The sequence below is a fragment of the Vidua macroura genome, chromosome 4 (assembly GCF_024509145.1).
Source record: "Vidua macroura isolate BioBank_ID:100142 chromosome 4, ASM2450914v1, whole genome shotgun sequence".
Lineage (NCBI taxonomy): Eukaryota > Metazoa > Chordata > Aves > Passeriformes > Viduidae > Vidua > Vidua macroura.
This window is the reverse complement of record NC_071574.1, coordinates 72,352,274-72,495,395: the sequence shown is the minus strand read 5'-3', so window position 1 is coordinate 72,495,395 and position 143,122 is coordinate 72,352,274. Positions and strand designations below refer to the sequence as shown.

Sequence of the window (143,122 nt, the reverse complement as noted above, 5' to 3'; positions counted from 1 at the left end):
TGGTTGGGAAAGCTTCAAGGAGGCCGCTGAGGGATAAATAAATAAATAATGGAGCTGGGACGGAGCGGGAAGGATGGAAAGGCTGGAATTAACTCTGAGTTGGATGGGATGGGGTTTGTTCCCACCAAAGGGGGACCTGGGCAGGGCTAAAATCCCGGGAAGTGTCCAAGGTGAGGCTGGACATTGGGGATTGGAGCCACCTGGAATAGTGGGAGATGTCCCTGAAGATCAAATGGGGTGGGAATCCAAACCATTCCAGGATTCTGGAGCCCCCCTGCTCTAGAGCCAGGCTGGGAGAGCTGGGAATGATCCCCTGGAGAAGGGAAAAATTCCAGGGAATGCTCAGAGTCCCCGAAGGGGCTCCAGGAGAGCTGGAGAGGGACTGGGGACAAGGGACAGAGGGACAGGAGGCAGGGAATGGCTCCCACTGGGAAAGGGGAGATTGGGCTGGGATCTTTTGAAGGAATTGCTGGCTGGGAGGGTGGGGAGGGGCTGGGCTGGAATTCCCAGATTTGCTGTGGCTGCCCCTGGATCCCTGGCAGTGCCCAAGGCCAGGTTGGACACTGGGGCTTGGATCCACCTGGGATAGAGGGCGGTGTCCCTGCCCACAGATGGGGTGAGCTTTAAAATCCATCCCACCCCATTCCATGATTCTGTGAGTGTGGGAACTGGGATCAGGAAGCGCCTGAACATTGGGAACGCAGGAAAATCCATCAGAGAAGCTCCCTGGGCAGGGCTGGAATATTCATCTCCAGACAGGACAGCGATTCCCAGCTCCCACCACAGCCCAGCAAGGAATGGCCATTCCTGATCCGGGGAGGGCTTGGAGCTTAAATTTAGCCCTGGATCCAACCTCTCCGGAATGAACGCGTTCCTTAAAAAAGCCGGCCTGTTCCCGTGGAATATTTCGGGTTCACCACACGGCTTCTGGAAGCCGTGGCTGCTGACTCATCCCAAAAAGATTCCCACTTCCATCACTTTTCAGGGCACTTGGGTCACTTTGACTCGAACGTGAGCCTTCTCCACGGCCTCAAATCCCTCTGGGATTGGGAATGTCAACAACAACACGGAACGCCTGGGATTGATTTTGCCTTTGGAATCATGCGGGACCTGTGGCGGGATTTCAGTTGGAAAAGCTCCGGTTTCCTTTCCCTCCCTGCCTGACTCACTGCTCCCGTCCCGCCTGACCTTTTCCATGTGCAACCGTCCCAGTGCCACCAAAAAGCAGCCGGAATTCCAGCTTTTCCAAGGGGGATGCAGGAGGAGCTCCTGGAGATGCACAAACCATTCCGGAGAAAGAGGAGGATGAGCAAGGATCCTAAAAAAAAGTGGTGGATTCTGATTTAATTCTGTTCCCAAAGAATAAAAGGAAAAGAAAATTAGACCTCGCTCCGCAGCGCAGGCTCGGTGGAAAATCTGGGAAGGATTTTTTTTTTTTTTTTTCCCCTGATTCATTCCTGAAGTTTTTATTCCCTGCTTCCTCTTTGATGGATTAAAAAAAAAAAAAAAAATAGGGAAGAGGGGTGGAATTAAAAGGTCATTTTGGGAATGGGAATTGTCAGGGACAGGGATGGTCCCCACAGGTATCTCCCATTTCCAGCAGCAAATTCCCAATCCTATAAATTATCCCCATTTCTGCTTCTTCCCTCTGCCCCCTTCCAAATCCATGGTGGGAAAACTGCACCTACACAATTCCTGGGGATTTTTTGGGATGAAGGGGGGTGGTTTTATTTAATGCCGTGTCTTTGCCCAAAGCTGCTTCCCAAATGGGGTTAAAATTCCACGTGGAGAGCAGGACGAACGGGAATGAGGGGAGGGAAGGGATGGTGGGAAGCGCTGCTCTTCCCAAAGGAGATAAGGCATGGAAAAGAACCCTGGGCCAGATGTTGGGAATATCAGGAATGAAGGATTCCTGCAGGAGGGAGAACTGGAAAATCCTTAGGGGGGAAAAAAGAAAAAAACCACCAGGAGAGGATTGAGGAATGATTGACAAAGGAATGAATGGGAGATTCCGGAGGGATGGGAAAAGGGCCTGGACACTTCTGCTTATCCCTGGAATTCCTCTGAGCAAGGAGCTATGGAATGACCTTAAACTGGAAGTTTTAGGGACAGTCCAAGAATTCCATCCTCAGGAACCTGTGGAGCAGCTCCAGGATCCGAAGGGGACAAACCAACCACCTGTGCCAACAGTTTTCCTTGAAAATCCATTAAAATCCCAAGTTTTACCTGCTCTGGAAGCAAAGTTTGGAAGGAATGGTTATTTCCTCCTGTTATTCCCAACTTTCTCTGCAATCCAACCATGGGAATGTGCTTTTCCTTAAATAATGGGAATATCCACCCAGCTTTAGGGATCCTTTTCTCCCTGGATCCTGCTCTGCTTCCTCACATCCCACTCAATGAATTCCCACAGGGAAAAGCACTTCAAACAATATCCATTGTTGAATCCGCTTGGAATCCAAAAAATAAGGAGATTGTGCCCTCATATGGCGAAAGGAGTGATGGAATTTTTTTGGGAAGAGGTGAAGTTTTCCAGGTCAGGAATCGCTTACGCTCATCCCTGGGTTGCCCTCAGTGGCTGAACATTCCCGAGGTTTATTTTCCTTCCTTCATCCCGGGATTTAACCCTCCTTGGGATGGTTGGGAAAGCTTCAAGGAGGCCGCTGAGGGATAAATAAATAAATAATGGATCTGGGACGGAGCGGGAAGGACGGAAGGGCTGGAATTAACTCTGAGTTGGATGGGATGGGGTTTGTTCCCACCAAAGGGGGACCTGGGCAGGGCTAAAATCCCGGGAAGTGTCCAAGGTGAGGCTGGACATTGGGGATTGGAGCCACCTGGAATAGTGGGAGATGTCCCTGAAGATCAAATGGGGTGGGAATCCAAACCATTCCAGGATTCTGGAGCCCCCCTGCTCTAGAGCCAGGCTGGGAGAGCTGGGAATGATCCCCTGGAGAAGGGAAAAATTCCAGGGAATGCTCAGAGTCCCCGAAGGGGCTCCAGGAGAGCTGGAGAGGGACTGGGGACAAGGGACAGAGGGACAGGAGGCAGGGAATGGCTCCCACTGGGAAAGGGGAGATTGGGCTGGGATCTTTTGAAGGAATTGCTGGCTGGGAGGGTGGGGAGGGGCTGGGCTGGAATTCCCAGATTTGCTGTGGCTGCCCCTGGATCCCTGGCAGTGCCCAAGGCCAGGTTGGACATTTGGGCTTGGATCCACCTGGGACAGTGGGAGGTGTCCCTGCCCATGGATGGGGGTGGGATTGGGATGAACTTTAAGATCCCTTCCCACCCAAACCATTCCATAATTCCATGATTCCATGTACTCAAATAAATTTTTATCACATCTTTCCCTATATTGTGATTCCATGGAATTTGATTTAAGAAAAACCTCAACTAAAATTAAGGTTCAGACCGGAGCTGTTTATTCCAGAGCTTGGAGAGCTGAGGAAAGCCAGGAAAACAGGATTCAAAGCTGGCATAATGGGATTCAAACCCATGGAATTCATCTCCAAAGGGAGAAACCACCTCTTGTCCCTGTTGGATCCAGGTGGATGAAGAATTCCTGCTTTTAATCCCAGAAAAGCAGGATTAGGTTTGAGAGAAAAAAAAGAAACTTGAAGGTTTTAGGGATAAGGATTCAAAGGATTTTCCCAGGATTTTTATGGATATGCCAGGTGGAAACCTGTCAGGAACTCCTGAGCTGTCCCTGAACTTCCATCCAAAGGGAAAGGGATGAGGAAATCCCTTCCAGCCTCACATTCCTTGGATTTTGTATTCTGCAGAATTCCTACTCTTCCACTGCCAGGTCCTGGGAACGCCCCCCTCTTTTTATGGAATTCTTTGCCATCCTCTGGAACTTTGGGAAGGAATCCAACCTCCCTAGGGACACATCCCAGGTGGAATTCACGTTATCCCACCTGGATCATTCATGAAGTTCTCTCCTTCTCCACCTCCCTCCAGCATCCGGGAAGATTCCAAAGGGGATCAGGGCAGTGGTGGAATTCCATCCATAAAATCCTTCTTTTCCAGCTTTCATGGCAGCCTGACCTTGCCAGGGAATCTCTTTGGAATGTCGCGAGCGTAGAATTTATTAAGGACATTTGTCCTGGCAGCATCCGGGTGTTTCCATTTAAATTCATCCCTGTTTTCTTGATCCAAAGGAATTCCTCCCCTCCACTTGACTCACAAGGAAAACTTCTTAATATCCACCATGGGATCAGGAAATGCGGGAAGTGACAAATTCCTGTGGACTGAAAGGACCTTGGAGAAACGGTGCTGGCTTGGGAAAATCGGCTTTTTTTTTCCAGCAAATTCCATGAAAATTTCTTCCTGCTGCTGCTGCAGTTTGTGAGTATAAAATCCAGGATTTCCAGCCTGTGATCCAGGTGATCCCAAAGGTCCATCAGCAACTTCTGTGGGATGCAAAAAAATTCCTAATTTATGGGATTTATGGAAAGGCTCCTCTGTCCCACTGCCTGCTCTGATGAGGCCATCCCAAGGCTGCGTGCAGATGGATCTGGAATGTTCTCAGTGAGGAGACTCCACAGCATCTTCTCCAGGATCTGTTCCAAGGATTTCTTCTTCCTGTCCAGGTGGGACTTCCCGGGATCAGTTCCTGCCCGTTCCTTGTATCCCATGGAGCAGATCCCGCTCCGTGGTCCAATGCTTTCCCTTTGGATCCCAACAGGGATGAGGCTCCCTCTTCCCTGGAAGAGGAATCAAAAAGCCACTAAACCTCCTCAAAAATATTTCCCCTCCTTTTCCCCCCATCCTAGAAAATCAGAGAGCCATGGAATTCTGGAATGGTTGGGTTGGGAGGGACCTTTAATCCCATTCCCACCCCATCCATGGGCAGGGACACCTCCCACTGTCCCAGGTGGATCCAAGCCCAAATGTCCAACCTGGCCTTGGACATTCCCAGGGATCCAGGGGCAGCCACAGCAAATCTGGGAATTCCAGCCCAGCCCCTCCCCACCCTCCCAGCCAGGAATTCCTTCAAAAGATCCCAGCCCAATCTCCCCTTTCCCAGCGGGAGCCATTCCCTGCCTCCTGTCCCTCCATCCCTTTTCCCAAATTCCAGCTCTCCTGGAGCCCCTCCAGGCCGTGGATTTTCCCCAGTTTGGTCATTCCAAAGTTCTCCTTCTCCCGGCTGCACAATCCCAATGCATTCCGGGAAGTTTTTTCTTGTCGTGGCGCGACTCGATTCCCCAAATCCCTCCCGATTCCGTAGGGTTTTATTCCAGACTCGGAATCCTGGTCCCTGTGGCAGTGAGAGTGCTTGGCCCTCCCAAAAAAAGATTTAAAAATAATCCTGAAAATTCTCTTACTAGAGAGCAAAGAACCCCTTTTGTACTGGTTTATACTGGTTTGTACTGGTTTATACTGGTTTGTACTGGTTTGTACTGGGTTTAACTGCTTTATACTGCTTTGTGCTGGGTTTTACTGTTTTTTTACTGGTTTGTACTGGTTTATATTGGTTTTTACTGGTTTATATTGGTTTTTACTGGTTTTTACTGGGTTTTACTGGTTTTTACTGGTTTTTACTGGTTTGTACTGGTTTGTACTGGGTTTGTACTGGTTTTTACTGGTTTTTACTGGTTTGTACTGGTTTGTACTGGTTTATACTGGGCTCTACTGGAGGTTTTTCCTCTGGTGGCGACTCCAAGAATCCTTGGATAAATATCCCAATATCCCAGTCGTTGGATGCTCCTTGTAGAGAGGGCTGGAAAAAAAAGACTGAAAATTTGGGAATGAGGAGAACAACGGGAAAAAAATTCCCAATTTCCCCTCAAGCTGCCTGTGCCAACGACATTCCCAAGTGCTTCCCAACAGCGAAATTCCGTGGGGATTCCAAGGAAATATCCCGTGGGGATACAAGGGATGCATCGGGCTTTTGGGAGTTGATCCATAAAAAGGCAGAGCCAAAATTCCAGGATCCAGGGAGCTCCTAAATCCCTTTCCAAAGGCTTTGCCTCCAGCTATGGATGAGGAGGAGTCAGGGTGGGAAAAAAGTTCTCCAAGTCTCCCAAAAATTCCTGCTTTTCTTTGGAGGAGCTCGGGGAAGCACAGTGGGACTGATGTTGTCCCAAAATCTGCCTAGAATTGCGCCAGCATCCAGGAAAAAGATGGAATGGCAGAAATCCTTGGGATGCTGTGCTCTCCACATCAAACCCACATGAAATGCAGGATCCAAGTTTTTTTTTTTTTTTCCAAGAGGGAAATTCCAGAAGGGAAACGGAATCTCCGGAGCTGACATCACTCTCCATCCGGATAAATTTATCTGCTCCAACTCCAGCCTGACAAATTCCATGGAATCAGCGCTTCCCAAACTTACAGGAGGATTCGGTTGGATCCCATTGTCCAGAGCAGATCCGTGATGGGATTTAACAGAATTTAGGGAAGCACAGCCACCTCCAACCCTCTGGAATTCTCCTCCAGCCTTTGGCTGCCACAAAATCTGGGAAGCCTTGAGCTCCTTGTCTTTTTAATCCTTTTTTTTCTGTAGTTCCCAATATTTATCCCAACATTTTGTATATCCCAACATTTATTTTCCAGGCTTGATCCCACATTTTTCCAGCATCTCTTCATTGGCGTTTTCCTCAGGTAAGAAAAAAATTCCCAGGCCACATTTCCCAGACATTCCCCTTTTTAGGGATTTAGGGAGGAGCCGAGAAATGCAGTTTTTTTTGTAGTTTGGGAATAGATTTGGTTCTAACTCCAGGAAATACCTGGAAAATTTGGGAACAGCCTAAATTGGGATTAGGGACAGGGTTTAGTGGTGGCCTTGGAAATGCTGGAATGGCTGTTGGAAAGGGAAAAAAAAAAGGAGTGGAAGAAATGGGAATGGGAGAAATAATTCCAAAGGTTTTGGGATGAAGCACTTGGAGAGAAGGAATGTTCCTGCTAAAGGAATCTCCGCACTTGGAAAAGTGGGGAAAAGGCCAAGGATCACACCATGGAACAAGAACTTTCCTCAGGGAATATCCATGTGGATGGCATGGAGGGATGGGGATTTTCCTTGGAAAATGGCCAGGTTTCCTTGGGAAATGGCTGGATTCCCTTGGGAAATGGCCGGGTTTCCTTGGAAAATGGCTGGATTCCCTTGGGAAATGGCCAGGTTACCTTGGAAAATGGCTAGATTCCCTTGGGAAATGACTGTGTTCCCTTGGAAAACGGCTGGGTTTCCTTGGAATATGACCGGGTTTCCCGTCAGGAGACCCCGAGGAAAAGTGGGAATGGTGTGGATGCACTCTGGACATCCCAGGAGACGCAGCCTCCACACAATCCTGGGATGTGCTGGATTGACAAAGGCGGATATTCCCTTTCCTAGGAAAAATGGGAATGTTCTTGGAAACAGTGAAAGAGGGAATTGCCAGGTCTCCGTCAGGAATTCCCACATTTTCCACCGAAATCGGTGCTAACAAATAAATTCCAGAATAAACAGAATAATCTCCTTCCACCAGTAAAGGAGAATATTCCCGTGGTTTTCTCCTGGTTGGGAATGTCGGTGACGGATCGGAGGTGACAGGTCACCCCCTAATGACCTCCTCTCCCATGGCTTTCCCAAATCCATCTTTTCCGCGGGAACAACTTCTGGGCCAGCGCTCCTTGAACTTCAGGGATTCCTGAAGGAATTCCTCGCCAGGGCACGGAATTAAATTAAATTGGGACCATGCTGGGATCCTGCCTAATCCCATCTCCCGGAGGGAAAAACTCATCCCAAACCACATTCCCACTGCGCCGTGGAGCCGCGAGAGGTGAAATTCCCATTTTCCGCCTCCACACCTGGCTGCGGGACCGGGATTCGGAGCGCTCCCGGAATGATCCCAAATCCTTGCACATTGTGAAGCCACCCCTGAATAACCCTTGGGGACCCCCGTGGGGACATTCCCGGCCATCCGTTAGGAAGGACGGATTGTTGAGCACGGAATTCCGGGAGCTGGAGGTCAGGGGCGGTTCAGGATCCATCCCGGGATGTCCCATTCCCGGTTTTCTCGCTTCCCTGCTCACCTGTGATGTATTGGAGCAAACGATGCTGAGCCTTCATTATCCAGCCGGGAAAAATGCCGAGGGAAATAGGGAAAAGGGAGGGAAAAGAGGGAAAAAAGGGGGGAAACGGGGAGCAAAGGGGAGAACAAGGAAAATAAGGAAAAATAAGGGAAAATAGGGGAGGGAAAGGGGGAGAAAGGAGAAAAAGGAAGAAAAAAAAAGGGGGGGATGGAAAATAAGGGGGGAAAGGAAAAAAGGGAAAAGGGGAGAAAATGTGGAAGAAAGGGGGGAAAAGGGGCAAAGGGGGGGGAGAAAAAATGTGGAAAAAGGGGGGGAAAGGGGAGGGAAAGGGAAAATAAGGGAGGAAAGGAAAAAAGGAGGGAAAGGGAGGGAAAAGGGGGAAAGGAGGAGAAAAAAGGGGGGAAATTAGGAGAAAAAAGGAAAAATAAGGGAAAATAAGGGGGGAAATGAAAAAAGGGGGGAAATATGGAAGAAAGGGGAGGAAGGGGGAAAAGAGGAAAGAGGGAAAAACAAAAAAAAAAAGGGGGAAAGGGGGAAAAGGTAAAAGGACAAAAAGGGGGAAAAAGAAAAAAGGAAAAAGAAAAAAAAAAGGGGTGGGGAAGGGAAAAGGGGGAAGAAAAGAGAGGAGAGAGAAGAGCTGGAATAAAGGGTCAAGGAAATGGGAATGGGAATTCCATTCCCTGTGCCAGGCATGGAGAGCCTTTTCCATGAGGGAGTTTTTCCCAGTATCCAACCTAAACCTCCTCTGGAGCAGCCTGAGGCTCCTGAACTTCCAGATTCCATGGAAGGACGAAATCCCCACAGCTCCAAGGTTTTATCCATGGACAATGACAATGATCCCGGAATTTTGGGAAAGCTGATGACAAAAAATAGGGAAAGCAGGAGCAGTTTCAGGGAAGGGGCTGGACTCAGCACGTGGAATTCTGAAGGACTGAGAGATGGAGTGGGATCCTTGATTTTTTGGGAGCAAAAAATCATGGAATGGTTGGGTTGGAAGGGATCTCAAATTCCATCTAATTCCAGCCCCATCCATGGGCAGGGACAATTCCCACTATCCCAGGTGGATCCAGCCTCACCTTGGACACTTCCAGGGATACAGGGGCAGCCAGAGCTTCACTGGGAATTCCAGCCCAGCCAGGAATTCCCTCCCAGGATCTGATTTTAGGGAAGGATTGGTGCTGATTGCTCCTTATCCAAGCAAAAATTGGGATTTGGGATAGGGAGGGATTGTCCCAGATTCCTTTTTTCCAGGACCATGCAATGCACCAGTCATTCCCAAATCCCAGAATCCTAGAATGGCTTGGGTTGGGAAAAACCTTTGGGATCAGCTCATCCCTAAAAATCAAACCTCTCCCAGAGTTTTCCTGCCTGGAACCTTTCCAGGATTTCCCATTAACTCCCAGATTCCCATGGGATTTCTCTCCATGGCGCTTCCCATCCCTTTATTCCCATGCCAACACCATCCTTTGGCTCCAATTCCCGCCTCCCCTTCGGAGAATTATTCCCAGATGGAATTCTGCTCCCCAGTGATGTCACCTCTGAATTCCAGACCCTCCCATCCCTTCCTGCTCCATGATTCCCTCATCTCCAGCATTCCCGGTTTGGATTGGGATCCCTCCCCTCATTCCCACCTTTCCCATTATCCCAGCCTGCATTAAACAATTCCAGAGATGAGGCAACCACGGAATTTCTGGAAAAGCTCTGCCAGGCCCTCCCCACCCGCCTAATTATTGGTGATTTGCATATTCTAATTAAGCAGGAGTTAATTAAAGGCTGATCCAATTCATTTTGGATCAATCCCTGGAATAATCACTGGGAAGATTCGGCATCTCCAGATCAAAAGGGGATTTTCCATGGATTTTAGGATTGCTGGAGGATTTTAGGATCCATTGAAGGAATTCTGCATTCCTTAATTATAATTATCGTTAATTATAATTATAAATTGCAGTAATCACACCCCAAAGAGCCAATCCTCTCGCCCTGTTTTTCCAGGAGCGTGGAAAAACAGCTGGAATTAGGGAATTTTCCAGGATATTCCCAAATTTTGGGTAAATCCTGCCTTAAACCACAACAATTCCAAACTGGAATTAAACTCCCCGGAGTAAAATCCCACTGAAACCCAGCAGGAAAATCCCATTTTTTAGAGGGATTTCTTTTGATTTGGGATGGAAAGAAAATCCTGGAAGTTCATCAAAGGCTCCATTTATTTATGGATTTTATAAGATCCAAACCAATTAAAAACAGGGATAAAATTCAGGATTTTCCCAGTCTGGAGCCTTGAACTGGCTTAAACTCAGCACCAACAAATCCCAGCCTAAATTTAGGATTCCTGATGGATGCTGGAATAAAGAACAAGGAAGGAACAAATTCAGGAATACAAAATTCTCCCTTTTCTCGGAATTTTTCCTCCTAATTGGCATAGGGGGAATTTCATTATTAATTTATTAATTTCGCTTCCCAAAAAAAAAACACAGAAAAATTCAATAACAGGGCTGGGAACGCCCTAAAATTCCAGGAAAAGCCAGGATTGGGCCATTCCGCCAGCAGGGATTAGAGGGAAAGGGAATTCTCTTGGAATTGACTTCATGCCAAGGAGTTCAGGACCTTTTTATCCACCTCATTGGATTATCCACGGGAAGTTTTCCGGCTCATTAATTCCATTCATGAGGTCAAATGGGATTTGTGGCAACTTTAACCTCCCTCAGCCTGGGAATTTTGGGCACCGGAGATCTCTGGGATTTTGGGATGGTCCCGGCGAAGTTTTGGGGGGAAAAATTCCTATTTTTCATTGATTTTATTTTTAAAATCCCATTTTTTATTGGTTTTATCCCTGGAGTGGTCACTGGGGATTTTCCTGCGTTTTTAGGGGTATTTGAGGACTTGGAGCGATTCCTGGGAGCTCCAATGGGAATTTTTCCAGCTTTGGGATTATCAGGAGCATGGGAAGCATGGCTGAGAAACGGGAAAAAAGCTTGGGATGAAAGGTGGGAGCGGAAAATTTGGGAAAGGAGCAAATCAAAGGAGCAGGAGATGCCCTTAAATGGGATGGAATTCATTAATTAATGTCCTTCACTAATGATAATTAATTGTCCTGAAGGTGAAAACTTCACCTGCAGCTCCTGCCATGGGCAGGGACAGTTCCCACCATCCCAGGTGGATCCAGCCTGGCCTTGGGCACTGCCAGGGATCCAGGGGCAGCCACAGCAAATCTGGGAATTCCAGCCCAGCCCCTCCCCACCCTCCCAGCCAGCAATTCCTTCAAAAGATCCCAGCCCAATCTCCCCTTTCCCAGTGGGAGCCATTCCCTGGCTCCTGTCCCTCTGTCCCTTGTCCCCAGTCCCTCTCCAGCTCTCCTGGAGCCCCTTCAGGGACTCTGAGCATTCCCTGGAATTTTCCCTTCTCCAGGGGAACATTCCGAGCATTCCCAGCCTGTCTCCATGGCACAGGAGCTCCTCCTCTCCATGGATTCATCCCAAAATTCCAACCAGGCCCTTCTGCACCTGCCAAGGCTGGGCTCAGCCCCGTGCCTGGGCCAGGATTTGGATAAGATTCCCACGGGACACAGCTGTGCCGGGATGGGTTTTATGGGATCTCAGCCCATCCCAATGCGCGGATTCCCAGGATCCACCGGAGCTTTAACTGGGAGCTGCTGGCCCAAGCCCTTCCCAGCCATTCCCTCATCCCATACCGTTTTTATGGGAATGGCTGCATCCCATGTGCGGGGCAGGCATTGCCCTGTTCCCGACACATTCCAGCCGGATGAACGAAGGGAGCGGGAATTTTCCGCCTCGGGAATGTCGGGAGCAGCTGGGCTTCGTTACGGATCCGGCGCTGTCTGGTTTGAGTTCACACCTTGGGAATTGGGCCTGGCTGGGCTCTCACCTCATCAGGCGGGCTGGGATCGGATTCCTGCCGGCCTGGAAAAAACCTGGGAATTGGAGAAGGGTTTTATGGGGATTCCGCGCTCTGGGAATGGCTTTAAAGGGAAAGAGGGCAGGGATAGATGGGATTTTGGGAACAAGAAGCTGTGGCTGCCCCTGGATCCTTGGAAGTGTCCAAGGCCAGGTTGGACATTGGGATTGGATCCACCTGGGGCAGTGGGAGGTGTCCCAGCCCATGGATGGGGTGGGATGGGATGGGATTTAAGGTCAATTCCAACCCAAACCACTCCAGGATTCTGGATCCCCTCTGCTCTGGAAAAACTGGGAATGTTCCCCTGGAGAAGGGAAAAATCCAGGGAATGCTCAGAGTCCCTGAAGGGGCTCCAGGAGAGCTGGAGAGGGACTGGGGACAAGGGACAGAGGGACAGGAGCCAGGGAATGGCTCCCACTGGGAAAGGGGAGATTGGGCTGGGATCTTTTGAAGGAATTGCTGGCTGGGAGGGTGGGCAGGGGCTGGGCTGGAATTCCCAGATTTGCTGTGGCTGCCCCTGGATCCCTGGCAGTGCCCAAAGCAAGGTCGGATCCACCTGGGATATTGGGAGCTGTCCCTGACCTTGGATGTGATCCCTGCCCATCCCAATGGGAAAAATCCATTTTCCCTCTGTTGGCTGAGCCAGGAGCCGTAAAATACGGATCCAATATCGGAGCCTGTGCCACTCCCGGCACCTCAAGCTCCTGATTTATTCCCAGGATTTAAGATTCCTTCCTATTCTGGAGATTCCCGGGCCTGTCCATGGAGCAATGTGATGGGAAACGGGTGGCTCCGGGGTTTTTCCTCTCCCATTCCTTGGCAGACGGATCCCAAGAAACCAATTCCCAACTTGACGATGGGAACTCACTTCCCCATGGGAGTGAGCTGAGATCCCAACTTGAAACTTGGTTTGAGTTGAGACTCCCAACTTTTCAAGACAAGAGAATTCCAGCTCCAAGTGCCCTTGGAAAACTCTCCCAGGAAGGAAAAGGGACAAGGAGCCTCCGGAAGTGAATCCATGCTCTTCTTTTCCCTTGGAGGGCAGGGAATGAACCAGGGAATGATTTTGGGATAATACGGATCTTGGAAAGGCAAGAGAGACATGGGCATGGATTTCTCTCCTCTTCTCCAGATTTCCCTCCTTTTTTTTCCATGGATTTCCCTTTTCTTTTCCATGATTTTCCCTCTTTCTTTTCCTTCCTCTTTTCCACGGTTTTCCCCCCACCTTTTCCCTCCTCTTTTCCATGGTTTTCCCTCTTCCTTTCCATGGTTTTCCCTCTTCCTTTTCCCTTTTCCATTCCATGATTTTCCAATCTCCTTTCCATGGTTTCCCCTCCTCTTTTCCATGGATTTCCCTCCTCCTTTCCGTGGTTTTTCCTCCTCATTTTCCCTTTTCCTTTCCATGGTTTTCCCTCCTCATTTTCCCTTTTCCTTTCCATGGATTTCTGTTCTCCTTCCCAAGGTTCTCCTTCATTTTTTTAAAAAATAATGTAAACCTGTTTTTTAATGATAAATGCCGATTTTATCATGAAAAACCTGATTTTTAAGGATCACACCTGGGCTTTATCACGACAAACCCAGGTTTAAATGATAAAATCTGGTTTTAATAATGATAAACACTGTTTTTTATAATGATAAACCTGGTTTCTAATGTTAAGCCCTGGTTTTAATAAAGATAAACCTGGTTTTTAATGCTAAACCCCGGGTTTTAGTGATAGAAACCTGTTTTTTAATGATATAAACCTGCTTCTTTATAATGATAAACCTGGTTTTAAGCAATAAAACCTGGTTGTTATAACAATAAACCTGGTTTTTTAAGGATAAACCTGGTTTTAAATGATAAAATCTGGTTTCAATAGCGATAAACCCTGGCTTTGATAATTACAAAACGAGACTTTAAAACAATAAACCTGTTTTTTTTTTAAGCACGAACCTGGTTTTTAATGCTAAATCCTGGGGTTTAGTGATATAAAGCTGGTTTTTAATAATATAAAACCAGATTTTAATGATAAAACCAGATTTTAATGATAAACTCGGTTTTTTTATCAGGCTAAACCTGATTTTATATGGCAAAATCGGGTTTTAATGGTGATAGACCTGGTTTTTAATTATAAGCCTGGTTTTTAACAATTCCGCCTCCCCAGCTGTGCTCAGCCTCCAGCTGGGATTGAAGGAAGAGGAATCCCCGAATCCCAGGATTTTTAAGGTTGGAAAATTCCTCTGGGATCCTCAAATCCCAGCCTGTCCTGGAGAGCCACTTCCAAAGGGATTTTTCCCATTCCCAGGGATTTTAATCCTGCAGGGAATCCCGGAAGGAATCCCGGGAATGGTTGGGTATCCCGATAATTAACCGGGATAATTAACGGGGTAATTAACCCCATGGATGCCCTGGGAAAAGCAGGAATGTGTGGAAAACCAGGAAAAGAGGGAAAGGGCAGATTAAACCCACGTTAAACTCGGGACTAAAATCTGACTTATCCCAGGAAACTCCGGGTTTACTTAAATTAAATCTCAGATAATTCCAACCTTTTATTCCCATCATCTTTTCCCTCTCCCTCAAAGACGTGGGAAAATCCTGGAATTTTCTTCCCAGGCTCTATCATCTCCTTCCTGTGCTCCCATCCTGGTTTCTCCCACAAAATGCTGGAATTCCAGAGGGTGCTGGATGCTGGAATTCCTCCCATCATGGCTCTCAAGGTGCAGCCACTGCCTCTGGAATTTGCCTCTGGAATCCTCTGGAATCTTCTCCCAGCCAAGTCTGCGCCAAGCACAGGTGGAGTTTCCTGTTGGGATCCCCATCCCGCTTTTCAGGTAGGATTGGGATTTTATCCCGTGCCAGAGGGAAACTCATGGGAAAGGGAAAATCTTGGAGATTGACAGGGATGGGATGAGGAAGAGAAAAGGGATCCCAAAAAATTTCCCTACTGTGGTTTTCTGGGAATAAAAGTGCATTGGGGCTGGAAAAGCGGGAAAGGAGGGACTGTGGGATTTGTGTGTCCGGCACAAACACCGGGAGAAGGTGAAATAGAGCAGGGAAAAGTGGGAGGAGTGGGAGCAGAGCCTGGGGATTCCCTGGAATATCTCCTGGGATGAGGAGCCCGTGTGTCCAGGTGCTCCAGGATCCAGGGAAATGAGAAAGGGAAGGACATCAGAAAAAAATCAGGAAATCCCTTCCTTATTCTGAGGAATTGGTTCAGATTTCCAGGAGAGGTTTGGACTTTCCATCCCTGGAATTGTTTTTTTAAGTAGAATTGCATGGAATTATGGAATGGTTTGGGTGGGAAGGGACCTTAAATCCCATCCCATTCCAACCCATGGACACCTCCCAATGTCCCAGGCTGCTCCAAGCCCCAATGTCCAACCTGGCCTTGGGCACTGCCAGGGATCCAGGGGCAGCCACAGCAAATCTGGGAATTCCAGCCCAGCCCCTCCCCACCCTCCCAGCCAGCAATTCCTTCAAAAGATCCCAGCCCAATCTCCCCTTTCCCAGTGGGAGCCATTCCCTGCCTCCTGTCCCTCTGTCCCTTGTCCCCAGTCCCTCTCCAGCTCTCCTGGAGCCCCTTCAGGGACTCTGAGGATTCCCTGGATTTTTCCCTTCTCCAGGGGAACATTCCCAGTTTTCCCAGAGAAGAGGGGCTCCAGAATCCTGGAATGGTTTGGCTTGGGAGGGACCTTAAATCCCATCCCATTCCCACCCCATCCATGTTCAAGGACACCTCCCACTATCCCAGGTCACTCCAACCTATCCACAGACAATTCCCAGCATGGAGAATCCACAATTTCTCCTGGTAACGCCCACTGAGCCCACCGGGATGAGCCAAACCCACACAGATCCCCAAACTCCCACCTTTCCCAAGAAAGTTTGGGAAAGAAAACCAAGAATTCTTTAAACTTCTCCCGCTCGGAGCTGCCTCGGAGTTATTTTCCCTTTTTTTCCTGAATTTCCATGCGGAGCCGCCGCCGCCGCCGTAAATCCAAGCTCGGAGTGGCAGAGCCGTAAAATATTTTGATGAAACGCCGTCCCAGAAATCCGATTTATCCCGATGATTTGTGGAGCCTGACGATGCCAACCCTTCGGAGCGCAGTAAAATTCCGGGGGATGCCGGGATTTACGGCTCTCTCCATTGCTGGGGTTGTTAATAACGTTCCGGGACGCTGGAGCGGAATTATTCCAGGGACACAGATAATATTCCAGGGAAAAGGGAGGGACGAGGAGTTTCTTAATTCTGGGAAGAGCAAAGGGAACTTGGGAATGTTCACAGGAAGAGATGAAAGTTTTCCATTTTTTAGGAAGCACGCACAGCCTAAGGAGTTACTCAGCGTGGCTGAATTTTGGGAATTGTTTTTTCCTGGATTTTTAGGTATTTGAGGTGGGTTGAGAAGTCAGGAATGCAAAAGGGGATTGGAATATTCCCTGAGAAGATGGAGGGCAGGGATGGATGGGATGTTGGCAAGGAATTCCTGGCTGGGAGGGTGGGGAGGGGCTGGGCTGGAATTCCCAGAGCAGCTGTGGCTGCCCCTGGATCCTGGGAAGTGTCTAAGGAAAGGTTGGATCCACCTGGGATAGTGGGAGCTGTCCTGGGGTTGGAATGGGATGAGCTTTCCCACCCAAACCGGTGATTCTATTATAATTATTGTTGTTATTATTAATTAATATATTAATTAATAGATCAATTGATATAATGATATATCAATTAAATAACAACAATATTCATAATTTCTAATAATAATAAATGAGCAATTCTGGGAATTTTTCAACATGGAATCTCCCTGCATTCCAAGTAGGAAGTGCCAGTCACTCCAAGCACCTTCCTAACATTACAGAGAGGAAAAAGGAAGGAAAAGGGAAGGAAAAAGGAAGGAAAAGGGAAGGAAAAAGGAAGGAAAAAGGAAGGAAAAAGGAAGGAAAAAGAAAGGGGGGGGAAAAGGAAAAAGAAAGGAAAAAAAGAAAGGCTGGAAGTGTTTTCCCACCTCCCCTGCAAAGGGAATGGGCTGAACACTTCCCAGGCATTGGGAATTTATGGATGTGGGAACATCCCAAGGGGCTGAGTGGGACAAATCCTCTCCAGAGGAATCTGGGAATGCTCGGAGTAGGAGCAGCTCCTGTTTAAATCCGGAGCAGGAGGAGGAGGATCCATGAATATTCCAATTCCCTCCAGGGTATTTCCCACATCCAAAGCCCGTCCCGGCATTCGGGAGCAGAGCTTTTCCCACTTGCTCGTAATTTATGGCTCGGGGCTGATCCCGGAATTCCTGGAAGGAGGGGTTGGGATGATTTATTCCCGGGAAGCAGCCGCAGGCTGGCGCTGAGAGCTTTTATCCCCGTACAGGTGGGAAGTGTCCAAGGCCATCATTTTTCCAAGGATTATGGCTCTCCTCAAAACATTCCAAGCGTTTTATGTGGGAATTCCGGCCTGCAGCTGACTGACAGCCCCGTGAGCTCCAGATCCCGGGAAAACGGAGATCCCACACCAGGATCCCTCCCAAGGAGGGAGTTTTGTGGCTGTTATTCCCGAATGGATCCGGCTCTTCAACACCCAGCCTCAGGAATTTTTCCCATGGAAGAAACCACCCAGCAAATCAGGAATTCCAATTCCATTGGAGTGAAGCAGCCACGAGACTGATGGGGTTTATCCCTTAAAAAGTTTTCCAGAGTTCCCTCACTGGGAGAAACCCCAAGATTTGGAAGTGCCCAGGATTTCTATCGGGATAAAAATGACAATTCCCATCCCAGTCGTGCTCTGGTGTGGATAATTTGGGATTAAAGACTCCATGGTGTTTATTCCATGGAGTATCCTTGAAAACTTTCCTTGGGACAAACCAAGGAGAATTTTTAAGGTGCCTTCCAAGGCAAACCATTCCCTGATTTCTGATTCCAATGTTCCATAAAACTTGAAGATTTTTTCCAGGGATTGAGGGTGGTGCTGAGGCTGGAGTAGGATGGGGATGATTTCACTGGAGGGACAGAAATCCAGGGATCTGGAAGGGCCAAAATTCTTTAGAAATGAGGGAAAATTACAGGATGGAGTCATGGAATGGGTTGGGTGGGAAGGGTCCTTAAATCCCACCTCATCCATGGGCAGGGACAGCTCCCACTGTCCCAGGTGGATCCAACCACAATGTCCAGCCTGGCCTTGGGCACTGCCAGGGATCCAGGGGCAGCCACAGCAAATCTGGGAATTCCAGCCCAGCCCCTCCCCACCCTCCCAGCCAGGAATTCCTTGCCAAGATCCCAGCCCAATCTCCCCTTTCCCAGTGGGAGCCATTCCCTGCCTCCTGTCCCTCTGTCCCTTGTCCCCAGTCCCTCTCCAGCTCTCCTGGAGCTCCCTCAGGGACTCTGAGCATTCCCTGGAATTTTCCCTTCTCCAGGGGAACATTCCCAGTTTTCCCAGAGCAGAGGGGCTCCAGAATCCTGGAATGGTTTGGTTTGGAAGGGACCCTTAATCCCATCCCATTCCACCCCATCCATGGGCAGGGACACCTCCCACTGCCCCAGGCTGCTCCAAGCCCCAGTGTCCAACCTGGCCTGGGACATTCTCAGGGATGGGGAATCCATAACTTCTCTGGGAATAACTGTGCCAGGACCTCCCCACACTTCCAGCCAGGAACTCGTTCATCCCAACAGGACATTCCACCTGTGCCTGGTGCAGCCTTGGCTGGGAAATTCCGGAGGATCCCAGAGCCAGATTCCAGAGGCAGTGACAGCACCTTGAGAGCCATGATGAGATGAATTCCAGCATCCAGCACCTTCTGTAATTCCAATGTTTCATGGAAGAAACTGTGGACTGGAGTGGGAAGGAGATGGCAGAGCCGGGGAAGAAAATTCCAGATTTTTTTCCAGACCTTTGAAGGAGAGGATGTTGGGAATAAAATGCGGAGCAGGAGCAGAGGAGCCCCTCAGAGCTCTCCCAGCTTCCTGGGGTTTCCAGGAATACCCTGACTCCGATCCCTTCATCCCTTTGGAACAAGAAGGTGCCGGAATTGGAGCAGACTGAGAGCTGCTGTTCCCAGGGAAAAAATTCCAGCCTCATCTCCAGGCACATTTGGGGCTCCATGAGATTCCTGGAGAAGGTCCCAGGAATTCCCTGTGTTCTTCCTGCCAATCCCATGGTGGTGACCTTCAGGACTGGAATTTTACCGGTGTTCACTCATGTCTGGATCCAGGAGGTTGTTTTTTCCTTGGAGTGCAGGAATTTGATCCCAAACATGGATTTCCCTGGGATTTGGGAACTTAGAGCTCACCAGACCAGGTGGGATTTCAGGAGAGGAAGAGAAAGGCACGAAAATTCTGGGGGAAAATCATGGAATTTTATATTTAGCTTTATGAGGAACAAGGTACCAGGAAAGCCAGAACAACCCCATGGATACAGCAGCTGCTCTCCTTGGCATTCCCAAAAAAATCCATCAATCCCAAAGAAGTCTTTCCATCACCAAAACCAGGGCAGGATAAGCCGAAATTCCCTCCTCTCTCCTGGATTCCAGGGTTGGTGTTCCCTCTTCCAGCTTGGATTTTCCTCTTGATGCCGTGAGATCCTCCAAAGTGTTAATCCCTTCCTTCCATCTGATTTTCCAGAACAACCATTCCCAGGCCAGCTATGAATCCCTGGAATCCAGCTGTTCGCTCCCTGGATGCGGCTCTGAGGAGGAGCTTGGATCCAGCTGAAATTCCTGCCAGAAAAATTGGAAAAGCCACAGATTTCTTACCCACACGGACACCCAGATTCCTGAAAGACTGGGATGTGAAGTGTCCCGAAATTCTGGGAATGTGGCAGCCCATGAGTGGGATGGGAACAGGGAAACTAAATGGAATATTCCATCATGGAAAAGAAAAGGTTTTGTTAAATCCCTGTGGTGCCAGGGAGATCTTGGAATGCTGATGGGAATGGGAAAGGTGGGAAAGGGGAGATTGCAGCTCACACCTGTGGGGAAACAGGGAAGGATGGGTCAAAATTTGGGATATTCTTGGGAAAGCTGCAGGACTCAGGATTGACATCAGGGCTGGGATTTGTCAATCCAAATCTGAACATTCCAGGAAGGAATCCCTGGGATGGTTTTACTCCTCACATCCCATATTCCTGCTGCTTTCCATGGACCGGGAACATGCATGGATCCTGCTATTCCCTGGATCAGGGATGTACCCAGATCCTGCTATTCCATGGATCAGGGATGGACACAGATCCTGTTATTCCATGGATCAGGAACATGCATGGATCCTGTTGTTCCTGGATCAGGGATGTACCCAGATCCCATTCTTCTCCCACGGATCCCACACCTGCCCAACCCCCGTTCCACACAATCCCAGGATTTTCCCCAGCCTATTCCCAGACGAGCCAATTAAACAGAAAACTCCACTTTTCCCGCTCATTTCCCACCCTGACACCCTGCCTGGCAAAGGATGGGATTTTTCCTCCCGCTTCCCGCCCTTCCCTTTCCCAAGCCCTTTCCAGGCCCTCATCCCGCTCGTCCTGGGCGATCCCGAGGGCTCCCCGTGCGTTTGCCTGTTCCCCATTAAATCCCAGCCCTGGCTCGTCTCATTAGGGAATGAGGGCTGGAACGACTTAAATTCATGGAGCAGTTCAATCCCACATCCCTGGCTGCAGGATCCCCAGGAAAAGGGGGAATTTTTCCCACCCGGATAGACCAGACCTTGCTGGATTTCAGACCCTCACACTCCAGGGATGTGGCTAAAACTGGGAGCAATCCCTGAATCCCTGTCTTTATCTGTCACAAAGTCTTGGATTGGGTTGGTGGTTCCATTTGGGAATGTGGTGGTCCCAACCAGCTATTCCAGAGGTCCATGACATCAAACCATGGCCAGGAATGTCAGGAATTAGGGCAGAGTCCATGGGAACACCGGGATCCCTGGAAAGTCGTGTTAACCCTCGGCTCTGCCGGAACCACACGGAAAACCGAGGGAAGTGGGAGCTCTGCCAAGATAAAAGTCCTGCAGATCCCGAGCAGGAGGTGGCAGGGATCAGGAATGGTGCTCATGACACCATCTGGGGATCACGGAATGGGGTGGGATAGAAGGGATCTGAACAATCATCACATTCCCATCCCTTTCCATGGGCAGGGACACCTCCCACTGTCCCAGGTGGATCCAAGCCCCAGTGTCCAACCTGGCCTTGGGCACTGCCAGGGATCCAGGGGCAGCCACAGCAAATCTGGGAATTCCAGCCCAGCCCCTCCCCACCCTCCCAGCCAGCAATTCCTTCAAAAGATCCCAGCCCAATCTCCCCTTTCCCACTGGGAGCCATTCCCTGCCTCCTGTCCCTCTGTCCCTTGTCCCCAGTCCCTCTCCAGCTCTCCTGGAGCCCCTTCAGGGACTCTGAGGATTCCCTGGAATTTTCCCTTCTCCAGGGGAACATTCCCAGCTCTCCCAGCCTAGCTCCAGAGGAGCTCCAGCCCTGGAGTAGCTCCGGAGTCTCCTCTGGATGTGCTCCAGCAGCTCCCAACTTCCTCCTGAAGTTGGAATCCAGCAGCTGGAGCAGCTCTGCAGGTGAGGTCTCACCTGAGTGGGGCAGAATTCCCCCTTTTCCTGGGGATCCTGCAGCCAGGGATGTGGGGATCATGCAGCCATGAATTTAAGTCGTTCCAGCCCTCATTCCCTAATGAGACGAGCCAGGGCTGGGATTTAATGGGGAACAGGCAAATGCACGGGGAGCCCTCGGGATCGCCCAGGACGAGCGGGATGAGGGCCTGGAAAGGGCTTGGGAAAGGGAAGGGCGGGAAGCAGGAGGGAAAATCCCATCCTTTGCCAGGCAGGGTGTCAGGGTGGGAAATGAGCGGGAAAAGTGGAGTTTTCTGTTTAATTGGCTTGTCTGGGAACAGGCTGGGGAAAATCCTGGGATTGCATGGAACGGGGGGTGGGCAGGTGTGGGATCCGTAGGAGAAGAACGGGATATGTGCCCATCCGTGATCCATGGAATTGCAGGATCTGTGCCCATCCCTGATCCAGGGAATAGCAGGATCTGTGTCCATCCCTGATCCATGGAATTGCAGGATCTGTGCATGTTCCTGATCCATAGAATAGCAGGATCTGTGTCCATCCCTGATCCATGGAATAGCAGGATCTGTGCATGTTCCTGATCCATGGAATAGCAGGATCCCTGCTCATCCCTGATCCATGGAATAGCAGGATCTGTGCCCATCCCTGATCCATGGAATTGCAGGATCTGTGCATGTTCCTGATCCATGGAATAGCAGGATCCCTGCTCATCCCTGATCCATGGAATAGCAGGATCTGTGCCCATCCCTGATCCATGGAATAGCAGGATCTGTGCCCATCCCTGATCCATGGAATAGCAGGATCTGTTTCCATCCCTGATCCATGGAATTGCAGGATCTTTGCATGTTCCTGATCCATGGAATAGCAGGATCCCTGCTCATCCCTGATCCATGGAATTGCAGGATCTGTGTCCATCCCTGATCCAGGGAATTGCAGGATCTGTGCCCATCCCTGGTCCATGGAATAGCAGGATCTGTGCCCATCCCTGATCCATGGAATAGCAGGATCTGTTTCCATCCCTGATCCATGGAATTGCAGGATCTTTGCATGTTCCTGATCCATGGAATAGCAGGATCCCTGCTCATCCCTGATCCATGGAATTGCAGGATCTGTGTCCATCCCTGATCCAGGGAATAGCAGGATCTGTGTCCATCCCTGATCCAGGGAATTGCAGGATCTTTGCATGTTCCTGATCCATGGAATAGCAGGATCCGTGCAGCTGAGTGGGACAGAGGGACAGAATTCCCACCTTTCCTGCTGCCCACACCACGGGATCATCCCAGGACTCGGGCCGTGAATTCCCATGGCTGTGTCGTGCCATCAATCCCGTGACTAAAATTCCCCCTTTTCCAGCTCCGAATGTGTCAGCGCAAGGCGGCCCCGCGGGATTCAGGATTTACGAGGTGTTGAAAGCCTCCTGGTTCCCATTGTCCGGATAATCCATAAAATGCCCCGGCACTCCGAGGGAATCTTGCTGCCTGTCCATATTCCTGCAGGCCAGATGCTTCCCAAGGAATCAAAGGGCTGTAGGAAGACACGGAATTTTTTTTTCTGGATGGGGTTGAAGTGTCTGGGATGTGGTTTGGAAAGAAACGGCAAGGAAAAGAAAAGATTTTATAAATGCTGGAAAAGAAATCCTTAAAGATAGGAAATTTTTTGATCCAAGCATTTGAAATCATCCCTTTTTTTAAAGATTTTGGAATTTCAGGTGCTTGAGATGTGGATCCAGGAGTTGAAAATCTGGGGGGGAAAAAAGGGAAAATTCCAATTTTACTGTGAGGAAAGGGAATTCTTTGTTCAACCATATCAAACCTGGGATGATCCAGCAGGGCCTGAACTTCTCCCAGGATTTTCCTCTAAAATGAAGGATGTCAAGTGTGTCCAGCTGGGAAAACCGCCACCAATCCAGCTACAACATCCCAGTGGGTCCTGCTTCTCCTGTGACCTCTCCAGCATTTTAATAATCATGGAATGGTTTGGGTTGGAAGGGATTTTAAGGATCATCCAATCCCACCCTGTCCATGGGCAGGGATACCTCCCATTATCCCAGGTGGCTCCAACCTGGCCTTGGACATTCCCAGGGATCCAGGGGCAGCCACAGCAAATCTGGGAATTCCAGCCCAGCCCCTCCCCACCCTCCCAGCCAGCAATTCCTTGCCAAGATCCCAGCCCAATCTCCCCTTTCCCACTGGGAGCCATTCCCTGCCTCCTGTCCCTCTGTCCCTTGTCCCCAGTCCCTCTCCAGCTCTCCTGGAGCCCCTTCAGGAGCTCTGAGGATTCCTTGGAATTTTCCCTTCTTCAGGGGAACATTGCCAGTTTTTCCAGAGCAGAGGGGCTCCAGAATCCTGGAATGGTTTGGTTTGGAATCCCATTCCATTCCCACCCCATCCATGGGGACACTTTTCCTTATCCCAGGTTTTTCCAAATCCCATCCAACCTAGCCTTGGGCACTGCCAGGGATCCAGGGGCAGCCACAGCAAATCTGGGAATTCCAGCCCAGCCCCTCCCCACCCTCCCAGCCAGGAATTCTTTCCCAAATTCCTATATATTCCTATTTCATTTCCATTTAAATCCATTGATCCCAAGAGGAGCCCCTTGGCTGCCTCCTCTCCGTGACCTCCTGGTCCCTGATGGATCCGTTTTCCCTCATCACCAATCATCCGATATTTTTCAGGAATAACAGCGATGCGGAATTCCAAGACATCCACCAGTCATGGGCCTCCGAGGAATTTTTTGTCACCCATCAGTGAAGGAGTCGCTGGTCCTGTGGATTCCATGATAGTTCCTTAATTCCTGTGGAATCCAAAGAGATTTGGGAAAAATTCCTGAGTGAATCCCAGTTTATCCCACTTTTCCAAGTAGGCCCATGTCCCATTCCAAAGGAAACAGTGGAAGCCTTCTCCAGAAAGGGAGGGGAAACTGAGGCACAGACGGACATGGACCAACTCCTCTTGGAGATGTGGGATCCTGTTCTCCCATGGCTCTGGGGCTGGATTTCCCAGGAATCCTGGGAGATTGGGATGATCCAAGATTGGATTCACCTCCATCCCTTCAGATTTCTGGGAGAAACCTCCCGGCTTCCCTGGGGTCCGACAGGGGTGGGAACGGGATCTTTCCATCCCTTTTATCCCAAAACATTCCATGATTCCCTGCCTGCTAAAACTGCTCCTTCTCCAGGGAGCTGGGAATGATGGATGGATCCAATCTCCCAAAAAAATGAGGATAATTAATTCCCATTCCCTCAGGAGCCGCAATTCCTGGTGTTCCCAAACTCTCCCTGTTCCTTAGGATCTCCAGGGATCCCCCATGACAAACCAGGGGATCTTGGATGAAACCAATCCCTTTTTTAAAATATTTTTTTTCCTGCTTTTTTTCACTGCTAAAGCTGAAAGATTTCAGATCCAACATTTTGTCGAAATTCCTTCGGAATCCACTCCTGACCTTTCTATGGAGAACTGTGGTTTCAGCTTTCCGGGACGAGAGCTCCCATTAAGGATTTAAATCCATTCCCTATGAAATCCTTGGCAGGACACGGCCGCTTTTGGCCCCTGTTGTCCCATTATTCCTGACTCGGGAATGACTCATTGGAATTGGCAAACAAGAGCCCCTCAATGGATTTTTCCACTCAGTAGCAATTCCTCCTTAAAATTCCCATTAAAGCGTCTCCAAACATTAATTTTCCCCATTTTGGGACTCTTGGTGGTCTCCCCACCTCGGGAAAAAAGGGATTTTCCTCACCTTTAACTCCTTTTTTTCCAAGTTTTATTTAAGGAATTCACGAGTTTTGGTGTCTTGACCATCTCCCTTTCATGGGAGCTTTATGAGCAGCTTCCAAGGACTGGGAAATTCCAGGTGGAAAACACAAATCCCCAATTCCTTCAGGATCCAGGTCCAAGCCCTTTTGTGTCTGGAAGAACTGAAAGGATTTTATTCCACAATCCCAGAATATTCCAAGCTGGAAAGGAGCCACTTGAGGATAGCATGGAGTGAACCCATCCCAAACCTCAATCCAGGTTTGGAAAAGTTGGGATAAACTTTTCCCACTCCACATTTTCCTTTCACCTCAACTCCTTGCATTTTGGGACATCGCGGACAATCCACGGGCCAAAATCCTGGAAAAGAAAAACAACAAAATTAGGAACTCATCCCAAAAAAAAAGCCCACCCACGGATGAAGCCTCTTCCCTCCCGGGAATTCCTGGAGCAGCTGGAAGCTGATTCACAGGGAATGAAAACCTTCGGATTCAGGAGGTTAAGCAAACACCACCCAGGTTCTGCCTTGGCTCCAAATCCAGGGAAGGAATACAATGGAAGGGTTCATCTTCCCATTTTTTTCCATCTGTTTACCAAAGTCCAATCCCACTAAATTGCCAGTTTTTCCCAGAAATTTGGGATTCTGCTCTGTATTAGTAAGAGCGAGCATGGATCTGGATTAGGATCAGGATCTGGATCTGGATCCGGATCTGGTGGGAAGCCTCCCTTATGGAATGTGGTTGTTGGAAGGGTGGGAATCTTTTCTGGGACATTTTTCTGGGACATTTTTCTGGGATAAAGGGTCAAAAAACTGTGGAGAGCAACTGGGGACAAGGCCTGGAGGGAAGGACACAGGGAATGGCTCCCACTGGGAAAGGGGAGATTGGGCTGGGATCTTTTGAAGGAATTGCTGGCTGGGAGGGTGGGGAGGGGCTGGGCTGGAATTCCCAGATTTGCTGTGGCTGCCCCTGGATCCCTGGCAGTGCCCAAGGCCAGGTTGGACATTGGGGCTTGGATCCATCTGGGACTGATGAAGGTGTCCCTTCCCTTCCCTTCCCTTCCCTTCCCTTCCCTTCCCTTCCCTTCCCTTCCCTTCCCTTCCCTTCCCTTCCCTTCCCTTCCCTTCCCTTCCCTTCCCTTCCCTTCCCTTCCCTTCCCTTCCCTTCCCTTCCCTTCCCTTCCCTTCCCTTCCCTTCCCTTCCCTTCCCTTCCCTTCCCTTCCCTTCCCTTCCCTTCCCTTCCCTTCCCTTCCCTTCCCTTCCCTTCCCTTCCCTTCCCTCATCTCATCCACGTAACTCCAGGAACCGACCATTTTCCCAAATCCCAAAAATCAGATTCCTCTGCACCATCTCCAAACAAGGAATCTAAATCCTCCCATGAGGAGAATCCCAACAGATCAGGATTAGATCCCTAGGGATCAAAACCAAGGAATCCTGGATAGGGATTCCGGTATCTCCCAGGTTTGGGTTTTCCATCAAAGCTGGGTTTGGAACAACCTCAGATAGTGGGAAGTGCCCCTGCCCATGGAACCCGACGGAATTTTCCCAACCAAACCATTCCATGAATCTCCAATTCCATGATATTTTACAACCAATGGAAAGATGAAAATAATGGAAAAAGAGGACAAAATCTGAGAGAATAAAAACCAAATGAATATTTTAGTATTTCTCTCCAGGTTTTATTCTATCAGAAACATTCCCTTTGTGTTTTTGGAATTCGGAAGGATGAGGAGAAGTTGAACTCAGGTGGGCGGGAATATCAGGAATAAATATTCCCACTCGGATCATCGTTCCAAAATTGACTTTGTCCATGGAGAACAAGGAGCTTTGAGGAGCTGAGCTACTTAAAAATCCCTGGAGCCAAGATCTCACTTCCACCCCACGATCCAACCTCTTCCCACAATTTCTGGGATGCAACAGAGCCAATCCCCGCTGAAATCCCGGGATTAATAACAACCAGATTTGTTTCCAGCAGGGATAAGAAAGCAACAACCCCAAAAAAACCTCCCAAAAATGGGGATGGGTTTCCAGCCTGTGGGTGTTTGCTGGACCTGCTGATCCAACGGACAAACATTCCCAAAATAATGTCCTGCTGCTCCCTGGAGCATTCCCGGGAACAAAGTGTCCGATTCATTTGTGTTGCAGGGCAGGGAAGAGGTGGAGCTGATCCTCCTGGATAAACACGGCTGGAAAACACCCAGGAGGGAATAAATCTGGGGGAAAAAAAAATCCATGGGAAAGGAAAAAAAAAAAATATGGGAAGGGAGAAGTGGTCAGGAGAGGGGGGAAAAATTCCAGAAAGCGGGATTGGACTATGGAGAGCGGGAATGGGATTTTGGGGAGTGGGATTGGATTTTGGGGAGTGGGATTGGACGTTGGAGAGTGAGATTGGGATTTTGGAAAGTAGGATTAGGATTTTGGAGATTGAGATTGGATTTTGAAGAGTAGGATTGGGATTTTGGGGAGTGGGATTGGATTTGGGAGAGCGGGATTGGATTTGGGAGAGCGGGATTGGATTTTGGAGAGTGGGATTGGATTTGGGAGAGCGGGATTGGATTTTGGAGAGCGGGATTGGATTTTGGAGAGCAAACAGGGTCACACTGGGCAGTGCTTATCCCAGTAGAATCCAAGGAATTGTGGAATGGTTTTAGTGGGAAGGGACCTTCAATCCTGTCCCATTCCAACCCCATTCCATGGGCACCTCCCACTTTCCCCAGTGAATCCAACCTGTCCTTGGGGTGCTCCCGGGGATCCAGGGACAGCCACAGCTTCTCTGGGAATCTCCGTGACCTTGCTCCATGACTTTTCTCTCTCCCGTTCTGCCCACTGAGCCTCTCCTGGCCGCTCCACCTGTATTTCCCATCCCAAATTTCCATTCGTTTTTTGGGATCTGCAGCCTTTCTGCTCGGAAAGGCTCGATCCCGACAGCAATCTCAGGACATTCCGGTGTTTTCCGTCTCTGTCCCATCCAGACCTTTGATGTGAAATCCCCTTTTTCTAATCTCTCCGTTTTATGGGATTTGTCCACATTTCCCTTGGATTCTGCCCAGAACATCCCATTCCGGAGCCATTCCCGAGCCGACCTTGGTGCTCTGTGGTTTTTGGCCCCTTTCCCACTCTTTTAAGTCGCCTCTCCAAAATTCACACTTATCACGATTTCATCACTGAGTTCACATTCTTGATGGACATTCCGGACATTAATCAATCCCACCGGGATTGTCTTTTTCCTGGAAGAGTCTTCTGAGTCAATTCTGCTTCTGAAGGGACTTTTCTTGGAATCCCAGATTCCAACAAAAGCGCTGGAAGGAATTCACTTCTTATTGCCTTTACAGACTTGGGGACCCAGAGGTGGAGAAGGAATTTTGGTCCCAGCTGGACCAAAATGAGGATAAATTAATTTAATCCCAGGCAGGAATTTTACCTTCAAAATCCAAACTGGGATTGTATTTCTTGAGGAAATTCCAGGCGATTTTGGGACATGGAGCTCTCCAGCAACTCCAGCTCTGCTTTTCCCCCTTTTCAAACAAAACAGGAATTTGGCCAGGTTTTTCTCCAACTCGGGACATTATCCTGGCAATCCAAGATTTTTCCATGACCAGGGATGGGGGGTGGTGACACAGGAGGCGACATCCCGAATCCCTTTAACGAACAATGTCATTAACGGCACTTCCCCCTCCAAACCATCCATTGGAAAACAGCGGGATCACAGGAACAACGATCCCTCTCTTTTCCCGATCCGTTCATTTTGGCTCCCTCCAGCCCGGCTCTGACATCCAGAGGAGAGCCGAGGTTTTCCATTCTCCTTTCCCTCTGGAATTATGGGAAAGAGCTCCATTAGCTCGGAACTGGGATTTTGTTTGGATGCCTCCAGCATGGAAAATCCAGGAGGAATTGGCAGCTCCAAGGATTTGTCCTTTGCTTCCCGCTCCTCTCCACTGGCAGCAGGTTGAGAATTCCTTGTCCTGTTTTATCCCTGCCCCAAAATCCTTTGGGTTCTTGGGATTGTGCCTCATCTTCCCTTCCCATATCCCAATTTTCCTGCTTGCTGATGGAATTTCCTTAATTTCCAGATTTTAGGGAATGTTTACACGGCCTTGAAGTTCGGGAGCTGCTCATGAATATCTCCACTATTTTTTCCTGCCAAAAAAAGGACAAGATCTATTAAATGTGGCAGCATTGTTTGGAAAGACAAGGATTAATTTTTTCCAGGGCCTGGAAGTTGATGGAAGTTGATTTATAAACTGGGAATTTTAATTTAATTTTATTTTTTTAAATTTATTTTTATTTTTTCATACTTCAAATTTAATTTAATTTAATTTTAACTTTGTTTTTTTTTATTTTTATCCTATTTTATTTTAGTTTGGTTTTATTTTATATTTAACTGTATTTTATTTTATTTTATTTTATTTTAGTTTAGTTTATTTTATTTTAATTTATTTTATTTTATTTCATATTTTAAATTTAATTTTATTTTATATTTTATTCCATTTTATTTATTTTAATTTTATTTATTTTTTATTTTATTTTCAATTTTTTAGTTTATTTTGAAAATTTAATTGAATTTAATTTAATTTTGATTTTCATATTACTTTGTTTTATTTTTATTCGTTTTTATTTTAAAATTTTATTTTATTTTACTTTATTCTATTTTATTCTATTCTATTTTATCCATGGGAAACACTGAACTTTTCCTATGGGAAATTTCTGCCATTCAAGGAAAAGGAAGGAAAAAAATACCAAATTTTTTTCCATAATCTTCCTTAATATCCATAGGCAGATGGGAATATTTCCCATAGGAACACAAGACAGAATTCCAGGGACTTGTGTCCCCCTGCACCTGGACTGGATATTCCTGAGGAAAACAGGGAATCTGAATCCTTCTGGACAGGATATTCCTGAGGAAAACAGGGAATCTCTTATCCCTGTTTCCCATTGGATGAGGACTCACTCCAGAAGCCATTCCCATCCCTAAGAATTCCAAAGATGGACAGAATTCCATCCCTCTTGGAGCTGGATCCAGCCTAGGTTCAGCTCCAGTCCAACTAATCCCAAAAAACCCCAAATGTTTAATTCCCGGGAAAAAAAACGGTCGGATGCAACCCCATCAAATTCCAGCCGGGGTGTTGAAATCCCAAATTAAATCCATTGTTTGTTTCCATCCATGAATTTTCCGGCTCTGACCGCTGACATTTCCCAATGTTGGTGTTGTCAAATAAACACCGGATTTTTTTGGGAGCCCTGTTTTTTTGGTAAAGGGATATTAACAGGCCCCCTGGCACCCTCTGGGATGGATCGTTCCAAGGGCTGGAAATGCAATTCCAGAAGGTTGGAAATGCAATTCCAGAGCTCCTGGACACAGCCCAGTTGTGCATGTTTTAGGATATTCTCGGTGGATTAATCCCTCTTTTCCCTTTTTTTTTTTTTTACCTGCAAACAAATCCAAACTTTGCCTATAATTTTTGGGATCAATGATCCTTGTGGATCCATTCCAACCCAGGCTATTCCATGATCCCAAAAAGTAATGCAGTTATGGAATTTGCTGCTGTGTTTTGCCAGGAAATCAAATTCCAGGCTGGTTTTCCACCCAAATCCGTTTCCATTTTTGGGATCAGAGCAGCTTTTTCCCAGATAATTGAAGAATAATCGGGATCAGATCCATCAGAGCATCTCCAAATTCCGGCCCTTGGAACAAAGAAAGAGTGTTGGGATCCATAAAAAGATCCAGAGGGGGGAAAAATAAAACCTCTGGAAATCCATATTGGAAACCCTTCCTTTCCCACCATTTTTATGGCTGAACATTCGTTTTTAATAATTCCGACCCAAAATATTCCCAAAAATTCTTGGAAAATCACATTTCTTTCCCGGGGAAAATGCCAGCATTTTTCCTTCTGTTTCAATTCCCAGTTGGAAGCCAGAAGTGAAAAGCTGAAGCTTTGTGGGAAGTGGAATTTCAAAAAAAACTCCGCTTGGGAATAGTGGAATATTCCTTGTGGATAGCACGGAGTTGTTTGATTTCATTATGGTGGGAATACTTGCATTTGAAAACATTGGATTTGGGCAATCTTGGAGATCTGATTTTAAAAAGACAGGGATTTTTTCCCATCCCAGAAAATGAAATATTTAAGGAATTCCTAAAAGTCAAAAAATTCCTACAAAACTAAAAAAAAAAAAGTGTGAATGAGCCCGTGGGCAATCCTAAAAATAAGCGGAAAGCTGGAATGGCAAATTCAAGGTGGGGAGAGGGGTTTGGACAACTTTTGTGCAGAATTTCATGGAAATGAAGCTACATCCACAAAATATTTGGGATTCATGGATGCAGTACTTACCAATGGAAAAACAGGAGAACAACAAATTCCAAGGGTTTAAAACTCCGGAGAGAGCAGGAAATCCCTGTGGGAGGCAACATTTGACAAATCCTGGGATAATTAAAGGAAAAACCTTTCCCACTCCACTCCAGGTTGTGGTTGTGTCGCTCCTCGGCCTTTCCCAAGGGAATTATTCCCAGGAAACACATGGATGCTTGGAATGGAGTTCCACCACGGAGCTCCAGCACCATCACTCCTTGGAAAGCTCCACTTCCAGCTCCTTTTTCCCTCCTGCTTTTCCTTGGAACAACGCTGTTCCATTCCCCTCATGGAAGTGCTAATTATTCCCAGCTCCCTTTTCCTGGGAGACCTCCGGAGCATCCACGGACATGGAAGCACTTTGGTTCCTCTTCAAAGGTGGGATCTGCCACACGGAGCCTGCGGATTTCTCCTGGGCACAACCACCAATTCCAGAGAAATCTCATCCACGGGATCTTAATTCCTTTTTTTCCCTGATTTTTCCAGCTTGGAATTGCTGGGAAGCTGCAGCCATGTATGGATATCATCAGGTCTGCAAACATGGAATTTTTTTATGCTTTAAATGATATCTACCCATGGATTTGGGGTCGTCCGTCATTCCTGGGATATGGAAATCCAAAATCCAAGGTGGCCTTTGGGAAAGGTCTGGCCACCACCAGATCTGCCTCAGGATAAACTCATTCCAAGGTAAATTTGTCATAAATCCCAAACATTGCCACAAATCCATTTTCACCTGAAGCTCCGTGTCCCCAACAACTTGAAGGGAAGCCACAATTCCCTCTCTGTTGTTTCCCGACGTTTCTCCGGGTTTGGGAAGAGAAATCTCTCCTTGTTCCCATTCCTCAGGGATGGATCCACAACGTCGGCACTGGGGAATGTGTTTGTGTTTGCTTGGAATTCTGCCCGGATCCACCACAAATCCTCCGGGATGGGGTTCAATCCACGCTCCAGGCTGGGCCTGTCAGCAAATCCATGATTTTTTTGGGAGAAGAAACTTCTGTTCCAGGTCAGCCTGGGGGCAGGAGGAGGGAGTGGGACTGGAGAGGGAATTCTGGGATTTGCCTTTGGATCTGGGGCCATCTTGGCCCTCTCTTTTCCAGGTTTTTCCTGAATGTGGCTCCTCTCATCCCCCCCTCTGGAGTTGGCTTTAGAGCTGTTCCCAAATTTCACACCTCCGGAGGAACCACAAGGCCAATCCCTGCCCAACTTCTATGGATTACAGAATCCCAAGGAGACTTTTCTCCAGGAACATCATCAGGAAACACCAGGATGGTCTGGATCCCATGGAATGGGATTCCATCTGGATTGATTATCCTGATTCCCTTTTTTTTTTAAGACAATTGGTTTTCTTTCCCTACTGCCAAAACCACAGGAGGATCATGGAATCATGGAATGCTTTGAGTAGAAAAGGGACCTTCAACACCACACAGTTCCACCCCGGGACACCTCCCACTGTCCCAGCTGGATCCAAGCCCCAGTGTCCAACCTGGCTTTGGGCATTCCCAGGGATCCAGGAGCAGTCACAGCAAATCTGGGAATTCCGGCCCAATGCCAGCCAGGAATTCCTTGCCAAGATCCCAGCCCAATCTCCCCTTTCCCACTGGGAGCCATTCCCTGCCTCCTGTCCCTCTGTCCCTTGTCCCCAGTCCCTCTCCAGCTCTCCTGGAGCCCCTCCAGGCCCTGCAAGGGGCTCTGAGCTCTGCCTGGATTTTTCCCTTCTCCAGGGGAACATTCCCAGCTCTCCCAGCCTACCTCCAGAGCAGAGGGGCTCCAGAATCCTGGAATGGTTTTGGTGGGAAAGGACCTTAAATCCCATCCCATTCCACCCCATCCATGGGCAGGGACACCTCCCACTGTCCCAGGTGGATCCAAGCCCCAATGTCCAACCTGGCCTTGAACACTTTAAGTCACCTTCCTTCATTCCAGGTGGGAAGCATCGTGTCCACCATGGATCCAAATGGATCTCGGCCCAGATTTGCTGTGGCTGCCCCTGGATCCCTGGAAGTGTCCAAGGCCAGGCTGGACATTGGGATTGGATCCACCTGGGACAGTGGAATTTGTCCCTGCCCATGGCAGGGGTGGAATGAGATGATCTTTGAAGGTTTTCCAACCCAAACCATTCCATTATTCCATGCCCACCACTGACCTCACAAACCCCAGCCAAGGGCGTATCCAGCAGCTCGGAAGCACCAGAAAAATGGAATCACTGGGAATGCTCCAAACAGAGAGGTGGGATCTGCAGGGAATCCCCAGGGCAGGAGGACAGAGGGAAAATCTTCCATTCCTTGACTCATTCCCAATTCCGGACTGAAAGCAGGACAAACTCTTGGATAAAAGCAGGAATCTCACAGGGCTGCACCAGGATGCCATGAAAAAAAAACTTCCTTGGCACGAATTCCGGAGTTTCCAGCCAGAGCAGGGAAGAGCAGAGACAGAAAACAACGAGGGAAGAGCAGAGAAACAACCAAAAGTCTCGGAGCACCCCCGGGAAGGTCAGGAGGAGACGTGGGATGAAGCACGGGGCCACCTCGGAACGCTCCCAGCTCCCGCCCTTCCCATTCCCCATGGAGCAGCCGGGACGTGCCGCCGGCAGGATCCCGGGAACGCTTTGATGGAAGTGGTTTCTTTCCCTGCTCCAACGTTCCCACTCCCGTCTCCATGTCCCCGGGCCACCCAAACCACGGGATAATTGGATGTGTCAACATCTCCCGCATCCGGTGATGGAAGAGGCTATAAAAAGAAATGTTCCTGCTATAAACGCTTCGGGATGAAAAAGAGTTGGAAAAGGACAAGGAATGGGAAGGCCCCGTTCTCCGTTTGGAGGCGTGTCCAGGATCCTGGGGCACAAAAGGGTTGGAAGGAGGGGTTTGGATCTTGATCCTGCCTTCATCCAGCACTTCCAGGGCTTCTTAGCCTCCATTCCGTCATGGGGGATACAAAAGATCCACACAACACCCTGGAAGTTTCTCTTGGAGATGTCGCATCCAGGGGGCTCCTCAGTGATGTCCAGAAATCAGGATGGATCCTGGAATCATGGAATGGCTTGGGTGGGAAAGGAACCTAAAGTTGATCCCATTCCCACTATCCAAGGTGGATCCAAGCCTCAGTGTCCAACCTGGCCTTGGGCACTGCCAGGGATCCAGGGGCAGCCACAGCAAATCTGGGAATTCCAGCCCAGCCCCGCCCCACCCTCCCAGCCAGGAATTCCTTCAAAAGATCCCAGCCCAATCTCCCCTTTCCCAGTGGGAGCCATTCCCTGCCTCCTGTCCCTCTGTCCCTTGTCCCCAGTCCCTCTCCAGCTCTCCTGGAGCCCCTTCGGGGACTCTGAGCATTCCCTGGATTTTTCTCTTCTCCAGGGGAACATTCCCAGCTCTCCCAGAGCAGAGAGGCTCCCAAAATTCCAGACTTTTTTTATTTGGAAGTGACCTTAAATCCCATCCCATTCCCACCCCATTCATGTTCAAGGACACCTTCCACTATTCCAGGTGGCTCCAAGCCCCAGTGTCCAACCTGGTCTTGGACACTTCCAGGGAAGAGGCAAGACTTTGGGATCAGTGGAAGAAGAGCTGTCAATCAAAGCTGTCACCTGACAGGAGCCTCCACCATTCTCCAGGCCCCAAACATTCTCCTGGCAGAGAAAAATTCCTGAATCCAGGAACTCTCCTGACCTTTAATCATCCGGCAGCAAGTCAGGGAGGACGAGAGGCACCAGCAGAGCCTTTCTTGTTCAAGGGGCAAATCCCAAACCTAAACACCTATAGAAAACCAGGGATGAAATTCCCAAGCTTTGCACCCAAAATTCCCTCTTTTTCAGGGCAGAAAATCCACCGTGCAGACAGCAGTGAACATCACTGCCGATAAAATCCATGGATTTGCTCGTGCTCCGAGCCTATTCCCTCTCACTGCAGCCTTCCCGTGGTTTTGGCTGCCCCTGGAATTTGGCAGGAGCCACAGGCGCACTCAGACACGGAATTGAGCCGTTCCCAGCGCGGCCCCGGGATGACAGGAAAGTGCTTGTGGATTTATTGGACAATTAAGGAGCCGGGCACGTTGGGAAGGGAGCAGGGAGGTGGCGTCGGTGACTCAATGGGTGGCAGAATTCCATGTGCTGCTGGAATAACCAGAGGGAGAAACGGCGCAGACAGAAAAAGGCATTGTCCCAGCTCCAGAGGCTCCACACGGCACCCGGAGCTCTCTTTTAATTTTTTTTTTTTTTTTTTTTTTTTTTTTTTTTTTTTTTTTTTTTTTCCAAGGAAAAGGTGTTAACCTGTTCCTGCACCTCTGTCCTGAATGTTTTCCCACTGGGATAAAGTTGGTTTGATGCTTTTCCATATTTTTTGGAGCGTTGTTGTCCACAGAGTCTTCATGGAAAGTACCTGAACAATCCTGATCTGACCAGAGCTCCAAGCCATGGAATTCCAGAGTTTTTGGGTTGGAAATCACCTTCCACCCTCTTCCTCAGGCAGGGACATCTCCCATTATCCCAGGAGGATCCAACCTGGCTTTGGCACTGCAAGGGATCCATGGGCAGCCACAGCAAATCTGGGAATTCCAGCCCAGCCCCTCCCCACCTTCCCAGCCAGGAATTCCTTGCCAAGATCCCAGCCCAATCTCCCCTTTCCCAGTGGGAGCCATTCCCTGCCTCCTGTCCCTCTGTCCCTTGTCCCCAGTCCCTCTCCAAGTCAAGGCATTTTCCAGTTTCCGGACACTCAGGAAATGTTGCTCTGCAATCGGAAATGGAACTTTTCCTCAGCTCGCCGTTGGAATTTTGGGTTCCCAGTGGCAACTCCGGAGCCCCATGAGTGCTGTAGACCCATCCCAAATCTGGTTCTTCAGCCAGGCTGAAGCTCTCCAAGGATTTCCAAAATCCTGGAATTCCTGTGATGTCTGCGATGGATCAGAGAGAGGAAAGACACAGAGGAGGCCCCGGAGCTTCTCTGACACTGGAGCCCCTCTGCTCTGGAGCCAGGCTGGGAGAGCTGGGAATATTCCCCTGGAGAAGTGAAAATTCCAGGGAATGCTCAGAGTCCCTGAAGGGGCTCCAGGAGAGCTGGAGAGGGACTGGGGACAAGGGACAGAGGGACAGGAGCCAGGGAATGGCTCCCACTGGGAAAGGGGAGATTGGGCTGGGATCTTTTGAAGGAATTGCTGGCTGGGAGGGTGGGGAGGGGCTGGGCTGGAATTCCCAGATTTGCTGGGACTGCCCCTGGATCCCTGGCAGTGCCCAAGGCCAGGTTGGACACCGGGGCTTGGATCCAGCTGGGACAGTGAGAGGTGTCCCTGCCCATGGAGTGGGATGGGATTTAAGGTGCTTTCCCACCCAACCCATTCCATGATTCCCTGCTCACCCTCAAGGAGAAAAAAGGGATGAACCTCCCAATGTCCCTCAGGGGACAGAGAGGTGCCACCTCTGTCTGAGAACATCCATCCATTCTATTTTCTTTGGGATCAGGCTCTGTTTGGATCAAACCCTTTTAGCCGAAACAGAGCTGGAAACATTACGGATTTTTTTTTTTTTTTCCTAGAAATGTTCAGTCCTTCCTGGTGATCCCTCGGCTGCCAGGAGCTGAATTCCGGGCCTGAATTCCCTGTTTCTCACTCTCCAAACACTCCGGGCTGTTAAAAGGAGCGAAGCCACTTCAGTGGCTGCTCCAGGGAAGGTGCGAATTTGGCATCCAGGGAAAGAAATGGATTCGCTCCCAATAAATCTCTCCATGGAGCCTTTTCCATGATGCACGGAGCCCTCAGCAAATCCAGGGATTAATCGTCCTGGAGGTGTCCCCTGGGTGAATTCGACTCCAGTCAGAACATGGAGAAATAAATTCTCAATTTTTTTTGAGTTTGGAATTTTTAATTCTGCTTTGGGATTCATTCTACAGTAAAACGTGGGAATTCTTCCGACTTTTCTTCCTAAAGAAATACCTATGGAGCGTCAATCCCTGATCCAGCATTCCTGGCAGAGCTGTGGCTCCCAAAGGATTGGGGTGAGGTGAGGTTTTGTTCCTGATGAGGACCATGGGGAAGATGTGGAAGAGCAGAGGATCCACCCTGCAAGCAAAAAAGTTATCCTGGTTGTTGTTGGATTGTCCATGGAACACCACCCATGGAATCATGGAATGATTTGGGTGGGAAGGGGCCTTAAAGATCATCTGTGGACACCTCCCACCGTCCCAGCTGGATCCAAGTCCATCCAACCTGGCCTTGGGCACTGCCAGGGATCCAGGGGCAGCCACAGCAAATCTGGGAATTCCAGCCCAGCCCCTCCCCACCCTCCCAGCCAGCAATTCCTTGCCAAGATCCCAGCCCAATCTCCCCTTTCCCACTGGGAGCCATTCCCTGGCTCCTGTCCCTCTGTCCCTTGTCCCCAGTCCCTCTCCAGCTCTCCTGGAGCCCCTCCAGGGACTCTGAGGATTCCCTGGATTTTTCCCTTCTCCAGGGGAACATTCCCAGCTCTCCCAGCCTGGCTCCAGAGCAGAGGGGCTCCAGAATCCTGGAATGGTTTTGGTGGGAAAGGACCTTAAATCCCATCCAATCCCACCCCATCCATGGGCAGGGACACCTCCCACTATCCCAGGTGGATCCAAGCCCAATGTCCAACCTGGCCTTGGGCACTGCCAGGGATCCAGGGGCAGCCACAGCAAATCTGGGAAAATTTAGGTGCCATTAAAGGGTTCCGGTCAATCCCTCCTTGGAAATCTTTTACTTTGAGATTTTTTTTTTCCTCCTAATCCATCAGGACCCCCCAGATCTCCCTAAGGAAGGGGGCTGGATCTAAGCCCGGCCTTTTTAAACTAGTCTGGAACAGATTAATCCAACCTTCAGCTCATCAATGAACAAAACATTCAATTCCTGGATCTTTCCCAAACAACAGCTCAGGGGAAGCATCCCTTGCTCCAAGACATCCCTGGTTTTGATTTTGTGGGGAAAGGATTGACTGAGATTTCCCAAAAGTACCCCATTTTTCCTTGTCCTGCTGAAATATCCATCCTTCCAACACCCCCTTCCTGCTTTTGATCCCAGCTGGAGCCGGGAAACACCAAAGAAGCCACAAAATGGGAAAGAGGAGGGAGGAAGGGAGCGGGAAAAGGGAATTGAACTCCTCTGAACCACAGCAAACATTCCCGGGATGAGCTCATTTTATGGACCCATCATGGATGTGCCAGTTCTTCCATCATCCCGAAGGGCTGGAAGACATCCACAGCTTCCCTTGGAATCTGGCAAAGGAGGGGAGGGATGATGAAGTCATGGGATGATGAAGGAAACCATTCCTGAATTTGGGGTTGGAGGAACCTCAAGGATCAAAGCCCCACCCTGGAGTCTCTTCATCCATGGTTTCCTGAGCGGCTCCTGCCATCCCCAGAGAATTCCTCTAAATGAAACAGACCAGGATTATTTAAAACACGCTTTTTCCATGGATAAACTGGGATTAACAATTTTCCACCTCTTTTCCAGTTGTCCCATGTTCAGCTTGTCGCTTAAGTTTGGATCCTGTGATGGATCCTCATGGAATGTGGAGGTTCCTCAGAACAAAGGGCTCAGCTCAGGCTCTGAGGTTTCATCCCAAGGAAAAGATGGAAAACACCCTGGAGCCACCCTGAGCTCAGGGAGAGCCAGAGGAGAGGTCCCAATGAAGTCCCACCAGGAATTTTGGGATACAGGGATGCACCAAGAGCTGCCCTGGGCCAAAATTCACCTGAGCAAGCCCAAATCCAGGTTGTCCCACAGAATCCAGACTTCGGAGCAATTCCATGATTTTCCCATCTCAATGAGGTGGATTATTCCCAATCTGAACTTGGAAAAATCTCTGGGTGCTGAAAAAACTCAACGTCTGGATCATGGGATCATGGAATGGTTTGAATTGGAATGGACCTTAAATCCCACCCAGTTCCATCCAGGGACACCTCCCACTGTCCCAGCTAGATCCGAGCCCCGGTGTCCAACCTGGTCTTGGACACTGCCAGGGATCCAGGGGCAGTCACAGCAAATCTGGGAATTCCAGCCCAGCCCCTCCCCAGGGAAAAATATCCCAGAATCCCAGAAAGATTTCAGTTGGACAATCCCTCCAAAGTCATCCAGTCCAAGCTGTGCCCAATCTTCACCTCGGCACTGAGTGCCACATCCAGGAATTCCTTGGACACCTCCAGGGATGGGGATTCCAAACCTCCCTGGGCAGCCCATTCCAATATCTAATCACCTTTTCCATGGGGAAATTCCCTCTGATTCCCGACATCCCTGAGCAGGATTTGTTTCGAGTCCTCCTCACCTCCGCATGAGATAAAAAATCCTCCAAAGAGGAATTCCAGCTCCGTCTTTTTCCAAGGATTCTTTCCCACCTAATTCCTGAGCTTCATTTCTTCCCTGGCGATGAAGAAAACACAAAAATGAGGAAAAGGGAGAAGAAAATGGATCTCCCTAGAAGTAGGAAGAAAAATGGGAGAACTCCTCATGGATTTTTCCCAGTTGTTGCTCCAAGGCCGGGATTCCAAGTTCATGGAGAGGCCACTGGCACTGACCCCAGTCTGCAGCTAATTCCATCCAGAAACTCCCTGGAAAACTCCGCCAGCTCCGACGGATCTCCGGGATAACTTGAAGCTCCCCCAGCAGATAATGGGAACAATCTGTTCCAAATCCGATGCACCTGTCGGATTCCACAAAGGCACTCCCAAAAAAAAAAAAAAACAAACAAAAAAACCCCAAGGGATGCAAACGCAGGGAATGTCACCGATTACGGGATCAAATTCTCCCATCCCAAAAATCTCTGTCCTTGGCATCCCTGCTTTTTCAGGAATGCATTTTCCCATTCTTGTCCCGATTATTCCCCCACCATGAGGAAAGAGATGCTTCCATCTGGAATGTGGTGGGAATTGGGATGAGTTGTGGGATTTTTATCCCCCCCTCCAGTGGGTGATGATGAAATCCAAGTTTAGTTTCCCGATTTCCCAAAAACTGGAATGCTTCGTGTCCCAGTTATCACCAACTTTTCCAGCTGGAAAAGGGGGAAAAGACAAAAAAATAAAGAATTACCAGTGGTTTGGGAAGCCTCAGGATAAAATTCCCACCGATTGCCTGCAGTGATTCCCTGGTTTGGAAAATCAGTAAAAAATTAGGGATCAAACACATCCAAATTGGATCATCCCTTCCATGTCTCCATGGATTCCCACCCCATCAAAAACCATTCCCATCTCCCCCCCTGGAAGCCATTCCAAGCCCAATGGATTTCATGGATGGTCACCATCATTCCAAACTCATTATTCCATGCTTGGAATGACCTTCCCCTCCACATTCCCCTTCACATTTAAACCATTATCACGTCCAAGCTTTACTTGGGATCTCCCATCCAACCAAAATCCCAGAAATCCAGGATCCAGCCCATGATCCATGGAAATCTTTCTTCCCAAAGAAAGCGCTTCCATTATCGCTTCTTCTTCCAACTCTCTCCAATTTCTCCACATTTGTCCGGGCACAAGTTGGGCCAGGAATAAACCCAGGAAGTCAAATTTCCCACGGAATTCCCACTGGTTTAGGCTGCCAACATGCCAAACCTTTCCCAAAGGAGCCAAATCCTTCCCAGGAGGCCAAGAACCACATGGAATCTGTTTTTTTTTCCAAAAAAAAAAACTGGATTCCTTCACGGATCTTAGATGAATGGAGGGAATTAGCTGAGTTGGGAATTCCAAGGTCATTCCAAGTGGCTGATGTGAGACAGCAAATCCAAAAGTGGGAATTCCCATTGTTTCCTTGTGGAAGTTGAAGCTTCCATGGCTTTGTGGGATGATCCCATCTCCTGGAATGAAGGGATGTGGTGGTGGGTGGGATTAACGTGGGACAGATATTGGAGAGCAGGAGAGGGACCTTGGATAAGGCTCTGGAGTGACAGGAAAAGTGGGAATGGCTTCCCACTGCCAGAGGGTCACTTTTTTAAATCTTGGCATTCCCATGGGATTTCACTTTTGGATTTTCCTTTTCCCTCCTTTCTTCTCCACCTGAAATAATCCCACGGAAGCCCAAACCAGGAATTCTTTTTCCTGTATGGATTTAACTATCCCTGGGATCATTTCCCCGCTCTCTCCATCCAAACTTGTGGCTTCAGGAAACCTTGGAAACACTAAAATACAGAATTATTACAATTTATAATTCCCTCAAGGACACCCTAGGCAGCAATTCCCAAAAAAAGGGGGGGTTTCCCTATCTCCTGGGTATCCCCTGGGTCCTTGGGAAGAGCAGGGGGGAGCAGAGGATAAATCCTAATATTTAAAAGATTTCGGGATCATAAGACATAGGAAAACCTATGGGAATAGATCCCATGAATTAGGGATAATCCCAGTATTGGTTATCAGAGAATGACGAGGACAAAACATTTTTTATGGAATCACAAGGGTGACTGGAAGCCAATTTTTCTGGAAGAGCTTTTCCCTGCATGGAATCTCATCCCGATGGAAAACACCACCACCAGCTCAGTGAGGTCTTTCCACCGTGGCTTGAGATGGGAAGCAGCCCTGGGAGAGGGATTTGGGATGTTGTGGATGAGGCTGGAATGGCCCAGCCCAGACCCCTCTGTGCCCTGGGCAGATCCCAAAGGAAAGGTGGGAATTGTGTCCCTGTGCCCCCTCGGGTGAGAGCCCACCTGCAGAGATCTGAAGGTGGATCCCAGCTGCCAGATCCAAATTTCAGGAGGACGTGGAGCTGCAGGAGCAAATCCAGAGGAGGCCATGGAGCCGCTCTGGAGCCAGGCTGGGAGAGCTGGGAATGTTCCCCTGGAGAAGGGAAAAATCCAGGGAATGCTCAGAGTCCCTGAAGGGGCTCCAGGAGAGCTGGAGAGGGACTGGGGACAAGGGACAGAGGGACAGGAGCCAGGGAATGGCTCCCACTGGGAAAGGGGAGATTGGGTTGGGATCTTGGCAAGGAATTGCTGGCTGGGAGGGTGGGGAGGGGCTGGGCTGGAATTCCCAGATTTGCTGTGGCTGTCCCTGGATCCCTGGCAGCGCCCAAGGCCAGGTTGAATCCACCTGGGATAGTGGGAGGAGTCCCTGGATGGAACTGGTTGGGATTTAAGGTCCCTTCCCTTCCAAACCATTCCAGGATTCTGCTGGGTCCTGAATCTCAGGATCAGGAAGTGCAGGAGAAGTGGAATCAGCCGTTGGTGTGGGCTGGGATCATCCCGTGCCACGGTGGGATTTAGGGAATTTAGCACCTGGATTCTCCCGACCTGAGGGAACATTTCCCCTCCTCTAAACTCCTGAAACTCCAGGTGGGTCCAACCTTCCCCCTTCTTCATCCCAATCCCATCCTCAGTCCTTTACTCGTGTCTTCCAAGATCTTCCACCAGGCTGGAAAAGACTTCCCAATGTTCCCTCATCCATGGATTTGTGACAAAAAATCCACCCCAAAACCTCCCTCCAGTGCTGCCTCCCATCCCTTCCCAACTCCCAAAAACCTCCTGTCTTCCTTTCGGCTTCCAAAAATTTGGGCAGGAATTGCCTCTGGAAGAAAATCCGCTCCAGGCCCGCGGAACTTCCCGTTTAATGAGGAACCGTCTCCATTAGGATCGGGAATTGCTTCCAGTCCTTCCCATTCCAGCAGCTGTGGAGCTTCCCAGTGGCCGCCACCTGCCCGGTGCAGCTGCTCCGACACCTTCCACCCCTGGGTGAGGAGCCAACAGCTGGAAAACATCAGGGATTTACAATCGGGAATAAGAGGAAAACTCCTTCCATAAAAATACTTGGAGGTGATCTGGGCTCTTTCAAGTGGCTGATGTGGAAAACGTTGGGTTTTTTTGGGGATTTTATCCCGGTTTCTGCGAAGATTTTATCCCGGTTTCTTGGGAGCGGGGATGGTGGTGGGAAGCGCCCATCGCTGTCCCGCTCCATCCGGTATCCCTGGAAAAACAGCAGGAAGAGAACGGGGGAATTTTGGCAGGTTGAAATTCCTTAGTTTGGGAGTCCAGAAATCAAGAGAGGAATAGGGAAAACTTGGGAAAGGAGATGTTGCCCCTGGGGTACCCCAAGGGTGGGATCTAACCTGAGGGATTTTTGGAAGTTCCTTGATAAAATTCAGGCCAAATTTTAATGGAGATTCCGCTTTTCCAAGGATTTTTCTACAAGTCAAAGTTTTTTCTTCATGGAATTGAGGCCTTGGAGAGCCTGGGGGATGTTCCAGGTGCTGTTGGCTCTGGGAAACCAGGATTTCTCCAGAAATTTTCTCTTGGAAGTGCAACTTCCATAGGAAAAAGGACGGGTTTCCAGCTCGGTTTTCCAGCTGAGGAAATGGAATTCCTGCACATTCCCGAGACATCCCAGGGCAGAGAGAGCATTTGAGGAGGTTTTTTGTCTGTCCTGGATTCCATTTCATCCCTAAAATTTGGGAACAAAGAAAATTCCTTGCTCCTCTCCTTTATCTCCAGGATGGTTGAATTTTTGGGAACATCCCAAACTTCACATCCACATATTTTGGGGGTGGATTTAGGGATGTATTCCCAAATTTCCCCATCCAGCTTTATGCCAGCACAGGACTGGAAGCTGGAACAGCGGGAAAAGCTTTATTTGGAATTAATGATTCCCTGGAATCTGAGCTGCCTGCAGGCATCTGGCAACTCCAACTCCGAGGTGCAAAACCAGAGGAAAATTCCGGGAAAAACAGTGGGATGGGGAGGTGGAAATTCCTTTTTTTTTTTTTTTTTTTTTTTTTTTTTCCCCTGCTGTTCCATCTACCAGCTTTATTCCTGGGTTTTTCCAGCCTCCTGCAGCGCAGACGGGATCTGGAGCAGCATCCCAAAAAAAAAAAACGGGGATGTGACAAAATCAGGGACGCGATGTTGGATTTTTTTGGTGTCCTTTAATTTGGATCCCGGCGGGAATGAGGGGGATGGGAGAAAATAAAGGAATTTGGGGAGCTGATAAACGTGCCCGAGAATTTATGGGATCTTTGAACCCTCGGCTCCCTCGGAGCCACATCCAGGATCCTGGAAAAGCAATCAGTGGAATATCAAATCCTAATGAGGCCTGGACTTGATCCCTGCGCTCCAGGTGGAATTTCCAGGGGCTGGCAGGGAATCAGAGCCTTTGGAAAACTGGGAAATGTGTGGAGGTAGTGGAGGAGGATGGACAGAGACCCTGGGGATCTGCTGCTGCTGCTCCGGCCTTTGTATTCCTGTTTTTTCCTTTGAAAATCTCCATTGGGTTTCCACAGTATCCTACGGGAAAGGATTTGCTCCGAGCACAAACCTTGGATCTAGAATCTTCCTGCTTGGAATTCTCTGACCTGGTAGGGAAGAGGTGTTCAAAGGTCCCTGCCTGACTTTGGAGCACAATTCCCATGGCCTGTGCTTTTTCCCCAAGTGTTTTTGGGGGAAAAAAAAAAAAAAAAAAAAAAAAAGAGGGAATTTTAGGGTGTAGAGGTTGAGAGGCTGAGATTCCTTGGAATGTTCAGCTGGAGGGAAGACTCATCGGGAACTGGAGCTTCTCCGGAGGGGCAGCTCCAATTTCTGGGATCGAGGTCAGCCACGGGAGATGGATGCTGGAATATCCTGAAGGAACTGTGAGCCACACCTGGAGCTTCCCATTGTATCCAAACTTCCAGCCTTGTTTGGAAACGATCCCAAATCCCAAAATACCACTTTTCCCAACACCTCCTTGGAGCATGCTTCAAGTCCTGCAGGAGCGGGATGCTTCCAGGGCTGGAGTTTTCCCATAAATTCAGCATGGGATGCCAACCGAGTGGAAATTCCCAGGAGGAGCAGCGGTTTAGGGTTTTCCAGAGCCTTTGGAGCAGGGAATGGTGCTCCTGGATTCCCGTGGGAATGGTCCATGCGGGATCTTTGGATCTTCCTTGTCCCCAGTCCCTCTCCAGCTCTCCTGGAGCCCCTCCAGGCCCTGCAAGGGGCTCTGAGCTCTGCCTGGAGCCTTCCCTTCTCCAGGGGAACATTCCCAGCTCTCCCAGCCTGGCTCCAGAGCAGAGGGGCTCCAGAATCCTGGAATGGTTTGGCTGGGAAGGGACCTTAAATCCCATCCCATCCCACCCCATCCATGGGCAGGGACACCTCCCACCATCCAAGGTGGATCCAAGGCCAATGTCCAGCCTGGCCTTGGGCACTGCCAGGGATCCAGGGGCAGCCACAGCAAATCTGGGAATTCCAGCCCAGCCCCTCCCCACCCTCCCAGCCAGCAATTCCTTGCCAAGATCCCAGCCCAATCTCCCCTTTCCCAGTGGGAGCCATTCCCTGCCTCCTGTCCCTCTGTCCCTTGTCCCCAGTCCCTCTCCAGCTCTCCTGGAGCCCCTGGAATTTGCTGTGCCCTTTGGCAGCCACATCTTCCCATGGGAATGGGAACATCCTGGCCCTGCTCCCTCTGGAATCTGGAGACCAATCCCTCCCTCATCCCTAATTTCTTGGGGATGATGTGACCCCACTTCCCATTATCCCAAACCTCACAGAGCACCTTCCCACATTCCCTGGAGAATTCCCAGCCCAGGAGCTGTAACAGCAAGGGAGCTGGGAATGACCCCAATCCCACACGGAGCGATTCCCTATGGATTCCCTATCCCACATCCCGCCTGGATCTGTTCCCACCTGATCCCATCCACAGGCATTTCTTTGGGAGCTTCCCTGTGGAATGAGCCTGTGGAATCCGGGCTGCTTTTCCTGCTCCTCCAGGTCACTTCTCCATGTCCTTGGCCAGCGTTCCCAATTTCCAAGATGCTCTGAAATCCACTGGAATTCCCAAATTCGGGAAGGGCTCGTTTTTCTGAACATTCCCTGCTAAGGAAGAGCAGATCCAGGGAGAGCAGCTGGATCTGAGGAGGGATAACTCAAGCGAAGAATAAAATCATGGAATTACTGAGGTTGGAAAAGGCCCAAATCCAATCCATGGGTTGGGAAGAGGAAATGTGGGATACTCGGAATGGCTGGGAAAGGACTCTGGGACAGGGATTGGGAAAGGGACAGGGAAACGAGGAATTGGGGCTTTTGGGAAAGCCAAAACCTGGAGAGAGGAACTCAGGATGATCTTGGGATGAAGATAACTGGATAAGTCCCTGGAAAAATATTCCTCGAATGGATCCACACCTGGATAAACGTTTGGGAGGACTCAGGAATTCCTTTATACAGAGCAGGGATTCCGGAGGGAACAGGAAAAGCTCAGGGATCCCCATCATCCCTTCCCAAGGAAATTCTTTGGAAAACACTTAAAGACATCCATGGAATGGTCTCCAATATTTGAGCCACTGGGAAAAATGGACCAGATCCCACTTTTTTCAAATCCCAAAGGAAAAACGGGATCGCCTCTCCTTTCTTTTTTAGATCCTTCTTCCCTTTAATTCCTTGGAAAGAGCCAAGTGGAAATTATGGGATGTCTCCACAATGAAAAGGAAATCCCTGGAAAAGCTCTGAGGGATCCCAGCACTCGGCATTCCTTGGGCACCCGTCCCTGGCTATTCCCTCATATTGGATCCATGATCCCACATTCCAAGCTCAGCAGGGAATGGGAATTTCTCCTTGGAATCCTCTTGGCTCCACTTGTTCCATCGGGAGGAAATTTTCCAGGATCCTTCTCTCCCATCAGCCTCAGAGACTGTTTCCAGCCCAGCAAAAAAAAAAAAAAAAAAAAAAAAAACTGGGAATGTCCTTGGAGTGGAAGCTTTAGAGGGAATATGGGAAGGGGATCCTTGAAGGGGTGGAGGTGGAGGCATTTTCCAGGAATATCGGGATAAATTTTTTTGGGGGAGCCTCGGGGACAGGGACCGGGAAGGGGCTCCCGCTGTTCCAGGTGGGATCTGATCCTGAAAAAACTTGGAATGGGAGATTAAGGATTCAACTGATTCCGGCCTCATCTGCAGTGGAAGAGCTCCCTCTGGTGCCATCAGGAATTCCCGCTTTTCCCGTTTTTCCTCCTTTTCCCCCTCTCTCTTTTCGAGGAAAATCACCTTTGCTGCTCCAGAGGGAAGAGCAAAGTTCACCCCAATTCTTTTCCAGAGTCAGGAGCATCCAATTCCTCCTTGGAATATCCCAGATATCCATGGACACCCCAAGAGAGGCTGAAATCCTGAATCCCAAAATCCTGAATCCCAAAAATCCCAGGGGAGTATTCCCTGGGAAAGCAGGGCAGTGATCCCCACCTCAGAGAGTGTTATGGAATTCCATGCTTGGAATCCATCCAGAGAATTTCATCCATGTCCAGCGAGATGGGAGCCCGAGTTGGGAAATATCCCAGTACCAATCGTGAAATCCCACATTTTTTTCATCCCTGTCCTTTTCCAACATGAGCTGCAGTTTTTCACTCTGGAAAACGAGGAAAATCTCCGGAGAGAATTTTTAGAATGGAGCAGTTCCTGAGTTGCTTCCACAGCCATGGGATCATCTCCAAGGGCAACCTGTGGATCGAGGAGATTCCTGCCCTCTGAATGAGGAGTTATCCAACTTTTTTGGGGATGCAGGGAGAAGAGAAGTGTCCAGCAAAGGGTCATCAAATAAAAATGTTCTCCAAAGACTCCAGGGAAATCCTGGAGCAATTTCCAGGGCCTGAAGGGGCTCCAGGAGAGCTGGAGAGGGACTGGGGACAAGGGAGAGAGGGACAGGAGGCAGGGAATGGCTCCCACTGGGAAAGGGGAGATTGGGCTGGGATCTTGGCAAGGAATTGCTGGCTGGGAGGGTGGGGAGGGGCTGGGCTGGAATTCCCAGATTTGCTGTGGCTGCCCCTGGATCCCTGGCAGTGCCCAAGGCCAGGCTGGACATTTGGGTTTGAATCCATCTGGGATAGTGGGAGTGTCCCTGGATGGCACCAGATGGGATTTAAGTTCCCTTCCCACCCAAACTACTCCGGGATTCCATGATTCCATGAAAGATTTTTCCCTCCTGCAGTTCCCCTTCAGAACATGGGAATTATCCCATTCCTGTCTCTCTAAATCCCGGTCTCATCCGTAGCTACAATCATGGAATTTTTTCTCATCCATCACATTTCTTCCTGCCCAGGTTAAACAGGAATTGGGATTTTTCCAAGACCTCTCCGAGCGCTCCGTTCCCTGGACCCATCCAGAATTCCAGGTTTTTCCATTTGCTTTTGTAATCAGGAGAAACTTAATTAAGAAATAATAATAAGAAGAATTTTAAAAAATAATAATAAAAGCTGAAACAAACAAACAACAAAATCCAGTGGGAATTCTCAAATCCTCCTTTGCCAGGTCGGTTTTGGGAGGGAAAAAAGAATTTTCCTGGGATGGAGCCGTTCCCTTCCACATCTGGGATGCATCCATCCCAACAGCTCCTCCGCTGGAGCACCTCTGATCCCTGCGGCTTCCCAGGCCCCTTTCCCGGCTATTTTAGGCGGGAATGTTTTGCCCAGTACCCCCGTGGATTCTTTCTGGGAAAAGGAGGGAATAACCCAGGGGTTTGGATGGATGGATGGAAAAGCAAAAGGCAGAGCTCAGGATGCGTGGAATCATGGAATGGTTTGGGTGGGAAGGGACCTTAAAGTCCTTCTAATCCCAATGGGATGTGCAGGGACTCCTCCCACTATCCCAGGAGGATCCAACCTGGCCTTGGGCACTGCCAGGGATCCAGGGGCAGCCACAGCAAATCTGGGAATTCCAGCCCAGCCCCTCCCCACCCTCCCAGCCAGCAATTCCTTCAAAAGATCCCAGCCCAATCTCCCCTTTCCCAGTGGGAGCCATTCCCTGGCTCCTGTCCCTCTGTCCCTTGTCCCCAGTCCCTCTCCAGCTCTCCTGGAGCCCCTTCAGGGACTCTGAGCATTCCCTGGAATTTTCCCTTCTCCAGGGGAACATTACCCGCTCTCCCAGCCTGGCTCCGGAGCACAGGGGCTCCAGAATCCTGGAATGGTTTTGGTGGGAAAGGACCTTAAATCCCATACATTCCACCCCATCCATGGGCAGGGACACCTCCCACTGTCCCAGGTTTATCCAAGCCTTATCCAACCAACCTTGGGTGGTTGTTCCCCCAGTGAAAATCCATGGAAAACATGGACACCGCATTCCCGTGGAAATTCCGGCTCCGAGGTGGGCGTGAGCTCCCCAAAAGGCTCCATCCATGCCCTGCAGGGGCCATCCCCGCTCCTGGCAGGAAAAATCCCAAATTCCCAACATCCACACCAACCTGCTGCCAGCAAATCCCGAAGGAGCCGCTCCAGAGCTGGAATCACTGGTGGAGTTCAGGACAACATTCCTGGGTAACTCCAAGGTTTGGGGTTTGCTTACTTACTCTTAGCTCCATCCCAAAAAAACATTTCCTGGAATTTGGAGGGAATTCTGCTCAGCTGTCCCTATGGTCTGTCGGAAAACAGCGATTCCAGGGTTCCTTAAAGCCAGAAAAGAAATCCATGGAGCAAAAGTGAGGAATGACGGCTTTGTTCCCTGCTCCCAATCCCACTTCCCCAGGTGAGGGAAAGGTTAAACTTCCTCTTTGTGGCTGGAAAATCCCGGACTGCTGTTGAAATTTGAATTCCACATCTTTAGAGCTGACTTTGACACCAGGATGGGCCATTCCAAGGAGGAATTTCACAGGTGTGAGGGAGCAGCTCATGGAATTTCCGTGCAGGCCAGGGGGAGGTTAGGCCTGGATTTAGGCTGGGTTTAGATCCCACCCCAGCCCAGTCGGAACGGGTGGGAAAGGTGGGAATAAAAAAGGAATGCGCCCTACTCAGAATTCCAGGAGGGAATAAAGCTCCTTCCATTTTCCCAGAGTCGGGAGCAGTTAACCATGAGGACAGCAGGGATTGGGATCGGATCCTGTGGAGGATCCAACTGGAAACAACTGGACAAGGCCTGCAGGGACAGGAGGCAGGGAATGGCTCCCACTGGGAAAGGGGAGATTGGGCTGGGATCTTTTGAAGGAATTGCTGGCTGGGAGGGTGGGGAGGCCTTGGGATGGAATTCCCAGATTTGCTGTGGCTGCCCCTGGATCCCTGGCAGTGCCCAAGGCCAGGTTGGACACTGGGCTTGGATCCACCTGGGACAGTGGAAGTTGTCCCTGGATGGAACTGTCTGAACTCTAAATCCATCCCATCCCAAACTACTCTGGGATTCTGTGAAAACAGGGATATTTTTGCACCTCCACAGCTGCCCCCGGTGTTGCTTTGCGCAGCTGCTCCAAGAGGAAAATTCCGGATTTGTTTCGTGCCGGAGGCAGCGGAGAAGCCACAATTCCCTCCTTCCCCTGCCTCACCTGGCTGAGCCTCCAAGGGCCTGGAGAGCCTCCTGGAAAAACCACTTGGGAATTAATTCCGTGCGCTAACGAGCTGACCTTTATTCCACAACAATTCCCGAGCTAATTGCGCTCATTCCCTCTTCCCGAGGCATTGACAAACACGTCAAAGGAGCCGCTTTTCCTATGGATCAAGAGGGAAAACGGGAAGAAACCTCCAATCAAGGACTTTTCATCCACGCTCGGGGCAGGATGTCTCCGCTCCGTGGGTGCTTTTCAAGGGCTCTTCCATGCTCTGGATGGATTTGCATCCCATTTTCATGGAAAAAAAGCAAGTCCCGGAAAATTTCAACAGGCTCCGAGCACCTGTGAGTCCCTGAGAGCGTTTTTGTGCTCCATGGATTTATTTCTAGCCAACGGAACGGGGGCGGCTCGTTGAAATCCGCCCCGAGTGTTTCTCGCTCCGAAGTTTTCCCTGCCCGCTTCCCAGGGATGGATCGGGATTTTTTGGGATAGGATGATGCTGAGAATGCCGCCCCATGGGGAGCATTGCCCTGCCAATCCCGGGATGGGATGGGATGGGATGGGATGGGATGGGATGGGATGGGATGGGATGGGATGGACAGGTCCTGCTTTGGGGTATGCACACAGCTCCAGCTCAGTGTGGGAATTCTGGGATTCCCTGGATGTGCTGCTTCCCAGGGATGGATCGGGATTTTTTGGGATAGGATGATGCTGAGAACGCCGCCCCATGGGGAGCATTGCCCTGCCCATCCCGGGATGGGATGGGATGGGATGGGATGGGATGGGATGGGATGGGATGGGATGGGATGGGACGGGATGGGATGGACAGGTCCTGCTCCAGGGTGTGCACACAGCTCAAGCTCAGTGTGGGAATTCTGGGATTCCCTGGATGTGCTGCTTCCTTTTGGGAGCTCAGCTGCTGGGGGAGAATTTTTCGTATCCCTCATAAAACCATGGAATGCTGTGGGTTGGGAAGGGGCTTTAAATCCCGTCCCATTCCACCCAATCCATGGGCAGGGACGCCTCCCACTATCCCAGGTTACTCCAAACCTCATCCAACCCGGCCTTGGATATTTCCAAGGATGAGACATCCACAATTTCTCTGGGAATTGTTTGCCATGTATCCCCCAAAAACACTTTTTCCCCAAAACCCCTTTTTTTTAACCCCCTCATTCCAAACCCAAACCTTACCCAAGAAAACAGGGATCCAAAATATTCCGACATCTCCATCCCTTCCACGTGGCCACGGGATATGAGACAAACAGAAGCCAGAGTGGGAATAACCAGGAAAACAAGGGAGGAATGTGGGTTTTAGGGAAAACAAATGTTATTTGTTTACCTTCCTCGCCAATAAAATTCCCAACATGGAAATAATGAAGGGAGCTGGGAAATGAAATCGCTCGGAATCACCGAGCTCGTAAAAAATTATGAGCCCAGAAACAGAAGGATTGGGGAGGGGGGGTGGGGAAAAGGTGGAAAAACCAGAGGAGTTCTTGTCTTTATTTGGGAATTAATGGGGGTCGCGTCAGGGCATGGAAATCCCATAAAGCGGACCAGAGACGGGGAAAACTCTTCCTGAGGAGGAAGTGGAGCTGGATTGGGGGCAAAAAAAACCAGGAAAATTTTGTTGGGAAAGCTGAAGTTTCAGCCAAAAAAAAAATGGAATTCCAGAGAGGAGCAGGGAAAGAAAGAGGTCCTGGATTTTTAAACCCCAAATCTGGCAGGAACACATGGAGCCCGACCACGGCTAAAAATAACTTTTTGTTCAACACGGATTTTGTCCCACAGATTCCGAGTTTTCCTAAGGATTGCAAGACTCCTGTCTGTCCTTTCCAGTGACTTTGGGATGAAATCTCGATTTTCCGGTGGATTTCCCACACTTGGAAGTGTAGGAATGAGGATTGGGTGCTGTTAGGAATTCCCTTCTCAGGCCCTAAAATGGGATGTGGATCCATAAATCCTGGAGGGAAAGCTGGAATGTTGGAAGAGGTGGAAAATCCTTTGATTTCCAGCATTTCCACCTAATTTTTTGTTGGAATTTTTGGAGGGACTTTTTGGTTGGGATTTTTTCTCCCATGCAGGAATGTGAAGATCCCAAATCCATCCCAAGCTCCATCAGCACTCCCAAAAAACCTTCTCCAGAGCCCAGCTTTTCCCAAGGTTCCTCATGGATATTTTAGGAGCAAAGATCAGGATTTAGAGTGGCTGTCCAGGGACTACTCAGGGTTTTTTTTTTTTAGGAACGGGATGATCAGAGGGATGGAGCAGCTCTGCTGGGGGAAAGGCTGGGAGAGCTGGGAATGTTTCCCTGGAGAAGGGAAAAATCCAGGCAATGCTCAGAGTCCCTGGAGGGGCTCCAGGAGAGCTGGAGAGGGACTGGGGACAAGGGACAGAGGGACAGGAGGCAGGGAATGGCTCCCACTGGGAAAGGGGAGATTGGGGTGGGATCTTTTGAAGGAATTGCTGGCTGGGAGGGTGGGGAGGGGCTGGGCTGGAATTCCCAGATTTGCTGTGGCTGCCCCTGGATCCCTGGCAGTGCCCAAGGCCAGGTTGGATCCAGCTGGGATAATGGGAGGTGTCCCTGGATGGAACTGGCTGAGCTTTTAAGTCCATCCCAACCCATTCCATGATCCCACTTTTTTTTTCTCTCCCGGGATGAAAGAACCTCTCCAGAGGCACGAGTGTCACCAGGGAGCTGCTCCCACTCCCAAAATCCGGATGCTCCGGATCTGATGAGCTCCAGGTGACTCTTCCCAGCCCTATTGGGGTGAATCCCTCTCCAGGGGCTGGAGAAGGACCCATGGAATGAATTCCCAGCAAGAATCTGACCTGTGGATAAGGAAAACCTGTGAAGCCACCTGGGTTTTGGTGCTTTTTCAGGACAAAATTCCCAAAAATCCTTCCCAATATCCCACCCAACTTTGTCCTCCAGCAGTAGGAAGCCATTCCCAATTTTCTTGTCCCTCACTGGTTACAATCCCATAAATCAGCTCTTTTCCCATAAAGCTCCACATTCCACCTGAATCCGGACACAAGGATCCTTTCCTGCCTTCCCAAAAATCTGCTTTTGGGTGCCCCTTTCCCAGTTTTTACACCAAGGGAGCCCCCTGGAATTCCAGGGGATTTACACGGACAAATTTCTGATGTAGTTAAACAAATCCCATCCCGGATTTTTCCCCGGAGCGCAGGGCTCCATCTGCAGGCCCTGCAATGCCGTTTTTCCAACGAAAAATCCTGGATTTCATCTCACTCCCAGGATTCAACCTCACTTTAAGTGACCTCCAGCAAAAACTAGGAATGGGAGAGTTGGATTTTCAATCCCTTTGGGAATAACCCAGCTCAGGGTTATCTCCTGCTGGAATTTCTCCCCTTCCCTGCTCCGAGGAGCACAGAATTCCCTCCTTTCCCTCCCTCTGGAAGAGCAGCTCAGTCCCCTTTTCCACCACTTCTATTTTTAAGCCTCCCGAGGCTAAGGAATAAAATCCCAGCTGGAAAACCGGGAGAGAAGGTGCCAAGCAGACTTTGGGCTCCAATTTAGGCAGGAAAAACCCCTTGGAAATTGATTCCAGACCCGGAGCGACCGGGATGAGGGAACAGCTGCCACCACCCTGGCTCCGAGTGCATCCAGATGTGCCACCACCCCCACTTCCCTCACACTTCCCACCCTCCCTGTGTTCCCAGAGCCAGAAAAAAACTGGGAATAGCCGTGCTGACAGGATGGATGGGTTGCTGCTGCTTCCCGGCCTCTGGAGAAGTGATATTTTTGGGAGTCGGGAATGTCCTGACGGCTCGGGGTTGTGATGTCACCGTCAGCTGATGGATCCAGGCTTCCAGGAGTTCAGGAGGCCAGGCTGGAAAAGGCTTGGAGCAATCTGGGATAGTGGAAGGTGTCCCATGGAATGGGAGGGGATTTAAGGTCCCTTCCCACCCAAGCCAGACTGGGATTTTAGTATTCTTTGGTTTTCCAAAACTTCCCTGTGGGTGGTGCTCACTGAATGATCCCCGGGAAGCCACCTTGGATCGCATCGCCCTGTTCCCTCTGGGAGCACCAGAAGCCCCTTCCAGGTGTGGAATTCTGCACCTGGAAGAGCTCTGACTTGGAATTCTGGAATGGTTTTGATGGGAAGGGACCTTAAATCCCAGAGATCCCACCCTATCCATGGGCAGGGACACCTCCCACGATCCCAGGTAGATCCACACCCAGTGTCCAACCTGGCCTTGGGCACTGCCAGGGATCCAGGGGCAGCCACAGCAAATCTGGGAATTCCAGCCCAGCCCCTCCCCACCCTACCAGCCAGGAATTCCTTCAAAAGATCCCAGCCCAATCTCCCCTTTCCCAGTGGGAGCCATTCCCTGGCTCCTGTGTAAACGGGATGGTGGGGTAGGGAGAGGAAGGTGCTCCAGAGGGGCCTGGATTTAACACATTCCCGATGTCCAAGGCTCAGCAGTGGGAGAACAATTCCCTGGAGCAGGAGCAATAAAAGGTTACGAGCTCGGCCTTTCCACCTGGCCGGGAGAGATCCTTTGATGTAAATCCATGGATTTCCCATAAACCATTATTGGAAAAGCGGCTGCCGGCATTTGCTCCGGCGCTGTGGGGTGCAGAAAAGCAGAGCTGCCCCAATTCCCGGCTGCTGGTGGGATCCTTGGAGCAGAGAAATGCTGGATTTGGTCCAGCGGAGAACCACCTGACCCAAGGGATTGGTTTGGGAATGGGTTGGGAGCTGCACAGTGAATGAGGCAGCTCCAAATCTCATCCAGCCTGGCCTTGGGCACTGCCAGGGATCCAGGGACAGCCACAGCAAATCTGGGAATTCCAGCCCAGCCCCTCCCCACCCTCCCAGCCAGCAATTCCTTGCCAAGATCCCAGCCCAATCTCCCCTTTCCCAGTGGGAGCCATTCCCTGGCTCCTGTCCCTCTGTCCCTTGTCCCCAGTCCCTCTCCAGCTCTCCTGGAGCTCCCTCAGGGACTCTGAGGATTCCCCAGAATTTTTCCCTTCTCCAGGAGAACATTCCCAGTATTCCCAGCCTGGCTCCAGAGCAGAGGGGCTCCAGAATCCTGGAATGGTTTGGGGGGGAAGGGACTTTAAATCCCATCCCATTCCCACCCCTTCCATGGGCAGGGACACCTCCCACTATCCCAGGTGGATCCAATCCCAGTGTCCAACCTGGCCTTGGACACTCCCAGGGATGAGACTTCCACAACTTCTCTGGGAATTCCATCCCAGGCCCTCACTCACCTCACAGCCAGGAATCCCTTCCTAAATGATGAACTTGGAACCATTTTTGTTCATTCCATCAGTTTCTCCCGGTTTTGATGTCTCCCCAGCGGCACCTTTGGAAGAAGGATCCCCATTCCTCTTCCCAGGCAATCCATTCCAAAGAAATTAAGAACCACATTTCCCTGTACAAATTCTGGCTCTTCCAATTCTGGAATTCTGGATTCTCCTTTATCTCCGGGTGCTGAAGATGCCGATATTTCTAAAAGGGTTTTTCCATGCCTGGGATCTCGGAGCAGGGAATCCATGTTTGATATTCCAATGTTTTTTTCCATCCCGCATCCCATTATCCATTTTTATTCCTTTTTCAGCATCCAGTGCTCAGCTCCCTGGATATAAAAATAAACAGCTGGAATCCAAGCCCATTCCCGAAAAGGGGCACTTAATGGACTCCAGCGCTCCAGCTGCTCGTCGGCACTTTAATGGGAAGCAGAACTCTTGGAATTAGCCAGCCTGGAATGTCTCGTCCACCCACTGGCACACCAGGAGTGGAATTCCTGCTCCGGACTCTCTCCAACCTCGGCTTCTCCTTGGCACGGGGAGGACTTGGACACAAAGGTTTGGAATTTTTCCATGGAGCCCAGAAGTTGTCCAAGGGGGATTTTCCCAGTGGTGAGCAGAGGATGGAAAATTGTCCTCACCAGCGGAGCTCTGAACCATCGGAATTTGGGATTTGGTTCTCCATGAACTTGTGGCTCCCCATCCCAGGAAGTGTCCAAGGCCAGGTTGGAATGGGCTTGGAGTATGCTGGGGTAGTGGGAATTGTGCCTGCCCATGGAATGGGATCTTTAAGGTCCTCTCCCTGATAATTCCATGATTCCATGATCCTGTGGCTTAGGAAAATGAAGGATCATGGAAAAATTCCAGCCTCGAGGGAAGGTCAAGGCCCAACCCCACCTCAGCTGCTGTTCCCACTGGAATAAAATCCGGAATGCATCCACAGCCTTTTCCTCTCTATTTTATCCCAATTTTTAGTTTTCCTGATTGGCTGGGATTTATTCCCGGCTGTTTTCTGGTTCTGGATGGGTTAAACAAGCCTGGGAATTCCAATCTCATCCCAGATGGATGGGAGCCTCCCTTCTCCCAGACATCTCAGCTCTATTCCCTTTTTTCCAGCTTTTTTCCATGTCCAACTCCCTGCCATCCAGTTCTGTGGGAAGGCTGGAATTTCCCAAAATTAAATATTCAGGACAAATCCCCGTTTTGTGCTAATTCCTGGTTAGGATGGAGGTGGGAGAGGTAAGAAAGAGGGAATGTTCCTCTCCAAGTTATTTTTTCAGGATCGAGTTGAGACATTAAAAATTAGTTAATAACAATTGGTTAAAATTAATTAATTCATCATAATTAATAATTAATCAATTTATTAAAGTCTTCAACATCTCTGGGATTTCCGGAGCTCAGACCAGGAGGGAGATGATCCCAGATATCTCCATTGTCCACAAAATTTGGGATTTCCTGTATTCCTTCAAAAAACGGTGTTGAAATTGAAGGAAATTTCCATTATCCTATGGGAACAGAGTATTTTTAAGGCTTTTTCCTTGCAAAGGAAATCATGGAATTCCCAATCCCTGACTATTTGGACAACCGGAAAATAGAAATAAAATCCAGCCTGCATTTGTGTTATTGTCCTGTTTGTTTTCCCTTGGATTGCATAATTCCTTAAAAAAAAAAAAAAAAAAGACCAGGAATGATTTGGAGGCACCTGACTCCAATTTCTCCCACTCCCTGGGGTGAAAAGAGGGACGAGCTCTTCCCGGCATTCCAGCACGGAGAACTCCAAACCTCTCCAATGACCTCCCTGTCCCTCTTTGGAGTCGCTGGGAAGCTCCAAGGCCATTCCCACCCTTTGGAAGTGACTCATCCCGATTGTTCCCTGTTTTCCATAGAGGGAGACAATGAATCCAGGCTTTGTTTTCCAGCCACGGATTTGCCATCGCATGATTCTTCCCGCTGTTTTCATTGGCAAAGAGGAACTGTAAATCTCTGGTGTATCCTGGGATTTCTTTTTCCCACTTTTCCATATCCACCAAATCCTACTTGTCTTTGTTGGCTTGGGACAGAAGCAGAACCTTTGGAATCTGCTCCAAAGGGTGGAAAAAAACAGGGATGAAGAGGTTCCTCCCTCCTCCATCGGCCCCAGGAATTCCATCCAGTTAAAGTGGCCTGGCTCCATGATTTTCATAAACATGGGATTAGGCTGTTCCCAGGGAAAACCTTCAGGAGATCCCAACACTGAGGTGGAAGAATGGATGGATTTCATTCCCGTGAGTTCTGGGAAGGAGGAAAAAGAGGGGAAAATAGGCTGGATCTGGGAGAGCTGCCACTCCCTGAATTTGTGAGTCTGTAATTCCCATCCCTTCCTGGGATGCTGGACTTGGATAGGGCCTGGATACACAGCACAAGTGGAAAAGGTGGAGAGGATGGAGGGAAAAGCGGGAAAAAGACCAAAAAAAAAGAGGGGAAAGCAAAGGGAAACAGCACTGGGAGAGGTTTGGATTGGATATCAGGAAGAATTCCTTCATGGAAAAGTTTGCCAAGCATGGAAATTCCTGATGTTCAACCCATGGGACAAGGAATGCTGACAGGGATGGAGCAGGGCCAGGGAGTCTCCCTGGAATCATCCCAAATGCCAAAGAGGAGCACTCAGGGAATCCTAAAAGTTGGGAAAGGTCTCTAAATCCAACCTTCAAAATCCTGTTTTCCAGGGAAGTTTGGATTCCCCATCCCTGGAAGTGTCCAAGGACAAGGCTTGGAGCAGCCTGGGACAGGGGAAGGTTCTGGATGGGCTTTAAGGTCCATTCCACCCCAAACCATTCCATGATTTCCATGATTCAACCCAATATCCCAAATATCCACCAAACCTTTCCTGAAAGTCAGAATTCCATGGCCTGAGGTGGCTTGAAGATGAAGGATCATGGATCCCATGGAACGGGAGGAGTTTTAAGGTCCTTTCCCTGAACCAATCCATTATTCTGGGAAAGCTTGGGAAGATGAAGGATCATGGAAATGGTTCCAGCCTTGAGGGGAGATCCAGGCCAAATCCAACCTCAGCTGCTGCTCCAGCTGGAGTAAAACCCTGGATGCATCCAGAGCCTTTTCAGTGGGTTTTTTGGGATTTTTTTGGGGTTTTTTTTTGGTTTTTCTTTTTTGTTTTGTTTGGTTTTTTGGTTTTTTGTGGGTTTTTTTGTTGGTTTTTTTTTGTTTGTTATTTTGGTTTTGTTTGTTTGTTTGTTTGTTTGCTTGTTTGGTTTTTTGTTGTTTTTTTGTTTTTTTGTTTTTTTTTACAAGGGATAAAAAAACCCGGCACATTTCAGGCATTGGTTCTTCGGGAAGGCTGGGATGGGAATGGGAAAAGCAGACGGGACAAATTCCACTCATTTTCCTCTGGAAGTGGATTCCGGATGGAGACAAACCAGGAGCATTTTCACGGCTCATTTCTTGGGAGCCTCCTGCAGATCCCCACAAATCATCCCTCAGTCCCAGGGTTTGGGCTTTTCTGGGATGAATCCCGACTGCAGCCGTCCCACAACACAGAGTTATCCATGGAAAAAGCTAATTTCAGGAATTTTAGGTTGTCAATCCACCTTTAAATTCATCACCACCTTTTCCACGACTGCGTTTTCCAGGGGGGAAATTCCAGCACCAGGAATCACCATCCTGGGAAAGCCTGAAGGGGTCAGGCCTCAAGGCAAGGTCACATTGTTCAAATCCAGGGAAATCTCCAGCTTCCCATTGGAAAACTCATGGATTTGGGAGCCAGGAGGCCACAACGGTGTTTTTTAGGGAGCATCCCATTGGATCCGTGTTCCCAGGAATGAGCAGAACCCACGGCAGGCCCCATCTGCAGGGGTTAAACCAACAAATCCAGCTGCCAACAGATCCCAAAAAAATTTATGGAAGCGCCTTGACTTCTCATCCCACTCTCCCTGTGCTCATCCCCCTCTTTTCCAACCGCTCCAGCAAAATCCACATTTCCGGGTGGAAAACGCTCCCTTCAGAGCGGATAAAACCGGGCACTGCCTGGAAAATTGTTCTTATTGGGGAGCAAAATCCATCCAGCTCATTCCCAGGGTTTTTTGGGATGGATGCTGGAGATTTAGGGAATTCAGACCCCGTGTGGGATGGAAGTTTTCCAGCTCCTCCAGCTCCTGGAGGGAATGGGAACACAACAGGGGTGTTGTGTCCAGATGGTCCCAAAGGTGTCTCCACACTTTGGAATTCCAGGCTGGAATTACTCCTGACATCAGGCTGAGGAAATCTGGGATCAGGGAAGCGCTTGAGCAGCGGAACGTTTGGCAATTAACTTCCATGCACGGGAAGGAAACCCTGGAATCATGGAATGGGTTGGGATGGAAAGGATTTTAGGATCACCCCATTCCCACCACATCCATGAGCAGGGACACCTCCCAGTGTCCCAGGTGGATCCAATCCCCAATGTCCAACCTGGCCCTGGGCACTGCCAGGGATCCAGGGGCAGCCACAGCAAACCTGGGAATTCCAGCCCAGCCCCTCCCCACCCTCCCAGCCAGCAATTCCTTCAAAAGATCCCAGCCCAATCTCCCCTTTCCCAGTGGGAGCCATTCCCTGCCTCCTGTCCCTCTCTCCCTTGTCCCCAGTCCCTCTCCAGCTCTCCTGGAGCCCCTTCAGGGACTCTGAGGATTCCCTGGAATTTTCCCTCCTCCATAATCCCGATTTTCCCATTCCCACTCCCAAGAGGAGCCACAATTCCATCCCCACAATCAAAACACCGGGAACGGGAATGTTTCAGAGCATTTCTTTGGGAATCACAGTGCTTTGGGCATTATTGCAGATAAGGCAGGCACGGGTGATCCAGAACAAATTCCATCCAATTCCCTGGATAACCAGAAGCCACAGCTTCTTTCTACAGCTCCCACCTGGATTTGGAGGAGACACAACCAGGCCCAGAGCTGAATGTGGCTGTTTAGGAAAAAAAAAAAAAATGGGATGGAGTTGGTTTTTCCAGATGCTCCAACCTGAATTTACCCACCGGGATCCTCTTGACACGAAAACTGGACTGGGAGCACGGATTTCCTTCTGGAAATCTCTGCCTTTATGGAAACGGATGCCCTGGATCCTTCTCTCCCATCGCTGCTGACCCAGGTTTGCCAGGGGAATGCTGGGAATAAAATAGGATTTCCCACTGGAAGTGTCTCTGGAGTGAATCCCAAACTTCCAAGCCCATGCCGTTCCAGACATTCCACAATCCCAGGTTGCTCCAATCCTTATCCAAGCCGGCCTTGGACGTTCCAAAGGAAACCCATGGTTGGATTTTGATTCCTCGTTTTTCTGGGATAGACAGAGGTGTTCCCAAGAGGATGGGGGATGAGCATCCCATGTTTGGCATTCCAGCATGGATCACACATCCATTTGGGGCTTTTGGCTTGGGATCACGGGGAATTACACCAGGATGGGAAATCCCAGAATCCCTGCAAATCCAAGAGATATCAGACCTAAATTCCCACTGTGGATTCCAGGAGAGCACTCAGGGAATTCCAGATTCCCTCTGGCACAGCTGGATCCTGGTGGGACAGGAGCAGGACCAACATTCCCATAAAACCCAAATTCCCAATCCCAGCAAGGGCCAAACAGAAGCAACTTTTGTCCTCGGCTCCTCAGATCCTTTGGGATAATAAAACCTCTGGAAAATTGGAGCGAATCCTGGTGATTTGATGGTGGCTATAAACAGGGATGGGGGTGGGAATGGCGGTGGGAGGCTTTTAGGGAAAAACCAAAGGAAAACGAAGCATTTAACGATGGAAAATGAAACCTCCACCCTGGGATGTGCAAATCCAGAGCCGATTCCTTCGCTCCAACTTTTGGGAAGGGGCCATGGATCAGCCAAAGGTCAGCAGCAGGGATGGGGTTATAAATCCCTATAAATCCCTATAAATCCCAAAGCTGTGCGTTTTCTGTGCGGAAAACACGGAGAAGGAGCTGCCCTGTGCATTCCGGGAGATGTTTCAAAGAGAATCCCGGGATTTAATCCCCCATGGATTACATCCCCATCCAACGAAGCAGTTAGGCTGTTTTCCCGACTTTTTTAAGCACTGGCTTAAAATCCCGGCCAGAGCAGGGCAGGAGCTGCCATCAGCGGTTTTTCCCAGGAAATTGATCCCTCAGGATCACTTTTCCAGGCTCCTCGCTTGTTTGGAGCAGCCACAGCTCCAAGGAAAACATGGAATCAAGGGTAACTCTCATCCTGCTGAAGGGAGGGTGGGAAGATCCCAAATCAGCAAAGGTGTCGGAGCAGCCGGATATTAATGGGATTTTTCTGGTGGGAGAATGGGAGAAGATTCCTTGTGGGATGAGAATTTGAGGATTAACATCCTCCCAGCACTGGAAAACTCTGGGATTCATGGAATTATGGAACCATCCAGGGTGGGAAAGACCTCTGAGCTCAAGTTCAACCCTACCAAGGTCACAAATCCCCAAGTGCCACATCCCACGGGATCATCCCGCTCCAAGGACAGGAGGAGGGAACAGCAAAAGCAGGAATGTCCCAGCATTCCCATTGGATCAGTGGGAGGCTGAGCAGGTTGTGGATCATGGATTTGTTTGGGAAACAAATCCCGCCCTGGGACAGGTTTTTCGCTCCATTAACGCCTGGCAGAGGAGAGTATGGGTTGGGATGTTTTCCATATGAATCTTCGGGAATACAAGGGAAAACTGGCTGATTTTGAAGGAATATCAGTGAGGCTCAGCCTGGAGAAAAGGAGGATCAGGAGGGACCTTGTGGCTCTGCACAACCCCCTGAAGACTTGGAGCCAGATGGGAGCTGGGATCTGATCCCAGGGAAAAACAGGACAAGAGGGAACGGCTTCAGGTTGTCCCAGGAGAGGCTCAGGTTGGACATCAGCAGGAATTTCCGCATGGAAAGGGTGGTCAGGCCTTGGAAGTGCCCAGGGAGGTTTGGAATCCCCATCCCTGGAGGTTTCCAAGGAATTCCCAGATGTGGCACTCAGTGGGGATCAGGCGCAGCTTGGACGCGATGATCCCGAAGTTCTTTTCCGACCTCAGGGATTCTGGGATTCTGCAAATACTGCCACTACAAAGACCAAGAATTCCCACAAAAGTGGCTGGGAGACAGCGGGAGAAGAAGAAATCAAAGCCCAGCTGCTCCTGGGATTCCTCTCCCACTTGGAATGGGAGACCTGTGGGATTGTGGAGCAGCTCCAAGGGAAAACCAGCTCCAGAATTCCATGATGGAATGCAAAGGCCTCAAAATCCAAGAGAAACTGGGATTTTGTGGAGCGCCAGCTCCAAATCCCAGGTTTTGCACCACAGTCTTTCCCATTCCCATGATTTCAGCTTTAGGAATGCGACGTGTCATGCCAGGGATTCCGGTTTCCCAACACATTTTCCATAGGTTTAAAATACATATATGGGATAATACAGGGAAAAGGGAAACTGAGGCTGGATCAGAAAGTGAAAAGTGCTTGGAATCCGTGGGATTTGCACAGGCTGGCAAATCCTAAATCCTGCCCTGAGGATCCTCTGCACATTCCCAACTTATGGATGGAAAGGTCCTTTTCCCGCTCCCTCCTCGGATTTTTACTGGAATTTGGGATTTACCAACCAGAGCAGCCGGAAAACTCAAACAAAACACAGAAGGCTGGAAAACCAGGAATATTTTGATGGAGGCTTTGGTTAGGTGACGCTTCCCGGGTGGAATTCCAAAGGGAAGCGGAGTCTTTGGCAGCAGCTGGAGGCCCGGATGAGGTTGTTCCTTCTCCACTTCCAAAATTCCTTCCCAAAATTCCCAGGCAGGCACGGGAGCAGCTTCAGTTGAAAGGTTTCACCAGTTTCATAGCAGCGTAGTTCTGGAAGGATGGAAAAACATGGGAATCACTGGGAAAATGAGGGAACTGTTGGAAAAATAAGGGAATCATTGGGAAAATGAGGGAATCATTAGAAAAATGGGGGAATCACTGGAAGAATAAGGGGGTGATTGGGAGAATGAGGGAATCATTGGAAAAATGAGGGAATCACTGGAAAAATGAGGGAATCACTGGAAAAATGAGGGAATCGCTGGGAGAATAAGGGAATTATTGGAAAATGAGGGAATCACTGGAAAAAATGAGGGAATCACTGGAAGAATCACAGCCAAGGGAATTACTGGAAAAATAAGGGAATCGTTGGAAGAATTTGACAAGCACCGGGAGTCATTCCTGGATTTTGGTTGCTCTTCCCAAAAATTTTTAAGAGAAATTCCCACCTCTTCAAACCCTTGGAATAAATTTGGCCCCTCCCTCCAGCACCATCCCAGTGTCCAGCTGGTGGGATGCATTCCCAGTTTTCCTTGATTTGCTGTAGCCTCCTCCTCTCCTCTGGATCCCGCTGCTCCTTCCCATCCTCTGGGATTCCCACAAATCTCATGGATTCACCACCCAACCCCTGGCCCTGTATCCTTACAGCTCCTTTTTCCACGATCCCACAGGGACATCCAGGTGATGCCCCTTTGGAAAGGGGTCCTGGAGCATTCCCGAAGCTGTGCCAGGAATTTTCTGGAATGCAGAGCTTGCCAGCAGGGAGAAGCTCCTCCAGCCCTGCCCCATCCTCATTTATTCCAAGGACAAATCCAGCCAGCAGCTCCATGGAATTTTGCCAAAGGCAACCAAGGCAGGCAAAGCTATCCCAGAATTTTTTTCCCTCTGCATCCCAGAAAACTTTGGGATTTGTCCCAACACTTCATGTTGCTGAGGACACCCCAGGAATGACCTTCCCATGGTTTTTTTTGGGATCTCCACCATTCCTGATATCATGGAATTGCTGAGGTTGGAAAAGAGCCCCAACCCTTGTTCATCATTATCCATGTCCTCAAATGCGACATCTGGATGTTTTAGGAATAATTCCATGGATGGGAACTCCACCACTTCTCCAGGGCTGGGCACTGCTTTCCATGAGGGATTTTCCTCAATATCCAACCTAAAATTCCCTTGGAACAACTTGAGGACTTTTCCTCTTGTCCTGTTGTTCCCTGAGGGCAGATCCTAAATCCCACCTGGCTCTAAACTTTCAGGGAATTGTGGAGAGCCAGAAGGTCCCCCCTGATCCCACTTTTCTCCAGGATGAACCCCTTTCCCTCAGCTTTTCCTGGTGCTCCAGCCCCTTCTCAACTCCATTCCCATCCCTGGACATGCTCCAACCCCTCCATATTTTTCCCATGAGGATCCCAAACCCAAAAAATTCCCTTTTGAACCCGTTGTGTTCCTCAGCATGGAATTTTCCATCCCCCCTGAATCCACCACCCCTCAGATCTTGGCCAATCCCTGTCCTCTCCCAGCCGCTCCATACCGGGAAGGCGTAGACGAAGATTCCCAGGAAAAGCAGCAGGATGAAGAGGAGGATGGCCAGGATCAGCACCCACTTGTAGCGGCGCCACAGGATGAACTTCAGGGTCTTGTACGGGGACGTGAACCACAGGAAGGAGGTCTCGGGACGCCTGGAGCCAAGGGAAGGGGAGGTCACCTTGGAATTTCATCCTCCTGGACTCCCAATCCCACCCGCCTTGGTGGTCCCAGACCAGCCTCGAAATCCCACTGGATTGGTGATCCAGGCCAGCTTCCCAATCCCACTGGAATGTGTCAGCTCCTCATCCCTCTGGGGATGTCCCATCAATGTCCACCTTGGTGGTTCAGACCAGTCTCCCAAATCCTGCTGGATTGGTGATCCAGACCAGACTCCCAATCCCAATGGATTCATGGTCCAGAGCAGCTTCCCAATCCCACTGCTCTCAGGTCTTCCATCTTTCTGGATACATCCTATGAATGTTCTCCTTGGTGGTCCAGACCTGTCTCCCAAATCTCATTGAACTGGTGGTCCAGACCAGCCTCCCAATCCCACTGGATTTATGGTCCAGACCAGCCTCCCAGTCCCACTGGACTGGTGATCCAGGCCATCTTCCCAATCCCACAGGAATGTGTCAGCTTTCCATCCCTCTGGGTATGTCCCATCAACACCCTCCTTTGTGATCCAGACCAGTCTTCCAGTCCCACTGGACTGGTGGTCCAGATCAGTCCCCCAAATCTAGATTGGTGATCCAAACCAGACTCCAAATCCCACTGGATTCATGATCCAGACCAGCCTCCCAGTCCCACTGGATTCATGGTCCAGACCAGTTTCCAAATTCCACTGGATTCATGGTCCAGACCAGTTTCCAAATCCCACTGGATTCATGATCCAGACCAGTTTCCAAATCCCACTGGATTCATGGTCCAGACCAGCTTCCAAATCCCACTGGATTCATGGTCCAGACCAGCTTCCAAATCCCACTGGATTCATGGTCCAGACCAACTTCCCAGTTCCACAGAACTGGTCCTCCAGACCTCCCTCCCAATCCCCACCAGTTCAGCGTGGATCCCACCCAGCTGCAAACCCAGTTCAGCCCAGTTCCCTTCCAGCTGGAAACCCAGAATTCCCATTTGGTCCTCGAGAATTCCATGCCCTGGTGGTTGCTTTTCCATTCGGGATGTTCTTACTTGGGATCCTCCAGCCTGGGGTTCATGTTTGGCTCATCCCGTCCCATCCCGGCTGGACGCTCCTCGTGCTCCTGTTCCGCCACGATTTCCAAAGTCATCTCCAGTTTGCCCTGCATGCATTAAACAAAAACTTATTTATTATCCCAAAAAACAGGGGGAAAGGTGAGGAATGAACATGGGATGGAAAATAGGGATTGGGGAAAGAAAATATGCTTTGAGCAGAACCAAACCACTCCCAACAATGACCAGGATCCCAGAGATCCTTCACCTGTCACGGGAGATATTCCAGGAAATCCCGGACCCCACTGCCACCCAAATTAGGGCAACCACAGAATCCCAGGATCGCTGAGGCTGGAAAAACCTCTGGGATCAAGTCCAAGCTGTGACCGATCATCACTGAGTGCCACATCCAGTCTTTCCCAATTCCCTGATTCCCCATTTCCCTGGAACCAGCTCAGGTTTTTTTGGTTGAATGACCCAGTTCCCTGCCTGGATTCCCTCAATCCACCAAAACCTGGAACAGGAGCCCAGACACCTTTAAATCTATCTCTGGGACAGCTGGAATTTTTTCCTGGTGTTTAGGACACAAGATTGTTGGGAATAGTTGTGATACGGAATCAAATTTGGTAGCGCGTTCCAAAAACCAGGGTGAAAATCCCACAAAACCAATCGTTCCTCTGCACGGTGCCGGAAAACTTCCAGCCAACCACAGCTGGTCCGACTGGATCCACCAAATCTCCAGCTGGAAATGGAATTTCTTGCCCTGGCTTGAATTGAATGAAGATTTCAGGGAATTCTGGAACGGTTTGGATTGGGAAGGAATTTAAAGCCTTGGACGCTTACAGGGATGGGAACCGGAGTGAAAGATCCAAGGAAAAACATGGAGAGGTCACTTTACCGCCAGGATCTTCTGCTGGTTCTGCTCGGCCACACAGGGCCACCAGCCCTTGACGGTTTTCTGCTCGAAGAGGGACACGGAGCGGCTGGAGGACAGGGAATCATCCACAAGATCCAAGGAACACTTTTCTGCCGTCTTGGCAGGCTTGGGCATCCTGTTGAGATCCATCTGGATGGACCCTGCAGGGAAGAACATTCCAGGTGAGACATCCCAGTGGGAAAATCCTTAAAACATGGAATGCTCCCCGATCCCATGGAGTTTGGGCAACCCCAACCATCCCAATCCGAACTCCCAACTTTCACTGTCCCAGGTGGCTCCAAGCCCCATCCAACCTGGCATTGGACACTTCCAGGGATGAGGCACCCACAGCTTGTCCGGACAACCTGTGCCAGTGATGTTTTCCCTTTTTTTGGGATGGATCCCAAAATTCCCAACTTACCCAAATAGTCGTCGAAGGAGAACTTGTCGTTGTCCCAGATCTGGAGGATCAGCTGGGGTGGGATCTTGTTTTCTGTCTTGTCCAAGCTCCAGAAGTGTTCCTAAAATCCCACCGGGAAAGAAACCACGGGAAAATTAAAGATTCATTGGGAGAAATGGGCAGAGCCTGGCTCTGGAAATCTTGGAATTCCTGGGTTGTCCTGCTGTGGATCTGCAGGAGCGCAGGCTCTGGAAAACTCTTGGATAAGGATAATCAGTGGAAAACCCAAGATGCGTCTGGAAGGTGTTGGCAACAATTTATGCCTTAATTTAATGATTTAAATTAATGTAATTGAATTTATTTAAATAGTTTAATTTGATTTAATGTAATGTAGGAAATGGCTCCATGGGATCCCAAACAGGATTCTTAGGAGCAGCAGAAATTCCCACAATTCCAATGAGGGTGACTCTCCAGGGTGAAGAGAACAATGAGCGTTGAGTGCTGGCGCTGCCAAACTTCAACCTTCCTCCTAATTCATGGAAAAATATGGGATTGACACTAAATCAGCACTTCCGGCAGGGGATTCCCAAGGATTCCTTCCCTTCCAGATCTGCCATGGCTCCAGTCTGCTCCCAGGTCTGTCACAGGCAGTGGGACAACCTGAGACCATCATATTCCAGTCCCACCTTCAGGCCACCCATGGCTCCTGAATTAATTATGGAATATGGATATGGAAAGGATGATTCCAAGGGATCCCAGGAATCTGCTAATATCACACTGGTTGCTCCAATCCCAGGTGGATCCAACCTGGCCTTGGGCACTGCCAGGGATCCAGGGGCAGCCACAGCTGCTCTGGGAATTCCAGCCCAGCCCCTCCCCACCCTCCCAGCCAGGAATTCCTTCAAAAGATCCCAGCCCAATCTCCCCTTTCCCAGTGGGAGCCATTCCCTGGCTCCTGTCCCTCTCTCCCTTGTCCCCAGTCCCTCTCCAGCTCTCCTGGAGCCCCTCCAGGCCCTGCAAGGGACTCTGAGCTCTGCTTGGAGCCTTCTCTTCTCCAGGAGAACATTCCCAAGTTATCCATCAGTTCTGCACCCCAGAATGAGGAATATCCACTGCCTGGGAAGCAGAATCTGCATCACTATTTCCACATGTGAAAACAGGATTTTTTTTCCATCCGGGATCTAACACCGCTGTTGGGATGCCTGGGAGTTAGGATTAAGAATCCCAGAATCCCTGCGGTTGGAAAATCCTTTTGGGATCAGCGAGTCCAAGAGGCGCCCAATCCCCACCTCAGCATCCAGGAATTCCTTGGACATCTCCAGGGATGGGGACTCCAAACCTCCCTGGGCACTTCCACCCTTCCCATTTAAAAAATTCCACCTGATGTCCAAAAAGAAATGCTGGGATAAAGGAGAAAGACAAAATCCACCCAAAGCTGAGGGATTGTTGGGATTGTTATTCCTGGCTCCAGCAAAGAGCAGGAAAATCCCAGTGGGATTCCTGACACCCCTCCAAGGGTGTCCCAGCAGCAATTCCTCTTGGAAGTGTCAGAAATGACGGGATTTAATTAAAACCAGGAAACTCCAGCGTTATTCACCCGTCGCTCCATAAATTCACCCGAAGACTCGGATTCATTATTTCATCCAATATTAAATTATAAAAAAGGCGGAAAAACGTGTCACATTCCACAGGAACACAAATATTCCAGCTGGGAGTCTGTGGGCACTCCAATCCCGTTGGATTCATTTTAAGAGATCCCCCTGGATGGTTCTGTTTCAATTTTGCTCCGTTCCCTGCCTGGTTTGGGGAAAATGTGCCAGGAATTTTGCATTGGAGCATTTTATGGATGCATTTGAGATATTGGATAATCGAGAAATCCCAAAGAAAATCTATGGAAAGTTCCCTCTCTCCCCTGTGCTGGTTGCAGTGGGTTGGGATGGATGTTTATCCAGGGGGATTTTACCCAACTTTTCCAGCCGTTTTGAATTAGAACTGCTAAAAAAGGGGAAGAGTTGATGTTGATTCTTCCCTGTCCCAGAAACTGGGGAAAGAAGGGATCCACAGGGATCCAGGAGCCATGGATCCATGGATAACAAAGCTGGGATGACCTCAGGAGGAGCTGGAAAATTCCAAGGTGGCAGAACCATCTCCAAGGTGAACACCACCAGCTCCTTTGGATTGTCTCTCCAGGAGAAATCCAGGTGCCCATCTAAGCTTGGCTTGGAAAAGTGGGAAATATAAGGAATTGTGGACTGGTTTGGGCAGGAAGGGACCCTCAAGACCACCTCATTTCCCAGCTGAAATGTTCCCTGGAAAGGAAATTTCCATAAGCTCCATGTCCTCCAGGTGCCTCTTCTTCCCAGTGAATTCCTGGCTCAGAGGTTCATCCCATCATTCCTACATTCCATGGAAGTGTCCACGCTCCAGGCACATCCCACGTTCCCTTCTGGGTTGATGCAACTTCCCGAGGATTCGTTGGAATTTCTCATGGCCCCATCCCATCCACGCAGAGCCAAAACTGAGGAAAACCTCACTCTCGGGATCATCTCCCACCTATCCCAACTGGATCTGTGTCCCTCGGGATAATGAAACTGAAGGAAAGGTTGGATGGGATATTGGGAAGGAATTCCGGGCTGTGAGGATGGGGAGGAGCTGGGGTGGAATTCCCAGAGAAGCCGTGGCTGTCCCATCCCTGGAAGTGTCCAAGGCCAGGTTGGACAGGGCTTGGATCCACCTGGGACAGTGGGAGGTGTCCCTGGATCGGCTTTAAGGTCCTTTCCATTCCAAACCATTCCACGATTCCACAGAACTGCTGGCAAACCCAGCAGACTTTGGGATTCCACCTTCCCTCCTTCCCACTGCAATGTCCAAGGAAAAAGGGAACAAAACATTGGCTCTGCGCTCTCTGCATCCCAATCCCTCAGAACAACATCCCGGCATTCCAGGGATAACTCAGGTGGGGCTCGACCGTTTCCAGGTGGGAATTCAATGCTCCATCTCTCCAAATTCCCCTTTTTTTTGGTTTTTTTTTTTAATGGAAAAACACCATAAAATATCACTTTGCCGGACACAAAACCTCCCTGCTCCGAGCCCTGTCCAGCTGGGGACACCCAGAGCTCCGCTGGAAAGGCAGGAAAAGGAACAGGGAATTGGGAAGTGGGAATTTGATGCCGAGTGAAGTTTATGGGTCCCTTTCAAGGCAGCGTGAAATTCGCTTCCATGATTAAATCGAGCTCCGAACATTCCCTATAAAAACAACCCGGAGCGTGAAATTTATATCCCGGCCTTGTCCAAGCCACGGGGAAAAAAAGGCTGGAATTATTGTTTGGGGGTTTGTTTTCCAAGTGAGGGGAGGCTCTGGGATATTTCATGGGTTTTTGTGGATAAAGCAGCAGGGAAAAAATCGGCTCCGATTCCCGGGAAAGTATTGACAGGGCTGCGTTTCTCCTGGACTGTGGATGTGCTCCAGAATACAAAGGAGGAAACCTGATTTTTGGGAAGGAGAGGAAGTCTGCTCCCAAAAAGTCCCATTTCAGGTGCATCCTGCAGGAATTTGGGACATTCAGGAGACTCCCCTTGGATGTCACAGAATCCCTGAGGTTGGAAAATCCCTCCAGGATCATTCGGTCCAAGCTGTGCCCAATCCCCACCTTGGCACGGAGTGTCGCATCCAGGAATTCCTTGGACACCTGCAGGAATGGGGATTCCAAACCTCCCTGGGCACTTCCAAGGCCTGACCACCCTTTCCATGAGGAAATTCCTGCTGATGTCCAACCTGAGCCTCCCCTGGCACAACCTGAGGCTGCTCCCTCTTATCCTGTTTTTCCCTGGGATCAGATCCCAGCTCCCACCTGGCTCAAATATTCCAGGAAGTTGTGGAGAGCCAAAAGGTCCCTCTGGATCCTCCTTTTCTCCAGGCTGAGCCCCTTTCCCAGCTCCTTCAGGAATTCTCCATCCCCTTCCCAGCTCCATTCCCTTCCCTGGACATGCTCCAGCCCCTCCATGTCCATAAGAATCCCAAAGCTGGCCCCAGCACATCCATGGAGATGCCGTCTGCTCCGACATTCCATTCAAACCCTTTCCTACCCTAAAGAACTTCCCAGATCGGATGTAGCAACCACATCCAGCTGCTGCTGGAATTGGCACGGGAAGCTGAACGTTCCAAAACCAATTCCATGCATTTTCCACCCCGTGGCACCTGTGGGATGTGGGAGCCGAGCTCTTCCCTGCATGGATGCCCAGGAAAATGAGATCCACATCCAGGTGACCTCGGATTGTCCTGGTTGTCCCATGACCCATCCGGTAACAGGCTTAACTGGGAATCCAAAGTTTAAATTTCCAAGTTAGGCTGGATTTTAGGGAAAATTCCTTCATGGAAAGAGTTTTCCAGCCATGCAGAGGCTGCACAGGGAAACGATGGAATGTCCATCCCTGGAATGATCTAAAATCCCTCTGGATGTGGCACTTGGGGACGTGGTCAGTGGTGGCCTTGGCAGAGCTGGTGGTGTTAGAAGGCTTTTCCAACCAAAATCATTCCATGATTTTATCAGTTTCCATCCCAGAAACTGTTTTCCTGCAGGACTCAAAAACCTGGGAATGTGCTCTTCCCATGCAGCCAACATGGTTTGAATTTTCCAGGGCTGGAAGAGAAAGATGGCACCAAAAAAAGCGGGGAACAAAGATGGAAATTTGAAAGGAATGCCGAGAAAAGCATTAAAAAAGCATTTCCATGCTTTCTGAAGAGCTGTCCTAAAGATGGGAATATTTCTCTTCCATGAAAATATTTTGGAAACTCGGGATTGGGAGAAATTCCCCTCTCAGAAGGAGAAGAAAAATCTTAATAACATTAATCCAGCCAGGAAAGTTATGGAAAACCGTCCTGAAGTAGTTGGAAGATTCAGAAAAGCAGGGAAAAGAGCAGCACCTGGGTTTTCAATGGTTTTCCCTGGATTTCCAGGCTCCCAAGCACCCCAGGCGTTCCCATCAGACCAAAATAACATGGACACCATCTTATCCAGGGGCATCCTTGGGGTTTTTTTTGGAGACAGTATTTGCAACCTGACTTGGGATGACCCATGGAGTCCTCACCTACAGGAATTCCAGCTCTGGAATTCCCAGCATGGGAAGGACCTGGAGCTCTTGGAGCAACCCAGAGGAGGCACCAGGATGATCAGAGGGATGGAGCGGCTCTGCCGTGGGAAAGGCTGGGAGAGTTGGGATTGCTGGAATTGGAAGGGAAAACTCCAGGCAGAGCTCAGAGCCCCTCCAGGGCCTGAAGGGGCTCCAGGAGAGCTGGAATTTAGGACAAGGCCTGCAGGGACAGGAGGCAGGGAATGGCTCCCACTGGGAAAGGGGAGATTGGGCTGGGATCTTGGCAAGGAATTCCTGGCTGGGAGGGTGGGGAGGGGCTGGGCTGGAATTCCCAGATTTGCTGTGGCTGCCCCTGGATCCCTGGCAGTGCCCAAGGCCAGGTTGGACATTGGGACTCTGGGATAGTGGAATTTGTCCCTGGATGGAAGTGGCTAAGCTTTAAGCTCCCTTCCCACCCAAATTATTCCATAATTCCATGATTCCTAATCCACCTGGCCACGCTCCTGGGAGCTCCGGCACGGAGCAAACAAAGGAGAACCACTGGAAAACTCTTTCCCTCCCGGCCCGGTTAGGCACAGGTGGTTTTGAGCAGCTCCCAATGCCCCACAGTCGCTCCCAACCTTTGATTGAAATTCCACCTTCCAGCGCCTGCCTTTCCAGCCGGGATTTTTACGGCCGCAGGAACCAAGCCGGAGTTCAAACAGCACATGGCGAGATCAAAAAATTCCCGGGGCCGGAATGCTCCACCCGGCTTTTCCTTCATTATTCTAGCCTTTACAGAGAGCTTTTACAAGGTGTTTATTTTCGGATCCAGCATTGGAAGCCATGTGGTGGGAAAAGATTCCAGATCGGCACAGCGGGATGGATTTGCTTAAAGGGGTTTATGGAGGGGGTCTTGGCTTTTTCCAAGCGGGATAATTGGATGTAGTACACCCTGTACTTGGGATTTGTGGGATATGAAGCGTGAAATGGGCCCGGCTGGGATTCTGTCAATCATTGGAACTGCCCGGCAAGGGCTTTGGAAGTTGGGAATTGTCTGGGATGGGGGATTTGCTTGGCATCTTCCCAGCCGAGGCGCTGGTTCCATGGAAAATAAGATGGGATGGGGATCTCGGTGGGTTTTTGGGGATCACAGGGGATTTTTGGGGATGGTCCCATTGCAAGCAGGAATCTTTGGGCACCTCATATTCCATGAATACTGAGGCTGAGCAAAAGCAGGGAGCAGGGATCATGGGATCATGGGATCACTGAGGTTGGAAAATCCTCCAGGATCATCAAGGTCAATTCGGGATCGATGTCCACCTTGGCACTGAAGTGCCACATCCAGGAATTACTTGGACACTTCCAGGGATGGGGATTCCAAACCTCCCTGGGCACTTCCAAGGCCTGACCACCCTTCCCATGAGGAAATTCCTGCTGATGTCCCAAATCCTCAAGGGCTGAAGGCTCGGGATGAGGTGGTTGAAGGACTTTGAGCCTCCAGGGAGGTGCCACAGGAAGCCGGGATTTTCCCTGCTGTCCACAGACCACAAAGAGCCAAAAATCACAGAATCATGGAATGGTTTGGGTTGGAAGGGACCTTAAAGATGATCCAGTTCCACCCCCTGACATGGATAGGGAATTTCCATTGGATTGTTCCTCTTAATCCTTTTAATCTCCAGGTGAAGGAAATTTAAATTAATTGATCTCCTCTATTGTTCGGTGTCCAGTTTTCCCTAATTCCCATCATTTCCATCATCCAATTTTCCCCTGCATCATTCCATGCACCCATCCCGATCCCATTCCTGTTTGCTTCCTTCCATGCAATTCCCATGAACTGATCCAAGGAACACCTGGAGCAGCTGGAGGAACAAGGGGATCAAAATCCCATCCAAAAAACCCCATCCACTTCAACTCCCAATCCAATCCTCTCCCTGAATCCAAAGCTTTTCTTCCAGTGACACATCCCAACCCATGTTCCCATCAGGAATTTGGAGTCAGCTCCTTCCTTTTCCCATTTTTAGCCTTTTCAGGAAGTTTTTGCACGGCACGACGCCTGTTATTCCATGCTGGAAAACAGAGGTTCCCACCAAACCATCCCCATGGAATCTCCATCTTCAGCTTTGGAATATCCCTGTTGTCAAAGAGCATTTGGACACTTGCTCCAGTATTTTTCCTGCTCCAGCCTGGATAAATCTTTCCCGGAGGGATCAGTATCTCAAAAAAAATCACCTCTAATTCCAACCCCATTTTGCTTCTGAATGCAGATTTTTTAGCAAAATTCCCAAAATTTCGCTGTCAACACCACGGATAGGCCAAGCTTTGCACGGCTCTGCTTGTGAAAGTCTGAAATTCCCGTTGCACCCCAGGATTCCCACGAGGATGCAGGAATTCCATCCGGGACCACTCACCTTCTTGGCCACGTGGCACATCTGCTCCGCCGGGAGATAATCGAAGGGAAAGACGAATCTCCAGTTGAAATTCCCTTCTCCTCCCATGGATCTGTAGTGGACATCTGTCTTCTGCTTGTTCTCCTCGTGTCCCACCAGCCACCTGCCAGGGACAAACAGAGCCCATGGGAAATCGGGATCGTGGCAAGGATTTGGGATCTCGCCCAATGTCACAACGTCCCTGAGTGGGAAATGGAATATTCCCGATCCCGGTGGCTGCTGGGGGTGGGGAAAACCTGGAGATGGGAGAGGGAATGCAGCAGTCCCAGAGCTGGGAGATGAATCAGTGCTGGGGCTAGCAAGTCCAGAACTACGGAATCATGGAATGGTTTGGGATGGAAGGGTTTTAAGGATCATCCCATCCCACCCCAGGCAGAGACAGTGACATCTTTCCTTATCCCAGGTGGATCCAAGCCCCATCCAGCCTGGCTTTGGACACTGCCAGGGATCCAGGGGCAGCCACAGCAAATCTGGGAATTCCAGCCCAGCCCCTCCCCACCCTCCCAGCCAGCAATTCCTTGCCAAGATCCCAGCCCAATCTCCCCTTTCCCACTGGGAGCCATTCCCTGCCTCCTGTCCCTCTGTCCCTTGTCCCCAGTCCCTCTCCAGCTCTCCTGGAGCCCCTTCAGGGACTCTCAGCATTCCCTGGAGTTTTCCCTTTTCCAGGTGAATATTCCCAGAACTCTCAACCTGAACATTCCTTGGAAATCCCTTTCCACTGCTCGACAGCTTTTCCATGAAGAATTTTTCCCTAATACCCAGTCTAGGATTTCCAGGTTCCAGAGGCAGCAATGGATGGAAGGAACGTTCCCCACTGGATTCCCGATCCATAGGTAGATCCTGAGGCACAAATGGATCATTTCACCCATTCCCAATAGGGTTTTTCAGGATGACTTTCCTTTGGGCTGGAAGATGTGGAAGCTGAGCAAGGCTTTACTCATTTCAAGCCTTGCAGGATTTTCTTGGATGCTAAAAATTGGGAAAGGGATCTCAGCAACCCCTGGATGATCCCACTTTTCCAGCAGCACAACTTTTAGGAGGCCCAAAAGGCACGGAACAGCTCAACCGGAGCTGATAACAACAGACTTGATGAGAATACCAGGAAAACTGCACGGCATTCTGGATTTACAGGGGGGGAACCAGGATTGTAAACCAGGGATTTACAGTCTGCTCCCAAATCCCACCTCTTCCTGCCCATAAATCCCCAAAAAGCACAAAAAAAGGAACTCCCTTGGCTGGGATTGCACCATTGGAAACAAGATAAATCCTAAATGGGGAAGGGAAGGGAAGGGAAGGGAAGGGAAGGGAAGGGAAGGGAAGGGAAGGGAAGGGAAGGGAAGGGAAGGGAAGGGAAGGGAAGGGAAGGGAAGGGAAGGGAAGGGAAGGGAAGGGAAGGGAAGGGAAGGGAAGGGAAGGGAAGGGAAGGGAAGGGAAGGGAAGGGAAGGGAAGGGAAGGGAAGGGAAGGGAAGGGAAGGGAAGGGAAGGGAAGGGAAGGGAAGGGAAGGGAAGGGAAGGGAAGGGAAGGGAAGGGAAGGGAAGGGAAGGGAAGGGAAGGGAAGGGAAGGGAAGGGAAGGGAAGGGATTGTGCCAGAGGGGCTGTTTCCAGGAATAAAGGGAATTCCAAAGAAAGCAGCCATGCAAATAATCCAACCTATGAGCATAGGAAAGGAGCTGGGAATGAGCAGACAACGAGCTCCTCTCCCCATGGCCAGGCTGCTCCCACATCTTATCCCACTATGGAAACATCCAAGTAGTCCAAGGAAAAATACTGCCATGGGATCATCCCAGAGGTGTCAAGAAAAAGGTTGTGAGCTCAGCAGAGACGTGTCTTCCAAAAAGACACATCTCCACATCTCTGGATCCAGAGATGGAGAGGTGTGGATCTGTGGCTGGAAAGGTGTGGATCCATAATTGGAGAGGTGTGGATCCATGGCTGGAGAAGGGTGGATCCATTATTTGAGAGTGTGGATCCACAGTTGGAGAGGTGGATCCACAGTTGGAGAGGTGGGGATCCATATTCGGAGAGGTGTGGATCCATAGCTGGAGAGGTGGATCCATAGTTGGAAAGGTGGATCCATAGTTGGAAAGGTGGATCCATAGTTGGAGAGGTGTGGATCCATACTTGGAGAAGTGTGGATCCATGGTTGGAGAGGTGGATCCATAGCTGGAGAGGTGGATCCATAGTTGGATAGGTGTGGATCCATAGTCAGAGAGGTGTGGATCCATGGTTGGAGAAGTGTGGATCCGTACTTGAAGATATGAATCCACAGTTGGAAATTCACGGATCCATAACTGGAGAGCCATGATGGTCCCTCCATCCCAGCAGAATCCAAGTCTATCCCAGCAATACCAATCCAAGGACCACCTTAACTCCTTCCCTGCTGCTCCTGCACCTCCAGCCTCTGGAATCCGGGAGGCTCCGGAGCAGGACACTCACCCTTTGACGTAGATGTCGCTCATCTTCTCCCCGGTGATGCTGAGGTCATCCAGGATCACGTCCTTGGTGTTCCAGATGATGCAGCGCAGGTAGAACCTGGAAAATCCCGGGAATAAAACCATGAGAAGGTGGAAAACTCACCCACCTGGAAGCCCGGTTGTCCCACTGATGGATTTCCCTGCGGGAGCCGTTTTCATGGAGATTATTCCACACCTGTCCCTCATCCAGATGGGTGAATCCATCCCCACCCGAGGCTTCCAAGCATTCCCAACTCCTTTCCCAAAGAAAAGATGAGGAAGAAAGGGGAAGTTACCTCTTGGCTTTTCGTGGAGTGACGTTGAAAGGGGGGCCGGGATGTCCCAGGGATTTGGGAAACAGATCCACCCACATCTGGAGCTTTCCCTGCATGGAAAAAACAGAGCCCTGAAACCTTGGGAGATTCCAAACTGGAACACCTGAACCTCCCCAGGGAGATCTGGGACCCTTGGGTGGGAGGGGAGGAATCCTCCATGGAAAAGGGGCATTAAAGGTTATTTTTAAATTATTTGAGGGATAGTCAGGAATGTGTTGATGGATGTAAATCCTGAAGAGTCGCTGAGGGAGGTGGGAAAGGGGCTGGAGCACCAGGAAAAGCTGAAAGAGCTGAAAAAGGGGCTCAGCCTGGAAAAAACAGGGATCAGGGGTGACCTTCTGGCTCTCCACAACTGCCTGAAAGTTGGGATCTGATCCCAGGGAACAACAGGACAAGAGGGAAATGGCCTCAGGGAATGGCTTCAGGCTCCAGTTGGACATCAGCAGGAATTTCCTCATGGAAAGGGTGGTCAGGCCTTGGAAGTGCCCAGGGAGGTTTGGAATCCCCATCCCTGGAGGTGTCCAAGGAATTCCTGGATGTGGCACTCAGTGCCAGGGTGGGCATGAGGCACAGCTTGGACTCCATGACCTTGGAGGGCTTTTCCAAACCTCAGTGATCCCAGGATTCTGGGAGAAGAATTCTGAGTAGCACTTTTAGACCAAAAATGTAGAATTAAATTAAACTAAATTAAGTTAAATTTAATTTAAAAATTGGAGCATATGCTGAAGGGAACAACCACCTCCCGTCCCTGGGAACATCCCGTATCCCAGGGCAGACATTCCCGGCAGCATTCTCCCCCTGGATACGGCTGGATCAGGAGACGCCGCTCCTGGGCACATCCCGGCCACATTCCAGGACCCACCTGCTCGATGTCCGGCTGGAGCGGGCTGTAAAGGCGCCGGGTCTCCACATGCTCCGGAATCAATCCCTGCTTCCGGAGGGCGGCCAGGGCGAGCCGCTCCTCCACCGGCCCCAGGTGCGGATTCGGGGGTTTTCCATCTTCTGCCACAGGGAAGAGAGCAGAGTGAATCCCACAGGGGTGGATTTTGGCGCGGAACAGCTGGAGCAGCGCAGCCTCCATTCCCAAATCCATCACCACAAACCCTGCTGGGCACAGGGATACCATTCCCAGTGGGAAAACCCATGGAGACCCTTGTGCAACCACCTCACAATTCACAGCCAGGGAAACATGGCAAGGATCCAGCTGGATCCCATGGAAAGGAGAATCCAATGAATCCAGCTCTCCTAAAGTCCCGGAAATCAGGATTCCCATCAACCCTCTGCCGATGTTCCCACTCCCAACAGTTTAAATCCATCCAGGATCTTCAGCTGGGCAGACAGGAATGAGGGATCCCATTTCTTCTCTGTGGGATTTGGGGTGAAAGAGGGGAATGGGAGGAGGAGAAAGGACATGGAGACACCACCAGCACAGCCTGGGGGTTGTTCCAAGTTCCTACTCTGATCCAAGTCCCTGCTCCAGTCCCACCAGGATATTTGCGGTCCTCCATCCACAGGAGACCTGGAATTATCTCCTCTGCCTGACCTACTCCACACCAACCCCTGATCCTGCCACACATGGGCCAAGATTCCTCAATAATGGACATTCCTGCCTTCTCTTCCTGGTCTGGATCCATCCATCCATCCATCCATCCATCCATTCATCCATCCATCCATAAATCCATCCATCCCAGTACAGCCAATGGACAACTCCTGCCTCCCCATCCCGTTCCTGGGATGGAACATGATGCCCTATCCTTGGATATCAGGGATGCAGTGAAGTCCCCACCCCTGGAGGAGTCCAAGGAACTACTGGACAGGATACTTGGACAAGGTTGGACTTGATCCTGGAGGCCTTTTCCAACCTGAATTCTGGGATTCTGGGATCTTCAAGGTCTTTTCCAACCTGAAAGATTCCCTGTTTCTCTGACTCCGACCCAAACGATCCCAAAATCCCAGGCTGGGTTGGTGGACTTCACCCCACTGTGGTCGTGCACCTTCCAGGACAATTGAAACACAACGTGCTCCATAAATATCATTCCATAAATATCATTCCAACTCCACCAAATCCCAGTGAGATATCCCATCTCCTTCCTCAGCAAGGACACACTTAACTCCAGCCACCTGGGCTAATTCCCAACCATTTCCCAAACCCTGGAATTCCGGCGTGTGCGCACACGTGCGGCTTTATGCGCCGAGAAAAGAACGAGCCCCTCTCGGAGAACAACAAAATCTGGGAGTTATGGAATAACAGGCCAGGGGGAGGGGCTTGTAAAATCCCGGCTCTCGTGTTTAACGGCTCCAGTTTATTCCCAGTCCAGCTGCGGAGCTCGCAGCTGGATTCCAGATCTGCTCCGGGTCAAGGCTCGGGCTTTGTTCTGCTGTTTGAACTCGCTGCCGTTAAAGCCGGAGAAGGTGACAGCAGGCGCTGCCACGGTGGGGGGGGGACACATTTTAACACCTCCCCAGCTCTCCTGGGAAAACTTTTCCATGAGGATTCCTTGCTTCCCTTCTCCCCAGGGGAAAACCGGAATTCCTGAAGGGATTTGCGCTTTGTTTCCCAAGAGAGGGATCAGCCCTGGGCTGTGCCTTGTTCTGCGTCTCTGGTGACATCCTGGGTGTGGTGGCCTTAAAAAATCCAACCAAAATTTAGGTGGGATATTGGGAATTGTTGGTTCTGAGGGTGGGGAGGCCCTGGAAGAGAATTCCCAGAGAAGCTGTGGCTGCGCCTGGTTCCCTGGAAGTATCCAAGGCCAGGTTGGACCCACCTGGGATAGTGGGAGGTGTCCCTGCCCATGGAGGGGGTGGAATGGGATCATCTTTATGGTCCCAACCTAAACCGTTCCATGATTCCAAACTGCAGCTCCTGGGCCAGAACCGGAGGGATTTCACCTCCTCCTGGTGAAAACTCCTCTTTTTGTGCCTTAAAGCAGCGTTTTCCCAAAAAAACCCTCCTGCCCCGGGAATGTTGGGTCAGGGGGAGGTGCCATGGGCAGACAAAAAACTCCTCCCCAAAAGTCCAGGTCTTTTCTCCTCTTCGTAGAAGTTGGGTTTTTCCCTCATTCCCCCAAATCCCAAAAGAATTCCCAGGTCTGTGTGTGGGATGTTGTCTCCCTCTAGTGACCATTCCCAAAATGAGATTCCAGTGGAAGAGTTGCTCTTCTTTCTGGCTCTGGCAGCACTTGGATTATCAGGTTGGAGCTTCTCGCTCCCCATCCATGGATTTTGGGTTTGGTCCAACTCAAGGTCAATGCTCCTGGATTGAAGGTGTGGGTTCAATCCCAGGATTTGGGGCATGGCCAAGCTTGGGAATAGTCCAGAGCCAACATGGCCAGTGAGGAGGAGGAGGAGGACACGTCCACTACCCAGTCCTGGCCTCCATAATGCTCCTCATGATGTCTCTGTGAAATTGGAACATCAGTTTGGAGCTTCCCACAAACCCAAGGTCCACGTTCCTGGATTGAAGGTCTGGGTTCAATCCCAGGATTTAGAGCACGGCCAAGCTTGGGAATGGCTCAGAGCCAATGTGGACAGAGAGGAGGAGGATGTGGACAATGCCATCACTCAAACCTGGTGATGTCTCCATGACATCCAGCTCCATCCCTTTCTCTGGAGCAAGGAAATTCGGCTATCCCAAAGTGTCCCTGACATCTTACCCAGCTCGGAGAGGACGTATTCCTGATCCCGGAAGATGATCCGGTCGGATTTGTAGGTGGGAGCTTTGTAGTTGTGCTGCAGGGAGAAGAGGTGGAGCAGCTGGGAAGGGCGGAGTTGGTCTCGCCATTGGTTGGGGCCGGAGCTGAAACCAAACAGAATCATGGAATCATGGAATCATGGAATCATGGAATTGTGGAATGGGTTGGGTTGGACAAGCATTAAAGTTCAACCAGTGCTGTGGGCTGGGATATCTCCCACTATTCCCGGGTGCTCCAAGCCCGAATGTCCAACCTGGCCTTGGACGCTGCCAGGGATCCAGGAGCAGCCACAGCAAATCTGGGAATTCCAGCCCCTCCCCACCATCCCAGCCAGGAATTCCTTGCCAAGATCCCAGCCCAATCTCCCCTTTCCCAGTGGGAGCCATTCCCTGGCTCCTGTCCCTCTGTCCCTTGTCCCCAGTCCCTCTCCAGCTCTCCTGGAGCCCCTCCAGGCCCTGCAAGGGGCTCAAAGGTCATCCCAGATCCTTCTCTTTTCCAGACTAGACAGTCCCAGCTCTCCCAGCCTTCTGGAGGGGCTCCAGAATCCTGGAATGGTTTGGGTTGGAAGTGACCTTAAATCCCATCCCATTCCACACCTTCCATGTGCAGGGACAATTCCGACTGTCCCAGGTGGATCCAAGCCCCAATGTCCAACCTGGCCTTGGGCACTGCCAGGGATTCAGGAGCAGCCACAGCAAATCTGGGAATTCCAGCCCAGCCCCTCCCCACCCTTCCAGCCAGGAATTCCTTGCCAAGATCCCAGCCCAATCTCCGGTTCCTGGGATGGGAAAGCCACATCTCTGGGGGTGTCCTCAGCACAAAGTCACCAGGAGCCACCAGGGATGGAACAGGACCTCCCTGGATGAGAACCAGGACTCTGGGAAGCGCCGCTTCAGCCAGGTCCCCCCGCACATCCCTGCTGTGATCCCGTGGCCACCTCAGCATCCCAATCCCGGGATTCACGGACATTCCAAGCGCACGGAGGAACCCACACGCAGTAGGTCTGGGGGAGGCCGCAGCGAGCGCCGTATTTGGACAGGAAGCGGTTCTCCAGGTCGATGACGGTCTCGCCGATCTTCTCATCCTTGGACAGGAGGTCGTAGTCGTAGAGGGTGACCTTGAGGTCCTTCTCCAGGGGCAGGGTGCAGCTCAGCTCAAACATCCTGGAAACGGGAACGGGGAAATGCTTGGGACAAGAGGATCGGGCTGCTGGAATTCCATGGGAATGGACCCACACCCCATCCCAACCCACCAGTGATGGGATGGATCAGAGTCCTCTCCAGCTCTCCTGGAGCCCCTCCAGGCTCTGCAAGGGACTCTGAGCTCTGCCTGGAGCCTTCCCTTCTCCAGGGGAACATTCCCAGTCTGATTCCAGAATTCTGGAATGGTTTGTGTTGGAAGTGATCTTAAATCCCATCCCATTCCACTCTACCCTGTCATAGACAGGGACACCTCCCACCATCCCAGGTGGATCCAACCTGGCCTTGGGCACTGCCAGGGACCCAGGGGCAGCCACAGCAAATCTGGGAATTCCAGCCCAGCCCCTCCCCACCCTCCCAGCCAGCAATTCCTTGCCAAGATCCCATTTAAATTCATCTCCCTCTTCCTCTTGCTTTTTTGGGAAGGTGTCCCGGCATTGGTGGCGTTGACTGGTGGGAGTAGCCTTGGAAAATCAGATGGATTTTATGGGAAGCGGGATTTAATCCCTGCTTGTGCCCCAAGTCCCGGATTTTGGCAGCCTGGAGCTCATCCCAAGGGGCGGCTCCGATCTCTGGGACAGGGCCCAGGGAATGGCTGGAGCTGCTCCAGGGAGGGTTAGGTTGGATATTGGGAAAAGATTCCTCATCCAGAGGGTGGTGGGGCACTGGAACAGCTCCCCAGGGAATGGCCACATTCCCAAGGCTGCCAGAGCTCCCGGAGCATTTGGACAGCGTTCCCAGGGACAGGGTGGGATTGTCCTGGGAAGGAGGAAGGAGTCGGATCGATGATCCTTATGGGTCTTTTCCAACCCAGGCTATTCCATGATTCTCTGATTTTCTGGGAGAACAAAACCCCATGGAACTGAGCTTTCCTCAGTTTCCCTGCTCCTTTTCCAGCCTTGCCAAACACCTTTTCCCTGAACAAACCATTATCCTTGGAATTTTATCCCATTTCTGATGGAAACAACTGAATTATCCATGGATAATCCCTTTCCAGCACATGTGGATGTGTCCCATTCCTCCCCATTCCTCAAATTTTTCCTTCAGACATTAGATCAAAATTCCTGGATGAGGAGAAGTTCCCCAAACTCTTTCCCAACAATGGGATGATCCAGATTCCCCCACTATGGAATTCCAGCTCCCCAGTCCACAGCTCAGAAATCCCAGGGATTGATGAACGAGAGCCAAGGAAATCATGGAATAAACTGGGATGGGAGAAACCTTAAAATCCATCCCATTCCCAATCCCTGCCGTGGGCAGGGAACACTTCCCATTATCCCAGGTTGCTCCAACCTGGAATTGGGTGTTGGAATGGGAAGTTCCGGTTGGCCCAGCACAATTCCCTCAATAGGACATCCAAGAAATTCCATGGATACCAAACGGAATCCATACTTACTTCCCAAAGACAGGCTCCAGAGTGCAGGGAAGGTAATTTTCCTGGTCATTTATGGATTTCTTCCCCACGGAAATCTTCACGTAAGGATCACACTGGAGGTGGGCATGGAAAGAAACACAAAAATCCCATGGGATTCCAGTCCCACCCTTTTCCATAGGTTGTTCCAAATCCCATTCCTTTCCCAAACAGTATTATTCTGGGAATTCAGCACCAACTTGGAAAGTGTGGAATTTAAATCAAGTTGGGTTTTTTGCCAGGAGAAGGAAAAAAAAAATTCAAGTGAAAGATCCAATTCCACCTAAAAGATTTTACCTGGATCTACAGGGATCCACCATCCCAGTCACATCCAAGAATTCCCTGGAGAAAACTCCCAGGCCAAGTTTTCTCATCACTTCTCCCAGATTTTCCTTTTCCCCCTGATTTGTTTTTTAAGGAATGGACGGGGAAACGGCGCTCAGGGAATGGAATGAGCACCCAGGTACTCCTTGGGCTGGGATCAACCTCCGTAAAATTCCCATCCCAGGGGGAATTTGGGATCAAATTTGAGTTGGTTTGGGGTTTTAAATGGAAAAGCTCCCATAATTTTTTCCTTCTTTTTAATCCTCAGGAATTACTCATGGGAAATTTCTTAGGAATTAAACACTTCCATTCCAAACCCATTTTAAAAAACGGGGAAAATACAAAAGCGGTTGGAATTCTGCATCTGTTTTCCCAGATATTCCATATATATTTCCCATATTCCATATACTTTTTTCCATATGTTTTTTCATATATTTTCATGTCTATCCATTATTTTTCCATAAATTTTCCATGTGTATTTACTATTTTCCCATCTGTCTTTCTTAGATATTTCCTCGTATATTTCCCAAAGTATTCCTTTTATTTTCCCCCTCTTTTCCAGTGGAACCAAGATAACTAAAAAGGAATTTTTCCCTTCCCTGAGTTTTGGGGAGTTTTGGACCTACATAATTCCCATTTTCCCAGAATTTCCTTTCCGCACCAGCAAACCTTTGCAAGCAGGAATTTTGGGAAAAACGGGATTTTATTCCCTTCAGCACCAAAACACCAAAAAAAACCACACCCCAAAATAAAGCCAAACTCAAAACTCATGGAACTAATCCTGAAAAATCACAGCGGACAAAGGAAGAATTTCCCCCTGGAATCCCCAGATATTCCAAGGGGGGGACAGAAAACAGGAACAAATTCCTACATTTTAGGGCAAATTTGTAAATTTTGACCAATTTTGACCCAATTTTGATGAAGAAGGGCTCAGCTGTTGCAAGAATCCACTACAGGAGCCAACCCGGAGCTTTCCCACTGGGATACCTTCCCATTGGAATCCTTGGGTTGGAGGTCGAAGGCACGGATGATGTAAACCCGGACCAGACATTCCTGGAGTCCCCTGGCCGGGAGCTGCTGGAATTGTCGGGGAGGCACCGGAACACGCGGATCGTCGGGAAGAGGGTAAATCCTGAAAGAACCCTGGGAAGGACACGGGAATTCAGGGAAAAACACGTAGAGATGGGAGCAGGCTTGGAATGACCGGAATGAATCGTGGAATTATGGAATGGTTTGGGTGGGAAGGGAGCTGAAATCTGATCCCATTCCATGGGCAGGGACAACTTCCCTGATCCCAGGTGGATCCAAGCCCCAATGTCCAACCTGGCCTTGGGCACTGCCAGGGATCCGGGGGCAGCCACAGCAAATCTGGGAATTCCAGCCCAGCCCCTCCCCACCCTCCCAGCCAGCAATTCCTTCAAAAGATCCCAGCCCAATCTCCCCTTTCCCACTGGGAGCCATTCCCTGGCTCCTGTCCCTCTGTCCCTTCTCCCCAGTCCCTCTCCAGCTCTCCTGGAGCCCCTTCGGGGACTCTGAGGATTCCTTGGATTTTTCCCTTCTCCAGGGGAACATTCCCAGTTTTCCCAGAGCAGAGGGGCTCCAGAATCCTGGAATGGATTCTGGAATGACCTTAAATCCCATCCCATTCCTACCCTTTCCATAGGCAGGGACACCTCCCACTATCCCAGGTTGCTCCAAGTCCCTTCCAAGCAGCCTTGGCCACTTCCATGGATGAGGATTCCACAACTCCCACAATTCCTGGACTCAAGGGACTCTTTGGACTGGAAAGGACTTTAAAGATCCCACAATTCCCACCCCTACGGACACAATCCACGGGGAGAGGGCCCATCCCACCTTGAATTCCCCCACCACCGAGGGGTCGTCGCTGGAATCCTGGGATCTCCCCCGGAACAGTTTGAAGGTGTGGCAGAAGTCGGAGAGATGCTCAAATTCCTCAATGTTTTCCAGCTCCGTGTCGTAGACCTGAGGAGGAAAAGATGGAGCAGACAAAAAAATTCCAACCAAATTCCTCAATCCTGGGAAAATTCATCCCACGGGGAGAAATTTCTGGGAATTCTCCCCTTTATTTCCCTCTGGAGCGGTGAAAAGAGGAGAATTTGGGAATCCCACAATAAATTCCAGCCCATCCCAAAATGACCCAGACAAAGCCAAGGTCTCCTGGTGGGTTTTTCATGGATAGAGATCTTCCAGCTGGGAATATTTTCCTTAAAACCAAAATCTTCCCTATTTGGGAGTTTGCCTTAAATTTAGCATTTCTTGTGCCTTATTCTCCCTCCTCCCTGAGAAATCCCTGACTTTCCTCATTCCCAAACCCTTCCCAGCGTGGCAGTTCCCCATTCCCTCCACCACTTCCCGAGGGAAAATTTCCGGAAGTTTCCCAAAAGGCTTTTCCTCAGGAAACGGAATTTCCCACACCTGGGGGAAATGTTTTGGGGTTTTTTGCACCTGGATGGAAAAAAAAAGCTGAAAATCCCAAAGAAACCGTTAAGAGTGGAATTCCAAGGATCCACACCCAAGGGAATTCACTCACCTTCAAGGTGTCAAATCCCTTTTCCAAGTAATATCCACATTTTTCCCTCTCTCCTGTGGAAGCATAAAATTTGCTCCACCAGTCGATGAATTCCTCCTCCTGCAGCCAGAGATCCCAAAGTTACTCATTTTCCACAAATAAATCATGGGAAAACAGCATCGGCTCCCAGATTTGGGAAGCGAACCCTGCATCAACCCCATCCCTGATTTCCAGGTTTTCTGGGATGCTCCCAGCCCAAATCCGGGTGTTACAGCCATTGCGGATATTCCCAAGAGGATTATTCCTCATGGGAAGATGAGGTAGAGCTCCAAGAAGAATATTCCAAGAATTTGGAGCATTTTTAGGGAATTTTTGGCCTCGGGGGGTGGTTTTCCTGGATTTCCATGCAGGGAATGAACCAAAAACTCTGGTGTTAACAGCTTGAAATGCCCCAGTTTTAGGCTTTCCCTGGAAATTTCTGGGATCTGGGAGACAGGGATTGACTTCCTGGTTGTATCCCAGCACCTCCCAACCTCCCCATCCCAACAAAACCTGTGGATAAATGAATAAATCCATACAATTCCCATCTTTCCATTAAAACCCAACGGTGCTCAGGTCTCCGGAACAGCACAACCCTTGGATGAAAAAAACTGGGAAAATCCCACAAAACCTCAGCTCTCACCAACTCCCATTGCCTTATTCCCAGTGTAAACCATTCCAGGAGGAAATACAGGCCATGCCGGCTCAATATTCCATGGATTTTATAGGAATCCCGTTTTTTGAGACCACTTTGCTGGCAATCCATGAAGAAATTCCTGGAAAATCCTGATGTCTCCTTTTAGGAGTTCCAGCTCAGCAACCTCACGGAGGATTCCAAATGGAATTTTATTGGATTTATATGGGAAGCTAACGGCGCGGGATTTAATGGATAGACATTGGATTTAATTGGAATATTCCGGAAATTCACTCCAAGGTTTCTGCCACCTCTTTTTTTTTTTTGGGGGGGGGGGGGTGTGGAAATCCCAATTTTCCTTCTGCCACTTCCCATTTTATTGTTTCAAAGGCTCCATTCGGACATCGTGACATTCCACAGGTATTGGGATAGAAGGAAAACGCTTGGATTCATCCCAGGACTTACCCACAGAATCCTCTGCAGCCCCAAGGGAAAGAGCTGGATTAGAGATTTTGGTGGATTTTGACCGATATTCCAATGAAAAACAGGGAAAACATAAAAAGGAGGGAAGGGGAGTGGCTGGAATGTTAATGGTGCTGGATATGACTCCATTTGGGAATGAGAAAGCCATGGAAACCAATGCATCGGCAAAGGATGGATTGAGGAATTTCCTTTATCCAGGGGGTGGATAAAATTCCCTCCAGGTATCCCAAAGCATCTCCAGGGGTTTATCCATGGCCCAGACCATCTCTGAGATTGGGATCTGTGCTCCCTTTCCAGCTTTTTCATGGATCCCACTGGGCACAACCCCCGGGTGAGAACCCCTTGTCGATAAATTTAACCTCAAGAGACCAAAGCCGGAAATTTTCCTGGGAAAGGAGCTTATTCCCATCTGGAAAGCTGTTGCCATGATTATCCAGAGTTTTCCTGTCTGCGTAAAACTGTTCCATCCCTCTTCCCTCTCACCACCCTGGAATTCCAACCTTTTTCCCAAGAGGGACCCATCATTTGGCTATCCTGGGAATAACAGGATCATTTCACCCAATGCCATCATTCCAGGAGCTGCAGCAGTTCCTGGAACAAAGCACGGCTGGATGAAGGAGAATTTCTCCTTTATGGAAAAAATTCCTGGCTCTGAGGGTGGGGAGGGGCTGGGCTGGAATTCCCAGATTTGCTGTGGCTGCCCCTGGATCCATGGAAGTGCCCAAGACCAGGTTGGAAATTGGGACTTGGATCCACCTGGGACAGTGGGAGGTGTCCCTGCCCATGGATGGGGTGAGAATGGGATGGGATTTAAGGTCCTTTCCCACCAAAACCATTCCAAGATTCTGGAGTTGCTCTGCTCTGAAGCCAGGCTGGGAATATTCCCCTGGAGAAGGGAAAATTCCAGGGAATACTCAGAGTCCCTGAAGGGGCTCCAGGAGAGCTGGAGAGGGACTGGGGACAAGGGACAGAGGGACAGGAGCCAGGGAATGGCTCCCAATGGGAAAGGGGAGATTGGGCTGGGATCTTGGCAAGGAATTCCTGGCTGGGAGGGTGGGGAGGGGCTGGGCTGGAATTCCCAGATTTGCTGTGGCTGCCTCTGGATCCCTGGGAATGTCCAAGGCCAGGCTGGGATGAACCTGGATCACCCTGGGATAGTGGGAGGTGTCCCTGCCCATGGAACTGGGATGAGCTTTCAGATTCCCTTCCCACCCAGACCATTCCATGATTCTACAAACCCTAACTGTGGAAATCCCAGAGTTTTCTCTGGGAATACTTTCCCCCCTCCCCAGTGGCAGTGCCATGGGCTGGCTCCCAACTGGGAATATCAAAACCATCAGGAACATTCCGGGGGTGGGGGGGCAGCGCTGGGATGGGAACCATTCCCAGGAGGAGCCATCCAACACCCAGAGCTCCTCCAAGGAGCAGTAACCGGAGAAGCCGTGAAATGCGGGCTTGGATTTGGAAGGAGCAAGCACAGCAAACAACCAATTATCCCAAATAGTTTACAGACATGGATCAGCTGGAACTGGCTCCGCTCGGCTCCGTTAACATGTCCTGGGATGGGGGATTTGGAAAGCAGCACGAGCTGGAGTAACGGCGGAGTAACGGCTGAGTAACCGCGTTGTAGGGCTCCTCAGCAGGGAATGGAGGAGCAGAGGTGAACAAGAGTCCCTCCTGAGCTCCTCTCCTCTGGGAAGGGCCCGGGAATCATGGAATTATGGAATTATGGAATTATGGAATTATGGAATTATGGAATGGGAAGGGACCGGAAAGCTTATCCACTTCCATCCAGGGACACTCCCACTGTCCCAGGTAGATCCAACCCCAATGTCCAACCTGGCCTTGGGCACTGCCAGGGATCCGGGGGCAGCCACAGCAAATCTGGGAATTCCAGCCCAGCCCCTCCCCACCCTCCCAGCCAGCAATTCCTTCAAAAGATCCCAGCCCAATCTCCCCTTTCCCACTGGGAGCCATTCCCTGGCTCCTGTCCCTCTGTCCCTTGTCCCCAGTCCCTCTCCAGCTCTCCTGGAGCCCCTCCAGGCCCTGCAAGGGGCTCTGAGCTCTGCCTGGAGCCTTCCCTTCTCCAGGGGAACATTCCCAGCTCTCCCAGCCTGGCTCTAGAGCAGAGGGGCTCCAGAATCTTGGAATGGGTTCGGGGGGAAAGGACCTTAAATTCCATCCCACTCCACCCATTCCATGGGCAGGGACACCTCCCACTCTCCCAGGTGGATCCAAGCCCAAATGTCCAACCTGGCCTTGGACACTGCCAGGGATCCAGGGGCAGCCACAGCAAATCTGGGAATTCCAGCCCAGCCCCTCCCCACCCTCACAGGGCAGAATTCCATCCCAAGATCCCACCCATCCCTCTGGCAGTGTAAACTCTTCCCCATCATCAATAACACCCCAGCCGGAGGCAGATCCCGGTGAAATCCAGGACCTCCCTCACACGCTCCGCACGGAGCTGGATTTTTTTTTGGCTGGAAAAGCTTTTTTCCAAGATTTCCCCAGCTGCAGCCCCTGGGCCTCATTCCCAACTCCTGCTTTTGTGCGGAGCTCCGGAGCCATAAAGGAGAAGGAGCCGGGAAGGAAGGTGGGAACTCAGTTTTCCAAACCAGGATGGTTTTCCCAAGGAAACATTCCCATCTTTCTGCAAACTGGGGTTTATCACATTGTCTCCTATTCCTGGAGGATCCTGGAAAAACCTGGACAACGGGATGGTTTATTCTCACCTAATATTCCTGTTGTTTGATTTTAAATTAATGCTCTGCAGCTTTTCCCTCTTTTTTTTTTCCCCTGGATTTTGTTTGTCCTAAACCAAAAACATATCCATGGAAATTAAAAATGCGGATGGACAGCGGGATGGGGGGGTTAATTCAGGAATTTTTGCTTCCATAGTTGGGATCCCAGCACTGCCACCTCTCTGGGATGGAAAAATCCATCCATTGGACAATATTTGGATCCCTGGAAGTGTCCAAGGCCCAGTTGGAATGGGCTTGGAGCAACATGGGATAGTGGGAGGTGTCCCTGCACATGGAAACTGTGGAATGGGATGGGATTTAAGGTCCTTCCAACCCAAACCATTCCATGATTCCATGGGGAATCTGATCAGGATGAATCTGGGATTAAGGGAATTGATCCTCTGGAGTGTTATCCCTGAGAAGGCGAAGCAGCTCCACTGCCCTCCGTATAAAACCCGGGAAAATCCCAACATCTGCTTTTCTCATGGAAAAGACACAAAGGGTGCAGGAAGAGGGAAGGGATCCTTAAATCCCATCCCATTCCACCCTTTCCACAGGCAGGGACATCTCCCCCTATCCCAGGTGGATCCAACCTGGCCTTGGGCACTGCCAGGGATCCAGGGGCAGCCACAGCAAATCTGGGAATTCCAGCCCAGCCCCTCCCCACCCTCCCAGCCAGCAATTCCTTGCCAAGATCGGACTCTGAGGGTTCCCTGGATTTTTCCCTTCTCCGGGGGAACATTCCCAGCTCTCCCAGCTTTTCCTCCCAGCAGAGCTTCTCCATCCCTCTGATCATCCCGATCCCACATTTCCATGTCCTTTCTGTGCTGGTATCCCAGAGCTGGGGATGGAATTCCTTCAAAACCACCCTCATTCCCTTTGGAATGAATGGAAAACCCAAGGACACACTGGCAGACAGCTGGAATTGCCATTTTCCCAAGGAGCAAGGGGGATCATTCCCAGAAGGAAAACACCTCCTTCCATCTTTATCCTCGTATTCTCATGGACTCAGGTCATTAATTAAGCGGTTAATTAATTAAGCGATTAATTAGCAATTAGAACAGAAGCGATACCTACATGAGGCGGGGCCCGGGAATCCGGGATGTTAATTAGTGCTGAGCTCGTCAAACCCTCGGGAAGCTACAAATTAAAATGATCCGTTATCCAAGGAATTCCGGGAACCGGGATGAACACGCAGCACCGAAAGCAACAATTAAAGGGATTAATCCAAACTAAAATTCCCAACCCTGGGGTTTCCTGGGAGGAGGCAAATTTGGGATGAGCGCAGGGTTTGTTTTTAGGGATGTTCGGCAAACAGCTGGAATGAGGTAGAGGAAAAATGGGATATTAAAGGGGAAAAATATGGAAAAGCTGTTAGTAATTCCCAGTGGAGGAGAGGCTTTTCCCTGGATATCGAGGGCTGCAAACCCAGGGAGTTATCCCAGAATCCAGGGAAGGATCTGAGCCAGGGGGATTTAGAATAGGATTGGGAATTCTCAGGATCAAGGTCCAGGTCCAAGCCTGGCTCATCCTGGACAAACCAAAACCCAGGATCCCTTCCGTGGGCAGGAAGCGGCAGCGCTGCTCCAGGATTCCAAGGATCCCTTGGATGTGGAAAAGGGGAGGAATGAGAGGTTCTTCCCAGAAAACAGCCAGGTTTGAGGATCAGGCCAATCCCGACAGCATTCCCAGTTATCCAGCTCAAGCTTGTCCCCAAAACCCTGCTCCGATCCCAGCAGATCCAGACCGGCATCCTTGGGCCAAACTCCACAATTTCCAGCTGTTCTACAGGGAAAAAATTCCCTGAGGATCATTTTCCACCAGGATTCCCTCGTGGCTCCCAGAGGCTGCCGGGAGCAGCTCCTTTCCAGCTGGTTTATCCATGAGCAGACAGAACAAATCCCATGGCGCTTTGGAAGTCCTTCCCGAGCCTCTTCCCATGGGAATGAACCCTCGGAAAACACCGGGAGCAGAGCAGGCAGGACAAGGCCTGATCCAGCAGCCTCTTCCACAGATTCCACCTATCCATAACCCTGCTCCGTGTCCTTTCCCCAAGGAACCAAACTAGACCGGATTAGCCAGGAAAAATCGCTTTTCCATGATTTTTAGGATTTTCCTCACTTTGAATGACCGGGATGTGATTCCCGTGCACTTAAACTGGTTTTAAACTCCAGCTGAACTCCTGATCCCACTCAGATGAGATGGATAACGCGCTCCTGAACCTCGGAGCAGAGGGATTTCACCTCTGGTTGTTTTCCCGATTTTCCAGGGAAAGCAACAAAGGGATCCTTTGTTCCAACCATCCTTCGGAGCAGGGACCAAAGCCAGGCTTGGCAAGGAGGGAGAAAAACTCCGGAGCCACACAAGGAAATGCATCCATGAAAAATCCTGGCTCCTGCTTCCAAAGAGCCCTGAGCACGAGCTGCTGGCTTGGGATCCATCCCTTTTCCCAGGAAAGCGGAGCAGGAGCCGGGATTGCTCCTTGACCTGCCAAATCTGGCCCCAGATGGGCGGAATGATCCCAATGGTCCATCCACGCCTCAATCCATGTCCACCTCCAGGAGAGGAGCAGCTTCCAGGGCCAAAATTCCGAGGTGGGAATTCTGGGTTGGCTTTCCAGGAAGGAGCTCCCTTCTTTCCCGAAATAACAGGAAAAACAAGGAAAGAAACAAACGGAGAAGGAAGAATCTGGGGTCAAACTGAAGAACTCCATTGGTGACAGGGGGGATTGTTTGGGAAATGCTTTTTCCAGGAAAAATTGCTGGAATTTTCCACTTTGGAATGGTTTTGTCACGTCCCTCTCCCCCTTTTCCTGCTGTTTAAACTCTCCCTTAAATTTGATCCGAGTTTGGAGACGTTTCCAATAAAATTATCCCAGGGAACAAAGCTCCAGGATTCCAAAGCTCCATCTCATTCCTTCCTCTGGAATCTTCAGGATGGGATCCCGAATTCCCAGGAGCAGCTCCCAGAGCTCCAGGGGGTATAAAGGGAGATGTGTCTCTATCCAGAGGTTTTATTCCCAAAGGAAAAAATTGGAGCAGGTTTGCCACCAGTGTGGTTTTCCATTAATAAATCATGGAAGTCGGAGCAGAGGATTCCAGGGAATCGTGGGCAGGGCCAATCCCGCTCTGGGCATCCCAGGGTGTTCCCCCCATCCTGACCACTTGGAAAAACAGGACAAACTGGGAATCCCACCAATGGGAATGTCCAAGCACTTCCTGCACTGGACCGTGGGAAATCCCGATTCCAGATCATGGGAAACCCTGGATCCGGGTCATGGGAAACTGGGATCAAGCTCCACATCTCAAGTTGGGATCCCACTGATTCCCACATTATTCCCTCAGTTTTCTCCCAAGTTTCTCTGTCCTGGACTTAAAAAGGGGGGATTTTATTACAAAAAGTCCCGTTCCCAAATTCCATGTTTTCCATGGACAAGCTCCAGTTACTTCCCTGATAAAGGACGAAGCCCAGCTGTAAATTTTAAGGATAAATCCTTAAATGGGAAGCAAAAATGAGGGAATGAGGCAGCTCTCCCGATTTCCCAGTGCTCCAATCAGGAGCAATTTTGGGAGCTGCTTTCCACACTTTTCACTGGAGCCAACTTTTCCCAATTCTCCTGTCCCATTCCCAGTGGAGGCTGAAGGGTTTCAGGACAAAATCCCAACGGAGCTGTGAATAGGATCACGGAATCATGGAATGATTTGGGTCGGAAGGATCTTAAATCTCATCCCATTCCACCTTTTCCATGTCCTTTTCCCCACCTCCCACTATCCCAGGCTTCTCCAAGCCCCGTCCAACCTGGCCTCGGGCACTTCCAGGGATGAGGATTTGGAATGAGCAGGAATGAGCAGGGCCACATCTACAATTTTTTTTGGAATTAGCCAAATTCCTGATTCCCAGCTTGATGTGGGACCCAGCCTGAGCTTGGTTTGGGATACACCACAAATATCCAAAAACACCAGAAAATCCTTGGGAATAGAAACCCCCAGGAACCACCAAGGACGTGGAGGAAGAGCAGGATCCATGCCCAAGTTGGACATCTTGGATTAAGCAGCTCATCCATAGCTGGAATTGCTCATTGCCAGGGAAACTGAGGCAGAAAACACCTGGAAGGCAGATTCCTTCCGGAAACTCCAGCTTTTCCGGCCCTGTGGCATCCAGGAACAGGGAGAAGGGAAATTCCGGCCCTTGATATCCCACCAAGGGATGGGAGACTGGGAAAAGATCTACCAAACATTCCTGACACCATTCCCAGCTGCTCCAGAGGCACCGGGATCGCCTCGGGATCCGTGCATCCCACGCACAGCTCGGCACGTGTCTGTCCCAAAGATTCCTTCTGCTGGAGAAGGAACCCGAGGGCTGTGGATACGGGAAGTTTCTGGAAGAATGGAAGCTCCAGGGGTGTGTCCATCCTCATCCATTCCCAAGGGAATGCTGAGATCCCTCAAAATCATTGGAACTGCACCAATTCCCCGCTCCCACCACCATGGATTCGGGATTCTGCAAGCCCAGTCCAGTAAAATTCCTGCAAGCCAGGAGTCAAACTGGGAAAAGGAGACCCGGCCATGGAGCGAGGACGACGGAGCCTCAGGGAATTTTTGCTTTCCTTGGGAAGAACCTGACATGGATTTCTCTCCATCGGGAAAGCAAATCCAGCCCCTCATTCCCAGCCTAGGGAATGAGGAGGCATTTGGGGTTGTGCAGGTGAGGAGAGGGAGGGAAAACACATGGAAGTTGGAAATGGATGGATCCAATCGGATCCAGCCTCACATCGGTACCTCGGATCCAGCCTCACCGGATCCACCAGAGCACGGAAAGAATCCGGGACCTTCCCAGCGCGTTTTCCATACCTGGATGGGGATCAGGGGCTCTTTGTCATCGATGTCGATGAGGACGTCATCCCTGGGCGTGAGGCTGACGTCATCTGCAACCAGAGCAGGGCGGCACCGTGATCCCGGGATTTGGGAATCCCAGAGCCCAAAAACCTTGGGATCAACCTCCAGGAGTGATCCCAGTTTTTCCCAGACCCTACTTCCATGATCCCAATCCCATGCAGAACCCTCAGACCATCCAAAGTTCATCTCCACAATCCCAAACTCATCCCAGACACTTTCCACAATCCAAAATTCATCTCCACAATCCCAAACTCATCCCAGACCCTTCCCACCATCCAAAGTTCATCTCCACAATCCCAAACTCATCCCAGACACTTTCCATAATCCAAAGTTCATCTCCACAATCCCAAACTCATCCCAGACGCTTCCCACCATCCAAAGTTCATCTCCATGATCCCAATATCTCCCAGACCCTTCCCACCACATGAAGTTCATCTCCATGATCCCAACGTCATCCAGACTTTTCACATCACCCAAAGCTCATCTCCAAGATCCCAATCCCATGATCCCCATCCCATCCAGGGTTTCAGTGAGTCGGGAGAGGGACTTGGGACAAGGACATGGAGTGCCAGGAACAGGGGGAATGGATTGAACTGAAGGAGGGGAGATTTCAATGGAATATTGGGAAAAAAATTCCTGGCTGGGAGGGTGGGGAGGGGCTGGGCTGGAATTCCCAGAGCAGCTGTGGCTGCCCCTGGATCCCTGGCAGTGCCCAATTCCAGCTTGGACATTGGGGCTTGGATCCACCTGGACAGTGGGAGGTGTCCCTGCCCATGGATGAGGTGGAATGGGATGGGATTTAAGTTCCCTCCCAACCCAACCATTCCATGACTCCATGAAGGACACCAATCCCGACATTCCCACGTACCTGGCTGCTCCTGGGGCGCCCCCGTGTCCTGCTGGGAGGGATCCCAGTAGAATTCCTGGAGGGAGCGGATCGTGCACTGCCCCACCACGGGTCTCCGGCCGAAGGGGCGGTTGTCGATGATCTTCAGGATGATGGGGGGGCTGTAGAGGCTCTCCTTGGGCAGACGCTGCGGGAAGAGGGAAGGGAAGACGGAATGAGGCTGGAAAGGGAGGGCAGAGGTTCTGTACCATCTCCAAAAAAACAAGGGCAGGAGGAACTTCACCAGAAGAACCATTTTTATGGAATTTTGAGGTCCTTCACCAAGAGAATTAATTTTATGACACTTCCACATGACACTTTTATGACATTTTTATGGGGCCTTAAGGTCTTTCACCAGATCCATTTTTATGGGATGTTGAGGTCCTTCACCATAAAATCCGTTTTTACAGGACTGTCCTTCACAAGATCTACTTTTACGGGATTTTGAGGTCCTTCACCACAATATCCAATTTTATGGGACCTCCAGGTCCTCCAGCACAAGACCCATTTTTATGGGACCTCCAAACCCTTCAAAAGATCCATTTTTGTTGGACTTTGAGGTTCTTCACAAAATATATTTTTATGGGACTTTCCTCCACCATTTTTAGGGGACCTCCAGGCCCTCCACAAGATCCACCCTTATGGGACTTTGAGGTCCTTCACCAGATCCATTTTTATAGGATTTTAAGGTACTTCACCCCGTTTTTGAGGACCTTCCCTTCCCCCTGCACCACCTCAGTCCCGCTGGGACCTCACCACTTCCATGAAGAGCACGCAGACGTCGAAGTTGGGGTTCTTCTTGACGTTCTTGATGACGCCGGACTGGACGCGCTGCCCCCCGCACTCCACCAGCAGGCTGGGCGAGGTCACGCTGGCCAGCTGGAAGCTCTTGAGGTTCCTCAGCCCCCAGGCCAGGATCTGTGGGATGAGGGGACACCAAATTCTGATCCAAAGCTCTGCTTCCAAGTTTCCATGGAGCTCCTCGGCAGTGGAGGAGTTTGAACCACAAGCAGTGGTGGGAATTATGGAATCCCTGAGGTTGGAAAAGACCTCCAAGGTCACGGAGTTTAACCTGTGACTGATCCCCATCTCGACACCAGGAGTTCCTTGGACACTTCCAGGGATGGGAATTCCAAAGCTCCCTGGGCACTTTCAATGCCTGACCACCCTTTCCATGAGGAAATTCCCCCTGATATCCAACCTGAACTTCATCCTTATACCAACCCTCATTCCCTGAGCTTCATCCTTATCCCATCCCTCGTTCCCTGAGCTTCATCCTTATCCCATTCCTTGTTTCCCTGAACTTCACCCTTATCCCATTCCTTGTTTCCCTGAGCTTCATCCTTATCCCATTCCTTGTTTCCCTGAGCTTCATCCTTATCCCATCCCTCGTTACCTGAGCTTCATCCTTATCCCATTCCTTGTTTCCCTGAGCTTCATCCTTATCCCATCCCTCATTACCTGAGCTTCATCCTTATCCCATTCCTTGTTTCCCTGAACTTCATCCTTATCCCATCTCCTGTTCCCTGAACTTCATCCTTATCCCATTCTTTGTTTCCCTGAACTTCATCCTTATCCCATCCCTCGTTCCTTGAACTTCATCCTTATCCCATCTCCTGTTCCCTGAACTTCATCCTTATCCCATCCCTGGTTCCCTGGGAGCAGACCCCAACACCCCCAGCTCCACCTTCCTGTCAGGGAATTGTGAAGAGCCCAAAGTTCCCCCTGGAGCCTCCATTTTTCTCGGAATCGCACCCCAGAATCCACCTGGGATCCCATTCCCGGCCCTCGTTCCCGGATCCGTGGCTCACCTCGATGGCCGTGCGCTGCAGGACGGGTTTGATTCCCTGCGGGACCATGTAAACGTTGGGCTCCCGCTGCGGCGGCGGATAGGGAAGGTCGGAATCCGCGGACTGCGGGAGCGGAGAGGGAAAGGAAAACATCAGGAAGCGCCAGGATGGGACATCAAACCCCGTTCCATGTTGGATCCACCCGGAATCCCCATCCTTGCCGAACTCATCTCTCCCAGGAAATCCAGGACAGCCAGAGGAGAGAGGTGAGGAATGGCAGGACGGAGGTGCCGGAAAAGTGGTTTTACCTCTTTAATCCATCCTGGAGAAGATCCAACATTCCTGAGCTTTTCCCAGGGATCTGCCCTCCAAGGTTAAACCTTTTTTAGGGAATGATGGGATGGAACTGCCTCTATCCCGTCGTGGGATCACGGCGGGATGAGGAAAGGGATGAAGCAGCAGCAGCGGGTTCATAGTTGGGTAATTCCCAAAAAATTTAGTGGGAGCAGCACCATGGGATGGGGGATTGGCATCGCCTCTGGATCTGGGAAGGGGATGTGGTTCATCCCACACTTCATGGATAATCCAGGGCTCGGGTGAAACTACCTGGGAATTCCATTGGGATCATTCCAAATCTGGGAGGCAGCCAAGGAATTCTCAATTTGCCTTTCTGGAGGAGGAAAGTGGGAGCCAGAATTCCTCCCCTTCTCTTTTCCTGCATCTCCCAGAGCCACCAGAAAGGCCAGGGTGAAAGCAAAACCTCTGGAAATCCATCCCATGAGCACAGAATTCTCTCCCAGCTGGAATTTTATTGGATTCAATGACGTGTGGGTGTATTTTAATTATGAGACTGGGTGAGGGATTGGTTCTCCAGAGGGATTTTCCACATGGAATTGTGGAATGGTTGGGGTTCGAAAGGGCCTTAAGGATCATCCAATTCCAACCGTCCTTCCCATAAAATTCCTAGCTTTAATTTTCCTTGGGAATTGCTGGTTCCTGAGTCCAGCTGCTGATTAGCAGAAGGTTTTCAGGAATTCCATGTGGGAAGAGGTGCCTGGGATTCCCATATGGAGCAACCACTCCTCCATCCCATGATCCACGTGCTCCCAGCACGGGTTAGTGCTGGCAGGGAATGGGAATTTTATCCGGGATAACCCAAAGGAGAAGGGAGAGCTGCAGAGAATTCCCACATTCCCTGGGTTACCTCTGGAACTCTAATTCCCAGAAAACCTCACTTCAGGCTGCTCAGGCCCAAAATCATGGAATGGTTTGGCTTGGAAGGGATTTTAGTGATCAATCCTTCGGCAAATCCAATGGGAAATCCTTGGAAAAGAGCTCCTGCCCCATCCATCCTCTCCAGGATCAACTTGGATTTTAACCCTGTGTCATTCCAGGGTTTTTTAAGTCCTTCCTGCTGCTCTCCCAGTGGTTTTCCAGGCGTTCTCCTGGTTTCCAGCTGATTGTCAGAGGACACAATGTTGGAATGGATGGGAATGAGCAGGGAATGCCGGGGATGAGGCGGGAGCAGGGAAGGATCAGGATGGGAGTGGGGAAAAGTAATTCCCAGACAAAGCCGGCTGGAGGGAGGAAAATCCATGAAAATCCTGCTGGGAGCCAGGATGGGTTGAACAAGGATAAATCCAAGGGAATCCAAGTGACAAGGAGCTCTGGAGATCATGGATTCCAACCCGGATTTGGATCCAGGATGAGTGAAAATCAACATGGATGAGGCAAAAAAAAAAAAAGGCTGGAAAAGATTCCCAGTTTTTATGGAAGCTGGGATGTGATCCAAAGATAAATCCCAGAGTTTAGCAGGAATTTAGCCCCAAAAGGCCATTCCCAAGAAAAAATGGATAAGGATGGAGCCAGCCTGGTCCTTCAGGAGCATCCATGAGGCACCGGAGGCTCTGGCCAGCACCAATCCTTGGGACGCAGCCTCAGGAATTTTTTCAGGATGGGATTCCTGCAATCCTGCTCTCCCTGAAAGGCTCTGCTGGGATTTTCTTGGATTCTGGGAAAAGGGAAGGAAAGGGAAAAGGGAAGAGAGTGATACCCATTGGAGGAGCCCCTCAGAGAACAAGGCAGGGATGCAGAGCTGTGGAATGCCCCATCCCGGAATTCCGGCGGTGGGAAGAAACGGAGGAAAAAAAGAGGAAAGAGATGATTATGGACACACGGAAGAGCAGGATGAGCTCCCAAGGAAAGGTGGCTTGGGTGGGAAAAATGTGTTTATCCCACCCAATCCAACCTTTCCTGGGAATGTGGCTCAGGTGTTTCCTAGCTCATCTCCTGGATTTTGGGATTAACGGCTCCAAGGGCCACCACAACATTCCAAGAGTTTTTCCCTTTCCCTACCTGGAGTTTACCAAGATCCCAATTCTTGGTTCAGACTGGGATCAGCTCCATGGGATGCACAAGGATAAAGTCTTGGGATTCTGGGTGTGGAATCAGAATCACGGGAATGATGGAATCTCATGGAATAGTTTCCACTGGAAAACTCATCCCATTCCATGGGCAGGGAACCTTCCACTACCCCAGGTTGCTCCAAGCCCCATCCAACCTATCCCTGAATTTTTCCCAGGACAAGGGATGAAAATTTCCTTCAGAACAATGGGAACAATCCAGCACATCCTCGATTCGCGGCAAATTCCCTATGGAAAGTTTGGAATTGGGATTTCCCAAGGACAACCCCACATTCCGGCTCTGGCACGCCTGGGTTGAAAGGACGGGACACCTCATTCCAGAGGGTAAATGGATCCCAGCATTCCCAGCCATGAGGAGAAGCCCATCTGGCTGGAGGTCACTCATATTCCCAAAATCCTGATGCTCCTGGCTTGACCCATCCGGGAAAAAGAGGATTTCCCAAGGAAGCAAATTTGAACAATTCCAAGAGGAAAAAGAAGGAATTCCCAAAGACTCACCTCATCCAGGCTGGAGGAGAGCTCGCTCTGGGAAAGAGGAGGAGAGGATGGAATTAGAGGAATTCTCATCCCTAAGCCCATCCCAAGGTTTATAATTGGAGCTGGCATCCAAAGGGAATCACGGAATGGTTTGGGGAGGAAAAATCCTTAAATTCCATCCAGGGATACCCCCCACACACACACACACTATCCCAGGTGGATCCAACCTGGCCTTGGGCACTGCCAGGGATCCAGGGGCAGCCACAGCAAATCTGGGAATTCCAGCCCAGCCCCTCCCCACCCTCCCAGCCAGCAATTCCTTGCCAAGATCCCAGCCCAATCTCCCCTTTCCCAGTGGGAGCCATTCCCTGCCTCCTGTCCCTCTGTCCCTTGTCCCCAGTCCCTCTCCAGCTCTCCTGGAGCCCCTTCAGGAACTCTGAGGATTCCCTGGATTTTTCCCTTCTCCAGGGGAACATTCCCAGCTCTCCCAGCCTGGCTCCGAAGCCTTTGGAGCATCTCCATGGGATCCTCTGGATCCTGGAATGGGATAAATTTGCCCTGTCAGGAAGGATCTGCCCCATTCCCAGTTTTTCTTATCAGCTGAAGGAAAACAGAATCTCTACACGGGAATTCCTTCATCCTGAAAGAATTCCCTAGGACAGGATGGAGGGATTGCTGCCAGGCTGGAAACGGGTTCCAAATCCCTGGGAAAGCTGGGAATGGTGCTGGATTTGCAAGGAGGAGTCGGGAATTACCTCAAATCCAGGGATGTGATGAACAGCCGGCTGCAGGGAGAGAACACAATTCCCATTAACATTCCCACTGCTAATTCCTCTTTTTCCAGCAGGGAAACTTCAGCCCCTTCAGTTCCCAGCTCCAAAAATCCTGGACTCTCATCCAGCCGGGAAGCACCAAATCCACCCGGATGATTCCCACTGGGATCAAACAGCTCCTCCAGGAGCACATCTCATTCCAAGGCCTTTCCAAGGCCTTTCCCAACCGGTTCTGATGGAATGAGGAGGAGGAAGATGCCACGTGTGGATATCTGGGGCCTTGTCCTGGTATTTGGGCTGGGATTTCCAGGGAAGAGGGAATTGTAGGATTCCCAGACAAACCTCAGGACTCGGAAGGAAGAATGGGATACAGGGATTGAGCTTTCCAACCCATCCCTTTTTCCTGGCACATCCAGGATACAGCCATTGGAAAAGTCAGAGTGGCTTCAGCTCTCCTAAACCCCCTCCAGAAATAATTCCAAGGAAAGGGCAGCATTCCTTAGGGATTTGGCAATTCCCAGATCCCTCAATATCCCTGAGACCTCCCCGCCAAGAACTTGTCCGAGGAGAGAAGGATCCATCCAGCCCATCCCACCTGGAATTTTGCAGTTTTCCATCAGGCCAACCCTAAACCACCTCTTTTCCCACCTGGAAAAACCTCATCCTATGGAATTATCCCTCAAAAAGGGACAAATCCCAAATCCCTCCGGCTCTTCGCAGGCTCCAAAGGCACCAATGGATTAAACCCAACACCTGGAAAAGTTGGATCCTGGGGAAGAACCGGAATTCCGGAGCATTCCGGGCTCAGGGATGGATCTCACCTTTTCCCTCTGGATCAGCTCGAAGGCAGCCAGGAGCTCCCCGACATTCCGGCCGGATTTGACGACGGGATACCAGGAAAGCCGGGGCGAGCGCTCCAGGCTGGGCCGGCAGATGCAGCGTCCCATGAATTCATCTGCGCCCTGGAAAGGGAATTCCAGGGAATTGGGAACCACGGGAATTGGGATCATCCTTCTGATCCCTTTTCCCAGACAGATCCATTCCCCTGCTCAGCCAAAAATCAGGAGCAAGGAATGATCCCGTAATAGGATTGGAGCAGGGAAAACAAACGGGATTGGTGCCCATAGAGGCTCCAGTTTTCCAACTCTTCCCAGGAATTCCAAAGGCTGGAAAAACACCTTTTTAGGAGAAAAACACCTTTTTAGGGATTCCTATCCCAGGTTTTCCAGAGCAGGAACTCAGAACCTTAGGCAGCTCCTAAAAATCCCATTCCCTGCTCCACACTGGGATCTTTAGAATCTTTCCTGCTTCTGGCTGGGAAGGAGCAGGAGAGAGGGAAAAATATTCCTGAGATATTCCCAAGCCCTTCCCGAGGTGTATTCCAAGTGTTTTTCCATGGAATTCCCTCCTGCACTTGGTTTTTCCAGTTTTTTGTTGTTTTTTTTTTTTTTTTCCCAGCCTGGTTTTTCTGGGAAAAACCTCGAGTTCCTGCCACCAACCTCCTGGAATTCCATAATTCTCAGGCCATTTGGACATGGCAAACAGCAGAGGGCGTTTCCCTACTTCCACAACTGATTCCAACTTTATCCCAAGGTTTTTTCCAGGAGGAAACTCAGTTATTTTTCCCACTTTAAATGACAGTGAGGAAGCTCAGCGAATGGAACCTCAAGGACACCACAGGATTTTCCCTGGAATTTTTCCCCTCTGGAATGTCCACCTCAAAGCCTGAACCACCCAGAGATGCCGGACGTCACACTCCAGAGGCTGGGAATTCCCGGCGGGAATCGCCACACTCACATAGGTGTCGTGGTCATAGATTTCCACCAGGATGTTGGGAGGGGACTCGGCCACATCCCGAGAATTCCCGAAAATCTCGATCTCGTAGAAGATCAGGGTCTGATCCCAGGTGGGATTCAGGGTGTTCTTCTCCACCACCGTCTTCTGGCTCTGGTGCAGGAAGGACACGATGGCGTAGGGATCTGTGGGAATGGGATTCAAGGACTGGGATTCAGGGATAGATCCCAGCTCCGGCTCTTCCCAGAATTCCAAACTCCATCCAGAACCAGCTCCCAAAGAATCTGGGAATTCTCAGCTCGCTCCATCTCATCCTGAGGTTCCTCAGGTCTTGCTTGAGGAGAAAGGAGCTGCCCAGTTTATCCCACCTGGAATTCCACATTCCAAGCCCAAATTGCCTGGTTTTCCAGGCGGTCTTCCAGGCGGTTTTCCAGCTGGAAAGGCTCAGTCTGAGAGTTGGGATTGTTCTAAAGATCCAGGGAAATCTTGGAGCCACTTCTGGGGCCTAAAGGAGCTCCAGGAGAGCTGGAGAGGGATTTGGGATAAGGGATGGAGGGACAGGACTCAGGGAATGGCTTCCACTGGGAAAGGGAGACTGGGCCGGGATCTTGGCAAGGAATTCCTGGCTGGGAGGGTGGGGAGCATCCCACACATCCCTGGGGGCTTTAATGGGAGTCAAAGGATGCAGCTCCCAGGATTATCCCACACCCCCTGGATTCAGATCCCAGAATTATTCCACAAATCCCTGCGTGCAGATCCCAAGATTATCCCACACCCATGGATTCAGATCCAAGGAGCACTCCACAAACACCCCTGGATTCAGATCCCAGGAAAATCCCACACCCCTGGATTCAGATGCCAGGATGATCCCACAAACCACTGGACTGAGATCCCAGGATTATCCCACACCCCCTGGAAGCAGGGCCGGCTGATCCCAGCAGTTCTCCCGTTTTCCCCCCTTTTCCCAGGAACTGGAGCACCAGGGGTTGGATTTCCCCCTCTCTCCACACTTAACAATCCAGCACCACTCAGATATTCCCAACAACCCACTCTGGAAAGAGCCTTTCCCACTTTTCCTCAGCCAAATCCATTACAATAAACAAAACCCCTTGGATTTGGAGCTGCTTTTCCTTTTTTTTTTTTTTTTTTTTTTTTTTTTGCAATTTTTCCCTCCCTTCTCCTCCTTTTTTTTTTTTTTTTTTTTTTTTCATGGAAGCCTCTCTAAAGCCCCTTTGTTGGGAGCAGGGAATGTTTATTTTTCCAACTGCCGAGCCCCTTTAATGAACTCCTTTATTCCCGGCAGCGGGAATCACAATCCCACATTGTGGAACGTTGCTGCTCGTGTTGTCCTTGGCCGGGATTTTTCCAAAGGAAAACGATTCTGGACTCCCCTCCCGGGCCATGAGCTCACCTCGCTCCCACCTCCTCATCCCAACAAGGAGCCTTTTGTGGGAATTCCAGGTGGGAGCAGGCACTGGGGGATTTTTTTGGATGCTCTGGGGTGTTTATTCCCAAAAATCACATTATTCCAACTACTGGGAGAAGCAGGATTCCCTCAGGATCACGGTCCAGCTGCTTCCCCAGTTTTGGGATTGTCCCTGTTTCCCATCATTCCCAGGATGTGTTGTTCCAAGACGGGTTGAAATCCCAGAATTTGGAGGGGAATCCCACCCAAATCCCTCTGTAAATCCTCATGGGAATCACGCAGGGATAGCCCTTGAGGGATGCTGGATCTCTCCCGCCAGTGGACTCTTTTCCTAGGATTTGGGACATTCCACATTATCCCACCTCTGATCCAGAGGGTGTGACATTCCCTTTTCCCACTTTTCCAGCTCTGAAGCATTAGTAGGAATACCTGGCTGGGATGGCCCAGGCCATCCAGGGATGAGGATGTGGAATTTTCCAGCTGCTGGGATAATTCCAGGCATTCCATCCCCCTCTCAACCACATTCCAGAGGGATGTTCCACCTGCATCCAACCATCCAAGCACCTCCAGCATGGAAATCCCATGGATAAAAGGATTTCTCCTATTCCGACTTCTTTCCTATCCCAAAAAACCCCAGCGTGGGAAGTCCCGACCACACCAGCACAATCCTGGGAATTTCAGAAACCCCTGGAGTTATGCTGGGAAAGGGTGGAGCAGCAGGACGTGGAAAACTCCTCCACAAAGGCCAGCCCCTGTTTTCCACCTGGATTCGCTTTTTTCCATGGAAATTCCCTTCCTAAATCCCAAAGCCCAAGGACTGCTGCCCCCCTGTGCAGCTGGGAGAAGGGGGGTTGCTAAGGAATTATGGAATCATGGAATCCTGGACTGTTCTGGGATGGAAGGGACCTTAGGGATCATCCGGATCCAACCCCATGGGCTGGGAACATTCCACTGGATCGAATCCAACAAGGAATTTCCTGAGGATGCTGAAGGAGAAGGGGCCGGGCTGTGCTGAGGTCCTGATTAAATCCTGTCACCCTCTGGAATTTTCCCTGGGCACGTCCCATGGAAGTTTCTCCCTGTGCTCCACCATATCCAGCCTGGAGAACGAAAGGCTCCAGAGATTCCTTGGAGTCACTCCGGGGCCTAAAGGAGCTCCAGGAGAGCTGGAGAGGGATTTGGGATAAGGGCCTGCAGGGACAGGAGCCAGGGAATGGCTCCCACTGGGAAAGGGGAGATTGGGCTGGGATCTTGGCAAGGAATTCCTGGCTGGGAGGGTGGAGAAGCCCTGGGCTGGAATTCCCAGATTTGCTGTGGCTGCCCCTGGATCCCTGGCAGTCTCAAGGCCAGGTTGGATGGACTTGGATCCACCTGGGATAGTGGGAAGTGTCCTGGCCCATGAATTGTCCCTCTGTTCCTGGAATTCCATCCCGGTGTAGATCCGGACTCACCGGAGAAGCTGTCCTTGTCCATGGCCATGAGATCCCGCGCCTGGTACAGGTAACAGCGCAGGTGGAATCTGTTCCCGGCTGCCGGAAGAACGGGAAACATGGAAAAGATCTCAGGGATGTTATTCCATCATTCCCAGTCTCCCACCTGAGGGAATCCCAGCTTAATCCCCCCCCCAGGATATCCCAAGCTCCGATCCTGGAGCCTGTCGATGTTCCCATAAGCACCGTCCTCCCCTCCACCCTTTTTCCATCTTTCTTTTTTCCATCTTTTTCTGGGAAAAGGATGGGAAACGTCTTTCCCCCTCCCCTGGGATCCTTACAGTCAAAAATGCAGGAGATCGTGGGTCTGTTGACCCCAAAATTCAGGGTGGATGTGGATTTTCCATCGGATTTTCCGTCATCGCTCTTGTCATCCGTCACTCCTCCCTGCAAGGAAAACAATGGAAAGCCAGGATCAGCTCCAGAGCAGGGATTCCCCACTGGGATGGAATTCTCTGGGGTGTCCAAGAGGAATCTGGGTTTCCAGCATTCTCTGGAATCCTAAAATTTAGATTGGAAAAGCTCTTGGAGGTTCCCAAGTTCTCCTAATTCCCCATTGGCCTTGGAATATGTGCGGGAAAAGGAGCGATTTCCAAGGCTGAGAATTCCCATTCGCGGATCCCATGGGGAAAAGGGACTAGGGAAAATCCTGCCGGGAGCTCTGGGGGTGAGAGGTAGTCAGGATCCCCTGAGATGGGAACAGCTCATGGAAAACGCCACGGAGCCGCTTTTATTCCAAAGGGATCAACTCTGGATTGGAGGGAAAGACAGAGCAAGGAAAGAAGGGGGGGAAAAAAGCCAAACAGGAGAGGAAAAAATTCCATAAAAACACAGAATGGGAGCTTTGTGCTGCTTTGGCTCTCATGGAATCATTGGAAAAGTGGCAGGTTGGGAAATCCAGAGTGTGGAGAAAGTCGGGAACAAAGAGGGAAAGCAGGGGACAAACAGGACGGATAACGGGAAGCAGATAACGAGCGGCCAATAACATTCCCAGGCAGAAATTTGGGAATGGGAGAAGCTGTTCCCTACCAGAGCCCCTTCCAAGGCGAAGACAGCAGCGGGGCCGGTGCGTTCCAGAGGCTCCATCCGGCGTCTCCAGCGGCGCCGGCGGAAGGCGTCGGAGCGGCGCTGCTGGAGGTGGAAGCGCCAGCCGAAGAGGGAAGCGTATTCCCAACCATCCCCGTCCAGCTCCTCCTGCTTGTGCTGCCGGACAGGGATCACAGGGATCAGGTTTCCCAGGATTGACCCAAAAGGTGGATTTAGGTTTTTTCGGGATGTTGTTGGATTTGGTTGTTCCACTTCAGGTTTTCCCTGTGTCTCCCGCAGGTGGGAATAATGGAATGGAGTCATGGAATTGTTTGGAGAATCAAAGGAATATTCAGGTTGGGAAAGATCTCCGAGGTAATTTGGTTTTGGTTGGGAAAGACGCTGGAGATTGTCATGGAATCATGGAATGGGTTGGGATGGAAGGGACTTTAAAGCTCAGACACTTCCAGGGACACCTCCCCCTATCCCAGGCTGCTCCAAACCCCAGTGTCCAACCTGGCCTTGGGCACTGCCAGGGATCCAGGGGCAGCCACAGCAAATCTGGGAATTCCAGCCCAGCCCCTCCCCACCCTCACAGCCAGCAATTCCTTCAAAAGATCCCAGCCCAATCTCCCCTTTCCCAGTGGGAGCCATTCCCTGCCTCCTGTCCCTCTGTCCCTTGTCCCCAGTCCCTCTCCAGCTCTCCTGGAGCCCCTCCAGGGACTCTGAGGATTCCCTGGATTTTTCCCTTCTCCAGGGGAACATTCCCAGCTCTCCCGGCCTGGCTCCAGAGCAGAGCAGCTCCAGAATCCTAGAATGGTTTGGGTGGGAAAAGATCTTAAATCCCATCCCATCCCACCCCATCCATGTTCAGGGACAGCTCCCATTATCCCAGGTTGCTCCAAGCCCCAGTGTCCGACCTGGCCTTGGACAATTCCCAGGATGAAGCTGGATTGTCCCAATCCAACCATTACCACTGCTGCTATGGGATCCACACTGGGAATGCAGCCCTCCACCAATCCCTGGGTGAATCCCACGTGGAGCGGGATCGCTGGGCTGGGGCCAGATCCTGCCCAGGCCTGTGGAGCTCCAGCAGCTCCGCTTCCCATCCCGCTTTTCCCTTTGCCATCATCCCGACCCCTCCCACGGCTCTGCCACCTCTGGAATTTCTCCCTGGATCATCCACCCCAAGCCGGGAAGGTTTTTCTCCCGGTGACACCCCCAGCAAATGGGGTGACAGTGGCTACAGTTATCCTGAAAATTTCCTGGGAAGGGAAACAAGTGGCCTTGGGAAGCAGCGTGGGGTGGGACCGAGGAGCGGAAGCGGCATTCCCGGTCCAATGGCACCATCTAGAGGGAAGCGGGATAGGGACAGGCTGGGGACATCGGCCCTCCCCCACTTCCCACACTCGGGGACTTCCCTGGATGTCCCCATCCCACCCCTCATCCCAGTCAATCCCTCCAGAACGTTCTCCACCCCTGGGAATGTGGCGTTTTCCACTGGAAACTGGGATGAGCCCCCCTCAACCTCCGAGGAAAAGCAGATCCTGACAAAGCCAGGCACCCACCCGGAGGGACAGGGCCACATCCCGATCCGGTGGCACCTTTTCCCGGCCAATCCCACCTTTCTCATGGCTTCCATGTGCTCCAGGTCGCGCCGGCGGAGCCGCACCCAGCGCCGGCGCCGGTGGGTGTGGAACATCTTCTCCGCCGGCACCCAGGCCTTGGGCTTGCGCTCCGGCGGGATCGTGATCCCGTATTCCCAGCCTTGGGAAGAAGGGAATACCTGGTGGAAGTGGGAGCCTCCCCCCTCCCACCTTGGCTCCCACCAGGAATTTCCAATAGTGAAGGTGCGGCTGAATCCAGCAAAACTTCCCAGTTGGATTTCCTTCCTTACGGCACAATCCATCCCTCTGGAATGCCCAGGGATGGATCCGTGGTGTCCTTGGCTCCAAATTCCACCCTGGGGACTCTTCCCTCCCTCCCTCCAGCCATTCCAGCCCCCAGGACCATCCCAGCGTTCTCCAGCCCAGTGTTTTCTGTTTCTTTTCCACCAGGATCTTCCCAGATTATCCCAGCACTGCCTTTGGGAATTCCCGTCCCACAGCTCCAGGCAGACAAGGGAAAAGGATCCCCCAGAGCCTGATCCCTTCTCCTGATCCAGTTCCCACAGCCATGGGAATGTTTTCTTCCATAGACCATGGAAAGAAATCCCAAACTTCCCAAATCCCGCATCCTAAAATTCCAGGATCCCAAAATTCCGAAATCCCAGATCCCAAAATTCCATCTTTGGTACCTTTCTCATCCACAGCCCTGTTGAGATCCGTGTCCCATTCCACATCTTCCCACTTCCAGCCTGGAGGACACTCGATCTCATCCTTGGGCAGGACCTTCTCCCCATTCTGTGGGACACAGGGAATTCTCACCCAAACCGATCCCTCAATTTCCCCTGGGATTCCAGCCCGGCTCCCAGAATTCCCAGTTTTCCCTCACCACATCCGTGTAGGAATCGGTCATGTGGATCCACTGCCCTCCGGGAAGCCGGACCTGGTTCTCAAACACCTCCTCCACGAAGCTCAGGTGTCCGGCGTCCACGTCGTGCAACAACCTGAATCCCGGGAATACCCAAAATCAGGGATTCTCCATCCCACCTTCCTCCTGTGCCATCCTCAGCGCGCCCAAATTTCTCCCGCCCCTCCAAGGAAAGTTCCTCCTCAGGAAAAACCCAAACCAGGATGAAAATCCCACCCCAAAGCTCCTCAGTTTTGGAGCATCCCAAGATTTGGATGAGGGCGAGTCCCATCCGTGGGCACAGACGAGGAAACATGGGGGCATCCCAGATTTTGTCACCAGATTTTGGGATTCCCGGGAATTCCCGGTGGAAAAGCCCCACTCACGTCTTTTCTGGGCAGATGAACCAATCCCCGGCCCAGGTCCATCCCGTGGAAGGCCGGAAGCTGTCCTTGGGAAGCTTGATCCGGCCGGTGACGTCGGAATATTTGGGATAAGTGAGGCCGGTGGTGCCCCAGTTCCCCACCAATGCCAGCTTGGTCTGGTTCTCATACTGGGAGAGCCAAAAAAAAGATGGATTTGGGGTTGGAATAACAGAATTCCATGAATGATCCTATAGAATCCTATGAATATTCCCTGCAGAGGGACAGACTTCCTGGGAAAAGCCCAACCCATTCCACGGCATCCCGATTTTCCCGTTGTGAGGGACAACGCAGCTCCACGGCTCATTCCCAACTTTCCCCTCAGCATTCCAGGCCGAGCTGGTGGAAGCAGCTCCTCCTTCCCACAGTTTTTAGGGAGTGATGAGGTTTTAGGTCCAGTCCACCCCCTTTTCCCACCGGGACGGGATCCCTTGGGAATGCTCACGGTTTCGGCGAAGACGGAAAGTTTTCCCTCGGCGAATTGGTTGAATTCCTTCTCATCCACGGCCAATCCAAACCAGAGCCGCACGCGGATCTGCGCCGGGATCCGCGGCCCCATCGCCTCCTCCTGCGGGTACTGCCAAGGAAAAGGTCCGCGGGAAGGGATTAACGGGAATTCTGGGAGGCTGGAAGGGCGGGAATGAGGATCCCTGGGTGAGGACGGTGGGACATGGAGCAGTCATGGGATAATGTCAGGAGTGGGTGGAGCACTTTGGGATCATGGAATTGAGGCTGGAAAACACCTTCAGGATCATCCCAATGCCACCATCAACATCCCTAAGATGTGACCCCAGCTGACCCTGAGGAACTTCAACATTCCAGTGGTCCTGGACAGGATCAGGGATAGGATCAGGGACAAGGACAAGGCGACAGAAAGGTCCGGGACAGGGACAAGAACATGGACAGGGACAGGAAAAAGGACACGGACAAGTCAGGGACAAGGACAGGGACAAGTCAGGGACAAGGACAAGGTCAAGGACAGGGACAAGTTCAGGGACATGGATAGGGACAAGGACAGGGTTAGGGACAAGGCCAGGGAAAAGGACAACAAGAAGGTCAGGGACACGGACAAAGACAAGGAGAGGGAGAGGGACAGGAACACAGACAAGGTCAAGGATTTAAGGTCTCTCCCAACCCAAAACTTTCCATGATTCCATGAACCTGGAGCTGAACGCTGTGTTGGGATTTGAGCTTTCCCTGCTGGATGTTCCATCTTTTTAATTATTTTTAGTGGGAGAACTGTTTGGAAAATCAAGATTCCACCTGGACGTGCTTCCAAAGGTACCTTGAGGAAGATGGTCTGGAGCTTCCCACAGTTCCGGCCGCAGCAGTTGGAGATGTTCCGGGAATACAGGACCTGGTGGGCTGGGATGCGGGCAAAGGCCACGCGCTTGTCCCCCTGGAGCATCCAGATGACGATGTCCGGGAGGCTGTTCTGGGGCTGGAAAGCACAAATCCATGGGATACCGTTAGGAGGGATCCACCAGCACAGCCCGGAAGGGGATCGTGAAATCATGGAATGGGTTGGGTTGGGAGGGATCTTAAAGCTCATCCTCTTCCATGGGCATGGACACCTCCCCCTATCCCAGGTGGATCCAAGCCCCAATGTCCAACCTGGCCTTGGACACTGCCAGGGATCCAGAGGCAGCCACAGCAAATCTGGGAATTCCAGCCCAGCCCCTCCCCACCCTCACAGCCAGCAATTCCTTCAAAAGATCCCAGCCCAATCTCCCCTTTCCCAGTGGGAGCCATTCCCTGCCTCCTGTCCCTCTGTCCCTTGTCCCCAGTCCCTCTCCAGCTCTCCTGGAGTCCCTTTAGGCTCTGGAAGGGGCTCTGAGATTTCCCTGGATTTTTCCCTTCTCCAGGGGAACATTCCCAGCTCTCCCAGCCTGGCTCCATGGCAGAGCGACTCCGGAATTCCCACTTTGCCAGCTGTGGGATCAGCCCGGGGCACGTGGAGCTTCCCACCCCCCAACATTCCAACTCCTTCTCCCAGGGCTGCTCCCTATCCATGAGTTGACCTCAACCCATCCATGAGCAAGACCAACCTCAACCATCGGAGCCAAACCTGGCACCGCGGGAGAATCCATGGATTTGGGAGCCAGGATGGAACATCACCCCCGCTTCCCACCAAAACCACGATGGGACAACCAGGAAGAGTCACCTCCTCCGCCATGGCCCGGAGCCGGCACAGCCAATCCTCCGCCTGATCCAGGATTTGGGAAAGGCCGGAATTGTCGTGCTTGAGCCTCAGGGCCACCTTCAGGATCTGCTCCAGGTGGGTGCTCCGGAAACGGAACAGGTTCTGATCCAGGTGGGTGCTGGATGCCTTCCCCAGGACATCGGGGAGCTTCAGGCTGCAGGGATAGGTGGGAATCAGGGATTGGGTTGGATTGGGATGGACCTTGAAGGTCATTAAGGGTTGTTAATTGTCACTGATGGTCATTAATGGTGATTAATGGTCATTAATGGTCATTAGTGGTCATCAGTGGTCACTAATGGTTACCAATCATCATCAGTGGTGATTAATGGGCACCAATCATCATCAATGGTGATTAATGGTCATTAGTGGTCACTAAGTGTCATTAATGGTCACCAATCATCATCAACGGATGTTAATGGTTGTTACTGATCATTAAAGATCATTAATGGTCATCAATAATCATTAATGGTCATTAATGATCATTAAAGGTCATTAAGGATCACTAATTGTCATTAATGGTTATTAATGGTCACCAATCATCATAAATTGTTCGTTAATGGTCATTAAAGGTCATTAATGGTCACTAATGGTCACTAATCATCATCAATGGTCATTAATGGTCGTTAACGACCGTTGCAGGTCATTAATGATCACTAATCATCATTAATGATCATTAACCCATCCCAAATCCACCCCCAATAGCTCATCCAGCTTCTTGTGGGATTTTCCAGCCTTTTTTAATGGCTTTTCCATAGTTTCAGCGAGTTTCCAAGGAATTGAGAAGCCACCAAAGATATTTGGGGACAGGAAGAGCAAGAGAGCCTCAAACCACAGCCAAAATTCCCCCCGGAATCAGGATGGGAATGAGCCACGCCCACATTTTAATGTGCATTATCCAAGCTCCTGGAAAAATGGATCAGGTGCCAAACTGGGAGGTTTTCCTGTAAAATTCAAGGATTTATGGATCCGCTGCTATAAATGAACTTCCTGCTCCCAGCTCCTGAGCCACAAATCAGGATTTCCTCCGGAAAAAATAGATGGAGAGAAAGATAAATTTATTTTTAGGCCGTGGAGAGGTTTGGAAGGAGATTTTTAAGGATGCAACATTCCCACCTCGGGAATTGGGATTGGGATCTGTAAATCCCGTTTTTTATTACAGGTAAATAGGGAGAACATGGAATTATGGAATGGTTTGGGATTTTCCACTATCCCGGGTTGCTCCAAGCTCCATCCAGCCCGGCCTCAGACACTTCCGGGGATAAGGATTTGGAATGAGGGAAAACGTGGGAAAAGAGAGGGAAAGGGAGAAAAAGGGGGGGAATAAAAGAAGTAAGGGGAAAAAAAGGAAGTAAGGATAAAAAAAGGGAGGGGAAGGAAAAAAGGGAAAAAAGAAAAAAGGGGAGAAAACGCAAAAAGAGGAAAAAAGGGGGAAGGGAATAAAAGGAAGAAAGACAAAAAAAGGGGAAAAAACAGGAAAAAAAGAAACAAGGGAGAAATGGGGGGAAATGGAAAAGAGGGGAAAAGGAAAAAAAAGGGAGGGAAGAGGAAAAAGGAAAAAAAAACAGAAAAAAGGGGGAAAGACAAAATAAAAGGGAAAGGGGAGTAGGGAAAAGGGGGAAAAGGGAAAAGATTAAAAGGGAGAAAAGGGGGAAAAAAGATGGAAAATAAAGAAAGGGGTAAGGAGGAAAGGAAAAAATAAATCAAAAAAGGGGAAAGGGGGGAGGGGGAAAAAGAGGAAAAAGAGGGGAAAGGAAAAACTGAAATAAAGGGGAAAAGTAAATGAAAGGAAAGTGGGAAAAGGGGGGAAACGGGGGAAAGGGGGAAAGGAGGGAGAGAAAATAGAAAAAGGCAAAAAAGTGAGGAAAAAAGGAGGTAATAAAAAAAGGGATAGAAGGGGAAAAAGAGGGGAAAGTGGAAAAGAGGGGAAAAAAAGGAAAATGGGAAAAGAGAGGGAAAAGGAGGGAAAAGAGGCAAAAAGGGGAAAAAGGAGGGGAAAAGCGGGGGGAAAGGGGAAAAAAGGGGGGGAAAGAAAGGAGAAGAGAGGCAGAGGCTGTGGTTCCTTCCAAGATGAAGAAGAAACATCAGGAAAGGTTTCCCATCCCGAATTCCCGAAGTACCTGCAGTCAGCGATGACGTCATCGAGCAGTTGGGATCCCAGAGCTTCCAGGTCGATCGGAGAGTGGTTGGATTTCAGGGCCACATGGACCTTCTCCAGGTTTGCTTCCTGCAGGAAAAGTGGGGATCAGGAGCTGAGGAATCGCCCGGAATCCCTTCCTGCTTCCAGGATATTCCCAGCAAGAGGCTGGGGAAACTCCCAGGGATCAGAGATTCCACTCTGGGTCCCACCAGGGATCTTCATCCAAATGGTTGGAGATCCAGGGGAACCAGCAGGGAAATCCAATGGGAAATCTCCAACTCAGAACTAAAGAACAGCCCCTGGATCGCTGGAATTGTCTTCAGGTTGGACAGGGCTTGGAGCAACCTGGGATCATGGAAGGTGTCCCTGAACATGGAATGGGATGGGATTTAGGGTTTCTCCAAACCCAAACCACTCCAGGATGGAATGGATGCTCTGGGAGAGCTGGGAATGTTCCCCTGGAGAAGGGAAAAATCCAGGGAATCCTCAGAGTCCCTGAAGGGGCTCCAGGAGAGCTGGAGAGGGACTGGGGACAAGGGACAGAGGGACAGGAGCCAGGGAATGGCTCCCACTGGGAAAGGGGAGATTGGGCTGGGATCTTGGCAAGGAATTCCTGGCTGGGAGGGCTGGGCTGGAATTCCCAGATTTGCTGTGGCTGCCCCTGGATCCCTGGCAGTGCCCAAGGCCAGGTTGGACATTTGGGCTTGGATCCCCCTGGGACAGTGGGAGGTGTCCCTGCCATGGCAGGGGGTGGAACTGGGTGGGATTCAAATTCCCTTCCCACCCAAACTATTCCATGATTCTGTGATTCCATGAAGTTCCTCATCCAGTGGATACACGGCTGTGTCACCGGACACTCCCCAGCTTGCAGGTGGCCTCTGTCCCCTCCCGGTGTCCCCAGGGGTGTCCCCAGGGATGTCACCGGACACTCCCCAGCTTGCAGGTGGCCTCTGTCCCCTCCCGGTGTCCCCAGGGATGTCACTGGACACTCCCCACCTGCAAGGTGGCCTCTGTCCCCTCCCGGTGTCCCCAGGGGTGTCCCCGGTCACTCACCAGCCGCTCGGCTCCGTAGAGCAGGAGGTTCTGGGCGTCCATGCGGTGGCCGATGTCCTCCCAGTACGAGGACAGCACCACCACCGGCTTCACGTTCCCCCAGGGCAGGTAATAGTAGTGACAGCCTGGGGGACAGCACGGCGTCACCTCGGGATGTTGGGAAAATGGGATCCACCCCTCGGCAGCGGGGATGGAGGGGGAAGAGCGTGATTGGGATGGGAATTCCCCTTGGAAGGTGTTTGGGAGAAAGATGGGAATGGTGTTCCCCAAGTCCTTGAGATCCCACCAAGATCCAACGGGATCTAGCTCCATGGCTCTGGCAGCGAGGCCAGAAACCAGCTCAGCATTCCTGGTGGGATGAGATGGAAGCCAGGGAAAGGCAGGGAAAGGTGCTCCCAAAAACCACCTCATGGAGCCAAGAGATGTCCTGGCTTCCCTGCTCCTTCCCAGACAAAAATTCCCCATGGCTGAGGCGGGAAAACCCTCTGGAGTTTTCTGGTCCAAGCAGGATCACCTGGACACAACCTCTGGCTTCCCCTGGATCCCTGGAAGTGTCCAAGGCCAGGTTGGACATTGGGGTTTGGAGCCACCTGGGATAGTGGGAGCTGTCCCTGAACTGGGATGGGATGGGATGGGATGGGATGGGATGGGATGGGATGGGATGGGATGGGAATGGGATTTAAGGTCACTTCCAGCCCAAACCATTCCAGGATTCTGGAGCCCCTCTGCTCTGGGAGAGCTGGGAATGTTCCCCTGGAGAAGGGAAGGCTCCAGGCAGAGCTCAGAGCCCCTTGCAGGGCCTGAAGGGGCTCCAGGAGAGCTGGAGAGGGACTGGGGACAAGGGACAGAGGGACAGGAGCCAGGGAATGGCTCCCACTGGGAAAGGGGAGATTGGGCTGGGATCTTGGCAAGGAATTGCTGGCTGGGAGGGTGGGGAGGGGCTGGGCTGGAATTCCCAGATTTGCTGTGGCTGCCCCTGGATCCCTGGCAGTGCCCAAGGCCAGGTTGAACACTGGGACTTGGATCCACCTGGGACAGTGGAATTTGTCCCTGAGCTTGAACAGGATGGGATTAAAGATCCCTTCCATCCCAAACCATTCCATAATTCCAGGGTTCTCTTCCACCAGCCGGGTTTGGATGATCCCGAAGGACGGAATCCGTGCCGTGCTCACCATCGAAGACAGCCCGGCTGTACTGGGTGGTGGAGGCCAGGGGCAGGCAGGTGGTGTCGAACTTGTTGCCGTAATTCCCAATGCTGACCTCGAACTGGATGGCGCCGTCCACGCCCTGGAGCATCGTGGCCGAGTAGAAGGCGGCGAAGAGGGAATATTTCCGTCGGCGCAGGTATTTCTGGAATACAAACAGGAATTGGACGTGGAGGAGATGCTGCCAATGATCTCTGTGAGGTGGAGCCGGAAGAGACTGGAGGGGAAATCCTGAGTGGCTGAGGGAGCTGGGAAGGGTCTGGAGAATCAGGAAAAGCTGAGGGAGCTGGGAAGGGGCTGGAGAATCAGGAAAAGCTGAGGGAGCTGGGAAGGGGCTGGAGATCCAGGAAAAGCTGAGGGAGTTGGGAAGGCGCTGGAGAATCAGGAAAAGCTGAGGGAGCTGGGAAGGGTCTGGAGAATCAGGAAAAGCTGAGGGAGCTGGGAAGAGGCTGGAGAACCAGGGAAAGCTGAGGGAATTGGGAAGAGGTTGGAGAACCAGAAAAGCCGAGGGAGCAGGGAAAGGGGCCCATCCCAGAGAAAAGGAGGATCCAGAGGAACCTTTTGGCTCCGCACAACTCCCTGAAAGGTTGGAGCCAGGTGGAAGTTTGGATCTGATCCCAGAGAACAACAGGAAAAAAGGGAACGGCCTCAGGTTGTCCCAGGAGAGGCTCTGGTTGGATATCAGCAGGAATTTCCTCATGGAAAGGGTGGTCAGACCTTGGAAGTGCCCAGGGAGGTTTGGAACCCCCATCCCTGGAGGTGTCCAAGGAATTCCTGGATGTGGCACTCAGTGCCAAGGTGGGGATCAGGCACAGATTTGACTCGATGACCTTGGAGGGATTTTCCAACCTCAGTGATCCCAGGATGGGAATTTTCTTGCAGGGGAAACAACAAACTTTGGAGCACAGGAATTTTGGGGAAATTTTAGGAAAACCAGATGGAAGAGGAGGCTGCAACTTCTCACGGAAAAGGAGCCAAAGGAGGAAATCTGAGAGAGCCAGAATGAAGGGAAATCTCCCACAAAATCATGGGAGAACTTGGAGCCCCCTCCAGGGCCTGGAGGGGCTCCAGGAGAGCTGGAGAGGGACTGGGGACAAGGGACAGAGGGACAGGAGGCAGGGAATGGCTCCCACTGGGAAAGGGGAGATTGGGCTGGGATCTTTTGAAGGAATTGCTGGCTGGGAGGGTGGGGAGGGGCTGGGCTGGAATTCCCAGATTTGCTGTGGCTGCCCCTGGATCCCTGGCAGTGCCCAAGGCCAGGCTGGACACTGGCGATTGGATCCACCTGGGATCAGGGAAGTTGTCCCTGCCCATGGAATGGGATCAGCTTCAAGGTCCATTCCCACCCAAACCATTCCATGATCCCACAGTTCCATGCTCACCAGGACCTGCTCAGATGGACCAACCTGGACACTTTGGGATGGAAATCCAGCAGGAGACCCCTCCAGGAGCTCACGGACCATGGGACAACCCCCACCCATGGCCAACAACCCTTCCATAGTGTCCCACGTGCCAATCCCAGAGATTTTCCAGAAATTCCAATACCTCCACCCTCAGGATGTCATCGGCAGGAATCTCCTCCACCTTCTGCTCCATGTGCTCCACCAGTTTGGTCTCCAGCTCCACCAGGATCCGGCCCCGATACGCGACCCCCTCGCCCTTGGGATAGACCAGGAACAGGAGTCAGGATCCCAGAATTCCCTTCCCAATTCCCTTCCCTCTGCCTTTGCTTCCAAAGAGCTTCATCGCGGAGCAGCGGGATCAGGCAAAGAATTCCAGACGCCGCTTCCAAGGTGGAATTTTGGGAGCAGAGCAGGATTGGGAGGCGTTAGCAGGAATAACCAGGAGCGGGAAACGCAGCGCAGGCTCCTGATGACAAAGCCAGGTTGGGTTAGAAGCAGCTTTTTTTTGGGAAAAGAGGAGCCGGAGGTTATTTTGGGATATGCCGGGAAGCAGCCGATGTCACCTTTCCCAAATTGAGCGTCTCGTAGGGATCGGGAAATCCGGTGAATTCCCGGGGGCTGCCGTACAGGTTGATGTAGCAGGGCCCGAAGGTCGGCAGGAATCCCAGCCCGTCATCCACTGGGAATGGCAGGGAAAAGAGGGATTAGGGATTCCTGGAGGCACCTTGGGAATGTGTCACGCTCGCTGCAGGATCGCAGGGATCGCACAGCTGGAGGCCACCAAAATCCTGGAATTTCCACCCCTTTTGAATCCCACGACTTCACCTTGGAGCAGGAGAAAGATACGGAGGGCATGGCGCAGAATCCTGGGAATTCCCAATCCCAGGAAAAGTCCCCATGGAAAAGGGCGAGGTCAGAGAGGGGTCAGACAAGAGTAAGAGCAACAGGAGAGAGGAAAGAGCCTCAGGATGTGCCAAGGGAGGTTTCGGTTGAATTTTTGGGAAAATTCCTTCCAGGAAAAGGGCTGTCCCCATCCCTGGAGGGATTGAACATCCCTGTGGATGTGGCACTTGGGGACACGGATACGGGGTGACCTTGGCAGCCAATGGATCAGAGGGATTTTCCAATCCTGTGATTCCATGAGGAGAACCACTCGTTTTTATGGAGTTTTGAGTGGGAATCCTGCCCTGAGCTCCGTGCGTCCAGCTGGCTCCACATTCCCGGGAATCCCCAAAGGGCCAAACCGGAGCCATTCCCTTTTCCCAAGGTGCCCAACTCATCCCAGTTGATCCTCCCCCAGTCCAGAGAGCGGAACCAGTAAAACCAGTCCCAGGAGGCGCTGGAAAACTGGGATGTTACTGGGAACGTACGGTCCGAGGGTTTCAGAGGCTTCACAGGAGCAGGAAACTCATCTGAGGCACAAAGAGAGGGAGAGAAGTTGGGAAAGGTTGGAAGAGGAGCATGGAAAAGGGACGGAGATGGGAATGAGGGGGGAGATTCCCATGGGTTTTAGTGCGGAGAGACAGAGAGAGAAAGGGAGAGGTTTTTCATGGAATCATGGAATCAAGGAATCATGGAATCAAGGAACCATGGAATGGCTGGGGTGGGAAGGGACCTTAAAGCCCATCCAGGTGCATCCAGGGACACTTCCCAGCCTTGTCCAGCCTGGCCTTGGATAATTCCAGAGGCTGTGGGATTGGGGTGGAGCAGGGTTGGAGCATCCCTGAGTTGCATTCCCAGGCATTTCCTCAGGATCAAGCAGATGCCAGCGGTGGGAAGGGAGATGCCAATCCTGGATCCCACCACTCTCATCCTCCCTCCCAGCCTCTCTGTCTCTCTCCAGCCCATCCCAGGATTTGTGTTGGGATTGGGAAGAGGGGACTGGACACTGCCAGGGGTGGGACATGGGTGGAGCCTCTGGATCGTGCCCTGATCCACGGAATCATGGAATGGCTTGGAAGGACCTTAAAGCTCATCCCTTTCCATGGGCAGGGACACATCCCACTGTCCCAGCATGCTCCAAGCTTTTTCCAGCGTGGCCATCCCGTGTCCCTGCAGCTCATGGGGAGGTCACAAAGCCAAGTGCGGAATTCATGCTGGGATCGCTGAATCCATGGAAGCGCTGGCAGCAGGAAAAGCTCATGCAGGTGGAAGCTCCAAGCCCTCAGCAGGTCCAAAGCCGTGTCCCAAATTCCCGCCCTCCCACCTGGCACCGGTGACAGTGACACCCGGCTGAGCCCTGCCATGCCTGGGCGTCCTTACCCTCAGAAAATTCCCGGGATTTGGAACAACACGGGCTGGATGGGAATTCCCACCCTGTGACATCCCCTAAATGTCACCTCAGAGGGGTGGACACCTCAGGGGGGACGTGGCTGCCAGCAGCGGTGCCACCAGCACCACGTGTCACCAACCTCCAGCACCCATGGACCTGCAGCCTCCATAGCCCCATTCCCAAGAATCAACCAAATCCCAAGAATCCGGAGAGGTTGGATCCATCCAGAAATGGGGCACAGCTTGGAGTGAGTGGACTCCATTGCACATCCCCAGGTGGGGACAGCTGTGACATCCCCAAAGCCACCACCAACCTCCAGACACACCATGCATCTCCTCCACAGCCCCATTCCCAAGAATCCACCAAATCCCAAGAATCCACCAAATCCCAAGAATCCAGAGGGGTTGGATCTATCTGGAAATGGGGGACAGCTCAGAGCAACCTCAGGACCCCATCTCTTGTCCCCAGGCAGGGACGGTGACAGCTGTGACACCCCCAAAGCCACCACCAACCTCCAGCCACAGCATGCAGCTCCTCCACAGCCCCATTCCCAAGAATCCACCAAATCCCAAGAACCCAGAGGGGTTGGATCCATCTGGAAATGGAGGACAGCTCGGAGTGACCCCAGGACCCCATCGCACATCCCCAGGTGGCGATGGTGACAGCTGTGACATTCCCAAAGCCACCACCAACCTCCAGCCACGCCATGGACCCGCAACTTCCTTCCCCCATTCCCAAGAATCCACCAGATCCTAAATCCAGAGGGGTTGGATCCATCCAGAAATGGGGCAGAGCTCGGAGTGACCGCAGGACCCCATCCCGTGTCCCGGGGCGGGGACGGTGACAGCTGTGACATCCCCAAAGCCACCACCAACCTCCAGCCACGCCATGCAGCTCCTCCAAGGCCATGCATCCCAAATCCCGGCCTGCTTCCCGCCCTTACCCTCCAGCTCCCCGCCGGGGGCCGAAATCTTGGACATTCCGAGGAAAGCGGTGCCGATGATGTCATTGTGCGTCAGACGGTCCCTGTGAGGTGACATCGTCACTTTGGGGACCACGGTGGGGAGGAGGGGATGTCCCCATGCCCATCCCGCCGCTCCGGGCACTGGGAATGCCCTTTCCCGCTCACCAGTCGGTCACACGGATCCTCATCCGCTCGCACATGGAAGGGAACTGGGAAAAGGGATACGGGAAGAGGGTGAGTGGCACTGGGGACACTGGGAGGGGACCTTGGGGACACCAGTGCTCACCATGGCCGGCAGCGTCAGGCACTGGTTCCACTGGGGGTTGGCGTTCTTCTCCAGGATCCGGGAGTAGAGCTGGAAGGGAGGGATGGGAAGAGGGAAAAGTTGGTGTCGTCCCAGGAAAGCGGCTGCTGGCCCCGTTCATGGAGCTGGGAAGCCTCAGATTTCCTAAAATCTGGCTTCAGATTCCCTAAAATCTGGCCTCAGATTCCCTAAAATCCGGCCTCAGATTCCCGAAAGTTGAGGCTCAGATTTCCCCCAAATCCAACTTCAGATTCCCTAAAATCCAGCCTCATGTTCCCCAAAATTCAGCCTTAGATTCCCAAAAGTTGAGGTTCACATTCCCCCAAATCCAACTTCAGGTTCCGGAAATCCCAAAATCAGGCTCCTCAAAACCTGGCCTCAAGTTCCCTAAAATCCAGCCCCAAATTCCCTAAAATCCAGACTCAGGCTCCTCAAATCCAGCCTTAGATTCCCTAAAATTCTGCCTCGGATTCTCCCAAATCCAGCCTCAGATTCCACAAAATCCAGCCTCAGATTCCCTAAAAATCCATTCCCCATTCCATGGGGTTCCTAAACCCCCTGGTGCAGGAGGCAGAGGATGTTTCGGATTTCCCAGGGATCTTCCCACCTTGGGACCAGCATGATGACATTTGCCCCATTCCAGGAGCAAATTTCCCCATCCCAAGACCAAATTCCCACATTCCAGGACCGAATTCCCTCATCCAAGACCAAATTCCTCCATTCAAAGACCAAATTTCCTCATTCCAGGACCAGGCTTGGGGATCCACAGGGAATGTCCCACTGTCATCCCAACCCCAAGGACATCCCGCTGAAATCCCAATCCCAGGGGTCCAGAGGGAATGTCCCACTGCCATCCCAATCCCAAATTCCTGGTGTCTGTCCTGCTGCCATTCCAGCCTCGAGGACATCCCACTGAAATCCCAATCCCAGGGATCCAGAGCGAGCGTCTTACTGCCATTCCAACCCCAAGGATATCCCAATACCATCCCAATCCCAAAAATTGGGGTGGGAATGTCCCGCTGCCATCCCAGTTCCAAGGATATCCCTCTGAAATTCCAATCCCAGATATCTGGGAGGGAATGGCCCATTGCCATCCCCATCCCAAAGACCTGGGAGGGAATGTCCCACTGCCATCCCAACGCCAAGGACATCCCACTGCCCTCCCAATCCCAAAAATCTGGGAGGGAATGTCCCACTGCTATCCCAACCCCAAATTCCTGGGGTCTGTCCTGTTGCCATTCCAACCCCAAGGATATCCCACTGAAATCCCAGTCCCAAAGATCCGGGAGGGAATGTCCCACAGCCATTCCAACCCCAAGGATATCCCACAGAAATCCCAATCCCAGAGACCCAGGAGGGACCATCCCACTGAATTCCCAATACCAAGCACATCCTGCTGCCATCCCAATCCCACAGACCTGGGTGGGAATGTCCCACTGCCATCCCAACCCTGAGGACCATGAGAGGTCATCCCACTGCCATTCCCAATCCCAAAATCATCCCGCTGCCATTCCCAATCCCAAAATCATCCCGCTGTTATCCCAGCCCTGGAACACCCCGCTGCCATCCCAGTCCTGAGGACATCCCACTGAAATCCCACTCCCAGAGATCTGGGAGGGAATGTCCCTCTGTCATTCCCAATCCCAGGATCATCCCACTGTTATCCCAGCCCTGGGAACACCCCGCTGCCATCCCAATCCCGTGTTCCTCCCGCTGCCATTCCCGGGATCCCGGAGCATCCCACTCCACTGACCGTTTTCCCGGCAAAGCTGACTTCCACGAAGGGATCCACCAGGTTCTTCTTGTTGCTCTCAAAGCCGAAGATCTGCCGGACGTTGTCCATGACGGCGTCATCCACTGGGAAAAGAGGGAGATGCCAAAATCCATGGAATCCCGCAGCATCCAGAGGCTCCCAGCTGTCCCACCAGCGGGACGGGCATTCCCATGGAGGAGACGCCCCCCAGGCAGGAAAAGCAGGGGGATAAAACCAGTTTGGACCAGTAAGAAACTCCTCTCCCATAAAACTGCCCGATATCCTTGGATTACGATATGGATCGTTCCCTTCTCCGGGCCCTAATTCCTGCCTGGAACGTCGCGATTCCGAGGGATCCGAGGGAAAAACCTACTCTGGGGCAAATCCTCGGCTTTGAAGATCTTGAGGCAGAACTGGGCCCCCCTGAGGGTGACCCCGGTGGGGCGCAGCAGATTGGCCTCGATGTCCTCCTTGTCCTCGGCCACCTCCTTCTTCTCCAGCTGTGGGAAAAGGACCAACGGGAAAAGTCACCCCGGATTCGGGAATGAGCAGGAAAATCCCAAAAGACAGAGGCTGGGGGGATTTGCCATCCCTGGGAGCGTCCAAGGTGAGGTTGGATGGGGCTTGGAGCAACCTGGGAGAGTGGGAGGTGTCCCTGAACATGGATGGGGGGGGAATTTGACCAAATCAAACCATTCCAGGATTCTGGAGCCACTCGGCTCTGGGAGAGCTGGGAATGTTCCCCTGGAGAAGGGAAAAATCCAGGGAATCCTCAGAGTCCCTGAAGGGGCTCCAGGAGAGCTGGAGAGGGACTGGGGACAAGGGACAGAGGGACAGGAGCCAGGGAATGGCTCCCACTGGGAAAGGGGAGATTGGGTTGGGATCTTGGCAAGGAATTCCTGGCTGGGCTGGAATTCCCAGATTTGCTGTGGCTGCCCCTGGATCCCTGGCAGTGCCCAAGGCCAGGTTGGACACTGGGGCTTGGATCCACCTGGAATAGCGGGAGGTGTCCCTGGGTGGGAATGGGATGGGATTTAAGATCTCCCCCAACCCAAACCATTCCAGGATTCCATGAGAAAATGCAGCACTTTTCCCCCAAAACAGAGGAAAATCCAAGCTGTGACTTCCCTGGGAATGGCCGTGGCGGTTGGTGGCTCTTGGCTGGAACATCCCAGAACTGGAATGTCCCAGGGCTGGAATGTCCCAGGGCTGGAATATCCAAGGGCTGGAATATCCAAGGGCTGGAATGTCCCAGGGCTGGAATGCCCCCCCCCATTCCCATTCCCAGTGGGAATACTCACAGGAGCTTCGTCTCCAGGCCCCAGCACGCAGGCGCTGACCTTCAGGTAGCCCTTGGCTCCCGCGGAAAAATCCTCCGGATCCGAGAGGAGCAGCCACTTCCTGCGGAAAGCGTGCTCTGCGGGAAAACATGGAAAACTGGGAACTGCTCCTTGGATGTGCAGGGAGGTCAGGGATGCTCCTGGGTGGGCTTTAAATGAAAATCATGGAATGGGATAAGGGAATATTTCAGTTCCTTTCCCGGGAAGGGACCAGGGAAGAGGGAGAAGTCCTTGGAACAGAATTCCCAGAGAAGCTGTGGATGCTTCATCCCTGGAAGTGTCCAAGGCCAGGTTGGATGGACTTGGATCCACCTGGGATGCTGGAATTTTTCCCTGGATGGAACCGGATGATCCTTAAGGTTCCTTCCCACCCAAACCATTCCGGGATTCCATGGTCATGGATTTGGGGTTCCTCTATGGAAGAGCTGGGATGTGTGGGCGCATTTCCCAAAAAAAAAACCAAAGGAGTTTCCCATGGCTCACTTGGCTCGGAGTAAACGGTCTCCACATCCATCTGCGGGATTAAAGGAAAAGGAGATTCCAGAGTTCATTCACAGTGGGAAATGCCAGGAAAAGGGGATGGGATCTTACCCGGAATTCCCCGATCACCGAATCCGTGCGGAACGATCGAGAATCCACGACCTGAAAATGAGGAAAAATGGGTGACCAACCCAAATCCTGCTGGGATGGAGGATCCTGGGGAACAGGGTGGGGTTTCCCTGGGAAGGGGAGAATTCCAGGATTTCCCAACACTCACCGTGAGGAAAATGGGAGCATCAAACAGCTCCGATGGGGATTCGAAGACGTTGAAGAAAAATGTCTGTGGAAAACCGGGATGAGGATGAGGCATTATCCCAGTTTTCCCCCTGGAGCGCATTCCCACATCCCGGCCTCTCCCAGGAATTGTTGGAGTGGGAATTCCCGCTGACCTCATCGAAGAAGGGGCTGTTCCCTTTCCGGATCCGCGTTCTCCGGGTTTGTCCGGCCACCGTCACCTTCACCACCGGCCGGATCTGGATCCCAGGAAGCTGCCGGGCCTCGATGACCCTCACCCGGATCTGGGATGGGATGGAGGATACGGAATCAGCGGGATAGGAATCACCGGGATCATCCCACAGGATGGAGGACAGGGAATCACCAGGATGGGAATCATTGGGATCATCCCACAAGATGGAGGACAGGGAATCACCAGGATGGGAATCATTGGGATCATCCCACAGGATGGAGGACAGGGAATCACCAGGATCATCCCATGGTGATTCACCAGGATGGGAATCACCAGGATGGGAATCACCGGGATCATCCCACAGAATGGAGGACAGGGAATCACTGGGATCTGGGATGGAGGATAAGGAATCACCAGGATGGGAATCACCAGGATCATCCCACAGGATGGAGGACAGGGAATCACTGGAATCTGGGATGGGATGGAGGACAAGGAATCACCAGGATGGGAATCACCAGGATCATCCCAGAGGATGGAGGACAAGGAATCACCAGGATTATCCCACGGGATGGAGGACAGGCAATCACTGGGATCATCCCATGGCATAGATGACAAGGAATCACCAGGACAACCTGCAGGATTTTATGGGAACAGCTCATCCCACCTGGAAATCCTGCGGTTTGTTGGATAAAGGTTTTTTAGGAGAGCTCCTCCTCCTCCTCTTCACCCCCTGGATGTGATTCCCGGGCGGTTTCCTTGGCAATGAGGGCGGCTCCGAGCCCGGTGCTCCCGAGGACGCCGAGGGCTCCGTGTCCCCCGCGGCCTCCGGATCTTCCGTGTCCTCCTCTCCGGCCGTCTCTGCCCAGCAGGAGAAGGGAAATGTGGGACTTGGGAATGGGTTTGGATGCCAAAATCCGGGATGGGGAGGGGTTGTGGTTACCGGTGACCGTGTCCAGCTCGGCTGCAGCCGGGGCCGGCTCCGGAGGGGCCGGAGTTGGGAAAAGCGGGATTGCACCCGGAGGGGGGATGTAGGACACCTGCAGGAACAGGGAAGCCTGGAAAACAGGGAATGAGTGTCAGGCTGGGATGGGAGAACTGGGATCGGACTGGTCCCACACTGGGAAGGACAGGACTCAAACTGGGATCAAACTGGGAGGGAAGGGATTCAGACTGGTGTCAAACTGGGAGCTTCAAGTGGGAGGGACAGGACTCAAACTGGGATCAAACTGGGAGGGACAGGACTCAAACTGGGATCAAACTGGGAGGGATGGGACTCAAACTGGTCCCAGACTGGAGGGACAGGAGTCAAAGTGGGGTCAGACTGGGAAGGATGTGGGTCAGACTGGGATCAAACTGGGAGGGAAGGGATTCAGACTGGTGTCAAACTGGGAGCTGCCACCGGGACGGACATTGCTCAGACTGGTCCCAAACTGGGAGCCCCAACTGGTCGCAGACTGGGAGGATTCCTGGCCATGCCATGGCTCTTACTGGTCTCAAACTGGGAGCCCCAGCTGATCTCAAACTGGGAGGATTCCTGGCCATGCTATGGCTTGTACTGGTCCCAAAATGGGAGCCCCAGCTGGCCATGGCATGGCTTATATTGGTCCCAAACTGGGAGATCCAACTGGTCCCAAACGGGCAGCCCAAACTGGCCGCGCCATGGCTCATACTGGTTTCAAACTGGGAGCCCCAACTGATCTCAAATTGGGAGGATTCCTGGCCATGCCATGGCTTTTACTGGTCCCAAACTGGGAACCCCAACTGGTCCCAAAATGGGAGCCCCCCTGGCCATGCCATGGCTCGTACTGGTCCCATACTGGAGCCCCAACTGGTCCCAGACTGGGAGACCCAACTGGCCATGCCATGGCTTGTACTGGTCCCAAACTGGGAGATCCAGCTGGTCTCAAACTGGGAGCCCCACTGTCCATGCCATGGCTCGTACTGGTCCCAAACTGGGAGCCCCAACTGGTCTCAAACTGGGAGCCCCAACTGGTCCCAAACTGGGAGCCCCAACTGGTCCCAAACTGGGAGCCTCTGGCCATGCCATGGCTTGTACTGGTCCCAGACTGGGAGCCCAAACTGGCCATGTCATGGCTTGTACTGGTCCCAAATTGGGAGCCCCAACTGGTCCCAAACTGGGAGCCCCAACTGGCCATGTCATGGCTTGTACTGGTCCCAGACTGGGAACACCACCTGGTCCCAAACGGGGAGCCCAAACTGGCCGCGCCATGGCTCGTACTGGTTTCAAACTGGGAGCCTCAACTGATCTCAAATTGGGAGGATTCCTGGCCATCCCATGGCTTTTACTGGTCTCAAACTGGGAGCCCCAACTGGTCCCAAACTGGGAGCCCCCCTGGCCATGCCATGGCTCGTACTGGTCCCAAACTGGGAGACCCAACTGGTCCCAAAATGGGAGCCCCAACTGGCCATGCCAAGGCTTGTACTGGTCCCAGACTGGGAACACCACCTGGTCCCAAACTGGGAGACCCAACTGGCCATGCCATGGCTTGTACTGGTCCCAGACTGGGAACACCAACTGGTCCCAAACTGGGAGCCCCAACTGGTCCCAAACTGGGAGCCCCAACTGGCCATGCCATGGCTCATACTGGTCCCAAACTGGGAGCCCCAACTGGTCCCAAACGGGGAGCCCCAACTGGCCATGCCATGGCTTGTACTGGTCCCAAACTGGGAGCCCCAACTGGCCATGCCATGGCTTGTACTGGTCCCAAATTGGGAGCCCCAACTGGTCCCAAACTGGGAGCCCCAACTGGCTATGTCATGGCTTGTACTGGTCCCAGACTGGGAACACCAACTGGTCCCAAACTGGGAGCCCCAACTGGTCTCAAACTGGGAGCCCCAACTGGTCTCAAACTGGGAGCCCCAACTGGCCATGTCATGGCTTGTACTGGTCCCAGACTGGGAACACCAACTGGTCCCAAAATGGGAGCCCCAACTGGCTATGCCATGGCTCGTACTGGTCCCAAACTGGGAACCCCAACTGGTCGCCCCAACTGGTCCCAAACTGATCGCCCCAACTGGTCCCAGACTGGGAGCCCAAACTGGCCATGCCATGGCATGTACTGGTCCCAGAATGGGAGCCCCAGCTGGCCACATCATGGCTTGTACTGGTCCCAAACTGGGAGCCGGGCACTCACCCCGGTGCTCTCCTTGCGCGAGTCCAGCAGGGGGAGGTTGAACGAGGCCGCCAGGCTGGGAGTGCCCAGAACATCCCGGAGCGGCACCCGGGCTTCTCCCAAAAACCTGCGGGAAACAGGGAGAGGGCTCAGGGCTGATCCAAGGGCATCCAAACCATTCCAGAGCCAGGGATGGGAGTCGGGAGGAGGCCACGGAGATGGAGCCAGGCTCTGGGAGAGCTGGGAATGTTCCCCTGGAGAAGGGAAAAATCCAGGGAATGCTCAGAGCTCCTGAAGGGGCTCCAGGAGAGCTGGAGAGGGACTGGGGACAAGGGACAGAGGGACAGGAGCCAGGGAATGGCTCCCACTGGGAAAGGGGAGATTGGGCTGGGATCTTGGCAAGGAATTCCTGGCTGGGAGGGTGGGGAGGGGCTGGGCTGGAATTCCCAGATTTGCTGTGGCTGCCCCTGGATCCCTGGCAGTGCCCAAGGCCAGGTTGGGATAGGGCTTGGAGCAGCCTGGGAGGTGTCAGCCGGAATCCTCCTGCTCCGGGATCCAGGACCCTCCTCCCATTTTCCTGTGGCTATTTATGGGCACCCAGCAGTTGGAGCAGTCCCAAATTCCAGCTCGCTTGGATTTCAGCCCAGCAGCAATTCCATCCTCAGCTCCAGCCCTGGAATCAGGATCCTTCCCACCCTGGGCCGCATTCCCAACCTCTTACCCCTAAAAATAAATCCCTCCCTCTATTTTTTCCCTCTTCCAAGCAGCTCTCCCAGCCCACAGAGCCGGGAAAGGCCGGGAATCACCGGATTCCCCTCGATCCTCACCCAGCAGGAGCCCCCCATCCATGGGGAACCCCTGGAACGGGGAGGCACCGGGATCAGCCAGAGGAAGGAAACCGGAGGCTCCGCTCCCGCCGCCTTTCCCGGCATTGCCGGCGCCTTGGGAATGATCTTGGCAGCGCTTCCCAAATCCCGGCCAAGTGTCTGAAGTGTCCATCCCCAAACAACCACCCCCTGTGTATTCCCGACCTTCCAACGCTGGAATGTCCCCCCAGATTCCAAGCGAAGCAGCCCAAAAATGCGGCTCCAGCCTCCCACGGCCATCCCACAGAGGGAATCCGCGGAGTCTGGGAAGAGCTGGATGAATCCTGGGAATGGGAAAAGTGAGAAGGGGCCGTGTCCGGCTCCGGAATTTTTCCCACCTGTTTCTTCCCACAGTTTCATGGTCCTTGACCACCACGGTGAGCTCGGCATCTGGATCCAGGGGGATTCCCTTCAAATCCCACTCGAATCCCTGGAAAAAAGAGGAGGGAGAGGCCAGGATCAGCGCCTGGAAGTGGAGAACCCAAATCCCAAACCCCCTCGGAATCACAGCATTGCCAAAGCCAAATTTCCCAGCAAATCCACCGGGAAAATTGCCTTGGGAAAAAGTTTTGCTTGGCCATGGATTACCGGGAAGGAACAAATCCCAGGAGCTGCTCCAGCCCCAAATCTGTGCCCGTTTTCCCAACAAATTCCCTTTTTTTTTTTGGAATTTTGGCCCATGGGACCACAAGGACAGGCTTGGAAGAGAAAAGGTGCTGGAAAAATTCCCATTCCATGGAAATTTGTTGTAACGTTCATGCCGAGTTGCGATAAGACCTTGATGGAAGGGGAAGAGGTTGGAATTCTACCTGGAATTCCGGAGCAGAAAGGGAACGATCCCAAAATTTCCAGCAGCAGAAGCCCCAGGAAATCACCTGGACTCGGGCCCGTTTTCTGGGAACTGGGATAAATTCAGGGATTGGGAATTCTCACCTCATTCCAGACAGGATTCACATTGTTCTTGATGACCTTTGTCCTCTTCTTGACACCTGGAAGGAGAAAAACCGGGATTGGGATCTTCCCGTGGACTGGGAGCTTCCCAAAGATCAGGATCCCAGAATGAAACTCCAATCTCAGCTGGGCCTGAGCTTCCAGGGATTCCCAGAATTCCCAGGACCAAGATCAGGCTCCATTCCTTGATCCCAGGTGGAGCTGAACTTCCAAGAATTCCTAGGAAAAATTATTGAATCCCATTCTCTGCTCCCAGGGGTGGCTGAGCTTCCAGGGATTCCCATAATTCCCAGGAGCAGGATAAGGCTCTATTCCCTGATCCCAGGTGGAGCTGGGCTTCCAGAAATTCCCAGGACCAGGATTGGATCCCATTCTCTTCTCCCTGCTAGGACTGAGATTCCAAAAATTCCCACAATTCCCTGGATCAGGATCCGGCCCCATTCCCTGTTTCCAAGCAGGGCTGGGAATGCAGAAAATGGATCCAGGATCCCACTTGGATCCTCAACCCTCCCAGGCTGGAAAATGCGCTGGAAAATCCCATGGAATTCCTTCCTTGCTGTGCCTCAGTTTCCCCAGAAACATCCAAAGGTTTCCAAAAACTGGGAATTCGGGGTGGGAAGAGCCACGGGAGATCCCAAACATTTCATTCCCTCCACTCCCAAGCCTCGGGATTGTGCCTCGGTTTCCCCAGGATCCCCCAAAAGCCGCGGGTGGGAATCCCGGGATTCCCCCAGATCCAACATTCCCAATCCTGGGAATGCTCCAGGAGGCGTGAGGGGGGAGCCCTGGGGGAAGGACCCCACCCCCTTCCCAAAGCCACGCCCCCCTCATCCCTCCTGGAATGTCGCCGCATCCCAAGGGAGGGACCCCCGCGGGAAGAGGAAGAGGAAAAGGCCAAACAATGGAGGTGACTCAAATCCCGGGAGACTCCGGGATATTCCAAATATTCCCGGGTTTCCGCTCTTTTCACACCGTTCAGAGACTCCTTCCCTATTTGGGATTGGGGAGAGCCGAACTTCCCGGCGCTGGGAACATGGAAAACTCATCCCGCTGCTTTTCCTCATCCAGAGATTCATTCCCATCTCGTTCCTGATTTTTTTTTTCCCGGGATTCAGAGCCCTGGAATTGCCCTGGATCGGGATTTGGTTGAAGATGGAGCTCCCGGGATTCTCCCGAGGGATCGCGGTGGGAATGGGATCAGCAGCAAATGGAAAACCTGGACCGGGAGCCGCTCGTCCTTTTCCCAAATATTTGTTAAAAAACTGGAAATTTTTTCCCATTTTTCCAAGCTCCAGGAAAATGCCAGGGCAGCGCCGTCCTCCAGCGGGAATTTTGGGAGTGCAAACCCCTCCGTTTTCCCAGGAAATCCATCCCTCGGGAATGGGATAACCCCTGCTCCGTGTGGGATTAATCACATCCATCCCAGTGCAGAATTCAAGGATTTAAAGGGACGGAATTCCCAGGGATATTCCAGCGTGCATTTAAAAAAACTTTGGAATCAGGGGGATAAAAGCTGCAAAGCAAAGGATTTTCCAAGGATTTAGGAGCTCCCCAGATCCCAAATTTTCCTGGGAGCTGCTTCCAAAGCAGCCAAAAATATTCTAAACCCTCCCCTCCTTCCCAAAAAAAAAAAAAAAAAAAAAAAAAATCGGGATTCCCTCACCTCGGAATGTCAGGCTGGCCACGGGATCGCTTTGTTTATCCCGTTTTTCCAGGTTGGGAAGTTGGGAAGCCCTTTGGAGCAGGCAGCGGAGCATGGCCGGGATCGGGAAAGCCGGGATCGGGAAAGCCGGGATAAGGATCCGCTCCCTTATCCCATTCCCACCCCCTCTTCCCGGTCCGGCCCTTCCCAGCACGGGAACGCCCCTGGAGGGGCTGGGAAAAAAAGCCGGGATCGTGGGAAGGAGAGCTGGGATTGGGGGGAGATGGGGAGGGCGGGAGTTGGGAATAATTCCCTGGGATTCAGGGAGGATGCAATTCCCAGGGATGGCCAAACACCGGGATTTGGGAATGCTGGGAACCCCAAAAATGGGGAATGGATCCCTGGGATTCAGGGATGCTTCCAAGGATACCCCAGCACTGGGATCCAGGGAATCTGCAAATCCCAGGGATGGGGAATCAATCACCGGATCCAGGGAATCAGCGGTGGGAATGAAATCCTTGGGAGCCAGGAATGCTGGGAACATCCAGGATGGCAAAACCTCGGGATCTGGGAATGCTGGGAACCCCAGGGATGGGGAATAAGAACCTGGGATTTGGGGATCCTGCAATTTAATCATTGGCAATTCAGGGATTCTGGAAACCCCAGGAATAACCTGGCACGGGGATTTGGGAATGCTGAGAATCCCAAAACCCCTGGGATTCAGGGATGCTTCAAGGCCTAAGGATGACCAAGCACAGGAATTTGGGAATGCTGCAATTCCCAGGGATGGGGAATGAAATCCTGGAATTTCAGGAATGCTGTAAACCCCAGGGATGCCCAAACCCCGGGATTTGGGAATGCTGGGAACGCCAGGACGGGGAATAAATCCCTGGGATCCAAGGATGGGGAATCAATCACCAGATCCAGGGAATCAAAGGTGGGAAATTAAATCCTTGGGAGCCAAGAATGCCGGGAATATCAGGGATGGCAAAATATCGGGATTTGGGATGGATGGGAGTGACAGGGATTGGGAATAAATCCCTGAGATCCAGGGATTCTGGGAATCCCAAAAATGGGGAATGAACCCCTGGGATTCAGGGATGCTCCAAGGCCTGAGGTTGACCCAGCACCGGGATTTGGGAATGCTGCAATTCCCAGGGATGGGGAATGAACTCCTTGGATCCCAGGAATTCTGGAAACCCCAAGGATCCCCCAAACCCCGGGATTTGGGAATGCTGGGAAGCCCAGGGATGGGGGAATGAATCCCTGGAATTCGGGGATCCCACAATTCCCAGCAATGGGAAATCAAAACATCAGGATCCAGGAATTCTGGAAACCCCAGGGATCCCCCAAACCCCGGGATTTGGGAATGCTGGGACCCTCAGGAATGGGAAATAAATCCCTGGGAATTTCGGGATCCTACAAGGCCTGAGGATGCCCCAGCCCCAGGATGCCAGGATTTGGGAATTCCTCAATGCCAGGAACACCAAAATCCCAAAACTTGGGAATTCAGGACGAGCAGAACATCAGGAATGCCACACCCACACCGGGAGAATTCCATGGAAAACCGGGAACGCTCCCTCATCCAGGAACACCCGGGAAATCCCAAAAAAAGCCGCTTTTTTCCCATTAAAAAAAAAAAACATATAAAATATCCCACCCAACCCGTGACGTCACTGCCCTTTTGTCCCCAGTGGGAACGGACCCGGGAAGGGACAATTCCCAAATTTGGGATCGTCCCCTCCCCCCCTCCCACCGCGCGGAAAATCCCAAAATAACCGCGGCGCCGGCACCGCGCGGGGACGGGGGTGGCTTTAGGGGGGTCCCCAAGTGCCACCAGCGGGGTGGTGACACCACGGGGGGGGGGACAGCGAGGACCCGCGGCTCTTCCAACCCCATCCCAGCATCTCCGGCCAAAATTCCCTCAAATCCCTCCAAAAGAAAAACCCAAAATTCCCCTAAATCCCGATTTTTTTTTTTTTTTCCCCTCTCTGGAGCTTCTCACGCTGGAATGGGGAGGGGACACCAAAGGGGTGGCGGCGACAACGGGGACAGGGGGGGACCCGCGGCTCTTCCAGCTTCATCCCAATTTTTAGGACCGAGGCGGGCGTGGCCGAACCTCCCCGAAATAAATCCCCCAAAACCACCCCAAATCCCGGTTTTTTTTGGGTTTTTTTTTTTTTTTTTCCCCCTCTGGAGATTCCCACCTTGGAATGTGGAGGAGCAGTAGGTGTCGCTGATGTCGCTGTCGCCCGTGAGGACATTTTCGGCCCGCAGGACGAAGACGCGGAGCATCGTCCCCTCCCCCAGCCCTCTGCATCCCCCCCCCCCTTTCCCAAAAAAAAAAAAAAAAAAAAAAAAAAAATCCCGGGATTTTCCCCCCTCCCCCCTCCAAGGCTCCGCCTCCCTTAAAGGGACCCGGCCCCGGGGGGATTTTGGGGACACTACAGCCCCAAATTGTCCCCAAGAGGGAATTCTGGGCTCCCCACTCCCTCAGTGTCCCCAGAAAGGGAATTTTGGGGTCCCCGCACCCCCCTTTTGGGACATCCGGAGGGATTTTGGGGTCCCCACCCCACCATTGTCACCAAGAGGGAGTTTTGGGGTCCCCACCCCCTCATTGTCCCCAAGGCGGGAATTTTGGGATCCCCACTCCTTCAGTGTCCCCAGAAAGGGATTTTGGGGTCCCCAACCCCCCACTTCGGGGACATCAGGGGGATTTTGGGGTCTCCAACCCCCATTATCCCCAAGAGGGAATTTTGGGGTCCCCACTCCCTCAGTGTCCCCAGAAAGGAAATTTTGGGGTCCCCGCCCCCCCTTTGGGGACATTGAGAGGGATTTTGGGGTCCCCACCCCACCATTGTCCCCAAGGCGGGAATTTTGGGGTCCCCACCCCTCATTTGGAGACACTGAGAGGGATTTTGGGGTCCCCACCCCACCATTGTCCCCAAGAGGGAGTTTTGGGGTCCCCACCCCCTCATTGTCCCCAAGGCGGGAATTTTGGGGTCCCCACTCCTTCAGTGTCCCCAAGATGGAGTTTTGGGGTCCCCACCCCTCCTTTGGAGACACTGAAAGGGATTTTGGGGTCCCAAACCCCCCCCTTGGGCACATTAGGAGGATTTTGGGGTCTCCAACCCCCATTATCCCCAAGAGGGAATTTTGGGGTCCCCACTCCCTCAGTGTCCCCAGAAAAGGAATTTTGGGGTCCCCGCCCCCCCTTTGGGGACATTGAGAGGGATTTTGGGGTCCCCACCCCCCACTGTCCCCAAGAGGGAATTTTGGGGTCCCCACCCCTCCTTTGGAGACACTGAAAGGGATTTTGGGATCCCCAACCCCCCCTTGGGGACATCAGGGGGATTTTGGGGTCTCCAACCCCCATTATCCCCAAGAGGGAATTTTGGGGTCCCCACTCCTTCAGTGTCCCCAGAAAGGGAATTTTGGGGTCCCCACCCCCCCTTTGGGGACATTGAGAGGGATTTTGGGGTCCCCACCCCACCATTGTCCCCAAGAGGGAGTTTTGGGGTCCCCACCCCCTCACTGTCCCCAAGGCGGGAATTTTGGGGTCCCCACTCCTTCAGTGTCCCCAGAAAGGGAATTTTGGGGTCCCCACCCCTCCTTTGGAGACACTGAAAGGGATTTCGGGGTCCCCAAGCCCCCATCCCCCCTTGGGCACATCAGGGGGATTTTGGGGTCTCCAACCCCCATTATCCCCAAGAGGGAATTTTGGGGTCCCCACTCCTTCAGTGTCCCCAAGAGGGAGTTTTGGGGTCCCCACCCCTCCTCTGGAGACACCGAAAGGGATTTCGGGGTCCCCAAGCCCCCATCCCCCCTTGGGCACATCAGGAGGATTTTGGGGTCTCCAACCCCCATTAACCCCAAGAGGGAATTTTGGGGTCCCCACTCCCTCACTGTCCCCAGAAAGGAAATTTTGAGGTCCCCGCCCCCCCTTTGGGGACATTGAGAGGGATTTTGGGGGCCCCACCCCTCCTTTGGAGACACTGAAAGGGATTTTGGGGTTTCCAACCCCCCTTGGGGACATCAGGGGGATTTTGGGGTCTCCAACCCCCATTATCCCCAAGAGGGAATTTTGGGGTCCCCACTCCCTCAGTGTCCCCAGAAAAGGAATTTTGGGGTCCCCGCCCCTCATTTGGAGACACTGAAAGGGATTTTGGGGTCCCCATGTCCCTCTGGGGACATCAGGGGGATTTTGGGGTCCCCACCCCCCCACTGTCCCCAAGAGGGAATTTTGGGGTCCTCACTCCTTCAGTGTCCCCAGAAAGGGAATTCTGGGGTCCCCATCTCCCCTTTGAGGACATCAGGGGAATTTTGGGGTCCCCACTCCCCCTTTGGGGATATTGGGAGGGATTTTTGGGGTCCCCAAATCCCCATTGTCCCCAGGCAGAGATTTTGGGGTTCCCACCTCCCTTTTGTGTCCTGAGGGGGATTTTGGGGTCCCAACCCCCCCCATTGTCCCCAAGTTGAGAATTTTGGGGTCCCCCCCCCTTGGGGACATCAGGAGGGATTTTGGGGTCCTCAATCCCCACCTTTATCCCTAAGAAGGAAATTTTGGGATCCCCGTCCTCCCAGTTTTCCCTGGGATGGGAATTTGGGGTTCCCAACTCCCTTTTCGTGTCCCCAGGGGGATTTTGGGGTCCCCACCCCCGTCATGGGATTCACATTCCCGGTGGGAACAGCTGGGAATGGCCCCGCCCCCGGCTATTTTTGGGAATTCTTTCCAGCCCGGGCCTTTCCCAGAAAGCGGCTCTGGGAGATCCCGCCCCAAACCGGGATGGGATCCAGGATCTGGGATCCCCGATCCTACCCCAAACCGGGATGGGATCCAGGATTCAGGATATGGGATCCCCAATCCCACCCCAAACCAGGATGAGATTCGGGATCTGGGATCCCCAATCCTGCTCCAAACCGGGATGGGATCCAGGATCTGGGATCCCCAATCCCACCCCAAACTAGGATGGGATCTGGGATTCAGGATCTGGGATTCCCAATCCCACCCCAAACTGGGATGGGATCCAGGATTCAGGCTCTGGGATCCCCAGTCCCACCCCAAACCAGGATGATATTTGGGATCTGGGATCCCCGATCCCACCCCAAACCGGGATGGGATCCAGGATCTGGGATCCCTGATCCCGCCTCAAACCGGGGTAAGATTCGGGATCTGGGATCCCCAATCCTGCTCCAAACCGAGATGGGATCCAGGATCAGGGATCCTCAGTCCTGCCCCAAACTGGGATGGGATCCAGGATCAGGGATCCTCAGTCCCGCCCCAAACTGGGATGGGATCCAGAATTTAGGATCTGGGATCCCCGATCCTGCCCCAAACCAGGATGGGATCCAGGATTCGGAATGCGGGATCCTCGGTCCTGTCCCAAACCGGGATGGGATCCAGGATCTGGGATCCCCCTTTTCCCTGATATCCCCCTGATCCATCCCCTCATTCCTGCTTTTCCCTCTTTGTGTTTGTCCGACCCCATTCCCATTTTTCCTTATTTGGGTTTATCCAATTCCTGCTTTCCCCTGCTTGCGTTTATCCCATTCCCACTTTTCCCTCTTTAGGTTTATCCCATTCCCATTTTTCCCTCTTTGGGTTTATCCCAACACATTCCTACTTTCCCTCTTTGGGTTTATCCCATTCCCGCTTTTCCCTCTTTGGGTTTATCCAACCCCATTCCCGCTTTTCCCCCTTTGGATTTATCCAATTCCCACTTTTCCCTCTTTGGGGTTTATCCCATTCCCACTTTTCCTGGTCCCAAATCCCGGGATCGGCCATGACCCCAAACCGGGGAGAGCTGGGATTGGGATCTGGGGATGTGGGGGAAATTCGGGATTTGGGAGAAATTCGGGATTTGGGGCAAATTTGGGATTTGGGGGAATTTGGGATTTGGGGGAAATTTGGGATTTGGGGGAAATTCGGGATTTGGGAGGGGTCAAAGCCGAGGGCACCCAAGGGGATGGGAAGGGCCACCGGTGCATGTCCCCAAGCCCTGTGCCACGCGAGTGTCCCCAAGCCCTGCGAGTGTCCCCGTCACCGGTGCCCTCAGCGTGTCCCCACCGCCTGTGCCACGTGCGTGTCCCCACTGCGTGTCCCCAACACCTGGCAGTGTCCCCATGGCATGTGTGTCACACGTGTGTCCCCAACACCTGGCAGTGTCCCCATGGCCAGTGTGTCACACGCGTGTCCCCAACACCTGGGAGTGTCCCCATGGCACGTGCCATGTGCGTGTCCCCAACGTCTCCGCACGTCCCCACAGCAAGTGTCACATGCGTGTCCCCAACACCTGAATGCGTCCCCAACACATGTGCCATGTGCGTGTCCCCACCACGTCCCTGCCACCTGTGTGTCCCCAACACCTGAGCGTGTCCCCAGCACCTGTGAGTGTCCCCAGAGTGTGTCACATGCGTGTCCCCAACATCTGTGAGTGCCACCTCAGCGTGACACGTGTGTCCCCAACACCTGTGTGTGCCACCTCAGTGTGTCACATGTGTGTCCCCAACACCTGTGAGTGCCACCTCAGTGTGTCACATGCATGTCCCCAACACCTGTGAGTGTCCCCACCCCGTGTCACATGTGTGTCCCCAACACCTGTGAGTGTCCCCACCCCGTGTCACATGTGTGTCCCCAACACCTGTGAGTGCCATCTCAGCATGACACGTGTGTCCCCAACACCTGTGAGTGTCCCCACAGCGTGTCACATGTGTGTCCCAAACATCTGTGCCACCTCAGTGTGTCACATGTGTGTCCCCAACACCTGTGAGTGTCCCCACAGCGTGTCACATGCATGTCCCCAGCACCTGTGAGTGCCACCTCAGTGTGTCACATGTGTGTCCCCAACACCTGTGAGTGTCCCCACACCGTGTCACATGTGTGTCCCCAACACCTGTGAGTGTCCCCACAGCGTGTCACATGTGTGTCCCCAACACCTGGACAAGTTCCCACCGCCTGAGTGTCCCCATGACAAGTGCCATGTGTGTCCCCACCACCTGTCCCCAACATGCGCATGTCCCCACCAGGTCCCTGCCACCCATGAGAGTCCCCATGGCACGTGCCACATGCATGTCCCCGTGTGCCACTTGTGTGTCCCCAACACCTGGGACTGTCCCCATCACCTGTGCCATGCCCCTGTCTCCACCTCATGTCCCCAACACCTGTGCATGGACTCGCCACCTGTCAATGTCCCCGTGGGAAGTGCCACATGTGTCACTTCAACGAGTGCCACATGTGTGTCCCCAGCACCTCTGCATGTCCCCAACATGTGCCACGTGCGTCCCCAACACCTGAGCGTGTCCCCAACACATGTGCCATGTGTGTGTCCCCACCATGTCCCCAACACCTGTGTATCCCCAACACCTGAGCATGTCCCCAACACCTGTGAGTGTCCCCAAGACCTGTGAGTGTCCCCACCCCGTGTCACATGTGTGTCCCCAACACCTGTGAGTGCCATCTCAGCATGACACGTGTGTCCCCAACACCTGGGACTGTCCCCATCACCTGTGCCATGCCCCTGTCCCCACCTCATGTCCCCAACACCTGTGCATGGACTCGCCACCTGTCAATGTCCCCATGGGAAGTGCCACACGTGTCACTTCAACGACTGCCACATGTGTGTCCCCAGCACCTCTGCATGTCCCCAACATGTGCCACGTGCGTCCCCAACACCTGTGTCCCCAACACATGTGAGTGTCCCCACAGCGTGTCACATGCGTGTCCCCAACACCTGGACAAGTTCCCACCGCCTGAGTGTCCCCACGACAAGTGCCATGTGTGTCCCCACCACCTGTCCCCAACACCTGTGAGTGTCCCCAGAACACGTGCCACATGCGTGTCCCTGTGTGCCATCTGTGTGTCCCCAACACCTGGGAGTGTCCCCACCACCTGTGCCACATGCATGTCCCCAACACCTGTCAGTGTCCCCACAGCACATGCCACATGCGTGTCCCCGTGTGCCACATGCGCGTCCCCAACACCTGTGCATGTCCCCACCACCTGTGCCACGTGCCTGTCCCCATCACCTGTGACTGTCCCCAACTCCTGTGTGTGTCCCCAACAAGTGCCATGTGAGTGTCCCCCTACACGTGCCACGTGTGTCCCCAACACCTGTGACTGTCCCCACAGCGTGTGCCACGTGCGTGTCCCCACCACATGTCCCCATCACCTGTGACTGTCCCCAGCACCTGCGTGTGTCCCCACCGCCCGTGCCACACGTGCTCACTCACGGTGCCACCACCCCAGGCTGGTCACGGTGTCACCTCCACGCGTGGCCCGTCCCCACGGGGGTCACCAGCTGTCCCCAGCGGTGTCCCCAGCCGCGCTGCCAGCCCCGTGTCGCCGCTCGGTGTCCCCGCCCCGTGTCGCCATCCCCGTGCCGGTGCCAGCTGTGCCACCCCCCCCCCCCCACCCCGCGCTGGCACCGCCACCTCCTCATTAACCTTTCTTGATTAACGCAATTAATTCCAGCTCCTCCTGCGCTCATCCCGGCGCGCGGGGGCGGGGGGAGGTGACAGGAGGTGACACCGCAGCTGGAGGGGACAGGGGGGTGGCCCGGGCGGGGGAGGGGGGGAGGGGACACGGGGCTGGGGCAGCTCCCGGGAGTCGCGCCTGGAGCATTCCCGGGATTCCGGCGTTGGGAATGGGGACATCGCCGCTGCGTCCCCAAGGGGTGGGGACAGCGGGGTGACACCGGTGTCACCATCCCGGGGAGGGGGGGGGGGGGGGGACAAATCCCGGGAGTCGCAGCTTTTCCACGAGGTCTTTAATTCCCATTCGGGCCCCCGGCCACGCCCTGCGCCACCTCCGCGACGGGGGGGGGGACATTGTCCCCAAGGGTCACCCCCCAGCCCGGGGTGGGGGGGACGCGCGGTGACACCGAGAGGGGACAGACACGGAGGGGAGGGACACGAGCCACCCCCGAGCGGGGAAAAAGGGGGAATGTTGGGAATTCTTCCCGTTTTATGTACAAAATTCCCGGCTGGGGGAGGGGACAGGGACACCCAGGGACCTCCCCCCTCCCTGTGGTCAAAATAATTCTGATAATTAATATCGGTAATAATGGCGATAATTAATGGCAGGGGACAGGGACCGCGGTGTCCCCGTGCCCTGGGTGGCACGAGGATCCTGATCTCGGACAGGTGGAGACCCGGGATTATGGGATCGGGTTCTGGAATCGTGGGTGAGCTCCGGATCAGAGTGGGGAGAGAGCCGGGAAAGGCAGCGGGAGCCGGGTCCCTCCAGAGCATCCGTCCCGTCCTGGGGCATCCAGGATATTCCCACCCGGAGCATCCATCTCTCCTGGGAGCATCCATCCTGTCTCAGATCATCCCTCCTGCCTTGGAGTATCCATCCATCCATCCATGGATCCATCCATCCATCCATCCATCATCCATCCATCCATCCATCCATCCATCCATCCATCATCCATCATCCATCCATCCATCATCCATCCATCATCCATCATCCATCATCCATCCATCCATCCATCCATCCATCCATCCATCATCCATCCATCCATCATCCATCCATCCATCATCCATCCATCCATCCATCCATCCATCCATCATCCATCCATCCATCCATCATCCATCCATCCATCATCCATCATCCATCCATCCATCATCCATCCATCCATCATCCATCCATCCATCATCCATCATCCATCCATCCATCATCCATCCATCCATCCATCCATCCATCCATCATCCATCCATCATCCATCCATCATCCATCCATCATCCATCCATCCATCCATCCATCCATCCATCCATCCATCATCCATCCATGGATCCATCCATGGATCCATCCATCATCCATCCATCCATCCATCCATCCATCCATCCATCCATCCATCCATCCATCCATCCATCCCCCTCCAGATCATTCC

At 51.6% G+C, this 143,122-nt stretch overlaps 1 protein-coding gene across 1 annotated transcript; it reads right to left on the bottom strand.

Annotated features, from left to right (window-relative positions):
* Window positions 1-60,728: 60,728 nt before the first annotated feature.
* Window positions 60,729-133,362, bottom strand: DYSF (dysferlin). Its single transcript, XM_053975399.1, is given in 55 exon segments — window positions 60,729-63,809; window positions 65,284-65,431; window positions 66,468-66,577; window positions 67,366-67,544; window positions 67,805-67,904; window positions 75,265-75,406; window positions 77,742-77,837; window positions 78,055-78,143; window positions 78,956-79,095; window positions 81,747-81,889; window positions 82,778-82,948; window positions 84,381-84,472; window positions 85,707-85,862; window positions 86,574-86,702; window positions 87,271-87,369; window positions 92,224-92,286; window positions 95,997-96,070; window positions 96,910-97,075; window positions 97,684-97,845; window positions 98,739-98,840; window positions 101,639-101,665; window positions 102,373-102,402; window positions 103,212-103,352; window positions 104,188-104,369; window positions 107,062-107,139; window positions 107,382-107,487; window positions 108,130-108,303; window positions 109,751-109,893; window positions 110,423-110,528; window positions 110,620-110,734; window positions 111,024-111,190; window positions 111,505-111,636; window positions 112,345-112,500; window positions 113,224-113,416; window positions 115,380-115,486; window positions 116,453-116,577; window positions 117,625-117,802; window positions 119,203-119,316; window positions 119,624-119,739; window positions 122,276-122,358; window positions 122,462-122,505; window positions 122,583-122,651; window positions 124,354-124,457; window positions 124,727-124,853; window positions 125,655-125,770; window positions 126,177-126,207; window positions 126,285-126,335; window positions 126,451-126,513; window positions 126,623-126,751; window positions 127,304-127,537; window positions 127,539-127,694; window positions 129,795-129,900; window positions 130,978-131,069; window positions 131,573-131,628; window positions 133,254-133,362. Coding segments are annotated over 55 exon segments (6,345 nt in total). The 5' UTR covers window positions 133,348-133,362; the 3' UTR covers window positions 60,729-63,770.
* Window positions 133,363-143,122: the final 9,760 nt, after the last annotated feature.